General features: G+C 34.0%; 8 protein-coding genes across 10 annotated transcripts; 6 read left to right on the top strand and 2 right to left on the bottom strand.

The window, feature by feature from the left end:
• Nucleotides 1-2455: 2455 nt before the first annotated feature.
• LOC135136393 (brahma-associated protein of 60 kDa) lies at nucleotides 2456-9673 on the bottom strand. The gene is made up of 5 exons (XM_064065642.1): nucleotides 9415-9673; nucleotides 9197-9363; nucleotides 3219-3863; nucleotides 2747-3161; nucleotides 2456-2699 (listed from the first exon to the last, which is right to left on the bottom strand). Exons 1-5 carry the CDS (start codon nucleotides 9529-9531, stop codon nucleotides 2544-2546), a joined length of 1500 nt encoding a protein of 499 aa, XP_063921712.1. The 5' UTR covers nucleotides 9532-9673; the 3' UTR covers nucleotides 2456-2543.
• Nucleotides 9674-9825: 152 nt separating this feature from the next.
• Nucleotides 9826-48451, bottom strand: LOC135136701 (kinesin heavy chain). The gene is made up of 11 exons (XM_064066112.1): nucleotides 48147-48451; nucleotides 24263-24578; nucleotides 24065-24208; nucleotides 23634-24012; nucleotides 22483-23581; nucleotides 13565-13722; nucleotides 13413-13514; nucleotides 11738-11855; nucleotides 11426-11685; nucleotides 11124-11344; nucleotides 9826-11073 (listed from the first exon to the last, which is right to left on the bottom strand). Coding segments are annotated over exons 1-11 (2946 nt in total). The 5' UTR covers nucleotides 48294-48451; the 3' UTR covers nucleotides 9826-11071.
• A 5233-nt stretch (nucleotides 48452-53684) lies between these two features.
• Nucleotides 53685-65487, top strand: LOC135136167 (sorting nexin-29-like). 2 transcript variants are annotated; one of them, XM_064065326.1, is made up of 7 exons: nucleotides 53685-54146; nucleotides 54218-54518; nucleotides 54567-54702; nucleotides 63594-63823; nucleotides 63877-64740; nucleotides 64802-65102; nucleotides 65149-65487. In XM_064065326.1, the coding sequence occupies exons 2-7, from the start codon at nucleotides 54230-54232 to the stop codon at nucleotides 65237-65239; spliced, it is 1911 nt and encodes a 636-aa protein (XP_063921396.1). In that variant the 5' UTR covers nucleotides 53685-54146; nucleotides 54218-54229; the 3' UTR covers nucleotides 65240-65487. The 2 variants fall into 2 exon arrangements, with proteins under 2 accessions (XP_063921396.1, XP_063921395.1); XM_064065325.1 differs by having other exon boundaries at nucleotides 53689-54168.
• A 3304-nt stretch (nucleotides 65488-68791) lies between these two features.
• Nucleotides 68792-70853, top strand: LOC135136168 (sorting nexin-29-like). The gene is made up of 4 exons (XM_064065327.1): nucleotides 68792-69192; nucleotides 69246-70109; nucleotides 70171-70471; nucleotides 70518-70853. Exons 1-4 carry the CDS (start codon nucleotides 69051-69053, stop codon nucleotides 70606-70608), a joined length of 1398 nt encoding a protein of 465 aa, XP_063921397.1. The 5' UTR covers nucleotides 68792-69050; the 3' UTR covers nucleotides 70609-70853.
• Nucleotides 70749-73897, top strand: LOC135136057 (sorting nexin-29-like). The gene is made up of 4 exons (XM_064065183.1): nucleotides 70749-70780; nucleotides 73020-73150; nucleotides 73212-73512; nucleotides 73559-73897. The coding sequence occupies exons 1-4, from the start codon at nucleotides 70749-70751 to the stop codon at nucleotides 73647-73649; spliced, it is 555 nt and encodes a 184-aa protein (XP_063921253.1). The 3' UTR covers nucleotides 73650-73897.
• Nucleotides 73898-77193: 3296 nt separating this feature from the next.
• On the top strand, nucleotides 77194-79256 carry LOC135136535 (sorting nexin-29-like). Its single transcript, XM_064065874.1, has 4 exons — nucleotides 77194-77595; nucleotides 77649-78512; nucleotides 78574-78874; nucleotides 78921-79256. Exons 1-4 carry the CDS (start codon nucleotides 77454-77456, stop codon nucleotides 79009-79011), a joined length of 1398 nt encoding a protein of 465 aa, XP_063921944.1. The 5' UTR covers nucleotides 77194-77453; the 3' UTR covers nucleotides 79012-79256.
• On the top strand, nucleotides 79152-82300 carry LOC135136056 (sorting nexin-29-like). Its single transcript, XM_064065182.1, has 4 exons — nucleotides 79152-79183; nucleotides 81423-81553; nucleotides 81615-81915; nucleotides 81962-82300. The coding sequence occupies exons 1-4, from the start codon at nucleotides 79152-79154 to the stop codon at nucleotides 82050-82052; spliced, it is 555 nt and encodes a 184-aa protein (XP_063921252.1). The 3' UTR covers nucleotides 82053-82300.
• Nucleotides 82301-101650: 19350 nt separating this feature from the next.
• On the top strand, nucleotides 101651-105058 carry LOC135136415 (S1 RNA-binding domain-containing protein 1). Of its 2 annotated transcripts, none has more exons than XM_064065670.1 (9): nucleotides 101651-101663; nucleotides 101821-102198; nucleotides 102254-102739; nucleotides 102797-103180; nucleotides 103231-103411; nucleotides 103466-103757; nucleotides 103819-104018; nucleotides 104074-104263; nucleotides 104313-105058. In XM_064065670.1, the coding sequence occupies exons 2-9, from the start codon at nucleotides 102172-102174 to the stop codon at nucleotides 105004-105006; spliced, it is 2454 nt and encodes an 817-aa protein (XP_063921740.1). In that variant the 5' UTR covers nucleotides 101651-101663; nucleotides 101821-102171; the 3' UTR covers nucleotides 105007-105058. The 2 variants fall into 2 exon arrangements, with proteins under 2 accessions (XP_063921740.1, XP_063921739.1); XM_064065669.1 differs by lacking the exon at nucleotides 101651-101663 and having other exon boundaries at nucleotides 101672-101920; nucleotides 101992-102198.
• The last annotated feature ends 5624 nt before the right edge of the window (nucleotides 105059-110682 follow it).

Here is a 110682-nt window from a genome sequence, read left to right as displayed (position 1 = left end):
CAATTTTTGGCGTTCTTAAACTTTCGATCTCTTGATCCATCGATTTTTTGAATTTTTGACCTTTCGATTTGTCAGTTTTTTTAATTTCCCATTTCACAATTTGTTTCTCGACTTCTCGTTTTCCCGATTTTCGAATTTTTCAGGTTTTCAGTTCAGTTCTCAGTTTTTCAAATTTTTGATTTCTCGATTTTTTAATTTTTCATGATTTTTCGGTTTCCCGATTCTTAGATTTTTCGATTTTTCAAATTTTTGAATTTATCGTTCAACGATTTCTCGAATTTTCGATTTTTGATTTTTTCAATTCTTCAATTTCTCGATTTTTTAAATTTTCGGTTTTCAAACTTGTAAGATTTTTCGACTTTTTGATTTTTCACTTTTTAGATTTCTCAATTTTTGAAATTTTCAATATGTATATATACGTATTTATATATACATATTTATACTTCAATTTTTTTTGATTTATCGATTTTTCAATTTTTTGATGTTTCGATTTCTAGATTTTTCAATTCTTTTATTCTTTAGGTCTTCTAGTTTTCGACTTTTCTATTTTTCGATTTCTCAACTTTTTACATTTTCGATTCTTCACTTTTTCGATATTTTAATATTTCCATTTCATAAATTTTAGATTTTTCAATTTCTTTTGATGGTTTGATTTCTCGATTTTTCGTCTTCCCGATTTTCTGATTTTTCAGGTTTTCAGTTTAGTTTTTCAAATTTTTGATTTTTCAATTTTTTGAATTTATCGTTTCACGATTTCCCGAATTTTCGACTTTCGTTTTTCAATTCTTCAATTTTTTTATTTTTCAGGTCTATTTTCTCAATTTTTAGATTTTTCCACTTTTAGGTTTTTCGACTTTTCGATGTTTTAGGTTTCAGATTTTGCAATTTTTCGATATTTCAGTTTTGGAATTTTTCAATATTTGGATTTTTAAATTTTTCGATTTTTCGACTTATCGATTTCTGGAGTTTTTACTTTTTCAATTTTTTTGTGTTTCGATTTACCGGATTTTTCAATTTTTCGATATTCTAATATGTATTTCGATTTCTTAAATTTTTTGATCCTTTGATTTCTTGATTTTCGACTTTTTCGATTTTAGTTATTCCGTTTTATATTTTTCGATTTCTCGATTCCCGGTTTTTCTGTTTTTCATTTTTTCAATTTTTTGATTAGATTATTCACTTTTTCTATGTTCATTTTTCAGTTTCTATTTTTTAGAATTTCCAATTTTTCATTTTTTAAATTTTTCAATTCTTCGCGATTTATCGACTTTAGACTATTTCGATTTCTCTATTTTTCAATTTCTCTCAATCTTTTCATGTTTCCATTTGTTGATGTTTCAATTTTTCAGTTTTCCGATTTTTCGTTCTTTAAGTTTTCAATTCTTAAATTTTTCGGTTTTGGCCTTCCTAAATTTTTGATTTTTCATTTTCACAATTTTTCAGTTTTTTTAATTTGTCATTACACGATTTCTCAATTGTTCATTTTTTCAATTTTTCAAGTTTTTATTTTCTTAGTTTTTCGATTTCTCAATTTTTCGATGTTTGAGTTTCGGGATTTTTCAATTTTTGGATTTTTTGATTTACTAACTTATCCATTTTTCGATATTTCAGTTTTGGAATTTTTCAATATTTAGATTTTTCAATGTTTCGTTTTTCAACTTTTCCATTTCTCGAATTTTTTTAATTTTAGATTTTTCGATTGTTTATTTTTCAGTTTTTTTGTGCTTCGATTTTTCAATTATTCGTTTCATCAGTTCTTCTATTTTTCAAATTCTCGATTTTTATTTTTTCGATTCTTCAATTTCTCGATCTTTTCTTATTTCCATTTCTCGATGTTTCAAATTTTTGTGGTTTTCATTTTTCGAGATCTCGATTTCTCGGTTTTTGATGTTTCGGTTATTCACTTTTTCCCATTTTTTTGACATTTCTCTTTTTTCTTGATTTTTCAGTATTTCGATTTTTCAATTTTTTGGTTTTTTAAATTTTATATTTTTCGATTTTTGACGTTTTTAGAATTCTCTGTTGATTATTAAATCTTTTTTCTTCGCAAATGAAGCCATTTCTCAGTTTTTTGAAGAGATATCGCTAAAAGGATTTTACGGTTCAAAAAAAATTTTGGAAAATTCTCACCAGCATAATTCTCCATAAATTATCCATTTTTCTGTTTGAAAAGATCTATTTTAATGTTCAAAAAATTTTTGAAAAGGTTTTTCTTGCATTATTTGCTTAGTTTAAGACATTCCTCAAGAGTTTTTAATTTTTTGGATTTTTTTTCTCAGCATTATTGGCTTAAATATTTAAACTATCTATTCAAACGAAAAAAACCTAGTTTATAAAATTAAATTATTTCTCATTTTAGATGTTTTGGTTTACAAATATTAAAAACGAGAATACTGTTTCTCACGCAGATGCTGGTAATTCTTCGGAATTGTTAATATTTAATAAAACCAATCACTGCGTATACAAATGCCTTTATTAAAATCCTTACAGATCACTCCATTACAAAACGAAAATTGAAAACCTACTTTTCCTCCCCAAACTCCTCAATTATTCCTAATCCCAAGCGCTTGTTCCAACTCGGCCCTCTTCTGCTGCACCTTAGTATAAAAATACCTACACACAGCCTCCTGCGCCCACGGCTGATAAAAGAAATCAGAACGCCGTTCCTCCTCAGGATTACCAACCACATCAGTCATACACTGCAACCAAACATCAATAAAATCCCCCATCTACCACACCTTCTTACCTTCAAATCTCTAGTCTGCGACACAATCCACTTATAAATAAACTGCTGCGGATCCTTCGCAAAACTCAAAAAGAACTCTCTATTAGTCTTAAGTTGATTGATAGTGTCCACAGTTTCATGAATCTTAGCATCAAGACCTTGAATCTCCTGCTGACTGGCAGTACTCAGCAAAAAGTTATTCATTTGCGTTTTAAGAGTGTCGTCCACCTCGACGTCGATATCATAGCACGCTGTCTGCTTGCTCTCGGCGCCCCCTTCCACCGAAATCACGTGATTGATGACAATGGGGTCTGGAGGGTGCAAGAGCGGGTTGAGTCGCTGCGGAATTTCGGCGAACTTCATTCTAGGACAGCCGAAGATTTGTTCTAGGTACTTGTCGCAGACGATGTACTCGCGTTCGTGGGCGTCCTGTAACCTAAAAACGAAAACAAAAAAAAACACCATGACTATCAAGCGTGTTATAAAAAAATACCTGTGTGTCTTAATATACTGCCACAAGGCTGAAATAATCACAGGTCTTGTCTGTGTGTGGACCCCCAACAGTCTAGCCAACCGAGGATCCAACTTAAATTGCAGGGGTTGGTAGTCCAGAAGTAGCAAAATCGTGCAGCGGACGTTTTTATCCCCGGGTCTCTTCACCTGGAAGCCGTCGGTTTCCTGGGTGGTGAGGGTGCGGTGCCACTCCACTAGGTGGTTATCGGGACCATACAACTCCTTATCCAGTTCAATCACCAACGACTTGAAAAAGGAGGAGAATTTTCTCTTGACTTTGTTGGGGTCGCTCTTGGAGTCGTCCAGAAGACGCCCTTCGACTCGTAACTCCCACGACGCCACCGAGCCCTCCTGTCCAGGACCGTCAGGTCCATCTGCGCATGCCTCCTTCGCCGGATAAAACGTATTCGAGATGAAAATTCGCAGTTTCCGCTTTTGTTTCATAGGTCGTTTTAGCGCTTCTTGGATGTCCAGGCGCTTGCGCATGATCGTGGAATCTAGTTTTCTTTCGAAAGCCAGCAAGTCCATGTAGGCTTGGCTTTCCGGGACTAAATCGCGCACTTTCTGGGGGAGGATTTTGTCGCTGAGTTTCTTCTTTTTTTTACTGGTGCCGTGGGGGTAATCGCTTTAATTTAAATAAATTCGTTATACCGCGTGTCTGGAAAATGGCGGCTTAACTCTTCGGTACATGTGTGTTTCGGGAGTCCCAAAAAATAATAAAAAAATTCTTGCACTAAACAGAAATAAAATATCTTAATAAATAATTGAGTAAACGGGGGCAGAATATTTAAAATTTGTGGTCAAACAAACTTTAGCCATTTTTCTCACTCAAATCTATACCACATCCTTTTTATTAAAGATTAAAAGATTTTATTTGTTTACGACACATTTACACGTAGCCAATAAGATATTTTGAAATCTCCCACCAAAGCAAATTTTTGTTTAAAAGTTGTTGCAGTTGGTATCGAACTTTTATTTGTAGCTAAAGTGGAATGAAATTAAGCGCAAAAATCGGCTTTTCAATTTTTGGTAATATAAGACAATTTAAGACAAAACGCCATGCCTTAGCTGACTCCGCCCACCCACCTTTTATTTTCTTAGAGAGATCTCATTTGCCAAAATCAGTTTTTCTTAGCAGGTACTAGCCCCGCCCACCCACCCTCTCTTTTTTAAGAAAATATGTCATTGTCAAAATCAGTTTTATATTAGCAAGTACTAATGACTAACTTTTACAAAAAAATAATCAAAATTTAGGAACAAATTCCTCTCTTGTGCATATTGATTTTTCATTTTTTTGAATTTTTAATTTTTCGATTTTTCGACTTTTCTTTAGTTGACTTCGATTTGTCGATTTTTCGACTTTTCGGTTTATCGATTTTTCGATGTTGCAGTTTTTCAATTTCTCCAATTTTCAGATTTTTTGTTTCAATTGTTTAATTTTTCGAGTTTTCTATTTTTGACTTTTCGATTTTTCAGCTTTTCGGTTTCTCAATTTTTCGACTTTTAAATTTTTTGATTTCTCAATTTTTTAATTTTTCCATTTTTTATTTTAGCTTTTTCGATGTTTCACTCTTTGAATATTTCTGTTTTTCAGTTTTTCCAATTTTTAAGTTTTCGATTTCCGGTTTCTCGATTTTTCAGGTTTTTAACTTTTCGACCTTTCGATTTTACATTTTTCAGTTATTCAGATTTTTGATTTTTCAACTTTTCGATTTCTCGATTTTTCCATTTTTTTTTTATTTAATTGTCCGATTTTTCCATTTTTGAGTATTTTGAATTTTTTAATTTCAGATTTTTCAAGTTTTTGATGCATCGATTTCTCGATGTTTCGACTTATCAATTTCTTTATATTTGACATTTTTCAATTTTTAATTTTTCGTTTGGGCCATTTCGATTTCTCGTGTTCTCAATCTTTGATTTTTCGATTTCTCGACGTTTCAATGTTACATTTTTCAATTACATATTCAAATTTTTAATTTTTCAATTTTAGGCTTCTAAATTCTCAATTTTTCGAGTTTTCTGTTATTGACATTTCGATTTCTTGATTTTTTTAACTTTTCTATTTTTCGATTTTGCGATTTTTCCATCTTTTTTTATAAATGGATGATTTTTAAATTTTTTGTTTTTTGAATTTTTTAATTATAGATTTTTCAACTTTTTGATGTTTCGATTTCTCGATATTTCGATTTTTGAATTTTCGACTTCTCGGTTTTAGATTTTTCAGTTTTTCAATTTTTTGATGTTTCAATTTCTCGATTTTTTCTTTTTTCTATTTTTCAATTGTCCGATTTATCAATTTCTCGTGTTCGCAATCTTTTCATATCTCGGTTTTTCGATTATTCGGCTTTCCGATTTTTAGATTTTTCAATTTTCCCATTGTTGGAAGTTTAGATTTTTCAATTTTTCGACATTTCAGTTTTGGGATTTTTCAGTTCTTAGATTTTTCTATTTTTAAATTTTTTAACATGTACATACTTCAGTTTCGCGACTCTTCAGTTTCAAACTTTTGGGTTGAAATTTTTTTCAATTTCTCCATTTCAGCTTTTCGATTTCTTAAATTTTACATTTTTCGATTTTACGATTTTTTGATGTTTCATTTTCCCGATCTTTCGATTTTTGAATTTTCGACTTTCCGGTTTTAGATATTTCAGTTTTTCATTTTTTTTATTTCTCGATTTTTTGATGTTTCGATTTTTCGATTGTTTAATTTTCCCAATTTTTTGATTTATCGATTTCTTTATGTTTGACCATTTTTCAATTTTTAATTTTTCATTTGAGCAAATTCGAATTCTCGTGTTCTCAATCTTTTCATTTCTCAATCTTTTCATTTCTCGGTTTTTCGATTATTCGGATTTTCGGCTTTAGATTTTTCAATTTTCCAATTTTTCGATGTTTCGTTTTTTCAATTATCATTCGACCCACCCTTTATTTTCTTAGAGAGATCTCATTTGCCAAAATCAGTCTTTCTTAGCAGGTACTAGCCCCGCCCACCCACCCTCTCTTTTTTTAGAAAGTCTGTCATTGTCAAAATCAGTTTTATATTAGCAAGTACTAATGACTAACTTTTACAAAAAATAATCAAAATTTAGGAACAAATTCCTCTTGTGCATATAAGTAACCTCGTAATGTTTCCAAATTTTTATCATTTTCTGTAAAAGTTAGTAATCAGTGCTTGGTAAGATAAAACTGATTTTGGCAAATGACATACCCTGTAAGAAAAGAGAGGGTGGGTGGGCGGGGTTAGTAGCTGTCAAGGTAAGACTGATTTTGGCAAATGACATACCCTGTAAGAAAAGAGAGGGTGGGTGGGCGGGGTTAGTAGCTGTCAAGATAAGACTGATTTTGGCAAATGAGATACCCTCTAAAAGAGGAGAGGGCGGGTGGGTGGGGCTACTACTTGCTAAGATAAGACTGATTTTAGCAATGACTTATCCTCCAAGAAATTTAATTAAATTATTATAATAAAAGACACTAGAACCCCCAAAGCACTTTGAAATTCTTTCCAAATAGCTAGAACCTCAAAATTGTTTTAAATTTTTCAAAAAGAAATTGGCGTTCCAAAATTAGCTCAAAAATGTCAGGTCAGAATTTTTCAAAAATTGAACACAACATTTTTTATAAAAGTTAGTCATCAGTACTTGCTAAGGCATACCCTCTAAGAAAAGAGAGGGTGTGTGGGTGGGGCTAGTAATTGTCAAAATAAGACTGATTTTGGCAAATAAGATACCCTCTAAGAGAAGAGAGGGTGGGTGGGCGGGGCTAGTGGCTGTCAAAATAAAACTGATTTTGGCAGATGTGATACCCTCTAAGAAAAGAGAGGGTGGGTGGGTGGGCCTAGTGCTTGCAAAGATAAGACTGATATTGGCAAATGACCTACCCTCTAAGAAAATGAAGAGTAGAGGGTATCATTTGCCAAAATCAGTCTTATCATGGCAAGTATTGGCCCCGCCCACCCACCCGTTATTTTCTCCTTGGGTATGCCATTTGCCAAAATCAGTCTTATTTTGGCAAGTACTAGCCCCACCCACCCACCCATTATATTCTTAGAGGGTTGGTTTTTTGGCAATATCAGCCTTATCTTGGCAAGCACTAGCCTCGCCCACCTGCCCTTTATTTTCTTAGAATGCTAGTACCTGCTAAGATAAGACTGATTTTGGCAAATGACATATCCTCTAAGAAAAGAGAGGGTGGGTGGGCGGGGCTAGTATCTGCTAAAATAAGAGCGATTTTGGCAAATAACATACTCAAGAAGAAACTAACGGGTGGGTGGGCGGGGCCAGTACTTGCCATGATAAGACTGATTTTGGCAAATGATACACCCTCTACTCTTCATTTTCTTAGAGGGTAGGTCATTTGCCAATATCAGTCTATCTTAGTAGGTGCTAGCCCCACCCACCCACCCTGTCTTATATATGGCACTTAACATATCCTCAGAGGATATGTTAAGTGCCAAAATCAGTTTTATCGTGGCAATTACAAGGCCCGCCCACCCACCCTCTCTTTTCTTAGAGGGTATGTCATTGCCAAAATCAGTTTTATCTTAGCAAGTACTGATGCCTAACTTTTATAAAAAAATGATAAGAAATATCGACTTTAAATGTTTTTTCCTGGTTCCGTTTCGGACTTGGTTAAATATCTATTGATCCAGGAATATTTTTTAGATCGAGATACCCAGAAGAATTTAATGTTTTACGAAAACGCGAGACGAAGTCGAGAGTTGCTGTTCAAAGCAGAAGCAAATGTTGTAAAAATATTGATACTAACTGTAAATATAATTATTTAATAAGCCGTAAAAACTTCGGGGGATCGAAATTAACAAAAGAATTTCCTTTGTTAAATTTTGGAAGTATGTGCTCGAACAAATAATGTATTAAAAATGGAGATCTTCCCAAAGTTACTTAAAACTTTTCGAAAAATTCTATAAGGTAGATTTCGACAAGTTTAATCCAAAAAGTTGAGATATTGATGGCTCCGGTTACAAGATTGATGGCCCAGCATCCAAAATCCGGGAGCAACCGTGCCATTTTTTTTAAGGATTTAGCATATCTTATAAGAAATTTAATTAAATTACTACCTGAAAAGACACTAGAGGCTCCAAAGCACTTTTAAATTCTTTCCAAGCAGGAATACCTAGACCCTCAAGATTGTTTTAAATTTTCCAAAAAAAAAGTGCCAAAATTAACTCAAAAACAGTTCAGGTCAGAATTTTCCAAAAATGGAACACCAAAGTCCCCTAAAATTGTTTTAAATAGTTTACAAAAAAAATCTCCATGGGCTCCCAAAATAATCCACCATGGGTACCCAAGAGTCTTCTGACTTAAAAAAACAAAATTTCAGTTTCATCTTAGCAAGTACTGATGACTAAATTTTACAAAAAATACACACAAGGCAGGAATTTTGAACATGTTCTCTAGTGTTTAGTTAAAATTACCTGCGGACGCGAATCTTTTAACCTATAGATTTGAGTGACCCAGAAAAGTGGCTAAAGTTTGTTTGACCACAAAGTTTAAATATTTTGCACTCAATTTTTATTAAGATATTTTATTTCTGTACAGCGCAATGGATTTTTTAATACAATTTCTATTAATGTACCTTTTTGAAAATTTAAAATTGAGCCACAAATAGCGAAAACCAGATAATCTAATACTCATCACAATTTTAAAGCGGTGTAGTTTTTTTTTTGACAACAAAATTTAAAAAACGGAAAAGCAGTCTGGAAAGGGTTTTTTACGCTCATTTCAACAGTGTGAGGTTTATTACAATCGGACGTATACTTTTGGAAAAAACTTTGGCAGAAGTTTATAAGTATGTATTTCCCTATGCTGGAATATGCTTTTTGCAATTTTAAAATCATTATTACTCTACCAAAAGGTGAGGATTTGTTAACAACGTAGCGGAGAGTTAATCCGGCGATTTTCCAGACACCCAGTATACAGATAAATCTAATACAATCGTTACCTTTTTTGCTGCATTACGGTCCTGGTGTCCACCGGTCGCTTAACTCCCGGCTGGGGCTGCATCGGCCCTCCGCGCATAGGCGAATAAGGGGCTTGCGGCGGCCGCGCTATCATTGCGCCCCCACTAGCCCCCATGTTCGGGGGCGGCGTGTTGTAACCAGTACGTTGCTGCAGTCACAGCATAAATACTCGCACACAATATACAGGGGGCTAACTCACCGGAAAACTCTGACTCGCGTACTGACGCATCCCCGGGTTCTGAGGCGGAGGATAGCGCTGCTGAGGGGGGCCCCCGGGGCCCTGAGTGGGCACCGGGACCGGAAAACGTTGAGCCATTATTCACTTTGACTAAATATCAGCTAAAACATGAACTAATACAGAGGTTAAGAGTAATTCTCTTGGAATCAAGTAAACTGTTAAAATGTCAACACTGAAACGTCAAACGTACGATTATGGAGTTCTAGCTAGGGTGTTTGGATTTATGTGTTGGTAGCGAGTGTTACGTCACTTCTTCACTAGTCAATATTTTCAGGCGCGAAATTTAAAAATGTGTCTCTTGTGATGGGTTTCTACTTAAAAGGACTGTTTCAATTTAATCGTATGTTAGTCCAACGTAATTAAAAAGCACGATAAATTTGTATTAGTTTATTAGAATATAATTTCCATCATTTAAATAAATAAATTGCATTATTGACTCAAGCATCCACTATGAAATATGTCGTTACACAACTACTACAAATTGCTGTACCAAAAAATGTTGAATTGTCGAGCGTTTCACTAAACAATTGTCTACAGTCAACAAAAACAGTCACAAAAATAAATAGGACAGTGACAAAAAATACAAATAAATGCAACAAACATGTTTTAATTACAAATTGTGCACTAAAAATTCAGTATAGAAAGCAAAGGCGTCTGAAATGAAAATCACAATATATAATCAGTACTATGAAGGAAGAATAAAAACTTGCTACTAAAGTATCACAAAAAATGAATTAGACTCCTCCCGCTTTCGGGAAGATTATTATTATTACGACAGAGTGACTACTTAAACTTGCACCCGTCAAGTTAGCCCTCCGTGTTGCACCATCATAAATAACACAGAAATAAAATTGCTTTAAAAAAATATATAATAGGGTTAACCATTCACTACATCAAGCAATAGTCGTAAACAATTTTATACAAAAAAAAAATTATACAGATTCACATAAAGAATAATTTAATATGATTAATACATCAGGCTATACAGTTATTCCTCTGTTAAAAAATCCTGGTGTAAATAAAATTTCACTATTTTTTTTATTCACTAACTAAAATGTGCTACTTAACTCTAAAGTGCCGTCTTTAACGTCAACAATGAGAAATTTATTAGAACCGTCTTACTGCGGGAAAAAAACCGTGATCAGAAATGCTGCTCTACAAAAATAGAAATAATGCCACCTCTATATTACAAGACACATTGTTTAAACGACCAGATTAAGCCATAGCCTGAAAGTACAAATTACTGAATCATAACATCCACCTGATTATTATAATGCAGCGACATAGCTCGAAACTGTGATAATTTAGACGAACAAATTATTTCTTAGCATTGCACTATCAACAAAATTACTCCAAAACCGGCCTAAGAAATAATTTGCCAATTACACTTTACTTATATAGTTTATTATCTTAAAACTTTTTAAGTGCACCTTATTCTATAATAACTAAGCAAGTAAGCACATAAATGTAAGTGTTGCTACACATCGTCGCTGCACCGGCAGCCCTCTATGTACCAAACTTACACGGGTAGTTGATATTAAGTTGTGTCAGCAATATTTTTGGTATCCTTTCTCTCTTTAACTTGTCTAAAGCACCTTTTAGCCCGACAGTTAAGTTTTTCTGAAAATAAAAAAATTACGATTATATTTACGAAATGGTAATTAACTTACATGCGTCTTTCTCGTTTATAATTAGTGATTCGCGTTTTCGTGCAATCTCCACAGTTTTCGGTGTACCCATATTAGGTCCAGTACGGATAGCACCACCACCACCAACGACAACATGATGTTGACCAGACCGTATTGGTTTCGCAATGGTAGCAGCTGGCCCGCGCCTGGCGAGATTCTTTTGTCTAACTGCCTCCTTAATTCGATCAACTTCGTATTGGTATCTAAAAAAAAAACACTTTCACGTAGGCAGCCCAAAGCCGGCATCATCGGTCCAACGAAATTTCGTTTTCCACCATACCAACCTTTTGCGATCGCGCATAGCGCCCTCTTTTGCTTCCTTAAGTGCGGTTTCGAGCGCTTTGACGCGCTCCATCGTCGCGCGCAGGCGCTTCTCCAACTTGGGCAGTTCGCAGCGCAGGTCGGCGTTATCCCGAACTAGCTGCTTGTGGACTTTGGTCAGCTGGTCGAGGTTATTTTCCAGGAACGAGATCTTCTGCTTCTGGGCGAGCGAGCCGCCGTCCTCCTCGTTGTCCTCAGCGGAGAGGTTCTTCTTCATGCGGGCCTGCACACCAAAACCGTGAGCCGCAAACCCGGATAATCACAACGATTTTTACCTGGAGGTCCTGGACGAAGAGTTTGCGGAGATTGTGCAAAGTCTGCAGCTCCTTGGCCACCGTGTCTTCGAGCCCGCGCAGGTCTTTCCGGGCTTGTTCTCGTCGCTCGTTGGTGGTGCTGCAGAATACATCCAGCGTCAGCATCAAGCCACACCACGCTCACGGAATGTTTGGTCAGGTTTCGTTTTATTTTTCACGGCAACCAAAAATATTACTAACGGCTACCAACATCGAGTTATTGCATAGCTTACTCGCAACAGAAACACACATCTGTTAAAAATAGTCAACAAGTTTTCATTGCTTGTAAGGGAGCTGGGGTCAAATTATCGACTATCACTCAATTTAAAAATAATTGCGTTTAAAATATGCAACATCTTTTATACAGGTTTCTTACACATCGTATTTACATTTTTACATGTTCGACGAGAAATCAAAGACCACTTAGTCAAAAGTTTGAGCTCGAACAACGCCATTTCAAAAAACTGTGATTTAAGATCGCGAAATCGTGACCACGAGCGGCTACTTTGTCGACAAAGTTGCACCTCGTCATGCACCATTTACGTTCATACATCAAACTAAATACGACTTTCTTCGCTCGAAACGAATTAAAATAGCATGCTCCAACAATTTCACATCTACACTTGTTTTTACGAGGTTTTTTTCATTTTTAATTTCAACCAACATCTACGGATCTAGTTAACTACACGTAATATATTTATCTTTGTTCCTATTAACGACGACAAAATATTTTTCACTTTGTTGTACTACAAATGTGTCAAAATGTTAAAATAAAAATAACTACCATAACTTTTCAGTTTGTGTTGTGCCATCTTTCCACACATTTTTTGTTTTTTTTTTATTTCATAATTTTTTCTTCATAGTATATATTTTTGTACAACATTAATATCGCGTACACGACAAAATAATAAGCAAGAATAAAGATATTGTCCTGTGTTTTAGTCGGGTTTGGATTTTGATCTAAATCACAGCCCTTGGTAACAAAAACCTTTTAGTAAATGGCCTTGTAAAACAAAAAATATAGGGAGTTAATACTGTGCTCGTTTTAAGTATACACTGGCCACTGGCTGGCAGTGCTCGAGTTAGTTGTTACACGTGAATTTGTAAAATAAAACTCAACCAAACAGTGGCGTGATGTGACAATGCCAAAAAAAATTAAAGCTAAGTAAGTATTCATAAAAAAAATCACAGGAAAGATAACTCTTACTATAAGGAAAGGACTGAACCGTTAAATGCACCAAATTCAACTCTATATATCACAAAAGAAATCACCTGAGTCGAGACTAGAATCTAAAAAACGAAAAATAAAACGCGTAACGCTTATACGACGACTAGATACTGAGGACACCTGTGAGTGACCAATAACAACGTCAACGATATGAATAAATGCAAGTGGAATGTATGTATATGAAAAATCGACATTGAACACTGACCGTTTTTTGATAATTTCGTTAAATTATTAATAGCGTCTTTAGCAAATTTCGGATTGCTTTTAGGCACTGAACTGTTTATTTCGTTTTTGTAAGGCATGAAATCCTCCCAAGCCGGCGGCGACTTGGGCTGTTTGAGATGGGAAGGACTGGGCTGTAGGTTGATTTTGGATCTGTTATTATCGGAACATGGGAATGAGCGTTTATAATTTAAATTGTCTACTGACATGAGCTCCTGAAGCTTCTGTGACTTTTCGGATTCTTCCGTTTTAACCTTCTCGTATTCGGACTGTAGTTGTTGTTGGGCAAGTGACAATTTCTGATTTGAACTGGAAAAAAACAACGTCCATAAAAATTAACAATGAACATCGTCACGTACTCTTTAATATCGTTTATCAGTTGTTGCTTTTCGGCTATTTCGTCTCGTAGAGCGGCGACCTGTTTCTGGTGAGCAACTCGCAATTGGTCCATTTGTTGTTCTAGGGCAAGTCTCAGCTCGTTGGCTTCCTTCTTTTCGCTCTCGCTGGCGCTAGACACCTGCGAATACCACATATCGCGTTAATACTGCTTTTTAATTATTCCGACATCATTATCCATTCACGATCTTTATATAGTAGTAGTAATAAACTGATTTGATCATATATACTATTTGCCATTTCTATTGAAACACCACCTGTTGATTTTGCCTAAAATTTAGCAATTGCTAACAGTTTTCGGTTGATTGACAACGGCTTTTAGTTAGAAAATTGTCCAAATATGAACGTTGCCAAATTTACGATCAACAAGTGGTGTTACAATAGAAATGAGACTATAGTTTTTTGTCTGTCAGTAGTCTGATTGACATTTGCTTTGAGCTGGATTGCCACTTTTCTACATCATTTATTAGATGAGAATTATTAGACGCAATTTTTTAATCAAGCAAACAAATGTTTTAATTTTGTCGACATTTACATTGCTGTTACAACGTACACTTTGTAGTGCGAAAAAATTAAAATAGAGGTATCTACAACGAACCTTTCTTAACAGATTGCATCAATACGTTTCTTAATAAGTGTTATACAATTCATATACAGCGTCAGTTAAGTAAACGCTGCAGATGAAGAAATTGCTTCAAGTTTTCAGATTATGCAGGGTAAAATACCGACCCTGACAAAAGAGACTTCAAATTTTACTCGTTTTGTATAACTCTCCAAATTTCGATTCTTTCGTCATTTTGTCAAAATAGAAATTATTGATGGAATTAAAAAAAATCAGCATAACACATTCAAAATTATTCGAAAGCTATCGGTGTTTTATTTTTGATCCTCAATATAAATTGTTGAATTATAAAAATTGGTCTAAAGTTATTTAGACAGCACTTTCCTCGCTCTTGAAGTCCGGTTTAAGATATTCAGTTTTGTCAGATAATTGTAAGATTCGATTTAGAGATTTTTTGCTCATAACGCAGCGTATGCAGAAATCCATTTTATAACACAATTTTTGGTTTCTTTATTTCCTTTATTTTTTTGTTGTTTCTTTCGATTTACAATTCTTTATTTATTCAATTTTTCAAATTTTCAGGCGGTCATTTTTCAATTTCATGATTTTCAACGTTCAAAATTTTTCAATTTGCAGTTTTTGGATTTCCAGTCTTCCGATTCTCCAATTTCTTTAATTTAAAATATTTCTATTTAATAATACATTTTTTTTGATTTTTCACTTTTTCAATTCTTAAGATTTTTCAGGTTTTCATTTTGTAATTTTTCGTTTTTTATTTTTGATTTTTCAATTTTATAATTTCTCTACTTCCAAAATTTGGCAATTTTTCAATATTACAGATTTTCAGTTTCTCAATTTTTCGTTTTTCCCTTTTCCAATGTTTTGTTTCCGATTTTTATTTTTCATTTTCCCGATTTTTTAATTTTCACTTTTTCGATTTTACAATTTTTTCCTTTATTAAATTTTTCAAATTTTCACGTTTTTAGCAATTTTTCTTCAAATTTTCAAGTTTGATTTTAACTTTGTACTTTGTTATATTATACACTTTTCCGTTTTTTTATTTTTGATTTTTCAATTTTTCAATATTACAATTTCTCATTTTTCCATTTTCCACATTCTCGATTTTTAATTGTGCCCTTTTTCAATTTTCCGTCCCCTCAATTTTTCAACTCCCCGATTTTTATTTTGCATTTTCCTGATTTTTTATTTTTCATTTTCTCGATTCTATATCACATTTTTTTCTTTTTTCATTTCCTTAATTTTTGTTTATTTTGTTGTTTCTTTCGATTTTTCAATTTTTCGTGTATTCAATTTTTCAAATTTTCAGGCCAATCGATTAGAATTCGTCGATTTTCCAATTTCAAATTTTTTCAGTTTGCAGTTTTTGGGTTTCCACCCCTTTTCCACTTTTTGGATTTTCAATTTTTCGTTAAACTTTAGATTTCTCAAATTTTCGATGTTCTAATTTTTCTTTTTTAAAATTTTTCAGATATTTGGATGTTTTGATTGCTCAATTTCTCAATTTTTTTCTATTTCTCGATGTTTCGATTTTTCAGTTTTTCGATTTTGAGTTTTAGATTTTCGAATTTTTCTTTTTTGATTCTTTGATGTTTGGATTTCTCCATTTTTCAATTTTGCGATATTTCAATTGTTCAATGTTTTAAATTTTAGATTTTTCGATTTATGGATTTTTATATTTCCCAGTTCTTCAGTATTTCTATTTTACAATCTTTCAAATTTTGACGTTGCTAAATTTTCAGTTTTCCGATTTTTCGATTAATATATACATATTTTTTATTTTACCGTTTCTCGAATTCGCAGTTTCGACTTTTCAGTTCTTCAGTTTTTCGTTTTTTAAACTTTAGATTTTTCAATTTTCGACTGTTTTATATATATGTACTTCGAATTGTGAATTTTTAGAGTTTTCAATTTTTTGAGAACTCGATTTATCGAGATTCGGATGATTCGATGTTTTGATTGTCCCAGTTTTTGAATTTTTCGATGTTTCGATTTTTCATTTTTTTACTTTTCGGTTTCCGATTTTTCAATTTTCCAATTTTTTAAATTTTCAAGTTTTGACGTTTCTAAATTTTCAGTTTTACGATTTCTCAATGAATCTATTTTTTGGTTTTCCTATTTTCGACTTGCGAAGGTTTCGATTTTTCAGTTTTTCAGTTCCTCAATTTTTCGATTCTTTAGGTTTGCAATTTTTCGATTTCCCAATTTTGTGAGTTTTCTCAGTTTTTCGATTCTTCATTTTTTCACGTTCTAGATTTTTCGATTTCTCGATTTTTTACTTTTTGGATTTTCAATTTTTCGTTCCTTCAATTTTTCAGTTTGCATCAGTTTTTCAATTTGGCAATTTTTCAATATTACAGATTTTCAGTTTTCGATTTTTCAGTTTCTCAATTTTTCGTTTTTCTCTTTTCCAATTTTTTGTTTCCGGTTTTTATTTTCATTTTCCCGATTTTTTAATTTTCACTTTTTCGATTTTATATTACAATTTTCCTTTTTTTTGATTTCCTTTATTTTTTGTTGTTTCTTTCGATTTTACAATTTTTCCTTTATCAAATTTTCCAATTTTTCAATATTACAATTTCTCATTTTTCCATTTTCTACATTCTCGATTTTTAGTTGTGCCCTTTTTCAATTTTCCGTCCCCTCAATTTTTCAACTCCCCGATTTTTATTTTGCAATTTCCTGATTTTTTATTTTTCATTTTCTCGATTCTATATCACATTTTTTTCTTTTTTCATTTCCTTAATTTTTGTTGTTTATTTCGATTTTCCAATTTTTCGTTTATTTTCAAATTTTCAGGCCAATCGATTCCAATTCGTCGATTTTCCAATTTTTAAATTTTTCAGTTTGCAGTTTTTGGGTTCCACCCCTTTTTACTTTTTGGATTTTCAATTTTTCGTTAAACCTTAGATTTCTCAAATTTTCGACAGTTTTATACTTCCATTTCTTAATTTTTTTTCAACTTTTCGATGTTTCAAATTTTCTTTTTTAAAATTTTTCATTTTTTTTTATTTCTCGATTTATCGAATTCAGATGTTTGGATGTTTTGATTGCTCAATTTTTCAATTTATCAATTTCTCATTTTTTTTCTATTTCTCGATGTTTCGATTTTTCAGTTATCCGATTTTTTAATTTTTTTATATTCTGGAGTTTCGATTTGTCGATTTTTCAGTTTTTCGATTTTGAGTTTTAGATTTTCGAATTTTTCTTTTTTGATTCTTTGATGTTTGGATTTCTCCATTTTTCAATTTTGCGATATTTCAATTGTTCAATGTTTTAAATTTTAGATTTTTCGATTTCTGGATTTTTATATTTCCCAGTTCTTCAGTATTTCTATTTTACAATCTTTCAAATTTTGACGTTGCTAAATTTTCAGTTTTCCGATTTTTCGATTAATATATACACATTTTTTATTTTACCGTTTCTCGAATTCGCAGTTTCGACTTTTCAGTTCTTCAATTTTTCGTTTTTTAAACTTTAGATTTTTCAATTTTCAACTGTTTTATATATATGTACTTCGATTTGTGAATTTTTAGAGTTTTCAATTTTTTGAGAACTCGATTTATCGAGATTCGGATGTTTCGATGTTTTGATTGTCTCAGTTTTTGAATTTTTCGATGTTTCGATTTTTCGTTTTTTTACTTTTCGGTTTCCGATTTTTCAATTTTCCAATTTTTTAAATTTTCAAGTTTTGACGTTTCTAAATTTTCAGTTTTACGATTTCTCAATGAATCTATTTTTTGGTTTTCCTATTTTCGACTTGCGAAGGTTTCGATTTTTCAGTTTTTCAGTTCCTCAATTTTTCGATTCTTTAGGTTTGCAATTTTTCGATTTCCCAATTTTGTGAGTTTTCTCAGTTTTTCGATTCTTCATTTTTTCACGTTCTAGATTTTTCGATTTCTCGATTTTTTACTTTTTGGATTTTCAATTTTTCGTTCCTTCAATTTTTCAGTTTGCATCAGTTTTTCAATTTGGCAATTTTTCAATATTACAGATTTTCAGTTTTCGATTTTTCAGTTTCTCAATTTTTCGTTTTTCTCTTTTCCAATTTTTTGTTTCCGATTTTCATTTTTCATTTTCCCGATTTTTTAATTTCCACTTTTTCGATTTTATATCACAATTTTCCGTTTTTTGATTTCCTTAATTTTTTGTTGTTTCTTTCGATTTTCCAATTTTTCCTTTATCAAATTTTCCAATTTTTCAATATTACAATTTCTCATTTTTCCATTTTTTACATTCTTGATTTTTAATTGTGCCCTTTTTCAATTTTCCGTCCCCTCAATTTTTCAACTCCCCGATTTTTATTTTGCAATTTCCTGATTTTTTATTTTTCATTTTCTCGATTCTATATCACATTTTTTTCTTTTTTCATTTCCTTAATTTTTGTTGTTTATTTCGATTTTCCAATTTTTCGTTTATTTTCAAATTTTCAGGCCAATCGATTCCAATTCGTCGATTTTCCAATTTTTAAATTTTTCAGTTTGCAGTTTTTGGGTTCCACCCCTTTTTACTTTTTGGATTTTCAATTTTTCGTTAAACCTTAGATTTCTCAAATTTTCGACAGTTTTATACTTCCATTTCTTAATTTTTTTTCAACTTTTCGATGTTTCAAATTTTCTTTTTTAAAATTTTTCATTTTTTTTTATTTCTCGATTTATCGAATTCAGATGTTTGGATGTTTTGATTGCTCAATTTCTCAATTTATCAATTTCTCATTTTTTTTCTATTTCTCGATGTTTCGATTTTTCAGTTATCCGATTTTTCAATTTTTTTAAATTCTGGAGTTTCGATTTGTCGATTTTTCAGTTTTTCGATTTTAAATTTTAGATTTTCGAATTTTTCTTTTTTGATTCTTTGATGTTTGGATTTCTCCATTTTTCAATTTTGCGATAGTTCAATTGTTCAATGTTTTAAATTTTAGATTTTTCGATTTCTGGATTTTTATATTTCCCAGTTCTTCAGTATTTCTATTTTACAATTTTTCAAATTTTGACGTTGCTAAATTTTCAGTTTTCCGATTTTTCGATTAATATATACATATTTTTTATTTTACCGTTTCTCGAATTCGCAGTTCCGACTTTTCAGTTCTTCAGTTTTTCGTTTTTTAAACTTTAGATTTTTCAATTTTCGGCTGTTTTATATATATGTATGTATTTCGATTTGTGAATTTTTCGAGTTTTCAAACTCGGATGTTTCGACGTTTTGATTGTCTCAGTTTTTGAATTTTTCGATTTATCGGTTTTTTTTTTTTACTTTTCGGTTTTCGATTTTTGAATATTCCGATTTTTCAATTTTTTTTATTTCTCGATTTATCGAATTCAGATGTTTGGATGTTTTGATTGCTCAATTTCTCAATTTCTCAATTTTTTTCTATTTCTCGATGTTTCGATTTTTCAGTTATCCGATTTTTCAATTTTTTTAAATTCTGGAGTTTCGATTTGTCGATTTTTCGGTTTTTCAATTTTAAGTTTTAGATTTTCGAATTTTTCTTTTTTGATTCTTTGATGTTTGGATTTCTCCATTTTTCAATTTTGCGATATTTCAATTGTTCAATGTTTTAAATTTTAGATTTTTCGATTTCTGGATTTTTATATTTCCCAGTTCTTCAGTATTTCTATTTTACAATTTTTCAAATTTTGACGTTGCTAAATTTTCAGTTTTCCGATTTTTCGATTAATATAAGTATACATACTTTTTATTTTACCGTTTCTCGAATTCGCAGTTTCGACTTTTCAGTTCTTCAGTTTTTCGTTTTTGAAACTTTAGATTTTTCAATTTTCGACTGTTTTATATATATGTACTTCGATTTGTGAATTTTTACAGTTTTCAATTTTTTGAGAACTCGATTTATCGAGATTCGGATGATTCGATGTTTTGATTGTCTCAGTTTTTGAATTTTTCGATGCTCCGATTTTTCGTTTTTTTACTTTTCGGTTTCCGATTTTTCAATTTTCCAATTTTTTAAATTTTCAAGTTTTGACGTTTCTGAATTTTCAGTTTTACGATTTCTCAATTAATCTATTTTTTGGTTTTCCCATTTTCGACTTGCGAAGGTTTCGATTTTTCAGTTTTTCAGTTCCTCAATTTTTCGATTCTTTAGGTTTGCAATTTTTCGATTTCCCAATTTTGTGAGTTTTCTCAGTTTTTCGATTCTTCAATTTTTCACGTTCTAGATTTTTCGATTTCTCGACTTTTTACTTTTTGGATTTTCAATTTTTCGTTCCTTCAATTTTTCAGTGTGCATCAGTTTTTCAATTTGGCAATTTTTCAATATTACAGATTTTCAGTTTTCGATTTTTCAGTTTCTCAATTTTTCGTTTTTCTCTTTTCCAATTTTTTGTTTTCGATTTTTATTTTCATGTTCCCGATTTTTTAATTTTCACTTTTTCGATTTTATATTACAATTTTCCTTTTTTTTGATTTCCTTTATTTTTTGTTGTTTCTTTCGATTTTACAATTTTTCCTTTATCAAATTTTCCAATTTTTCAATATTACAATTTCTCATTTTTCCAATTTTTACATTCTCGATTTTTAATTGTGCCCTTTTTCAATTTTCCGTCCCCTCAATTTTTCAACTCCCCGATTTTTATTTTGCAATTTCCTGATTTTTTATTTATCATTTTCTCGATTCTATATCACATTTTTTTCTTTTTTCATTTCCTTAATTTTTGTTGTTTATTTCGATTTTCCAATTTTTCGTTTATTCAATTTTTTAAATTTTCAGGCCAATCGATTCCAATTCGTCGATTTTCCGATTTTTAAATTTTTCAGTTTGCAGTTTTTGGGTTTCCACCCCTTTTTACTTTTTGGATTTTCTATTTTTCGTTAAACTTTAGATTTCTCAAATTTTCGACAGTTTTATACTTCGATTTCTTAATTTTTTTTCAACTTTTCGATGTTTTAAATTTTCTTTTTTTAAATTTTTCATTTTTTTTTACTTCTCGATTTATCGAATTCAGATGATTGGATGTTTTGATTGCTCAATTTCTCAATTTATCAATTTCTCAATTTTTTTCTATTTCTCGATGTTTCGATTTGTCGATTTTTCAGTTTTTCGATTTTAAGTTTTAGATTTTCGAAATTTTCTTTTTTGATTCTTTGATGTTTGGATTTCTCCATTTTTCAATTTTGCGATATTTCAACTGTTCAATGTTTTAAATTTTAGATTTTTCGATTTCTGGATTTTTATATTTCCCAGTTCTTCAGTATTTCTATTTTACAATTTTTCAAATTTTGACGTTGCTAAATTTTCAGTTTTCCGATTTTTCGATTAATATATACATATTTTTTATTTTACCGTTTCTCGAATTCGCAGTTTCGACTTTTCAGTTCTTCAGTTTTTCGTTTTTTAAACTTTAGATTTTTCAATTTTCGACTGTTTTATACATATGTATTTCGATTTGTGAATTTTTCGAGTTTTCAAACTCGGATGTTTCGACGTTTTGATTGTCTCAGTTTTTGAATTTTTCGATTTATCGGTTTTTCGTTTTTTTACTTTTCGGTTTTCGATTTTTCAATTTTCCAATTTTTTAAATTTTCAAGTTTTGACGTTTCTGAATTTTCAGTTTTACGATTTCTCAATTAATCTATTTTTTGGTTTTCCCATTTTCGACTTGTGAAGGTTTCGATTTTTCAATTTTTCAGTTCCTCAATTTTTCGATTTTTCAGGCTCCAGATTTTTCAATTTTTCGATTCTTTAGGTTTGCAATTTTTCGATTTCCCAATTTTGTGAGTTTTCTCAGTTTTTCGATTCTTCAATTTTTCACGTTCTGGATTTTTCGATTTCTCGACTTTTTACTTTTTGGATTTTCAATTTTTCGTTTTTTGAACTTTCGGTTTTCACAATCTTTCAACTTTTCGATATTTTAAGTTTTCGATTTTTAAAATTTTAAGTTTTTCGATTTCTCGAGTTTTCAGTTCTTATATATTTGAATTTTTCTATTTTCGAAATTTAAAGTTAATTATAAGTTACTTTTTTAAAAAACACACTAGAAGAACATGAACAAAAACAGAGTAAGATACGGTGCTAATAAAAATACAGGGTGTGAGTGAACCCTACTATATAAAGATAGTGAACGGATAATATGTGACCTGTATTTAAATTTTTATATATGTTTTTTAAAATGCTAGAGTAGAAATACTGTGAGAAGAAAATGCTCAGTAGCACAAATCAATCAATAGTGGACGACGCGATTCAAAAACAAATTCACGATTGGCCAGTTATAGATTTCCGTTCGTTGTAAATAATTTGGGGTGGATTTCAATTTACATACAGGTCATTTCAAACTCTACAACTCTTACCTGTTCAGCCGCCTTGAGCTTAGCGCACTCCTCCCTCAGCGCATCCACGCTCTCCTCCAGCATCCGCTTCTTGTTCTCGGCCTCCCTCATCGACTCCTGGAGACTCTTCATCCGCGCCTCGTGCTGCGAAATCAGCAGCCTGCACTCTCCCAACTCCTTTTCGTACTCCGTGACCTTCCTATTACTATCCTGCTCCTTGTTCTCGATTTCGTGCAGCCGCTGCGTCAAGTTCGTCACTTCGCTCTTCATCCTCGAAATGTACAACCGCGCCACCGTGAACTCCTCCTCCAGCTTAGCCGCGTCGTTCGAAATTTTAATCTCCGACCCGTCGCTGCCTAGCGTCGACCCGATCTCCCCCAGCTCCTTGAGGAGGTTGCTCAGCATCTCCGCGATCCGCTTCTTCTGGTGACTGTTCATGTCGCGGAGTTGTTGCAACTCCGTCGTCGTGCTATTCAAACTCGCTTGCTTCTGCATGAGTTCCTCCGACAACGACTCCATTTCTTTGTTCTTCGCGTCGACTTCTTGAGACTTCTGGTCGTAGTTAACCGCGAGCTCTTCGAGTGCTTGGAGCACTTCTTTGACTTCTTCTTTCGCGCTTTCGTTCTCTTGTTGGATGCGGTTCATCTCGGATTGGAGCGATTCGTAGTCGCGCCGAGTGCTGGCGATGAGTTCGTCTTGCTCCAGCATCTGCTCTTTGAGCTTCTCCACGTACTGGCTCGTCTCGTTGATTTCTTCGTCTTTTTCGTCGAGCTGCTGGTATAATCGTTCTCGTTCGAGCTCGAGCTTCCGCCGCTCCTCCATGTCGAGGGTGGACCCGATCATGAGGGCCGGCGTCGCCGGCACAGGACCCTGCGGTTTTTCCACGGTGCTCTCCTCCATGGCCGAGACGGGAGTGACGGCTTCGGCGATCTCGTTGAGGTTGACTTGCTCTTCGGCTTTGACGGTTTCGCCGGCCCGCCAACGCTGCAGCTCGCTCTCCAACTTTTCCACTTTGCCCTTGAGTCGGGCCACTTTTTCCTTCTCTTTTTCGTAGCGTCGCTTCCATTCTTCGGCGGTGAGTTCTTCGTTGACGCAGACGACGTTCTTGACAGTCTTGGCTCTGTAAACACAAGCTTTCATGATGTTGTTTTTGTTTGGGTTAGATGGGTTACCTTTTTCCGAAGTCAAGGGTGGATTTGGTCTCGGACTCGTTGAAGCTGGCCGGCGAACAACAAATGACGATCGTCGTTCGGGCGTTACCACCTAACGATTCCTGGAGGATGCGGGTTAGTTTGGAGTCGCGGTAAGGTATGTGGGTTTTGTTGCCGTCAGCTAGGGCGCTGATCACGTTGCCGAGGGCTGACAGAGATTTGTTGATGTTTTTAGCTTCGTCGAGCACGGTGCCTTCGGCGCCGGTTTTTGAAACTTTTTCCGAACCGGCTAAATCTACTAAATACAATTTCCCGGATAATTTCTTTTGATTTTCTAAATTCTCCTGCTTGACGTTGATAAGGAATACTGAATGTGACCTAGACGAATGTTCGTTCATATCTACAACAAAAATTAATTAAGTGTTAGTTGCAGTAATGACCCGACTACGTACTCGTTACTGCAATATGTCTATTAGATTTGCCTTCTTCGATCGATTCGAAAACTTCTTCCGGACTCGAAACGAATCTCTCTGTGGCACCCTTCACGTAAGGAACTCGGTTTTTATCTTCGTGGACGCTCAAATTTACTTTAGATACTAGAAAACAACAAGGGTTAGAATTTTCACGACCCAACTAAACCGACGTCTCACCATCGAGTAAATCTCTAATTTTGTCCATGTAGATTTCGAAATACGACACTTTTATGTGAAACTCCAGGTTTTCTTCCATTGCGTATATGTGGTTGAAGATATCGTTGACTATGCGGGGGATGATACCCTGTTTTTGGGGGTCGCCTATGACACCTTCCATGGTATGTGTTTTACCGGAAGACGTCTGACCATAGGCGAAAATTGTGCCGTTGTAGCCGGCCAAGACGTCAGAAACGATGCTTTTAGCGGCCTCATTGTAAACTTTTTCTTGGGTTGCGTTCGGTTTGAAGACTTTGTCGAATAAATAGACTTTACCCTAAACAAACAAGATAAGTGAACAAAGCAAACGCCGCTTTAGATGCACGATGCAGATGGAATATTGTTTATCGCGACTTAGTCGTGTCATAATTTGATCCCAAATAAATGGACTATAGAAAATATCTAGAAAGTTTTTCGAATTTGTTGCAAGCTGTTACGAAATTGCATCTTCAATTTTCGTCTGGCCAGGATGCAAATTAAGTCCAATTTAGAAAGCAGTAAAGCACCTTTTTCATCTGACACTATCTCTGTTGCAATATTTACTAAAATAATAATGAGTCATACATGATTCAGAGTTATTAAATTAACTTTATCACCTTCAGTAGACAAAAGGGTTTCAACCTCAATTGCAACACGGCTACTGACATTTTCGTTTACGCTTTGTCGATGAATATTTATGGATCGGGAATCAGAGCATATGTATTATAATCGAGTTATCTGTTATCTGTCAAGTTCAACAGATTTTTTATCAGCACTCCTTCGCATTTATACTTAACTACAGTTTAAAGCTTTCATAAAAAAAAGACTAAACTCAACAGAGATAAATAACGGTAAATACACTTCGGTTATATTAAACAATGATATGCAAAGTGCTTTTCTGGCGCAATCAAACCATTTTTGCTTCCATTGTAACCTTGAACTTTTTTGTGATTGCACCTTTATTAAAGTACTAAAAACCAACACGTCCACACTGCATGACAAATTGCTAACGGTTGCTTGAGTTTGCTTGACATTCTTGAATTTTCTTCCATAGAAACTGCTGAAACTTTATCTGTGTGCAGTGCTCCCAGTAGTATTATAACTACAAGGGCTTACATTTTGCCCTTTTTTTCTTAATATAAGTAGTCTTCTTTTCACAACAAAACTGGTAAAACTTGTTTAAAATGGTAAATTTTTGCAGGAAAGTATCGATTTTGCAATTAGGCTCCTCCCCTAGGTCTGACAACGAATGAAAAATTCATCACAATTGAGCTTGGAATGGATATGGGTGGGGCTTATTTTTGGTTTGTTTTTTCCTCAATAAACATAGTATTCTTTGAAAACACGATACTCAAAAACATGTTTTTTATTTCTTGTAGAGAAATAAGGATTTTCCAATTAACCCCCTTGGCTCACGACGCATAAAATAATCATCAGAATTGAGACAGGGCGGGTGGGCGGGGCTTATATTTTGTGTTTTTTTTATATACATAGCCATTTTTTCACAACAAGAACTTGAAACGTGGTTAAAATGGTACATTTTTCCAAGGAAATATGGATTTAGCAATTATGGGACACACCCTAATTGCAAAATCGATATTTCCTTATACAAATTTTCCATTTTCAACGTGTTTCAAGTTTCATATTCTGAAAAGAAGTCCACACATATTAAAACAAAAAAGGAAATGTCAGCCCGCCCACCCGCCCTGTCTCAATTGTGATGATTTTTTTCATTCGCCGTGAACCAAGAGGGCGGAGCTTAACTGCAAAATACTTATTTCTTTCCAAGAAAGTAAAAACATGTTTTTGAGTATAGTGTTGTTCAAAGAATACTATGTATATTTAGACAAAAAGGCAAAACATAAAGAGCGCCCACCCACTCCCTCTAAATTGTGATGATTTTTTTATTCTTAGAAACTTAAAACACTTTTAAAATGGTTAATTTTTGTTAAGAAAATATGGATTTTACAATTAGACTCCGCCTCTAGGGTCTGCCAACGAATGAAAACTTCATTGCTATTTAGACTATTTGAATAACACGATACTCAAAAACACGACTTACGTGGTTATTTTTTTCTAGAGAAATCATAATGATTTTGCAATTAAATTCAGCTCATTTGGCTCGCGACGATTAAAAAAAATCATCACAATCGAGATCGGGCGGGTGGGCGGGGCTTATATTTTGGCCTTTTTCTTAATAATCGTCTTTTCAGAACAAGAAAATTAAAACATGCTTAAAATGGTAAATTCTTGATGACAAATATGGATCTTGCCATTAAGCCCCACCCTTCGACCTGACAGCGAATGAAAAGTTCGTCACAATTGAGATTTGAGATCGGGGCGCGTTTGCGTGGGGCCTAATCTTTGGCTTAATATACATACATATTTTCCGTTGAACAACACGATAGTCAAAAATATGTTTTTAATTTCTCGCAGAGAAACAAGAACTTTGCAGTTAAGCTCCGCCTTCTTGGCTCACGACGAATAAAAAAAATCATCCGAATTGAAATAGGGTGGGTGGGCGGGGCTTATATTGTGACGATTTTTTTATTCACCGTGAAGCGATGGGGCGGAGCTTAACTGCAAAATACTTATTTCTTATTCATTCTTATTAGCTATGATGAAGTAAAGTTGAATTTTATATTAAACTAGCTGACCCCGTGAACTTCGTTTCACCTACAACTTAATTTTGAATCTGCAAACCGAATGCTTTGAAATCTGGCAGATGTTTTAAACATCTGATAAGCATAATACATTTTTATTCAAAATAATACTTACTTCTTCCAAAAAATTGATGACGTCTGCCCAAAATTTTGCCAAATGAATCCTTTTTAAAATATCCAAAATAGGATGAGACTATACTTGTGATTTATCATTCCATTCATATTTTTTAGTTTTGCTTATAGGGGGTGTCTCAAAAAAAAATTAATCACTGAGTCAGTTTATTTTATTGATTGAATCAAGAATTGCAAAACTAAATTTTTAGATTTATTGCAGACGTTTTGAAGTTACTGTTTGACAGGGTACGTTTTTAATTAAAATATATCTGTTTATCAAGCCCAAAAACTTGATGACGTCATCTCAAGATTTTGCTGAATAAATCCTATCTAAAATGTGCAAAATATCATCAGTATATTTTCGTAAATTTATCATTGCATTCATATTTTTTAGATTTGCTTTTACAGTGACAAAAAAATGTATGGATCAGTCAATTTATTTTAGAAAATAATTCAAGAGTTGCAGAAATGACATAATTAATATAATTCATAATGTTTAAATATGATAACTATTAATATGTGATAATTAAACCGAAAACCATTTGCCTAAGAACACGAGGTCCGCAAAAACAAATTAGTTTGTTTAAACATTGTTAAATTAACCCCGAACATGTACAATTTCTGAGCGAAAATATGAAAAATAATTTTTACAATCTCATCGTGACGTACGATGACGCCACTGTCACGTGAGCCACCTGATAAAAGGTCACATTTTTCGGTCCTCTGCGTTTAGTTTTGATTTCGGTTTGGTGGCAACAACATCAGAGTCCGTTTTGGCTTAAAAGTAGGGCTGTTTTCACGAATTTCTAATTTATATATTTAAATATTAGTGAAAATGTGTTGTATTAGTACTGTGAACACGAACGAAAAAGGATATTTTTCCGAAAAAGACGGAAAACAGGGTAAGTACGACTTCAGTTTTAATTTATCGGATTCCGTGATTCGTTCACTCGACTTTGTTTAAATTTTGGGAACATTTTCGAAACGATTGAAATCGGTTGATCAAAGCTATACATTTTCACGATATAAATAAATAAATTTTAAACATAATTAATATCACTTATAATGTTTAAATATGATAAGCATCAATATACGATAATTAAACCGAAACTCGTTTTCCTACAAACCCGAAATTATTAAAAACAAATCAATTTGTTTAAACAATGTTAAATTATCCCCGAAAATGTGCATTTTCCCGGCCAAAATATGAAAAATAAATTTTGCAATCTCATCGTGACGTACGATGACGTCAATGTCACCTGAGCTACTTGTATAAAGGTCACGTGTTTCGGTCCTTTGTGTTCAGTTTTAATTTCTGTTTGATGGCGGCAAGATCGTCGCTTCATTTTGGCGTAAAAGTGGAACGTTTTAGTGAATTTCTAGTTTATTATTAATACATATTAAGGAAAATATGTTGTGTTAGTGCTGTGAACAAGAACGAAAATGGATATTTTTCCGAAAAAGACGGAAAACAGGGTAAGTACGACTTCAGTTTTAATTTATCGGATTCCGTGATTCGTTCACTCGACTTTGTTTAAATTTTGGGAACATTTTCGAAACGATTGAAATCGGTTGATCAAAGCTATACATTTTCACGATATAAATAAATAAATTTTAAACATAATTAATATCATTTATAATGTTTAAATATGATAAGCATCAATATACGATAATTAAACCGAAACTCGTTTTCCTACAAACCCGAAATTATTAAAAACAAATCAATTTGTTTAAACAATGTTAAATTATCCCCGAAAATGTGCATTTTCCCGACCAAAATATGAAAAATAATTTTTGCAGTCTCATGGTGACGTACGATGACGTCAATGTCACGTGAGCTACCTGTATAAAGGTCACGTTTTACGGTCCTTTGTGTTCAGTATTTATTTCTGTTTGATGGCGGCAAGATCGTCGCGTCATTTTGGCGTAAAAGTGGAGCGTTTTAGCGAATTTCTATTTTATTATTAATACATATTAAGGAAAATTTGTTGTGTTAGTGCTGTGAACACGGACGAAAATGAATATTTTTCCGAAAAAGACCGAAAACAGCGTAAGTACGACTTCAGTTTTAATTTATCGGATTCCGTGATTCGTTTGGTCGACAATGTTTACATTTTGGATAAATTTTCGAAACGATTGAAGTTGGTGGGTCAAAGCTATACATTTTCGCGATATAATTAAATAAAATTTAAACATAATTAATAGAATTCATAATGTTCAAATATGATAACTATCAATATATGATAATTAAACCGAAATCCATCTTCCTATGAACACGAGGTTAGCAAAAACAAATTAGTTTGTTTAAACATTGTTAAATTAACCCCGAAAATGTACAATTTCTGATCTAAAATATGAAAAATAATTTTTGCAATCTCATCGTGACGTACGATGACGTCACTGTCACGTGAGCTACCTGATAAAAAGTCAATTTTTCCATCCTCTGTGTTTAGTTTTGATTCCGGTCCGGTAGCAGTAACAATGGAGATCCGTTTTGGCTTAAAAGTAGCACGTGTTCGCGAATTTCTAATTTATTGTTAATAAATATTAGCGAAAATGTTTTATGTTACGTGCTGTGAACACGAAGGAAAGTGGATATTTTTCCAAAAATGCCCGATTTTTTTTGAAATATGTTGTTAATAACATGCATTCAGGACTGATAAAGTACGGCTTTGGAATATACAAAGTGCAGCGTTCATAATTCACAAAATACCGTATTCATCATTTTTAAAGTACGGCATCCAAATTTACAAAATACGGTGTCCTTCACCCATGCTATCAAACCTTAGTCCTCTCTTTTAATGGCAAGACGCACTCCAGACCTCCTCGTATTGTTTGGTTCTTGCTGGGCAACAGCAACGAGCGAGCACAGTCATCGCTCTTTGGCGGCAAACGTGGAGAAATTTGTATATTGTAACTTTTGTAATTGAAGGATTTTCTACTGTAAATTGTATGTGTTACTAACTTAACTTGGGTCTTGCCAATTTAGCTCCAGTTGTGCAAATGCTTTGTTTTCACGGTGCATTTGCTTGGGTTTTAATTTTGCAACAGTGCATTCTTTGGTTCCGAGACTGAATTCTCCATGTCGTCAGACGCTCTGGCCTGGGGGGGTTCTGCTGGCCCTTAGACGCTGGGTCATCATCCTAAACGGATGAGGTTCATCATCCTAAACGGATGAGGTCAGTCGGCCCTGTATCTATGCGGCGGCGTTCTCCCTTGGGCGTGTGAGCGCTGCGACCTATAGATTTCGTTTCGAGTTCCATCGGTGTGCTTGCTTGGGTATTAATTTTGCAACAGTGCATTCTTTGGTTCCGGGTTTGAATTCTCCATGTCGTCAGACGCTTTGGCCTGGGGGGGTTCTGTTGGCCCTTAGACGCTGGGTCGCATCATCCGATAAGGATGAGGTCAGTCGGCCTTGGATTTATGCGGCTGCTTTCTCCCTTGGGCGTGTGAGCGCTGCGACCAATAGATTTCGTCCCGAGTTCCATCGGTGTGCTTGCTTGGGTTTTCATTTTGCAACATTCTCAATTTTTGGTGCAATTTCTTCCAGTGGTGTATTGGGTACTAACTTTGCATTTGTATTGTATCTGAATTGTATCTGTATCTGTAATGTATTCTGTATTGTAGCTAGATTGTAGGTACCTGTATTGTATTTCCGTTGTATTGTACTGTATAACGTTCTATCCCTCATTAACAATTCCTAGCCCTCTCCTTTCCTAGCGAGATCTGCTCCAGACCTTCCCGTGGTTCTTGCTGAGCATCAACTATCGAGGACAGAAAATTCAAATTCAAAACCAGCAAAGTTTCACAAAAATCATGAAAATCGCTTGTTGGTGGCCAACGTGGAGCAAAAGAGACTTTTGTAACTCAACTAACTTTGTTAACTCTATATTCTTAAGGAAAAAAAAAATTACATTTAATTTATTATTTATAAGAACAAATAGTCATTTGCCACGCCGATGCTAATTTTTAGATTAAATTCTCACAAAACGCGTAAATGTTCAATTTGTGTCCGGGGAGATACAATGTTTGCAAGTAGATACACAGTACATCGGGTAGATGCTCAGGTATATAAGATTATTACTCTTTCTAGGTACTTCGTACTTCGAATATGAGTATCTACTCACTTTTATTCATACCACCCAATGTCTCGCTTCAATGTTTGATGATGTTGATTATGAGCACAACGCTGATCAACTTCCGTATCCGAATTACCCATGAAATAAATCATTGCGATTTGCACCTGAGGTAGTTCGTCGCACATTTGATTGACTTCGTGGACCTATGTCAGCTTGTCGTCTTCTCGGCATTGTAATGAACTTCATAAAACGACACAGAATTATTTTCACAGTCAATCAAATCTGTAAATTTTGTCTTGAGAATTTTAAAATACTGAAAACTTCGAATTAAATCTTCGAATAACAGTAAAGTTTGAGGTTTTGTCGAAACCAACAAAGTGAATATCGGTAAATAGAATGGCAGATCAAAATTAATAAGAAACTTTCGCAATGCGTAACTAAATTCACTTTAACGAACACTTTTCTTAAAATAAACGACGTTTTTTGTTACGAAAAAACAAACAACGACTTGAAATGCAATAACACTTTTCACAATCGCACGGAAGAAATAGTTTTGTATGACACGTCAGTTAGGCGACAGGTCCGTCAGGAACGCCAACTATTCAAATTCATTCGAAGTGGCGATTCCCATGCAAAATTTTAATTTTTTTTTTATCTTTTAGCCGTCTTATTTTTTATAAATTTTCTTACATATAAACCTTGTCCTGACAATGAGGTACACGTAAAAAAAAAGAATCGTCCAATTTGGTGCCGTCGTTCTGAAGTTATGGGCGTACATACATTTCGGCGATTCATTTTTATTAATATAGATAGGAGAATCTCCGTTTACATTTTTTTTAATACATTTTTTTTCTAAAATGTTTCAATTTTTAGATTTTGCAATTTTTCGATCAGCAGTTTCAAGAGTTTTCAATTTTTAGTTTTTGAATTTTTCTATCTGCAATTTTTGTTTTTTATTTTCTTTATTTATTCAATTTGACATTTTTTTGTTTCAACAGTTCATAGATTTGGCAATTTTTCGGTTTAAAATTTCTCGAGTTTTCAATGTTTAATTTTTCACCTTTTCAATTTTACAATTTCTCATTTTTTGTTAGTACCTGCTAAGATAAGTTCGATTTTGGCAAATGACATACTCTCTAAGAAAAAGAGGGCGGGTGGGCGGGGCTAGTATTTGCCAATATAAGACTGAACAATATTAAGAATAGTCACCGGAATGAAGAGAAGTTAAGTTGGATTTTATATTGATAAATAGTAGAATCTAGAACTACATTTTTTTTAATACAACTTTTTTTCTAAAATGTTTTAATTGGCAATTATGGGGCAAATTCGATATTTCCTTATACAAATTTTCCATTTTAAACATGTTTTAAGTTTCATGTTATCAAAAGAAGTCTGTACATATTAAAACACACAGACAAAATGTAAGCCCCGCCCACCCGCCCTGTCTCAATTGTGGCGATTTTTTTATTCACCGTAAAGCGAGGGGGCGGAGCTTAACTACAAAATACTTATTTCTTATCAATTCTTACTGGCTATGATGAAGAGAAGTTGAATTTTATATTGATAAATAGTAGAATCTAGGATTACATTTTTTTAATACCTTCTTTTTTTCTAAAATGTTCCAATTTTTAAATTTTGCAATTTTTCGATCAGCAGTTTCAAGAGTTTTCCAATTTTTAGTTTTTAAATTTTACTATTTGCAATTTTTGTTTATTTTCTTTATTTATTCAACTTTACATTTTTTTGTTTCATCAGTTCATAGATTTGGCAATTTTTCGATTTAATATTTCTCAAGTTTTCAATTTTTAATTTTTCACTTCTTCAATTTTACAATTTCTCATTTTTTGTTAGTACCTGCTAAGATAAGTTTGATTTTGGCAAATAACATACTTTCTAAGAAAAGAGAGGGCGGGTGGGCGGGGCTAGTATTTGTCAATATTAAACTGAACAATATTAAGAGTAGTCACCGAAATGAAGAGAAGTTAAGTTGAATTTTATATTGATAAATAGAATCTAGGATTACATTTTTTTAAATACAATTTTTTTTTCTAAAATGTTACAATTTTTAGATTTTTCAATTTTTCGTACAGCAGTTTCAAAAGTTTTCAATTTTTTATTTTATAAGTTTTTATTTCTTCCATTTTTCATTTTTTTGTCAGGACTTGCTAAGACAACACTGATTTTAGCGAATGACCAACTTTCCAAGGAATACTACGTATCTTAAGAAAAAAGAACAATATAAGCCCCGCCCACCCACCCCCATCTCAATTGTGATGTTTTTTTTTATTCTTAGAACTTTAAACACGTTTAAAATGATACATTTTTGTAACAAAGTATGGATTTGGCAATTAAGCTCCGCCTCTAGATCTGTTAACGAATGAAAACTTCATTACTATTTAGATCAGGGTAGGTATAATCTTTGGCTTTCATTTTTTGTTAATACGCATAGTACTCTTTGAATAATACGATACTCAAAAACATGTTTTTAATTTTTCGTAGAGAAATAAGGATTTTGCAGTTAAGCTCCGCCCACCTGGCCAACGACGAATACAAAAATCATCAGAATTGAGATAGGGCGGGTGGGCGGGGCTTATATTTAGCCTTTGTTTTTCTTAATATACATAGCCATCTTTTCGCAACAAGAAACTTAAAACATGATTAAAATGTTATATTTTTGCGAGGAAATATGGATTTTCCAATTATGGGGCGAATTCGATATTTCTTTTACAAATTTTCCATTTTAAACATGTTTTAAGTTTCATGTTGTCAAAAGAAGTCTACACATATTAAAACACACAGGCAAAATGTAAGCCCCGCCCACCCGCCCTGTCTCAATTGTGACGATTTTTTTATTCATCGTGAAGCGAGGAGGCGGAGCTTAACTGCAAAACACTTATTTCTTATTCATTCTTATTGGCTATGATGAAGAGACGTTGAATTTTATATTGATAAATAGTAGAATCTACGATTATATTTTTTAAATACATTTTTTTTTTCTAAAACGTTTCAATTTTTAAATTTTGCAATTTTTCGATTAGCAGTTTCAAAAGTTTTCAATTTTTAGTTTTTGAATTTTTCTATTTGCAATTTCTGTTTTTTACTTTCTTTATTTATTCAATTTGAAAATTTTCTTGTTTCATCAGTTCCTAGATTTGGCAATTTTTCGATTTAAAATTTTTAATTTTTAATTTTTCACCTTTTCAATTTTACATTTTCTCATTTTTTGTTAGTACCTGCTAAGATAAGTTTGATTTTGGCAAATGACATACTCTGTAAGAAAATAGAGGGCGGGTGGGCGGGGCTAGTATTTGCCAATAGAAGACTGAACAATATTAAGAGTAGTCACCGAAATGAACAGGGGAGAAGACAAGTTAACTTGAATTTTATATTGATAAATAATATATCCAGGATTACATTTTTTTTAATACAATTTTTTTTTTTCTAAAATGTTTTAATTGGCAATTATGGGGCAAATTCGATATTTCCTTATACAAATTTTCCATTTTAAACATGTTTTAAGTTTCATGTTATCAAAAGAAGTTTACACATATTAAAACAAACAAGCAAAATATAAGCCCCGCCCACCCGCCCTGTCTCAATTGTGACGATCTTTTTGTTCACCGTGAAGCGAGAGGACGGAGCTTAACTGCAAAATACTTATTTCTTATGCATTCTTATTGGCCAAGATGAAGAGAAGTTGAATTTTATATTGATAAATAGTAGAATCTAGGATTAAATTTTTTTAATACAGTTTTTTCTAAAATGTTTCAATTTTTAGATTTTGCAATTTTTCGATCAGCAGTTTCAAGAGTTTTCAATTTTTACTTTTGAATTTTTCTATCTGCAATTTTTGTTTTTTATTTTCTTAATTTATTCAATTTGACATTTTTTTGTTTCAACAGTTCATAGATTTGGCAATTTTTCGATTTAAAATTTCTCGAGTTTTCAATGTTTAATTTTTCACCTTTTCAATTTTACAATTTCTCATTTTTTGTTAGTACCTGCTAAGATAAGTTCGATTTTGGCAAATGACATACTCTCTAAGAAAAAGAGGGCGGGTGGGCGGGGCTAGTATTTGCCAATATAAGACTGAACAATATTAAGAATAGTCACCGGAATGAAGAGAAGTTAAGTTGAATTTTATATCAATAAATAGTAGAATCTAGGATTACATTTTTTTTAATACAATTTTTTTTTCTAAAATGTTTTAATTGGCAATTATGGGGCAAATTCGATATTTCCTTATACAAATTTTCCATTTTAAACATGTTTTAAGTTTCATGTTATCAAAAGAAGTTTACACATATTAAAACAAACAGGCAAAATGTAAGCCCCGCCCACCCGCCCTGTCTCAATTGTGACGATTTTTTTATTCACCGTAAAGCAAGGGGGCGGAGCTTAACTACAAAATACTTATTTCTTATCAATTCTTACTGGCTATGATGAAGAGAAGTTGAATTTTATATTGATAAATAGTAGAATCTAGGATTACATTTTTTTAATACTTTCTTTTTTTCTAAAATGTTCCAATTTTTAAATTTTGCAATTTTTCGATCAACAGTTTCAAGAGTTTTCCAATTTTTAGTTTTTAAATTTTACTATTTGCAATTTTTGTTTATTTTCTTTATTTATTCAATTTTACATCTTTTTTGTTTCAACAGTTCATAGATTTGGCAATTTTTCGATTTAAAATTTCTCGAGTTTTCAATGTTTAATTTTTCACCAAATCAATTTTACAATTTCTTATTTTTTCTTAGTATCTGCTACAATAAGTTTGATTTTGGCAAATGACATATTCTCTAAGAAAAAGAGGGCGGGTGGGCGGAGTTAGTATGTGCCAATATAAGACTGAACAATATTAATTAGAGTAGTTACCGGAATGAAGAGAGGTTAAGTTGAATTTTATATCAATAAATAGTAGAATCTAGGATTACATTTTTTTAAATACAATTTTCTTGTTCTAAAATGTTTTAATTGGCAATTATAGGGCAAATTCGATATTTCCTTATACAAATTTTCCATTTTAAACATGTTTTAAGTTTCATGTTGGGGAAAAAAGTCTACATATATTAAAACACACAGACAAAATATAAGCCCCACCCACCCGCCCTGTCTCAATTGTGACGATTTTTTTATTCACCGTGTAGCGAGAGGGCGGAGCTTAACTGCAAAATACTTATTTCTTATTCATTCTTATTGGCTATGATGAAGAGAAGTTGAATTTTATATTAAGTACATAGTTGAATCTAGGGTTACATTTTTTTAGTACCTTTTTTTTCTAAAATGTTTCAATTTTTAGATTTTGCAATTTTTCGATCAGCACTTTCAAGAGTTTTCAATTTTTAGTTTTTGAATTTATCTAATTGCAATTTTTGTTTTTTATTTTCTTTATTTATTCAATTTTACATTTTTTGTTTCATCAGTTCATAGATTTGGAAATTTCTCGATTTAATATTTCTCAAGTTTTCAATTTTTAATTTTTCACTTCTTCAATTTTACAATTTCTTATTTTTTGTTAGTACCTGCTAAGATAAGTTTGATTTTGGCAAATGACATGCTTTCTAAGAAAAGAGAGGGCGGGTGGGCGGGGCTAGTATTTGTCAATATAAGACTGAACAATATTAAGAGTAGTTACCGGAATGAAGAAAAGTTAAGTTGAATTTTATATTGATAAATAGAATCTAGGATTACATTTTTTTAAATACAATTTTTAGATTTTTGAAGTTTTCGTACAGCAGTTTCAAGAGTTTTCAATTTTTTTTTGATAAGTTTTTATTTCTTCCATTTTTCATTTTTTTGTCAGGACTTGCCAAGACAAGACTGATTTTAGCGAATGACCAACTTTCCAATGAATAGTACGTATCTTAAGAAAAAAAGCACAATATAAGCCCCGCCCACCCACCCCACCTCAATTGTGATGTTTTTTTTTATTCTTAGAAACTTAAAACACGTTTAAAATGATACATTTTTGTAAGTAAATATGGATTTGGCAATTAAGCTCCGCCTCTTAGATCTGTTAACGAATGAAAACTTCATTACTTATTTAGATCAGGGTAGGTATTATCTTCGGCTTTCATTTTACACATTTTAATACACATAGTACTCTTTGAATAATACAATACTCAAAAACATGTTTTTAATTTTTCCCAGAGAAATAAGAATTTTGCAGTTAAGCGCGGCCCACCTGGCCAACGACGAATAAAAAAAATCATCAGAATTGAGATAGGGCGGGTGGGCGGGGCTTATATTTTGCCTTTGTTTTTCTTAATATACATAGCCATCTTTTCACAACAAGAAACTTAAAACCTGATTAAAATGGTAAATTTTTGCGAGGAAATATGGATTTTCCAATTATGGGCCAAATTCGATATTTCCTTATACAAATTTTCCATTTTAAACATATTTTAAGTTTCAAGTTGTCAGAAGAAGTCTACACATATTAAAACAAAAAGGCAAAATGTAAGCCCCGCCCACCCGCCCTGTCTCAATTGTGACGATTTTTTTATTCACTGTGAAGCGAGGGGGCGAAGCTTAACTGCAAAATACTTATTTCTTATTCATTCTTATTGGCAATGATGAAGAGAAGTTGAATTTTATAAGAAAAATTGTAGAATCTAGGATTACATTTTTTTAATACAATTTTTTTTCTAAAATGTTTCGATTTCTAGATTTTGCAATTTTTCGATCAGCAGTTTCAAGAGTTTTCAATTTTTAGTTTTTGAATTCTTCTACTTGCAATTTTTGTTTTTTATTTTCTTTATTTATTCAATTTGACATTTTTTTGTTTCATCAGTTCATAGATTTGGCAATTTCTCGAAAAAAAATTTCTAATTTTTTGTTAGTACCTGCTAAGATAAGTTTGATTTTAGCAAATGAGATACTTTTTAAGAAAATAGAGGGCGGGTGGGTGGTGCTAGTATTTGCCAATAGTATAAGACTGAACAATATTAGGTAGTCACCGGAAGAAGAGAAGTTAAGTTGAATTTTATATTAATAAATAGTAGAATCTAAAATTACATTTTTTTAATACAATTTTTTTTCTAAAATGTTTTAATTTTTAGATTTTTCAATTTTTCGAACAGCAGTTTCAAGAGTTTTCAATTTTTAATTTTATAAGTTTTATCCCCCGCCCACCCACCCCATCCCAATTGTGATGATTTCTTTATTAAAACCTTAAAACACGTTCTACTATTTATCGATATAAAATTCAACTTCTCTTCATCATAACAAATAAGAATGAATAAGGAAATAAGAATTTTGCAGTTAAGCTCCGCCCTCTTGACTCACGACGAATAAAAAAAATCATCACAATCGAGACAGGGTGGGTGGGCGGGGCTCCATTTTCCTTTTATTTTCTAAACATGTGTAGACTTATTTCGACAACAAGAAACTTAAAACTTATCTAAAATGGTAATTTGTTGTAGTAACCAACTTAAATCCACGTTTATAAATCCCACTTAACTCGCTTACTCGTCCATGCCTTATCTAATTTAGATGAAGTAGTTCGACAAAATTAATTATTTTGTAACTTTTTGTGTCTCCTATGAGTCATGCAACCAGGCGACAGATCTCTCTATTTTATGACTCGATGCACTATGTCCTAAATTTGAACCACAACATAAACAAAAATAAACATAAAAGTCCGCAAAAACGAAAGTTATTTCCTGACCGCAAGGAATCCGTGGTCACGTTAGTTTCGAAGTTATTTAAAGACAAAAAACATTTATCGTTTTGTATGAATTAAGTACGACCATACAAAGGGGCTTAAAACGCATTTTTATGACTCTGGGTTTCGCAGAAAGCCAGATTTAAGTGTCATGAAAATATGTACCTTGCACGAAAGATGACTATCTTTGTAGTACCGCCGCAACTACATCACGTTTATTTTGGTTTTAGTTCTTGGTGACCTTTAAGATATAGCGCTTTTTCTTGAAGCGGCGACATGACCCGATAAGGAGTGAGGATGCTACTGGTTTGAAAGCAATTAACACACGCTATTTTCTATCACCACGGGAATATATATAACTAGGTGTCAAGGTTCAGCAGTTGCCACACGTGTGATTCTGAGTCCTCTTATTGCGGAATGGAGGACCAAAATACACGCTCGGTCAAGGGCGCGGCATGATATTGATTGCAGGGATACGGAACTTTTCCCTGAAAAAATGTAAACAAAGAGGCGAATTAAGGCCGGAGAAAAATGTCAACGAAAATCATGCATTAATGGACGCCCGATATCGATTTATAGCCGACAGTCAAAGCTCAATGTGTCTTTCATTCGGCTATTTTCACCATCACAATATGAAAAATTGTAAAGCTCAAGCTCGCTGCTTGGTCTGAATTTTGTGGTGTAATCCCAAGTGTCCTAGTTCAACCACAACGCCTGAAACTAGGACGACAGCACTACAAGGAGTGAGATTTTCAGCTCTTTCTCTTTCCAAGAATCGATGAGCGCTTTGTTTTACTGTAAACTTCCACTTAATTAACGCAAAGCTGAAGGAACCCCAAAAGTATATTCAACGAGTTGTCAGCTGTGGTCGGTGCCACTTCAACCGACAAACCTCATCATCGTGAATAATTGCACGCAATGTCCTAGTATTAAATTTTATACGACTTAACAAGCGCTTTAGTACAAAATAAACATTACGCATCTGAGATCAGTCCAGAATACACGCATTATTAAAACGATGACCTCACTTAAAGGAAGTAAAAATCACTATATAAACATGTGTTGTTTTAATTCTGTTCAAAATTTCAACGCGTGATTTATAATAATTATAACACAACTTTAGTATTTTTACATGAGAGAAATAGTTTATTGATTTCTTGTGCAAAGTTTCCGCTGAATGTATGTTTTATTCATCTAGTAATCCGACATTAATTCAAAATAGGACCACTGTATGCGTGACTGAAGAATTTTACTCGCGCGTTTGTAAAAATGTGTCAGATTTGCTGAATCAACTCTCCAGGTTACAAAAAAATTATTTTTTTGTTACTAGACAAGGATTAAGAGAGCTTTAAGTCCCTAATCCCACAATCCTCCGTATTAATCCCCCTCCCGCAACGTCAAAATGTTCATATTCGGCGCAGTTCATCGCACTCGCGCTGTTTTGTTGCTATTGATTATTTAATTTTCTCCAACGAATAGGTGAAAAATAGACTGATCAACCTACTGAAGTTGAGTCATGCACGTCAAGAATTCGCTTACATTGAGTTCTACATCTGTTGGCAATTTCCTCATTTCTTGTCGTGATTGCCACATCACGTTTATTTAATTTTTCTTACATCTGATGGAAAGTTTAACAATGCAACTGTGAAATTAATCATTTCGACGAATTTGCGCTTTCTTCATCCGCCGTAACTGCTTGCAGCTTTCCCAAACGTATTAACTCAATTAAAACGTAAACGTAAAAAATTATTTTACTGCCACGTTTTAAACAAGTGAATCGTTATGTAAAGGATGATTAAAAAGTCATAAGAAAGTTCCACGGTGATCTTTAACCTTCGTATAGGCGTTCACAGAATTCTAAACGAATATGATTAATCTAACACAAACGATCGAGTTAACAAACACAAACTGTTTTGTATTTCGACACACATTAACCATCAGTGCGACTACACATGGCTTTTGATGTTTTCCTTTTAGCAAAAACTAGAATAATTTAAGTAATAATCTTAATATTTTACAGCTGGGATCAGCACGCGATGTATTTATTTACATGAAAAAAAAGCCAGACAACCTGGTGTAATCTCGCCAAGCTAAGACACAGTAATTACCATCCAGACGTGTAATTTACGCTGCCTTGCCTAGTTTTCGAAAAACGTCACCGTTTCTACGAAAGCGATTACTGAGATCATTGTCTAAAAACACATACTTGTGGTTGAATGCGACGTCATAGTTTTGTTCTAAATCCAGTTGGCGAGTGTCAAGATCAGCGCGCGTCTAACCTAAATTTGGCGGACGGACGTTCGTTCACGATGCTAACCCGATTACAATTATCTTACTCATCGATAGTAATTCAATAACAAGATTAAAATTCTCGCTTTATAGTCAAAGTACAATAAATCATAAAATGTGGCGATATACGTATTATACGACAATAAATCGATAATTGTTTGTGTGCGGGGTGCGTGTCCCAACAGTCCGATTGCGGAAAGGCAATTGTTTGTTTTATTTATCAGTTCAAAGTTACATTTTATTGAGATTATTTTGCTAATCGACATTTTTATTGTAGAATAATAATAATAACAATAATAGTGTCGCTAGATCTTATCACTGCTGTAAGTTCTTGCTGTCGTATTTTATGTTCAACGCGTAAGCCAAGGAAGTAAAATTTCCATGACCCTAGAGTTTGAAAAAATAGGTGTCTCGGTTCCGTCTCGGTGTCGATGTATTTCCTCCTGTACTTGGGGTTTATGAATCCGTCTTGAGGTTTCTGGTAACTGATTTTTTTTAGAAAATGACACACCAAGGGACTTAAAATTAACTGCGAACATTTTAAACGTAGGGTTTTGGAAACTTTGACTATTTTTGACATGACTGATTTTGGCAAATGAGATCTCTCTAAGAAAATAAAGGGTGGGTCGAATCATAATTGAAAAAACGAAACATCGAAAAATTGGAAAATTGAAAAATATAAAACCGAAAATCCGAATAATCGAAAAACCGAGAAATGAAAATATTGAGAATACGAGAATTCGAATTTGCCCAAATGAAAAATCGGGAAAATTAAACAATCGAAAAATCGAAACATCAAAAAATCGAGAAATAAAAATATTGAAAAACTGAAATATCTAAAACCGGAAAGTCGAAAATTCAAAAATCGAAAGATCGGGAAAATGAAACATCAAAAAATCGTAAAATCGAAAAATGTAAAATTTAAGAAATCGAAAAATTGGAAAATCGAAAAGCTGAAATGGAGAAATTGAAAAAAATTTCAATCCAAAAGTTTGAAACTGAAGAGTCGCGAAACTGAAGTATGTACATGTTAAAAAATTTAAAAATAGAAAAATCTAAGAACTGAAAAATCCCAAAACTGAAATGTCGAAAAATTGAAAAATCTAAACTTCCAAAAATGGGAAAATTGAAAAATCTAAAAATCGGAAAGCCGAATAATCGAAAAACCGAGACATGAAAAGATTGCGTACACGAGAAATTGATAAATCGGACAATTGAAAAATAGAAAAAATCAAAAATCGAGAAATTGAAACATCAAAAAATTGAAAAACTGAAAAATCTAAAACCGAGAAGTCGAGAATTCAAAAATCGAAAGATCGAGAAATCGAAACATTAAAAAATTGAAAAATCTAATTAAAAAATTCAAAAAACAAAAAATGGAAAAATCGAAAAATTAAAATATGCAAAAATGAAAGAACTGAAAAAATTGAAAAATCATCCATTTATAAAAAAAGATGGAAAAATCGCGAAATCGAAAAATAGAAAAGTTAAAAAAATCAAGAAATCGAAATGTCAATAACAGAAAACTCGAAAAATTGAGAATTTAAAAGCCTAAAATTGAAAAATTAAAAATTTGAATATGTAATTGAAAAATGTAACATTGAAATGTCGAGAATTCGAAAAATCAAAGATTGAGAACACGAGAAATCGAAATGGCCCAAACGAAAAATTAAAAATTGAAAAATGTCAAATATAAAGAAATTGATAAGTCGAAACATCGAGGAATCGAAGCATCAAAAAATTGAAAAATCTAAAATTAAAAAATTCAAAATACTAAAAAATGGAAAAATCGAGAATTCAACAAATCTGAAATTAAAAATATCAAAAAATGGAAAAATCGGGCAATTAAATAAAAAAAAAGGAAAGATCGAGAAATCGAAAAGTTGAAAAATCAAAAAATCGGAAAGTCAATAACAAAAACTCGAAAAACAAAGAATTTAAAAAGCAAAAACTGAAAAATCAAAAATCTGAATGACTGAATAATGTAAAATCGAAAGATCGAAAAATCGATTAATGGAGAATTCGAAAAACCGACGAATCGAAAAGTTAAAAACCTGAAAAAATGAGAAATCGGAAATCGAAAACTTAAAAATTGGAAAAACTGAAAAACAGAAATATTCAAAGAGTGAAACATCGAAAAATCGAAAAAGCTAAAATTAAAAAATAGAAAAATTAAAAAACTGAGAAATCAAAAAATTTAAAAGTCGAAAAATTGCGAAACCGAAAAGCTGAATAATCGAAAAGTCAAAAATAGAAAACTCGAAAAATTAAACAATTGAAAAAAAAACTGAAAATTGGAGAAATTGAAAAACTGTAACATCGAAAAGTCGATAAACCGAAAAGTCGAAGAATCGACAAATCGAAGTCAACTAAAGAAAAGTCGAAAAATCGAAAAATTCAAAATTCAAAAAAAATTAAAAATCAATATGCACAAGAGAGGAATTTGTTCCTAAATTTTGATTATTTTTTTGTAAAAGTTAGTTATTAGTACTTGCTAATATAAAACTGATTTTGACAATGACATATTTTCTAAAAAAAGAGAGGGTGGGTGGGCGGGGCTAGTACCTGCTAAGAAAGACTGATTTTGGCAAATGAGATCTCTCTAAGAAAATAAAGGGTGGGTGGGCGGAGTCATCACACATCCGCGCCAACACCCTAGATGGCATTGTTGTGGGGCAACATGTTACATATATTACCAAGAAATAAGGCTGTAAAAAAAGCGCGAATCGTAACTTTTTTATTGTATTATTTGTTATCACATTTATATTTTATTTCAGAAAAAAAAAATTACACAGCAGCATGTACAACTTTGTCTCTTTGTTATCATGTTCCTTAGTGATAACATTTTTTAAGTAAGCAACACTCAATTTACCAATTCAATTTTTTCCTACAGTCTTTTATAAGCAAGCAATAGCCCCGCCCACCCTCCCCCATTTTATTCCAGTTACTACCATTAATATTGTTCAGTCTTATCATCGCAAGTGTTAGGCCCGCCCACCCACCCTTTGTTTTCTTAGAGAGTATATTACTGCCAAAATCAGTCTTATCTTATCAAGTACTAACCCCGCCCACCCTCCCTTTTTTCATCTAGCGACTAATTTTATTTCTGCATAAGATCCTCTTTTCGTTCAGAGCAGATCAAATAAATCACCGAAATGGAGGCGGGTGGGTGGGCGGGGTTATTTATATGTTCTTCTGTAGAGTAGGAGTGGTAAGGAACTGATAGAAACTACGCTCTAAAAAAGCGCTAATCATAACTATTTGTTATAAGATTTATTTCTTATCTCAGAAGAAAAAAAAATACACAACAGTATGTTCTTCGTTTCTTTGTTAAAATGTTCCTTGGTGACACCATTTTTAAGTAAGCAACATTCAATTTACCAATTTATCTTTTTTCTAGTCTTTTTTAAGCAAGCAATAGCCCCGCCCACCCTCCCCCATTTTATTCCAGTTACTACTCTTAACATTGTTCAGTCTTATCATTGCAAGTACTAGCCCCGCCCACCCGCCCTCTATTTTCTCAGAGAGTATATTACTGCCAAAATCAGTCTTATCTTATCAAGTACTAGCCCCACCCACCCTCCCTTTTATCATCTAGCGACTAATTTTATTTCTGCATAAGATCCTCTTTTCGTTCAGAGCAGATAAAATAAATCATCGAAATGGAAGCGGGTGGGTGGGCGGGGTTAGTTATGTTCTTCTGTAGAGTAGGAGTGGTAAGCAACTGATAGAAACTACGCTGTAAAAAAGCGCTAATCATAACTATTTGCTATAAGATTTATTTCTTATCTCAGAAAAAAAAAATACACAACAGTATGTATAACTTTGTTTCTTTGTTAAAATGTTCCTTGGTGACACCATTTTTAAGTAAGCAACATTAAATTTACCAATTTATCTTTTTCCTAGTCTTTTATAAGCAAGCAATAGCCCCGCCCACCCTCCCCCATTTCATTCCAATTACTACTATTAATATTGTTCAGTCTTATCTTAACAAGTACTGGCCCCGCCCACCCTCCCTTTTCTCATCTAGCGACTAATTTTATTTCTGCATAAGACACTCCTTTCATTCAAAGCAGATAAATAAATCACCGAAATGGAGGCGGGTGGGTGGGCGGGGATAGTTATGTTCTTTTGTAGAATAGAAGTGGTCAGCAACTGATAGAAACTACGCTCTAAAAAAGCGCTAATCATAACTATTTGTTATAAGATTTATTTCTTATCTCCAAAGAAAAAAAAAACAACAGTATGTATAACTTTGTTTCTTTGTTAAAATGTTCCTTGGTGACACTATTTTTAAGTAAGCAACATTCAATTTACTAATTTATCTTTTTCCTAGTGTTTTATAAGCAAGCATTAGCCCCCCCACCCTCCCCCGTTTCATTCCAGTTACTACTATTAACATTGTTCAGTTTTATCTTAACAAGTACTAGCCCCGCCCACCCTCCCTCTTCTCATCTAGCGACTAATTTTATTTCTGCATAAAATCCTCCTTTCATTCAAACCAGATACATAAATCACCGAAATCGAGGCGGGTGGGTGGGCGGGGTTAGTTATGTTCTTTTGTAGAGTAGGAGTGGTAAGCAAATGATAGAAACTACGCTGTAAAAAAGCGCTAATTACAACTATTTGTTATAAGATTTATTTCTTATTTCAGAAGAAAAAAAATTGAGAGAAAGGGTGGGTGGGCGGGGTTAAGTTTAGTTTTTCCCAGAAAATTTTATAGGCAAGCAATCTCGTTTTTTTTAGTTTTCAAATTTAGAATTAAAAGTCTCAATGTAGCAAGAAATATTAGAAGTTAGTACGAATTTTAATTACATTTTCAGCTTTTAATAACGCGTTATATTTTACTGAGTTATTTTAATTTTCATATACGCTACTAAATAGTGTCCCCAAGTTTACTCGAATACATTTCTTTTCTTTTTTTTGATGACCCCTATAACTTAAATAAATCTAGGCGGATTCATAAACCACAAGTTCAGGATTGTAATTTTTTTAAATTTGAATAGTACATATTTACAAAATGTTGGTAGGGGTAATCAGACAAATTCTGCTAATCGTTTCACAATCTACACAAAATTCCTAAAATACAAATAAAACTTGATAAAAATCAGTACAATAGTTTCGGAGATTATCTTTCTAACGAAATCGACATACACGAGAAACTATAAACAAATGGACGGAAACGGGAAAATTACCGTTTTATTTACTTGGAAGCATTTATTCTAGTCAATGTTCAATTTATTTCGAATTAAACTTCATTTAAAAAGGCCTTAACATGTGTTATATTTTACATACATTTCTACATCAGTGTCTTTTTTTACTTCCCCATACTTTCGTGCCTTCTTGATGACGTTTCGTGATGCCTAAAGCAGAAAAAGTAGATCCTCCGTTTCCGTCTGTAGTCAGTGTCAATTTTTATTAGGCAGATAATTTCAAATCTGTCTCTTTGGTACTTATTTTGCATTTAATTTTGAAAAAAAAAAAAAAAAATCTTGCAGATGTTTTCGACCAATTGTTTTCCTATTGTAGGAGCTGTCAACAAAAACCAAAAATCCCCAAAACCAGATTTTATTATTTACTCAAAAAACTGAACTTGTTTTATTCAGGAAGTTCAAAACTCATTTTCAAACGATTACTACGGACTTAATACCCCAGACCTCATTTTTTTCGCATAGTTCCACAGCCGGTCCAAGATTATTGGCGCATTGCAGTACACCGTTATTTCTTAACAGGCATTTTAACCAAACAATGCTTCAAACGGAACGCAAAATCGCCTTACCTTCCATAAAAACTAAGTAGAAATCACACTTTTGAAGCATCTTCGCGAATAACTAATTTTTTGCATTTAACCTCATCTGAACGCCGCCACCGCTAATCCAAAGCGTGCCCAGAATTCAAACGCGTTTTCAATTCGTTTTAAAGAACGTCGATATTTTAAGAGTTTGCTAAAAAATAAAGTTATTTTTAATTTCGCACGGACGCCGTGCGATGACGCCATCAACTTTTAAGTGGGGGTAAATATATTAATTTTATAATTCTGTTAGCATTACGTGTTCTTGGAAATGCAGGACAAACAAATAAACCATTTTAATTAATTTGGTTAATAATTGATTACTTTTCGGGGTACTTGTATAAGCACCGTTTAATGATTAATTTGAAATGACGTCACTAAGTTTTTGTACGGGATCAATAAATAAAGTCGATGATCACTTCATTTTTCAATTTGAGTTGACAGTTTAATATATATGACAACAACATAGTTTGTTTACTACGTGGTGGTCGGTTGAAATGAAACAGCCTGTACATGGATGAGTCGTCGGTATAATCTAGAAGTGCACTTAAAATCCGATATGACTTTTTTTTTTAATTCAAGGTGAAAAACACGGTGAGATGCTTTTTAATTACTGTATTTATAGTTTAATGGCTATCTGTTCCCGAATTAACTGTACATTCTACATCAGTGATCATTAAAGTCATCTCTACGTGTGCACGGCTTGTAAACCATTAAAAATTAACGTTAGTCCGGAATCCGTAACAATTAACTTCTTTCGAAAAAAAAATAAATAAATAAAAGTATGCACAATGCAAGGCACTGCGGATTATACAAGCTTTAGCACTTATCGAACAGCGATCTAGAAACGAAGTAAAAATCGATTAACCGTGACAGAACAAAAACACGACCAATCAATCGGTATCTCATTCCGTTCGCCAAAAATCCCCCAAACGTCAAATTTTTCGACATTTTCAAATTTCTAAGAAGCTCGAGTCGACTCATTGATTGAGTCGCCGTCCTAAAATCCTTGTTTTCCGAAACACCAAACACACAATCTCTAAAAATAGCCTTCCGCCGAGCCCGTCAAAGCCGAAAAGCGAAATTCGCGAGAACGGGATGGACTTTTTGCACGTCCTTGCAGGTGGAAACAGGGTCTAATTAGCGTAGAATCGGTGGAGCGCGACCGTAACTCTAATAAACGAAATGACGTAAGTCGACGATAAAACAAATCCGATCTGCATTTCTGGCGAAAGCCTCGTTATTTGCGGCATCTCGGACTTACCGCTATCGATATACAATTGTCTTCTCCTCCCGAAGGGAATTTCACGATAAATTTCGACCCAGCCTTCTCCTCTGAATCATTGAGGGGTCGAAACCTACACACGACTTTAATACTGTCTTCTGCTGGTATTTCGCGTTCGCCGGACATTTTAAAGCACTTAAATCACTCACAGCACGGTAATAAATAAATAACAAAACTAATTAAAACTATAAATGATACATTTGTATAAAAAAGTTGCGGTTTCTTTCCGACACTGACGACTCCTACATCGAACCGACAGCCATCTTGGCAATGAATAAAAGAAATCAAAGAAATCAAAGACTGCATTGGACGGACGGTGCTGCCATCGGGCGGACGGCGCAAGCGGGGTAAGGCGGAGTCTACACGAGTGAGAGACGCAAACGTAGACGTGACATTGTACACTTTGTGTTAAAAACTAATTAAATTTGACAAGTTTCTTTGACATTGCGTTGTAGTAACACATATCTACGTGTTGCTAACAATCAAAAATCGGAATGATAAGGTAAAAGACAAAGACGGATTCATAACACAGGTATGAACTATGTTATTTCATAACATTTATTACATTTTAAAAAATTTTGACTACTTGTCGACTCTGAGTCTGATTTTTCAGTTCTTCAGTTCTTCAATTTTTCGATTTTTCAGGTTTTTGATTTTTCAATTTTTGGATTTTTTAAGTTTGCGATCTTTCGACTTTGCTTTTTTGACTTTTCGATTTCTCAATTTTTCAATTTTTTGATTTCCCAATTTTTGCATATTTCGTTCAATTTTGTGATTTTTCAGTCTTCCGATTGTTCAATTTTTCTTCTACAGTAGCGGTCATTTCTACGGAACCACTCGATAAAAAGTCAAGTTGGTAGCCCTGTCATCTAGTACTTTACGCCGAACGCGGTTGGTAGCGGTAGTTGATATGGCAATCGAAATTAGCACAACACGAATGTTTCGGTTGCCCTCAGCTATGCCGCACTGTATCCCGTACAGACTGTATGTTCTGTTCATCTATTTATTAAAATAAAATATCTACATTGACAATGGGGCCATCTAACCTGTCAAATTTTTGACACATATGTTTCCCCCAGAAACCCGTCAAGGTCACTTACACCAAACAAATTTTGAAAATTTACACTAGGGAGTGGTTCTATAGAAAAGATCGCGACTTTATTTTCCAATTTTTGGGATTTTTTAGTATTTCGGCTTTTCGATTTTTTAAGTTCTGGATTTTTGGATTTCTGAACTTATTACTTTTTGGATTTTCAATTTTTCGTTTATTAAACTTTCAGTTTTTAGACTGTTTTATACTTCGATTTCTCAATTTTTCAACTTTTCGATATTTTAATTTTTCAGTGTTTTAAATTTTAGATTTTTCGATTTTTCGATTTTTCAGTTCTTTAATATTTTTTAATTTTTCAAATTTGGCGTTTCTGAATTTTCACTTTTCCGATTTCTCAATTAATCAATTTTTTTGATTTTTAATTTTTCTATTTTTTAATTTTACGATTTTTTGACTTTTCAATTCCTCAATTTTTCAATTTATTAATTTTCCAATTTTTGGATATTTTGTTCAATTTTGCGGTTTTTCAGTCTTTCGATTCTTCAATTTTTCTTCCATTTCGCAATTTTTCGGTATTTCAGTTTTGGTATCTTTTAGTATGTATTTCGACTTTCCGATTTTTTGAGTTCTGGATTTTTGTATTTCTGGACTTTTTACTTTTGGATTTTCAATTTCTCGTTTTTTAAACTTTCAATTGTTCGACTGTTTTGTATTTCGATTTCTCAATTTTTCAACTTTTCGATATTTTAATTTTTCGATATTTTAAATTTCAGATTTTTAGATTTTTCAATTTTTCAGTTCTTCAATATTTTTTATACTTTCAAATTTTGGCGTTTTTTAATTTTCATTTTTTCGATTTCTCAATGAATCTATTTTTTGATTTATTTTTCTATTTTTTAATTTTGCGATTTTTTGACTTTTCAATTTCTCAATTTTTCATTTTTTTAATTTTCCAATTTTTGGATCCTTTGTTCAATTTTGTGATTTTTCAGTCTTTCGATTCTTCAATTTTTTTCTATTTTCCAATTTTTCGGTATTTCAGTTTTGTAATTTTTTAGTATTTCGACTTTTCGATTTTTTGAGTTCTGGATTTTTGGATTTCTGGACTTTTACTTTTTGGATTTTCAATTTTTCGTTTTTTAAACTTTTAATTTTTGACTGTTTTATGCTTCGTTTTCTCAACTTTTCAACATTTCGATATTTTAATTTTTCATGTTTAAAATTTTAGATTTTTAAATTTTTTAGATTTTCAATATTTTTTAATTTTCCAAAATTTGGCGTTTCTGAATTTCCACTTTTCCGATTTCTCAATTAATCAATTTTTTTGATTTTCCCGTTTCTTAACTTCCCAAATTTCGATTTTTCAGTTCTTCAGTTCTCAGTTTTTCGATTTTTCAGATTTTTGATTTTTCGATTTTTTAATTTTGCAATCTTTGAATTTGCTTTTTTGACTTTCCGATTACTCAATTTTTCAATTTTTTGATTTCTTAATTTTGCGATTTTGACTTTGCTTTTTGAGTTTTTCAGTTTTGCCATTCTTCAATTTTTCTTCTATTTTCCAAATTTTCGGTACCTATTTCAGTTCTGGGATTTTTTAGTATTTCGACTTTTCGATTTTTTGACTTTTTGATTTATGGATTTCTCTACATTCTACTTTTTGGATTTTCAATTTTCGTTTTTCAAACTTTCAATTTTTCGACTGCTTTATACTTCGATTTCTCAATTTTTCAACTTTTCGATATTTTAATTTTTTCAATGTTTTAAATTTTAGATTTTTAGATTTTTCGTTTTTTCAGTTCTTCTGAATTTTCACTTTTCCGATTTCTCAATTAATCTATTTTTTGATTTTCCGATTTCTCGACTTCCCAAATTTCGATTTTTCAGTTCTGCGGTTTTTCAATTTTTCGATTTTTCAGGTTTTTGATTTTTCAATTTTTTGATTTTTCGACTTTGCTTTTTGACTTTCTGATTCTTCAATTTTTCTATTTTCCAATTTTTGGATATTTCAGTTTTGGGATTTTTTAGTATTTCGACTTTTAACTTTTTTGATTTTTAAACTTTCAATTTTTGACTGTTTTATACTTCGATTTCTCAACTTTTCAACTTTTCGATATTTTAATTTTTCAATGTTTTAAATTTTAGATTTTTAGATTTTTTAGTTTTTCAATATCTTTTAATTTTCCAAAATTTGGCGTTTCCGAATTTCCACTTTTCCGATTTCTCAATTAATCAATTTTTTGAATTTCCCGTTTCTCGACTTCCCAAATTTCGATTTTTCAGTTCTTCAGTTCTCAGTTTTTCGATTTTTCAGATTTTTGATTTTTCAGTTTTTCGAATTTTTAATTTTGCGATTTTTTACGTTGCTTTTTTGACTTTTCGATTTCTCAATTTTTCAGCTTCACGACATTTTAAGTTTTCAATATTTTAAATTTTAGATTTTTAGATTTTTTAGTTATTCAATATTTTTTAATTTTCCAAAATTTGGCGTTTCTGAATTTCCACTTTTCCGAATTCTCAATTAATCTATTTTTTTGATTTTCCCAATTCTCGACTTCCTAAATTTCGATTTTTCAGTTCTTCAGTTCTCAGTTTTTCGATTTTTCAGGTTTTTGATTTTTCAGTTTTTCGAATTTTTAATTTTGCGATTTTTGACGTTGCTTTTTTGACTTTTCGATTTCTCAATTTTTCAATTTTTTAATTTCCCAATTTTTGGATATTTCGTTCAATTTTGTGATTTTTCAGTTTTTCGATTCTTCAATTTTTCTTCTATTTTCCAAATTTTCGATATTTCTTTTCGATTTTCAATGTTTCGTTTTTAAACTTTCAATATTTTGATTGTTTTATACTTCGATTTCTCAATTTTTAAACTTCTCGATATTTTAAGTTTTCAATATTTTAAATTTTAGATTTTTAGTTTTCAATATTTTTTAATTTTCCAAAATTTGGCGTTTCTGAATTTCCACTTTCCCGAATTCTCAATTAATCTATTTTTTTTTATTTTCCCCTTTCTCGACTTTCCAAATTTCGATTTTTCAGTTCTTCAGTTCTCAGTTTTTCGACTTTTCAAATTTTTGATTTTTCAATGTTTCGAATTTTTAATTTTGCGATTTTTGACTTTGTTTTTTTGACTTTTCGTTTTCTCAATTTTTCAATTTTTGATTTCCCAATTTTTGGATATTTTGTTCAATTTTGTGATTTTTCAGTTTTTCGATTCTTGAATTTTTCTTCGATTTTCCAATTTTTCGATATTTATTATGAATTTTCAATTTTTCGTTTTTTAAACTTTCAATTTTTGACTGCTTTATATTCCATTTCTCAATTTTTCAACTTTTCGATATTTTAAATTTTAGATTTTTAGATTTTTTAGTTATTCAATATTTTTTAATTTTCCAAAATTTGGCGTTTCTGAATTTCCACTTTTCCGATTGCTCAATTAATCTATTTTTTTGATTTTCCCCTTTCTCGCCTTTCTAAATTTCCATTTTTCAGTTCTTCAGTTCTCAGTTTTTCGATGTTTCAGATTTTTGATTTTTCGAGGATTCGATTATTTAATTTTGCGATTTTTTACTTTGTTTTTTTGGTTTTTCGATTTCTGAATTTTTCAATTTTTTGATTTCCCAATTTTTGGATATTCCGTTCAATTATGTGATTTTTCAGTTTTTCCATTCTTCAATTCTTCTTCTATTTTCCAAATTTTCGGTATTTCAGTTCTGGGATTTTTTAGTATTTCGACTTTTCGATCTTTGACTTCCTGATTTTTGGATTTCTGTGCATTCTACTTTTTGGATTTTCAATTTTTCGTTTTTCATACTTTCAATTTTTCCATTGCTTTATACTTCGATTTCTCAATTTTTCAACTTTTCGATATTTTAATTTTCAATGTTTTAAATTTTAGATTTTTTTATTTTTCAATTTTTCAATTCTTCAGTATTTTTTAATTTTTCAAAATCTGGCGTTTCTGAATTTTGACTTTTTCGATTTCTCAATTAAGCTATTTTTTGATTTTCCCATTTCCCAAAGTTTTTATAAATTTTATGTTTTTCGATTTCTTAAGTTTTCGGTTTTTCTATATTTCAGTTTTTCAATTTTTGGAATTTTTAAATTTCTTCTTTCCAATTTAATTTTTAATTTTTCGATTTTCCAATTTTTTGATATTCCGAAATAGTTATAAATAGGGTAAAATCGAAAAATCGAAAAGTTAAAAATGGAAAAATTAAAACATCGAAAAGTTGAAAAATTGAAAACTCGAAGTAATAAGAAAAATCAAAGAATTAAGGTTTAACGAAAAATTGAAAAGCCAAAAAGTAAAAAATCTAGAAATCAAAAAATCCAGGGGTCCAAAAATTGGACTATGCTACTTTTTAACATTTAATTAACATTTATTCGACGAAATTGTAAGAAGACATCATCAATTCCTGAGGGGCATGAACAGTCCTTCTGGACTTTCAGTGACTCTTTTGTATCCACAAATTAACTGACATACGTCATCTTGTCAAATTTCGTCTCTAACGTAAACGTCAATGTAACGTAACGCAGCCGTAACAAGCGCGTACGTTGCGCACCGGCTCCTGTAAACGCCTCCATCGACTCATTTTTTGCTGTCATTCTTCATTGTTACAAATCATAAACCGCCATCCTTTCACAGATTTTGCAACAATAATTAAAAATTTCACGCTTCGTTTAACCCATTTCAGCTTTTTTCCCGTTTGACGTGGCTGTCAGTAGCCAACTGTCAAACCTGTGTGTCAAACTTCGAATTGACATTTAGCAGCTGATAACTAGGGCCCCGTTATCGTTTGTTTTGGAATGGAAGCCCCCGGATCAAGTATCCCCCGATAACACGCCACGCAATTGCTTTTATCGCCACTCGTCCCATAATGATAGTCGCCATTCATTTCAATTCGTGCCTAACATGATCACCAATCAAGGTTATTTGATTTGCAAATTATGGTGAGTTCGAGCGAATAATTCCACTAAATTACCTCACTCGAAATTTCAGTCCCTAAGGCTCATGTCCGCAGTAATATCGACGTCACTGCCCTCCCAAACGAAGCCCGAAAGCGCTGAGAAACTACTGAAACAACTCCTAGAATGTGTGCAGGAATGCCAGCGACGATACGGAGGGAAAACCGAGCTGGCAACGGAATTTGATAGTTGCGTTGTGGCGTTGTGTTTGACGCTAGAAGCGGTGTTGTTGAACGGGCTTCGAGCCAAGGCGCAAGAGAGCCCCCAGACGTCGACGCTCAAACAAGTGTCGGATATTGTGGCTAATAGTCTCCACATCGGGAACGAGAGCCCCTGTAAGTGACGCTTTGGCGTTAATTAGTGTGCTAATGTTAAGTTTTAAGCGTTTTGGCCGTTCATAAAAAAGCACCTAACGAGGCATGAGCAGGAGCGCTACGTGGTGTTGAAACATATCTGGACGGACACTGGGAGAGGGCGGGCCTGGATTCGGGCGTCTTTGAACGAGAGGTCGCTAGAACGGTAGGTCCACGGAAATGGGGGTTTTACCTGGATTTTGATAAGAATGGTTTGTGTGAAACTGATAACAAAACCACATACCACAATATTGTTGGGAATTTTTGTAATTTTGGGTATCTAGTGGTTGTGGGGATAGCGCGGGATTTTGCTTTTTTGAAAATGCTTGATGCTGTGCTGTTTTTATCATCCTGACTTAATAATAATAATAATTTATTTTCGTATTTTTGCACTTAAATTGCTTATGAAAATTGTATTATGTTTACATTTTAATGAAAATAATTTATTATTATTAAGTGAGGATGATAAAAACACAGCACAGCAACAAGCATTTTATAGACACTGTTGCCAATTCATTAAACGACCCCCGAATTCCCTACTCCCCTGTATATACACATAAGAACAAAATCCCGCGCTAACCCCACAAGCACTACATAAATCTTTACTCAAAATTAAAAAAATTCTCAACCAAATTGTGGTATGTGGTTGTGTTATCAGTTTCACAGTTAGTAAGAAATCGAATAAACTGACGAATATCAACAATTCGAAAATAAAACAAGACGAAATCTAGGAATGAAATATATAAAAATCATCACTTACATTTTTCGATTTTTCGACTTTTCGTGTTTTTGATTTTTCACTTATTCTATTTTTCAGTTTTTTTATTTTTCGAATTTTTAAATTTTAGGAGTTTTCACTTTTTTGTTGTTTCGATTTCTGTCTTTCGATTCTTCTTATTTTTAGATTTTTCGAATTTTCTATTTTTTGGAATTAATTTTTTAGAATTGATTTTTCAGTTTCGACGTTTCGATATTTCATTTTTTGGTTTATGGGTTTTTCTATTTTTAAATTTTTGCAATTTTGAATTTTCACATTTTTTGATTTTTAGCCACTTCAATTTCTCAATTTTTCGACTTCCCGACTTCTCGATCTTTTGATGTTTCGATTTTCCAATTTTTTACCGTTTCAGTTTTGGAATTATGTATTTAAAATTTAAATGTTTGGATTTTTGAATTTTTCAATTTTTGGCGTTTCTAAATTTTTGGATATTCAGATTTGTCAAATTTTGGAATTTTTTACTTATTCGATTTGTCAAAATATTGATTTTTCTATTCGTTGATGTTTTGATTGCTCGATTTTTTTGTTTTCAATTTTTCGAATTTTTAAATTTTATCTTTTTCACTTTTTGTTGTTTCGATTTCTCAATCTTCCGATTTTTTGCCTTCTCGTTTTTAGATTTTTCGACTTTTCAATTTTTCGGAATTAATATTTCAGTTTTTCGACGTTTTGTTTTCACTGTTTGGTTTATCGGTTTTTTATGTTAAAATTTTTCAATTTCGAATTTTCCCATTTTTCGATTTTTAGCCACTTCAGTTTCTCAATTTTTCAATTTTTGGTGTTTCTAAATTTTTCGATTTTCCGATTTCCCGATTTCCCGATTTCTCAATTTTTCGATTTTCAGATTTTCATTGTTTAAGTTTTAGGATTTTGCATATGTATTTCGATTTTTGAATTTTCAATTTTTCGATTTTCTGTTTTTTGATTTTTTACTTATTCGTTTTTTCAAAATTTTGCTAGTTTTTAAATCCTACATTTTTCGATTTTTCGATTCGTTGATTTTTGATTTCTCAATTTTGTAAGTTTTCAATTTTTCGAATTTTTAAATTTTAGATTTTTCACTTTTTTGTTATTTCGATTTGTCAAAATTTCGGATTTAATTCTGCAGTTTTTCGATATTTCGCATTTTCAATTTTTCGATTTATCGGTTTTTTGACTTTTAAGTTTTTCAATTTCGAATTTTTCCATCTTTTGATTTTTAGCCACTTCAGTTTCTCAATTTTTCGATTTTTCAATTTTTGGTGTTTCTAAATTTTTCGATTTTCCGATTTCTCGATTTCTCAGTTTTTCGATTTTCAGATTTTCAATGTTTAAGTTTTGGGATTTTTCATATGTATTTCGATTTTTAAATTTTCAATTTTTGGATTTTATGTTTTTTTATTTTTTACTTATTCGATTTTTCAAAATTTTGCCATTTTTTAAATCCTACCTTTTTTGATTTTTAAATTTTTTGATTTTTCAGTTCGTTGATTTTTGATTTCTCAATTTTGTCAGTTTTCGATTTTTCGAATTTTTAAATTTTAGATTTTTCATTTTTTTGTTATTTCGATTTGTCAAATTTTCGGATTTAATTCTACAGTTTTTCGATATTTCGCTTTTTCAATTTTTCGATTTATTGGATTTTTTAAGTTTAAATTTTTCAATTTTGAAGTTTCCCATTTTTCGATCTTTAGCTATTTTGATATCTCAATTTTTCGATTTCTCAGGTTTTCGATTATTCAACTTTCCAATTTTTCGACGTTTCAGTTTTGGGATCCATGTATTTAAATTTTTCGATTTTTCAATTTTTTTATTTTCGCCGTTTCTAAATTTTTCGATTTTTCGTTTTCTTAATTTCTCGGTTATATGATTTTTTAATTTTCCGATTTTTCGATTTCTCTGTTGTAAGTTTTGAGATTTTTCAATTTTGGGATTTTTCAAGATTTCGATTTTTAAAAATTTTAGATTTTTCGACTTTCTGTTTGTTGCTTTTTTACTTTTTCGATTTTTCAAAAAAATTCGACTTTTTTTCGAATTTTTAAATTTTAGATTTGTCACTTTTTGTTTCGATTCAATTTTTCGGTTTTTCGATATTTTCGATTTTTCAATTTTTCGATTTATCGGGTTTTTTTAAGTTTAAATTTTTCAATTTGGAATTTTCCCATTTTTCCATCTCTAGCTATTTCGATGTCTCAATTTTTCGATTTTTCGACTTCTCATTTTTTTTATTTTCCATTTCGCAATTTTTCGATTTCGTTTTCTCGATTTTTCAGTTTTTCGATAATTCATCTTTTCGATTTTTCGATTTTCCAATTTTTTAACGTTTCAGTTTTGCGATTTATGTATTTAAATTTTTCGATTCTTCAATTTTTGGCGTTTCTAAATTTTAGGATTTTCCGATTTCTCAATTTTTCAATGTTTAAGTTTTGGAAATTTTCAATTTTGGGATTTTTCAAAATGTATTTCGATTTTCAAATTTTTCGATGTTTCGATTTTCTGTTTTTTTTTATTCTTTACTTATTTGATTTTTCAAAATTTTGCCATTTTTTAAATCCTACATTTTTCGATTTTTCAATTTTTTGATTTTTCGATTCGTTGATTTTTGATTTCTCAATTTTGTAAGTTTTCAGTTTCTCGAATTTTTAAATTTTAGATTTTTCACCTTTTTGTTATTTCGATTTGTCAAAATTTCGGATTTAATTCTTCAGATTTTCGATTATTTGCGTTTTTAATTTTTCGAAGTTTCGGTTTAGGGATTTATGTATTTAAATTTTTCGATTTTTCAATTTTTCATTTTCGGCGTTTCTAAATTTTTCGATTTTTCGTTTTCTCAATTTCTCGATTAATTGATTTTTTAATTTTCCGATTTTTAGATTTCTCGGTTTAAGTTTTGAGATTTTTCAATTTTGGGATTTTTCGACTTTCTGTTTGTTGCTTTTTTTACTTTTTCAATTTTTTCGAATTTTTAAATTTTAAATTTTTCACTTGTTTCGATTTTTCAGTTTTTCGGAATTAATTTTTCGGGTTTGGAATTCTCCCATTTTTCCGTCTCTAGCTATTTCGATATCTCAATTTTTCGAGTTCGATTTCTCGATTTCTCAGTTTGTCGAAAATTCATGTTTTCGATTTTTCGATTTTCCAATTTTTTAACGTTCCAATTTTGGGATTCATGTATTTAAATTTTTCGATTTTTCAATTTTTTAATTTTTGGCGTTTCTAAATTTTTGGATTTCTCGATTAATGGATTTTTTAATTTTTCGACTTTTCGGTTTTTCGTCTTTCGGATTCCTCGATTTCTCAATTTTTCGATTCTTTGCCTTTTCGTGTTTAGATTTTTTTATTTTTCAGTTTTTCGGAATTATATTTTCATTTTTTCGAGATTTCGATTTTTCAATTGTCGATTTAACGGTTTTCTTTCGATTTTTCGCTTTCTCATTTTTAGATTTGCCGTTTTTCAATTTTTCGGAATTAATTTTTCAGTTTCGATTTTTGACTTTTTGGTTTATCGGTTTTTTTAATGTTCAAATTTTTCTATTTTGAATTTTCCCTTTTTTCGAATTTTATCCACTCCCACTTTTCAATTTTTCGATTTCGATTTGTCAGTTTTTCGATAATTCATCTTTTCCATTTTTTTCAACGTTTCGTTTCAGTTTTTGCATTTATGTATTTAAATTTTTCGATTTTTCAGTTCCTCGATTAATGGATTTTTTAATTTTTCAACTTTTCGATTTTTCGTCTACGATTTCTCGATTTTTCATGGTTTGTATTTTCGAATTTTCAATGTTGAAGTTTTGGGATTTTTTTTAGATTTTTCGACTTTTTGTTTTTTTTACTTATTCGAATTTCCAAAATATTGCAATTGAATGTACATTGTTCAATTTTCAATTTTTTGATTTTTCGATTTGTTGATTTGATTGCTCAATTTTTTAAGTTTTCAATTTTTGGAATTTTTAAATTTTAGGTTTTTCATTTTTTTGTTTATGCGCTTTCTCAGTCTTTCGATATTTTGCGTTCTCGTTTTTAGATTTTCCGGTTTTTCAGTTTTTCGGATTTAATTTTCAGTTTTTTGACGTTTCGATTTTTCACTTTTTGGTTTATCGGTTTTTTCATGTTAAAATTTTCTCGATTTTGAATTTCCCCATTTTTCGATTTTTAGCCAATTCCATTTTTCAGTTTTTTAATTTTTTCGACTTGTCGACTTTCGATTTTAAATATTTCGATTTCGCGATTTTTCGATCTCGATTTCTCAGTTTTTCCATAATTCACCTTTTCGACTTTCCAATTTTTCAACGTTTCAGTTTTGGGATTTATGTATTTAAATTTTTTGATTTTTTTATTTTTCAATTTTTGGCGTTTCTAAATTAAAAAAAATTTTTTTTTATTTTTCGATTGTTCAATGTATTCGAATCTTTAAATTTTAGATTTTTCATTTTTTTGTGATTTCTCAGTCTTTCGATTTGTTGGCTTCTTGTTTTTAGATTTTTAGATTTTCCGATTTTTCGGAATTAATTTTTCAGTTTCTCGATATTTCGATTTAACGGTTTTCTTTCGATTTTTCGCCTTCTCGTTTTTAGATTTCCCGGTTAAATTTTTCGGAATTAATTTTTCAGTTTTTCAATGTTTCGATTTTTCACTTTTCGGTTTATCGATTTTGCGATTTTTCAATTTTTCGATTTCGACTTCTCGATTTCTCAGTTTTTCGATAATTAATCTTTTCGGTTTTTCGATTTTCCAATTTTTCAACGTTTCAGTTTTGGGATTTATGTATTTAAATTTTTCGGTTTTTCAATTTTTGGCGTTTCTAAATTTTGGATTTTCTGTTTTCTCAATTTCTCGATTAATGAATTTTTTTATTTTGCGACTTTTCGATTTTTTATCTTTCCGATTTCTCGATTTCTCAATGTTTCTATTTTCAAATTTTCTGTGTTTAAGTTTTGGGATTTGTCAAAATACAGATTTTTAAATTTTTAGATTCTTCGACTTTCTGTTTTACTTATTCGGTTTTTCAAAATTTTGCGATTTTATTAAATCTTACATTTTTCGATTTTTTGATGTTTTAATTTCTCGATTTTGTAAATTTTCAATTTTTCTAATTTTTGAGTTTTAGATTTTTCACCTTTTTGTTGTTTCAATTTCTCAATCTTCTGATTTTTTGTCTTCTCATTTTTCGATTTTTCAATTTTTCGATTGATAGGGTTCTTTGAGGTTAAATTTTTCAATTTTGAATTTTCTTATTTTTCGATGTTTAGCTATTTCGATCTCAATTTTTTGATGTTTCGATTTCGCGTTGTTTGAATTTTTCGATTTCGATTTCTCGATTTCTCAGTTTTTCCAAAATTCATGTTTTCGATTTTTCGATTTTCCAATTTTTTAACGTTCCAATTTTGGGATTCATGTATTTAAATTTTTCGATTTTTCAATTTTTTAATTTTTGGCGTTTCTAAATTTTTGGATTTCTCGATTAATGGATTTTTTAATTTTTCGACTTTTCGGTTTTTCGTCTTTCGGATTCCTCGATTTCTCAATTTTTCGATTCTTTGCCTTTTCGTGTTTAGATTTTTTTATTTTTCAGTTTTTCGGAATTATATTTTCATTTTTTCGAGATTTCGATTTTTCAATTGTCGATTTAACGGTTTTCTTTCGATTTTTCGCTTTCTCATTTTTAGATTTGCCGTTTTTCAATTTTTCGGAATTAATTTTTCAGTTTCGATTTTTGACTTTTTGGTTTATCGGTTTTTTTAATGTTCAAATTTTTCTATTTTGAATTTTCCCTTTTTTCGAATTTTATCCACTCCCACTTTTCAATTTTTCGATTTCGATTTGTCAGTTTTTCGATAATTCATCTTTTCCATTTTTTTCAACGTTTCGTTTCAGTTTTTGCATTTATGTATTTAAATTTTTCGATTTTTCAGTTCCTCGATTAATGGATTTTTTAATTTTTCAACTTTTCGATTTTTCGTCTACGATTTCTCGATTTTTCATGGTTTGTATTTTCGAATTTTCAATGTTGAAGTTTTGGGATTTTTTTTAGATTTTTCGACTTTTTGTTTTTTTTACTTATTCGAATTTCCAAAATATTGCAATTGAATGTACATTGTTCAATTTTCAATTTTTTGATTTTTCGTTTTAAGTTTTCAATTTTTGGAATTTTTAAATTTTAGATTTTTCATTTTTTTGTTTATGCGCTTTCTCAGTCTTTCGATATTTTGCGTTCTCGTTTTTAGATTTTTCGGATTTAATTTTCAGTTTTTTGACGTTTCGATTTTTCCCTTTTTGGTTTATCGGTTTTTTCATGTTAAAATTTTCTCGATTTTGAATTTCCCCATTTTTCGATTTTTAGCCAATTCCATTTTTCAGTTTTTTAATTTTTTCGACTTGTCGACTTTCGATTTTAAATATTTCGATTTCGCGATTTTTCGATCTCGATTTCTCAGTTTTTCCATAATTCACCTTTTCGACTTTCCAATTTTTCAACGTTTCAGTTTTGGGATTTATGTATTTAAATTTTTTGATTTTTTTATTTTTCAATTTTTGGCGTTTCTAAATTAAATTTATTTTTCGATTGTTCAATTTATTCGAATCTTTAAATTTTAGATTTTTCATTTTTTTGTGATTTCTCAGTCTTTCGATTTTTTGGCTTCTTGTTTTTAGATTTTTAGATTTTCCGATTTTTCGGAATTAATTTTTCAGTTTTTCGATATTTCGATTTAACGGTTTTCTTTCGATTTTTCGCCTTCTCGTTTTTAGATTTCCCGGTTAAATTTTTCGGAATTAATTTTTCAGTTTTTCAATGTTTCGATTTTTCACTTTTCGGTATATCGATTTTTCCATTTTTTTATTTTTAGCCACTTCTATTTCTCAATTTTTCGATTCTTCGACTTCTCAATCTTTTGATGTTTTGATTTTGCAATTTTTCAATTTTTCGATTTCGACTTCTCGATTTCTCAGTTTTTCGATAATTCATCTTTTCGGTTTTTCGATTTTCCAATTTTTCAACGTTTCAGTTTTGGGATTTATGTATTTAAATTTTTCGATTTTTCAATTTTTGGCGTTTCTAAATTTTTGGATTTTCTGTTTTCTCAGTTTCTCGATTAATGATTTTTTTAATTTTGCGACTTTTCGATTTTTGTCTTTCCGATTTCTCGATTTCTCAATTTTTAGATTTTCAAATTTTCTGTGTTTAAGTTTTGGGATTTGTCAATATGTATTTCGATTTTTAAATTTTTAGATTTTTCGACTTTCTGTTTTCCTGATTTTTTACTTATTTGGTTTTTCAAAATTTTGGGACTTTTGAAATCTTACATTTTTCGATTTTTTTCATTGATGTTTTAATTTCTCGATTTTTAAATTTTAGATTTTTCACCTTTTTGTTGTTTCAATTTCTCAGTCTTCTGATTTTTTGCCTTCTGATTTTTCGATTTATTAATTTTTCAGTTTTTCGATATTTGGATTTTTCAATTTTTCGATTTATAGGGTTGTTTGAGGTTAAATTTTTCAATTTTGAATTTTCTTATTTTTCGATCTTTAGCAATTTCGATTTCAATTTTTCGATGTTTCGATGTCTCGACTTGTCGATTTTTTTATGTTTCGATTTCGCGTTTTTTGAATTTTTCGATTTCGATTTCGCGATTTCTCAGTTTTTTTGATTAATCCATTTTTTTAATTTTTTCGATTTCTCTGTTTGTCTTGGGATTTTCCAACTTTATGTTTTTTGATTTTTTGCTTCTCGATTTTTCAAAATTTTACGAGTTTTTAAATCTTACATTTTCATCTATTCGATATTTTAATTTTTGGATTTTTGAGTTTTTTAGATTTTTAAAATTCTTGGTTTTTCAATTTTTCTTGACTTCTCATTCAAAAACGAAATATCACATATTAAAAAAAAAACTCTAGGAGCCCCTACGGATCATCGAGATTTTTTAAAAGTATTTTAAAAACAAAACACGAGAGGTCTGCAAGACTTTCTCTTTTAAACGGAAAAAATGGGTCTAAAGTTAATTAGTGAGATCTTCCCTCGTCTCTGAAGTAAAAATATATTTACTTGCTTAACTTCAATTGTTTGGGTTTATACTTCGAAAGAATGCGACAATTAAGCACGCAACAGAGTGGCTCCTCAATACAGAGGAAGCGATTAAAACTATTAATAAGTTACAATGCAGCATAACAAAAAAAAAGGATGTTTTAAGAATATTAAAAAAATCCCTAACAAAAACTGTAACAATGTTGCCAATAATTTCACACTGTCTTTTCTATTATTTCAGTATTTAATAAGCATACACTCATAATTTAACAATTTTTAGATATTTCCACACTTTATTGAGTAACCCTGAGATATTAAAAACCTACTATGAAGACAATGCAATATTACGTGATCAAGAAAAAAGTAGCATGTTACCTAACATGGCTGCAGGTGTAGGCTCAATTTTATTCGCCATAAACATCGATAAACCTGAGCTAAACAGCGGCATCCAACCTAGGATAGAAAATTTCAAATCTAAAGCAGAGCCCGTAATAGAAGCCCCCATAGTAGGTAATACACCCCCCCTCAACCACCATCCCCATACTAACTTTCACCCCAAACAGAAAACAAAGAGCGCCCCAAAAACAAAAAAAAGAAAAAAGTCGCCAGACAATTCATTTCCTTTGATGAGGACGACACCAGCGTGCTCTCCACCAGTGTCCCCTCAACCTCAAGCAGTATTTCTTCCGACAGTAATTCAAACGACAATCAGTCTTCCAAAACCACAAACAAACAACTAAAAGATATCGTCGAAGAAAACAAACCACACAAACCAGAAATGTCAAACGAAAACGAAAAATCAACAATAAAGCGAAAATTGTCGATCGAAACCAGCGGCTCCCGCGAAAAATTCACCGGCGACGTCCCCGAAACGTTAACGCCGGTAACGCACGCCGAAATCGGGGAGCTGACGCCCGTATCGGTCGAAATCAACAAAAATTTTGAATCTCCGGACGTGTCCGACGATATCCTCGAAATCCCCACTGACATCAGCGAAGTTCTGACAGCGGTGGAAGCGCAAAACAAAGAAGAATTAAAAAAGAAGCAGGATAAAATCGACGCGCTTTCGAAAGAAAACGAGATCTTGAAGGAGCAAATTAAGAAATATGTGGGGGCGATTCAGATGTTGCAAGACAACGATGTCGACGATTTGCAGAAAACGTTGGAGGATTTGGAAATCAGTGAGCAGCCGGATTATAAAGGCGAGGCGAAGTTGTTTGAACGAAAACTCGTCCAGGTTGCTGAAATGCACGCCGAACTGATGGACTTCAACGTGGCCCTTCAGCAGTCTTTGTGCCAAAAAGATCTACTGTTAGAGCGGCTTAAGTCCGAACTCGAGGAGCTGCGCGGTCCGATGCCTACAGACGAAATCGTGACTGAAACCAGAGGGAACGTGAATATTTGGATTCCGAGCGCGTTTCTGACAGGTTGTGGACTACCGTGAAGATTTTTTTGACCACTTTGTGTGTTTGTCTGTTTGTGTTATAGGGAGCGGTTCCAACGCCCACCACGTGTACCAGATTTTCCTGCGGGCGGGGAACGACGAGTGGAATATATACAGAAGATATGCTCAATTCTATGCCTTGCATTCTGATTTAAAAAAACTTGATCCTACAGTTACCACTTTCGACTTTCCGCCGAAGAAGAGTATAGGGAAGAAGGATTCGGCGCTGGTTGAAGATAGAAGGAAGCGATTGCAGATTTATTTGAGAAGGGTTTTGGCTCACTGGCCCGAGTTGGCGCATTGCAATAGTAGATTTTTGTTAGAACAGCATCTGGCATTCTTCAAGTAAGGTTTGAGTGGTGGGTGAAAGTGTTACTAGGTTTGGTTGCAGGGACCAGAAGGATGTCGATCCGAAGAATAAAAGTATATTTTCTCCGAGGAGGAATAGAACTAGCAACGATAACCATTACGCAGGGCTTTAAATAGTTTCATTTAGTTAATTATTATTTTGATGAAATGATTCGAATCATTTTAATAGTTGCGTATTTATTTAATCACTTAGACTTAGTGAGATATGTTGATATTTTGCGTTGTACTCGTCTTTTTTGAAAGTTTATTCAAGGATGATGTTGGAGCTAACGTTTTATTGTAATGCGTAAGTACAAAGTTTGTATTTGAGATGTTTTATATTTTCCAAGTGATGAAATTAATAAAATTCATTATAGAAAGAGCTGATTTTTTTAATTGAAAACCGGCTACCTTATGCCAATTAAGACACTTTGGGCCTCGATTTTTCGATCACTCCAACCGTTTTTCCAGAATCGCCCGTTGAAATGTCGAAATTTTTAAAAATTTCAAAAATTTCGCATTTTGCGACGAATATTTCAAAAATGTTGCTCTTTTACCATAAACACACTATATTTTTGGAATCAGCACGTCGAGATCTACATCATGACATCCATATCACTGCCATTTTGGACAATTTTTACACAACTTTCTTAGAAATGAGATTTTCACCTAATGCCAATTTCGACCAATTTTCGACCATTTTCGAAATTCAACTAAATACATTTTCTCGTAGATTTCGAGCCGCAGAAGACACTTTGGGCCTCGATTCTTCGATCACTTCAACCGTTTTTCCAGATTCGCCCGCTGAAATGTCGAAATTTTTAAAAATTTCAAAAATTTCGCATTTCGCGACGAATATTTCCAAAATGTTGCCCTTTTACCATAAACACGCTATATTTTTGGAATCAGTACGTCGAGATCTACATCATGACATCCATATCACTGCATTTTTCGACAATTCTTACACAACTTTCTTAGAAATGAGATTTTCACCTAATGCCAATTTCGACCAATTTTCGACCATTTTCGAAATTCAACTAAATACATTTTCTCGTAGATTTCGAGCCGTAGAAGACACTTTGGGCCTCGATTCTTCGATTACTCCAATCGTTTTTCCAGAATCGCCAGTTGAAATGTCGAAATTTTGAAATATTTCAAAAATTTCGCATTTCGCGACGAATATTTCAAAAATGTTGCTCTTTTACCATAAACACGCTATATTTTTGGAATCAGCACGTCGAGATCTACATCATGACATCCATATCACTGCATTGTTTGACAATTTTTACACAACTTTCTAAGAAATGACGATTTTCCCCCAAAATTCTTTTAAATAATTTACAAAAAAATTTGCCAAAATCAGTCTTATCTTAGCAGGTACTAGCCGCGCCCACCCACCCCCTCTTTTCTTAGAAGATATGTCATCAGTACTCGCTCAGATAAAACTGATTTTAGCAAATGACATACCCTTTAAGAAAAGAAGGGTGGGTGGGTGGGGCCAGTAATTTCTAAGATAAAAGGGATTTTGGCAGATGACATACCCTTGAAGAAAAGATATGGTGGGTGGGCGAGGTTAGTACCTGCTAAGATAAGACTGATGTTGGCAAATGACATAGCCCCAAAATACATTTAAAGAAGGTACAAAAAAATGCTAAAATCAGTCTTACATTAGCAGGTACTAGCCCCGCCCACCCACCCACTCTTTTTTTAGAAGGTATATGATTTGCCAAAATCATTTTTATCTTAGCAGGTTCTAGCCCCGCCCACCCACCCTCTCTTTTTTTAGAAGCTACGTGATTTGCCAGAATCACTTGTATCTTAGCAGGTACTAGCCCCGCCCACCCACCCCCTCTTTTCTTAGAAGATATGTCATCAGTACTCGCTCAGATAAAACTGATTTTAGCAAATGACATACCCTTTAAGAAAAGAAGGGTGGGTGGGTGGGGCCAGTAATTGCTAAGATAAAAGGGATTTTGGCAGATGATATACCCTTGAAGAAAAGATAGGGTGGGTGGGCGGGGTTAGTACCTGCTAAGGTAAGACTGATATTGGCAAATGACATAGCCCCAAAATACTTTTAAAAAATGTACAAAAAAAATCCAAAATCAGTCTTACCTTAGCAGGTACTAGCCCCGCCCACCCACCCTCACTTTTTTTAGAAGGTATGTGATTTGCCAAAATTGCTTTTAGCTTAGCAGATACCAGCCCCGCCCACCCACCCCCTCTTTTCTTAGAAGATATGTCATCAGTACTTGCTCAGATAAAACTGATTTTAGCAAATGACATACACTCTAAGAAAAGAGAGGGTGGGTGGGTGGGGCCAGTAATTGTTAAAATAAAAGGGATTTTGGCAAATGACATACCCTTGAGGAAGAGAGAGGGTGGGTGGGCGGGGCTAGTACCTGCTAAGATAAAACTGATTTGGGAAATGACATAGCCCCAAAATACTTTTACAAAATATACAAAAAAATGCCAAAATCAGTCTTACCTTAGCAGGTACTAGCCCCGCCCACCCACCCTCTCTTTTTTTAGAAGGTATGTGATTTGCCAAAATCGCTTTTATATTAGCAGGTATCAGCCCCGCCCACCCACCCCCTCTTTTCTTAGAAGATATGTCATCAGTACTTGCTGAGATTTCTCTAAGAAACTAGAGGGTGGGTGCGGGGGGGGTTAATACTTGCTAATCTAACATTGATTTTGGCAGATGACATACCCTCTAAGAAAATAATGGACGGGTCGGGCTAATACCTGCTAAAATCAGTTTTATCCTAGCAGCTATTAGTCCCACCCACTCGAATCTTTAAATTTTAGATTTTTCATTTTTTTGTGATTTGTCAGTCTTTCGATTTTTTGGCTTCTTGTTTTTAGATTTTTAGATTTTCCGATTTTTCGGAATTAATTTTTCAGTTTTTCGATATTTCGATTTAACGGTTTTCTTTCGATGTTTCGCCGTCTCGTTTTTAGATTTCCCGTTTAAATTTTTCGGAATTAATTTTTTAGTTTTTCAATGTTTCGATTTTTCACTTTTCGGTTTATCGATTTTCCCATTTTTTTATTTTTAGCCACTTCCATTTCTCAGTTTTTCGATTCTTCGACTTCTCAATCTTTTGATGTTTCTAAATTTTGGATTTTCTGTTTTCCCAATTTATCGATTAATGATTTTTTTATTTTGCGACTTTTCGATTTTTTATCCTTCCGATTTCTCGATTTCTCAATTTTTCGATTGATAGGGTTGTTTGAGGTTAAATTTTTCAATTTTGAATTTTCTTATTTTTCGATGTTTAGCTATTTCGATCTCAATTTTTTGATGTTTCGATTTCGCGTTTTTTGAATTTTTCGATTTCGATTTCTCGATTTCTCAGTTTTTCGATTAATCCATTTTTTAATTTCCCGATTTTTCGATTTCTCTGTTTAAGTCTTGGGATTTTTCAAGATTTCGATGTTTAAATTTTTAGATTTCCAACTTTCTGTTTTTTGATTTTTTACTTCTCGATTTTTCAAAATCTTCCCGCGCCTCTGAAGTGAAAATATATTTACAGTACTTGCTTAACTTCAGTTGTTTAGGTTTATACATCGAAAGAGTGCGACAATTAAGCACGCAACAAATTCTCAAAACAGAGGAAGCGATTAAAATCATTAATTAAGCTACAATGACAATTTTTATTTTATCATTATTAAATATAGGGCAAAAAATCAAAAGATTGAGAAATCGAAACAGCAAAAAAGAAAGAATTTCGAATATGCTAAGGAAAAATGAAAATCTGACAAAAACTGTAACAATAATTTCACACCGCCTTTTCTATTATTTCAGTATTTAATAAGCATGGTCAATATATTCATAATTCAACAATTTTTAGATATTTCCACACTTTATTGAGTAACCCTGAGATATTAAAAACCTACTATGAAGACAATGCAATATTACGTGATCAAGAAAAAAGTAGCATGTTACCTAACATGGCTGCAGGTGTAGGCTCAATTTTATTCGCCATAAACATCGATAAACCTGAGCTAAACAGCGGCATCCAACCTAGGATAGAAAATTTCAAATCTAAAGCAGAGCCCGTAATAGAAGCCCCCATAGTAGGTAATACACCCCCTTTCAACCACCATCCCCATACTAACTTTCACTCCAAACAGAAAACAAAGAGCGCCCCAAAAACAAAAAAAAGAAAAAAGTCGCCAGACAATTCATTTCCTTTGATGAGGACGACACCAGCGTGCTTTCCACCAGTGTCCCCTCAACCTCAAACAGTATTTCTTCCGACAGTAATTCAAACGACAATCAGTCTTCCAAAACCACAAACAAACAACTAAAAGATATCGTCGAAGAAAACAAACCACACAAACCAGAAATGTCAAACGAAAACGAAAAATCAACAATAAAGCGAAAATTGTCGATCGAAACCAGCGGCTCCCGCGAAAAATTCACCGGCGACGTGCCCGAAACGTTAACGCCGGTAATCCACGCCGAAATCGGGGAGCTGACACCCGTATCGGTCGAAATCAACAAAAATTTTGAATCTCCGGACGTGTCCGACGATATCCTCGAAATCCCCACTGATATCAGCGAAGTTCTGACAGCGGTGGAAGCTCAAAACAAAGAAGAATTAAAAAAGAAGCAGGATAAAATCGACGCGCTTTCGAAAGAAAACGAGATCTTGAAGGAGCAAATCAAGAAATATGTGGGGGCGATTCAGATGTTGCAAGACAACGATGTCGACGATTTGCAGAAAACGTTGGAGGATTTGGAAATCAGTGAGCAGCCGGATTATAAAGGAGAGGCGAAATTGTTTGAACGAAAACTCGTCCAGGTTGCTGAAATGCACGCCGAACTGATGGACTTCAACGTGGCCCTTCAGCAGTCTTTGTGCCAAAAAGATCTACTGTTAGAGCGGCTTAAGTCCGAACTCGAGGAGCTGCGCGGTCCGATGCCTACAGACGAAATCGTGACTGAAACCAGAGGGAACGTGAATATTTGGATTCCGAGCGCGTTTCTGACAGGTTGTGGACTACCGTGAAGATTTTTTTGACCACTTTGTGTGTTTGTCTGTTTGTGTTATAGGGAGCGGTTCCAATGCCCACCACGTGTACCAGATTTTCCTGCGGGCGGGGAACGACGAGTGGAATATATACAGAAGATATGCTCAATTCTATGCCTTGCATTCTGATTTAAAAAAACTTGATCCTACAGTTACCACTTTCGACTTTCCGCCGAAGAAGAGTATAGGGAAGAAGGATTCGGCGCTGGTTGAAGATAGAAGGAAGCGATTGCAGATTTATTTGAGAAGGGTTTTGGCTCACTGGCCCGAGTTGGCGCATTGCAATAGTAGATTTTTGTTAGAACAGCATCTGGCATTCTTCAAGTAAGGTTTGAGTGGTGGGTGAAAGTGTTACTAGGTTTGGTTGCAGGGACCAGAAGGATGTCGATCCGAAGAATAAAAGTATATTTTCTCCAAGGAGGAATAGAACTAGCAACGATAACCATTACGCAGGGCTTTAAATAGTTTCATTTTGTTAATTATATTTTGATGAAATGATTCGAATCATTTTAATAGTTGCGTATTTATTTAATCACTTAGACTTAGTGAGATATGTTGATATTTTGCGTTGTACTCGTCTTTTTTGAAAGTTTATTCAAGGATGATGTTGGAGCTAACGTTTTATTGTAATGCGTAAGTACAAAGTTTGTATTTGAGATGTTTTATATTTTCCAAGTGATGAAATTAATAAAATTCATTATAGAAAGAGCTGATTTTTTTAATTTAAAACCGGCTACCTTATGCCAATTAAGACACTTTGGGCCTCGATTCTTCGATCACTCCAACCGTTTTTTCAGAATCGATCGTTGAAATGTCGAAATTTTGAAAAATTTCAAAAATTTCGCATTTCGCGACGAATATTTCCAAAATGTTGCTCTTTTACCATAAACCCGCTATATTTTTGGAATCAGTACGTCGAGATCTACATCATGACATCCATATCACTGCATTTTTCGACAATTCTTACACAACTTTCTTAGAAATGAGATTTTCACCTTATGCCAATTTCGACCAATTTTCGACCATTTTCGAAATTCAACTAAATACATTTTCTCGTAGATTTCGAGCCGCAGAGGACACTTTGGGCCTCGATTCTTCGATTACTCCAATCGTTTTTCCAGAATCGCCAGTTGAAATGTCGAAATTTTGAAATATTTCAAAAATTTCGCATTTCGCGACGAATATTTCAAAAATGTTGCTCTTTTACCATAAACACGCTATATTTTTGGAATCAGCACGTCGAGATCTACATCATGACATCCATATCACTGCATTGTTTGACAATTTTTACACAACTTTCTAAGAAATGACGATTTTCCCCCAAAATTCTTTTAAATAATTTACAAAAAAATTTGCCAAAATCAGTCTTATCTTAGCAGGTACTAGCCGCGCCCACCCACGCCCTCTTTTCTTAGAAGATATGTCATCAGTACTCGCTCAGATAAAACTGATTTTAGCAAATGACATACCCTTTAAGAAAAGAAGGGTGGGTGGGTGGGGCCAGTAATTTCTAAGATAAAAGGGATTTTGGCAGATGACATACCCTTGAAGAAAAGATATGGTGGGTGGGTGAGGTTAGTACCTGCTAAGATAAGACTGATGTTGGCAAATGACATAGCCCCAAAATACATTTAAAGAAGGTACAAAAAAATGCTAAAATCAGTCTTACATTAGCAGGTACTAGCCCCGCCCACCCACCCACTCTTTTTTTAGAAGGTATATGATTTGCCAAAATCACTTTTATCTTAGCAGGTTCTAGCCCCGCCCACCCACCCTCTCTTTTTTTAGAAGCTACGTGATTTGCCAAAATCATTTGTATCTTAGCAGGTACTAGCCCCGCCCACCCACTCCCTCTTTTCTTAGAAGATATGTCATCAGTACTTGCTCAGATAAAACTGATTTTAGCAAATGACATACCCTTTAAGAAAAGAAGGGTGGGTGGGTGGGGCCAGTAATTGCTAAGATAAAAGGGATTTTGGCAGATGATATACCCTTGAAGAAAAGATAGGGTGGGTGGGCGGGGTTAGTACCTGCTAAGATAAGACTGATATTGGCAAATGACATAGCCCCAAAATACATTTAAAGAAGGTACAAAAAAAATCCAAAATCAGTCTTACCTTAGCAGGTACTTGCCCCGCCCACCCACCCTCACTTTTTTTAGAAGGTATGTGATTTGCCAAAATTGCTTTTAGCTTAGCAGATACCAGCCCCGCCCACCCACCCCCTCTTTTCTTAGAAGATATGTCATCAGTACTTGCTCAGATAAAACTGATTTTAGCAAATGACATACACTCTAAGAAAAGAGAGGGTGGGTGGGTGGGGCCAGTAATTGTTAAAATAAAAGGGATTTTGGCAAATGACATACCCTTGAGGAAGAGAGAGGGTGGGTGGGCGGGGCTAGTACCTGCTAAGATAAAACTGATTTGGGAAATGACATAGCCCCAAAATACTTTTAAAAAATATACAAAAAAATGCCAAAATCAGTCTTACCTTAGCAGGTACTAGACCCGCCCACCCACCCTCTCTTTTTTTAGAAGGTATGTGAGTTGCCAAAATCGCTTTTATATAACCAGGTATCAGCCCCGCCCACCCACCCCCTCTTTTCTTAGAAGATATGTCATCAGTACTTGCTGAGATTTCTCTAAGAAACTAGAGGGTGGGTGCGGGGGGGGGGTTAATACTTGCTAATCTAACATTGATTTTGGCAGATGACATACCCTCTAAGAAAATAATGGACGGGTCGGGCTAATACCTGCTAAAATCAGTTTTATCCTAGCAGCTATTAGTCCCACCCACTCGAATCTTTAAATTTTAGATTTTTCATTTTTTTGTGATTTGTCAGTCTTTCGATTTTTTGGCTTCTTGTTTTTAGATTTTTAGATTTACTGCTAGAGCGGCTTAAGTCCGAACTGGAGGAGCTGCGCGGTCCGATGCCTACAGACGAAATCGTGACTGAAACCAGAGGGAACGTGAATATTTGGATTCCGAGCGCGTTTCTGACAGGTTGGGGACTTACGTGAAGATTTTTTTGACCACTTTGTGTGTTTGTCTGTTTGTGTTATAGGGAGCGGTTCCAACGCCCACCACGTGTACCAGATTTTCCTGCGGGCGGGGAACGACGAGTGGAATATATACAGAAGATATGCTCAATTCTATGCCTTGCATTCTGATTTAAAAAAACTTGATCCTACAGTTACCACTTTCGACTTTCCGCCGAAGAAGAGTATAGGGAAGAAGGATTCGGCGCTGGTTGAAGATAGAAGGAAGCGATTGCAGATTTATTTGAGAAGGGTTTTGGCTCACTGGCCCGAGTTGGCGCATTGCAATAGTAGATTTTTGTTAGAACAGCATCTGGCATTCTTCAAGTAAGGTTTGAGTGGTGGGTGAAAGTGTTACTAGGTTTGGTTGCAGGGACCAGAAGGATGTCGATCCGAAGAATAAAAGTATATTTTCTCCGAGGAGGAATAGAACTAGCAACGATAACCATTACGCAGGGCTTTAAATAGTTTCATTTAGTTAATTATTATTTTGATGAAATGATTCGAATCATTTTAATAGTTGCGTATTTATTTAATCACTTAGACTTAGTGAGATATGTTGATATTTTGCGTTGTACTCGTCTTTTTTGAAAGTTTATTCAAGGATGATGTTGGAGCTAACGTTTTATTGTAATGCGTAAGTACAAAGTTTGTATTTGAGATGTTTTATATTTTCCAAGTGATGAAATTAATAAAATTCATTATAGAAAGAGCTGATTTTTTTAATTTAAAACCGGCTACCTTATGCCAATTAAGACACTTTGGGCCTCGATTCTTCGATCACTCCAACCGTTTTTTCAGAATCGATCGTTGAAATGTCGAAAGTTTGAAAAATTTCAAAAATTTCGCTTTTCGCGACGAATATTTCCAAAATGTTGCTCTTTTACCATAAACCCGCTATATTTTTGGAATCAGTACGTCGAGATCTACATCATGACATCCATATCACTGCATTTTTCGACAATTCTTACACAACTTTCTTAGAAATGAGATTTTCACCTTATGCCAATTTCGACCAATTTTCGACCATTTTCGAAATTCAACTAAATACATTTTCTCGTAGATTTCGAGCCGCAGAAGACACTTGGGCCTCGATTCTTCGATCACTTCAACCGTTTTTCCAGATTCGCCCGCTGAAATGTCGAAATTTTTAAAAATTTCAAAAATTTCGCATTTCGCGACGAATATTTCCAAAATGTTGCCCTTTTACCATAAACACGCTATATTTTTGGAATCAGTACGTCGAGATCTACATCATGACATCCATATCACTGCATTTTTAGACAATTCTTACACAACTTTCTTAGAAATGAGATTTTCACCTTATGCCAATTTCGACCAATTTTCGACCATTTTCGAAATTCAACTAAATACATTTTCTCGTAGATTTCGGGCCGCAGAGGACACTTTGGGCCTCGATTCTTCGATTACTCCAATCGTTTTTCCAGAATCGCCAGTTGAAATGTCGAAATTTTGAAATATTTCAAAAATTTCGCATTTCGCGACGAATATTTCAAAAATGTTGCTCTTTTACCATAAACACGCTATATTTTTGGAATCAGCACGTCGAGATCTATATCATGACATCGATATCATTGCATTGTTTGACAATTTTTACACAACTTTCTAAGAAATGACGATTTTCCCCCAAAATTCTTTTTTTTTTTACAAAAAAATTTGCCAAAATCAGTCTTACCTTAGCAGGTACTAGCCGCGCCCACCCACCCCCTCTTTTCTTAGAAGATATGTCGTCAGTACTCGCTCAGATAAAACTGATTTTAGCAAATGACATACCCTTTAAGAAAAGAAGGGTGGGTGGGTGGGGCCAGTAATTTCTAAGATAAAAGGGATTTTGGCAGATGACATACCCTTGAAGAAAATATATGGTGGGTGGGCGAGGTTAGTACCTGCTAAGATAAGACTGATATTGGCAAATGACATAGCCCCAAAATACATTTAAAGAAGGTACAAAAAAATGCTAAAATCAGTCTTACATTAGCAGGTACTAGCCCCACCCACCCACTCTTTTTTTAGAAGGTATATGATTTGCCAAAATCACTTTTATCTTAGCAGGTTCTAGCCCCGCCCACCCACCCTCTCTTTTTTTAGAAGCTACGTGATTTGCCAAAATCACTTGTATCTTAGCAGGTACTAGCCCCGCCCACCCACCCCCTCTTTTCTTAGAAGATATGTCATCAGTACTTGCTCAGATAAAACTGATTTTAGCAAATGACATACCCTTTAAGAAAAGAAGGGTGGGTGGGTGGGGCCAGTAATTGCTAAGATAAAAGGGATTTTGGCAGATGATATACCCTTGAAGAAAAGATAGGGTGGGTGGGCGGGGTTAGTACCTGCTAAGATAAGACTGATATTGGCAAATGACATAGCCCCAAAATACTTTTAAAAAATGTACAAAAAAAATCCAAAATCAGTCTTACCTTAGCAGGTACTAGCCCCGCCCACCCACCCTCACTTTTTTTAGAAGGTATGTGATTTGCCAAAATTGCTTTTAGCTTAGCAGATACCAGCCCCGCCCACCCACCCCCTCTTTTCTTAGAAGATATGTCATCAGTACTTGCTCAGATAAAACTGATTTTAGCAAATGACATACACTCTAAGAAAAGAGAGGGTGGGTGGGTGGGGCCAGTAATTGTTAAAATAAAAGGGATTTTGGCAAATGACATACCCTTGAGGAAGAGAGAGGGTGGGTGGGCGGGGCTAGTACCTGCTAAGATAAAACTGATTTGGGAAATGACATAGCCCCAAAATACTTTTACAAAATATACAAAAAAATGCCAAAATCAGTCTTACCTTAGCAGGTACTAGCCCCGCCCACCCACCCTCTCTTTTTTTAGAAGGTATGTGATTTGCCAAAATCGCTTTTATATTAGCAGGTATCAGCCCCGCCCACCCACCCCCTCTTTTCTTAGAAGATATGTCATCAGTACTTGCTGAGATTTCTCTAAGAAACTAGAGGGTGGGTGCGGGGGGGGTTAATACTTGCTAATCTAACATTGATTTTGGCAGATGACATACCCTCTAAGAAAATAATGGACGGGTCGGGCTAATACCTGCTAAAATCAGTTTTATCCTAGCAGCTATTAGTCCCACCCACTCGAATCTTTAAATTTTAGATTTTTCATTTTTTTGTGATTTGTCAGTCTTTCGATTTTTTGGCTTCTTGTTTTTAGATTTTTAGATTTTCCGATTTTTCGGAATTAATTTTTCAGTTTTTCGATATTTCGATTTAACGGTTTTCTTTCGATGTTTCGCCGTCTCGTTTTTAGATTTCCCGTTTAAATTTTTCGGAATTAATTTTTTAGTTTTTCAATGTTTCGATTTTTCACTTTTCGGTTTATCGATTTTCCCATTTTTTTATTTTTAGCCACTTCCATTTCTCAGTTTTTCGATTCTTCGACTTCTCAATCTTTTGATGTTTCTAAATTTTGGATTTTCTGTTTTCCCAATTTATCGATTAATGATTTTTTTATTTTGCGACTTTTCGATTTTTTATCCTTCCGATTTCTCGATTTCTCAATTTTTCGATTGATAGGGTTGTTTGAGGTTAAATTTTTCAATTTTGAATTTTCTTATTTTTCGATGTTTAGCTATTTCGATCTCAATTTTTTGATGTTTCGATTTCGCGTTTTTTGAATTTTTCGATTTCGATTTCTCGATTTCTCAGTTTTTCGATTAATCCATTTTTTAATTTCCCGATTTTTCGATTTCTCTGTTTAAGTCTTGGGATTTTTCAAGATTTCGATGTTTAAATTTTTAGATTTCCAACTTTCTGTTTTTTGATTTTTTACTTCTCGATTTTTCAAAATCTTCCCGCGCCTCTGAAGTGAAAATATATTTACAGTACTTGCTTAACTTCAGTTGTTTAGGTTTATACATCGAAAGAGTGCGACAATTAAGCACGCAACAAATTCTCAAAACAGAGGAAGCGATTAAAATCATTAATTAAGCTACAATGACAATTTTTATTTTATCATTATTAAATATAGGGCAAAAAATCAAAAGATTGAGAAATCGAAACAGCAAAAAAGAAAGAATTTCGAATATGCTAAGGAAAAATGAAAATCTGACAAAAACTGTAACAATAATTTCACACCGCCTTTTCTATTATTTCAGTATTTAATAAGCATGGTCAATATATTCATAATTCAACAATTTTTAGATATTTCCACACTTTATTGAGTAACCCTGAGATATTAAAAACCTACTATGAAGACAATGCAATATTACGTGATCAAGAAAAAAGTAGCATGTTACCTAACATGGCTGCAGGTGTAGGCTCAATTTTATTCGCCATAAACATCGATAAACCTGAGCTAAACAGCGGCATCCAACCTAGGATAGAAAATTTCAAATCTAAAGCAGAGCCCGTAATAGAAGCCCCCATAGTAGGTAATACACCCCCTTTCAACCACCATCCCCATACTAACTTTCACTCCAAACAGAAAACAAAGAGCGCCCCAAAAACAAAAAAAAGAAAAAAGTCGCCAGACAATTCATTTCCTTTGATGAGGACGACACCAGCGTGCTTTCCACCAGTGTCCCCTCAACCTCAAACAGTATTTCTTCCGACAGTAATTCAAACGACAATCAGTCTTCCAAAACCACAAACAAACAACTAAAAGATATCGTCGAAGAAAACAAACCACACAAACCAGAAATGTCAAACGAAAACGAAAAATCAACAATAAAGCGAAAATTGTCGATCGAAACCAGCGGCTCCCGCGAAAAATTCACCGGCGACGTGCCCGAAACGTTAACGCCGGTAATCCACGCCGAAATCGGGGAGCTGACACCCGTATCGGTCGAAATCAACAAAAATTTTGAATCTCCGGACGTGTCCGACGATATCCTCGAAATCCCCACTGATATCAGCGAAGTTCTGACAGCGGTGGAAGCTCAAAACAAAGAAGAATTAAAAAAGAAGCAGGATAAAATCGACGCGCTTTCGAAAGAAAACGAGATCTTGAAGGAGCAAATCAAGAAATATGTGGGGGCGATTCAGATGTTGCAAGACAACGATGTCGACGATTTGCAGAAAACGTTGGAGGATTTGGAAATCAGTGAGCAGCCGGATTATAAAGGAGAGGCGAAATTGTTTGAACGAAAACTCGTCCAGGTTGCTGAAATGCACGCCGAACTGATGGACTTCAACGTGGCCCTTCAGCAGTCTTTGTGCCAAAAAGATCTACTGTTAGAGCGGCTTAAGTCCGAACTCGAGGAGCTGCGCGGTCCGATGCCTACAGACGAAATCGTGACTGAAACCAGAGGGAACGTGAATATTTGGATTCCGAGCGCGTTTCTGACAGGTTGTGGACTACCGTGAAGATTTTTTTGACCACTTTGTGTGTTTGTCTGTTTGTGTTATAGGGAGCGGTTCCAATGCCCACCACGTGTACCAGATTTTCCTGCGGGCGGGGAACGACGAGTGGAATATATACAGAAGATATGCTCAATTCTATGCCTTGCATTCTGATTTAAAAAAACTTGATCCTACAGTTACCACTTTCGACTTTCCGCCGAAGAAGAGTATAGGGAAGAAGGATTCGGCGCTGGTTGAAGATAGAAGGAAGCGATTGCAGATTTATTTGAGAAGGGTTTTGGCTCACTGGCCCGAGTTGGCGCATTGCAATAGTAGATTTTTGTTAGAACAGCATCTGGCATTCTTCAAGTAAGGTTTGAGTGGTGGGTGAAAGTGTTACTAGGTTTGGTTGCAGGGACCAGAAGGATGTCGATCCGAAGAATAAAAGTATATTTTCTCCAAGGAGGAATAGAACTAGCAACGATAACCATTACGCAGGGCTTTAAATAGTTTCATTTTGTTAATTATATTTTGATGAAATGATTCGAATCATTTTAATAGTTGCGTATTTATTTAATCACTTAGACTTAGTGAGATATGTTGATATTTTGCGTTGTACTCGTCTTTTTTGAAAGTTTATTCAAGGATGATGTTGGAGCTAACGTTTTATTGTAATGCGTAAGTACAAAGTTTGTATTTGAGATGTTTTATATTTTCCAAGTGATGAAATTAATAAAATTCATTATAGAAAGAGCTGATTTTTTTAATTTAAAACCGGCTACCTTATGCCAATTAAGACACTTTGGGCCTCGATTCTTCGATCACTCCAACCGTTTTTTCAGAATCGATCGTTGAAATGTCGAAATTTTGAAAAATTTCAAAAATTTCGCATTTCGCGACGAATATTTCCAAAATGTTGCTCTTTTACCATAAACCCGCTATATTTTTGGAATCAGTACGTCGAGATCTACATCATGACATCCATATCACTGCATTTTTCGACAATTCTTACACAACTTTCTTAGAAATGAGATTTTCACCTTATGCCAATTTCGACCAATTTTCGACCATTTTCGAAATTCAACTAAATACATTTTCTCGTAGATTTCGAGCCGCAGAGGACACTTTGGGCCTCGATTCTTCGATTACTCCAATCGTTTTTCCAGAATCGCCAGTTGAAATGTCGAAATTTTGAAATATTTCAAAAATTTCGCATTTCGCGACGAATATTTCAAAAATGTTGCTCTTTTACCATAAACACGCTATATTTTTGGAATCAGCACGTCGAGATCTACATCATGACATCCATATCACTGCATTGTTTGACAATTTTTACACAACTTTCTAAGAAATGACGATTTTCCCCCAAAATTCTTTTAAATAATTTACAAAAAAATTTGCCAAAATCAGTCTTATCTTAGCAGGTACTAGCCGCGCCCACCCACGCCCTCTTTTCTTAGAAGATATGTCATCAGTACTCGCTCAGATAAAACTGATTTTAGCAAATGACATACCCTTTAAGAAAAGAAGGGTGGGTGGGTGGGGCCAGTAATTTCTAAGATAAAAGGGATTTTGGCAGATGACATACCCTTGAAGAAAAGATATGGTGGGTGGGTGAGGTTAGTACCTGCTAAGATAAGACTGATGTTGGCAAATGACATAGCCCCAAAATACATTTAAAGAAGGTACAAAAAAATGCTAAAATCAGTCTTACATTAGCAGGTACTAGCCCCGCCCACCCACCCACTCTTTTTTTAGAAGGTATATGATTTGCCAAAATCACTTTTATCTTAGCAGGTTCTAGCCCCGCCCACCCACCCTCTCTTTTTTTAGAAGCTACGTGATTTGCCAAAATCATTTGTATCTTAGCAGGTACTAGCCCCGCCCACCCACTCCCTCTTTTCTTAGAAGATATGTCATCAGTACTTGCTCAGATAAAACTGATTTTAGCAAATGACATACCCTTTAAGAAAAGAAGGGTGGGTGGGTGGGGCCAGTAATTGCTAAGATAAAAGGGATTTTGGCAGATGATATACCCTTGAAGAAAAGATAGGGTGGGTGGGCGGGGTTAGTACCTGCTAAGATAAGACTGATATTGGCAAATGACATAGCCCCAAAATACATTTAAAGAAGGTACAAAAAAAATCCAAAATCAGTCTTACCTTAGCAGGTACTTGCCCCGCCCACCCACCCTCACTTTTTTTAGAAGGTATGTGATTTGCCAAAATTGCTTTTAGCTTAGCAGATACCAGCCCCGCCCACCCACCCCCTCTTTTCTTAGAAGATATGTCATCAGTACTTGCTCAGATAAAACTGATTTTAGCAAATGACATACACTCTAAGAAAAGAGAGGGTGGGTGGGTGGGGCCAGTAATTGTTAAAATAAAAGGGATTTTGGCAAATGACATACCCTTGAGGAAGAGAGAGGGTGGGTGGGCGGGGCTAGTACCTGCTAAGATAAAACTGATTTGGGAAATGACATAGCCCCAAAATACTTTTAAAAAATATACAAAAAAATGCCAAAATCAGTCTTACCTTAGCAGGTACTAGACCCGCCCACCCACCCTCTCTTTTTTTAGAAGGTATGTGAGTTGCCAAAATCGCTTTTATATAACCAGGTATCAGCCCCGCCCACCCACCCCCTCTTTTCTTAGAAGATATGTCATCAGTACTTGCTGAGATTTCTCTAAGAAACTAGAGGGTGGGTGCGGGGGGGGGGTTAATACTTGCTAATCTAACATTGATTTTGGCAGATGACATACCCTCTAAGAAAATAATGGACGGGTCGGGCTAATACCTGCTAAAATCAGTTTTATCCTAGCAGCTATTAGTCCCACCCACTCGAATCTTTAAATTTTAGATTTTTCATTTTTTTGTGATTTGTCAGTCTTTCGATTTTTTGGCTTCTTGTTTTTAGATTTTTAGATTTACTGCTAGAGCGGCTTAAGTCCGAACTGGAGGAGCTGCGCGGTCCGATGCCTACAGACGAAATCGTGACTGAAACCAGAGGGAACGTGAATATTTGGATTCCGAGCGCGTTTCTGACAGGTTGGGGACTTACGTGAAGATTTTTTTGACCACTTTGTGTGTTTGTCTGTTTGTGTTATAGGGAGCGGTTCCAACGCCCACCACGTGTACCAGATTTTCCTGCGGGCGGGGAACGACGAGTGGAATATATACAGAAGATATGCTCAATTCTATGCCTTGCATTCTGATTTAAAAAAACTTGATCCTACAGTTACCACTTTCGACTTTCCGCCGAAGAAGAGTATAGGGAAGAAGGATTCGGCGCTGGTTGAAGATAGAAGGAAGCGATTGCAGATTTATTTGAGAAGGGTTTTGGCTCACTGGCCCGAGTTGGCGCATTGCAATAGTAGATTTTTGTTAGAACAGCATCTGGCATTCTTCAAGTAAGGTTTGAGTGGTGGGTGAAAGTGTTACTAGGTTTGGTTGCAGGGACCAGAAGGATGTCGATCCGAAGAATAAAAGTATATTTTCTCCGAGGAGGAATAGAACTAGCAACGATAACCATTACGCAGGGCTTTAAATAGTTTCATTTAGTTAATTATTATTTTGATGAAATGATTCGAATCATTTTAATAGTTGCGTATTTATTTAATCACTTAGACTTAGTGAGATATGTTGATATTTTGCGTTGTACTCGTCTTTTTTGAAAGTTTATTCAAGGATGATGTTGGAGCTAACGTTTTATTGTAATGCGTAAGTACAAAGTTTGTATTTGAGATGTTTTATATTTTCCAAGTGATGAAATTAATAAAATTCATTATAGAAAGAGCTGATTTTTTTAATTTAAAACCGGCTACCTTATGCCAATTAAGACACTTTGGGCCTCGATTCTTCGATCACTCCAACCGTTTTTTCAGAATCGATCGTTGAAATGTCGAAAGTTTGAAAAATTTCAAAAATTTCGCTTTTCGCGACGAATATTTCCAAAATGTTGCTCTTTTACCATAAACCCGCTATATTTTTGGAATCAGTACGTCGAGATCTACATCATGACATCCATATCACTGCATTTTTCGACAATTCTTACACAACTTTCTTAGAAATGAGATTTTCACCTTATGCCAATTTCGACCAATTTTCGACCATTTTCGAAATTCAACTAAATACATTTTCTCGTAGATTTCGAGCCGCAGAAGACACTTGGGCCTCGATTCTTCGATCACTTCAACCGTTTTTCCAGATTCGCCCGCTGAAATGTCGAAATTTTTAAAAATTTCAAAAATTTCGCATTTCGCGACGAATATTTCCAAAATGTTGCCCTTTTACCATAAACACGCTATATTTTTGGAATCAGTACGTCGAGATCTACATCATGACATCCATATCACTGCATTTTTAGACAATTCTTACACAACTTTCTTAGAAATGAGATTTTCACCTTATGCCAATTTCGACCAATTTTCGACCATTTTCGAAATTCAACTAAATACATTTTCTCGTAGATTTCGGGCCGCAGAGGACACTTTGGGCCTCGATTCTTCGATTACTCCAATCGTTTTTCCAGAATCGCCAGTTGAAATGTCGAAATTTTGAAATATTTCAAAAATTTCGCATTTCGCGACGAATATTTCAAAAATGTTGCTCTTTTACCATAAACACGCTATATTTTTGGAATCAGCACGTCGAGATCTATATCATGACATCGATATCATTGCATTGTTTGACAATTTTTACACAACTTTCTAAGAAATGACGATTTTCCCCCAAAATTCTTTTTTTTTTTACAAAAAAATTTGCCAAAATCAGTCTTACCTTAGCAGGTACTAGCCGCGCCCACCCACCCCCTCTTTTCTTAGAAGATATGTCGTCAGTACTCGCTCAGATAAAACTGATTTTAGCAAATGACATACCCTTTAAGAAAAGAAGGGTGGGTGGGTGGGGCCAGTAATTTCTAAGATAAAAGGGATTTTGGCAGATGACATACCCTTGAAGAAAATATATGGTGGGTGGGCGAGGTTAGTACCTGCTAAGATAAGACTGATATTGGCAAATGACATAGCCCCAAAATACATTTAAAGAAGGTACAAAAAAATGCTAAAATCAGTCTTACATTAGCAGGTACTAGCCCCACCCACCCACTCTTTTTTTAGAAGGTATATGATTTGCCAAAATCACTTTTATCTTAGCAGGTTCTAGCCCCGCCCACCCACCCTCTCTTTTTTTAGAAGCTACGTGATTTGCCAAAATCACTTGTATCTTAGCAGGTACTAGCCCCGCCCACCCACCCCCTCTTTTCTTAGAAGATATGTCATCAGTACTTGCTCAGATAAAACTGATTTTAGCAAATGACATACCCTTTAAGAAAAGAAGGGTGGGTGGGTGGGGCCAGTAATTGCTAAGATAAAAGGGATTTTGGCAGATGATATACCCTTGAAGAAAAGATAGGGTGGGTGGGCGGGGTTAGTACCTGCTAAGATAAGACTGATATTGGCAAATGACATAGCCCCAAAATACTTTTAAAAAATGTACAAAAAAAATCCAAAATCAGTCTTACCTTAGCAGGTACTAGCCCCGCCCACCCACCCTCACTTTTTTTAGAAGGTATGTGATTTGCCAAAATTGCTTTTAGCTTAGCAGATACCAGCCCCGCCCACCCACCCCCTCTTTTCTTAGAAGATATGTCATCAGTACTTGCTCAGATAAAACTGATTTTAGCAAATGACATACACTCTAAGAAAAGAGAGGGTGGGTGGGTGGGGCCAGTAATTGTTAAAATAAAAGGGATTTTGGCAAATGACATACCCTTGAGGAAGGGAGAGGGTGGGTGGGTGGGGCCAGTAATTGTTAAAATAAAAGGGATTTTGGCAAATGACATACCCTTGAGGAAGAGAGAGGGTGGGTGGGCGGGGCTAGTACCTGCTAAGATAAAACTGATTTGGGAAATGACATAGCCCCAAAATACTTTTAAAAAATATACAAAAAAATGCCAAAATCAGTCTTACCTTAGCAGGTACTAGCCCCGCCCACCCACCCTCTCTTTTTTTAGAAGGTATGTGATTTGCCAAAATCGCTTTTATATTAGCAGGTATCAGCCCCGCCCACCCACCCCCTCTTTTCTTAGAAGATATGTCATCAGTACTTGCTGAGATTTCTCTAAGAAACTAGAGGGTGGGTGCGGGGGGGGGGGGGTTAATACTTGCTAATCTAACATTGATTTTGGCAGATGACATACCCTCTAAGAAAATAATAGACGGGTCGGGCTAATACCTGCTAAAATCAGTTTTATCCTAGCAGCTATTAGTCCCACCCACCCACCCTCTCTTTTCTTAGAGGGTATGTGATTTGGCCAAAATCGACTTATTTTAGCAGATGTTAACCCCGCCCACCCGCCCTCGAATCTTTAAATTTTAGATTTTTCATTTTTCATTATAGAAAGAGCTGAATTTTTTAATTTAAAACCGGTTTTTTGTGAAGATAGAAATCTATATCATGACATCCATATCACTGCATTTTTCGACAATTTTTACACGTCGTGCTCCGAGTTTCCGAGTGTTTTTCGAAGTTTATCTTGAATTTACACTTAACAAAAGTGCATATTCAGGGAGAGTTATCACTTTGCCTGGATTATAATATTCGGTGATCCACACCTCATCCCAATCTGGTGAGATCTTTCCATTTAATTACAAACTTATCGTGTATCTCCTTTCGGTGTTGTCGTTATCAACCAAGCCGCAGTTGTTTTTTGGTGTTCGTTCGGCCAGCGGTCGGCCTTCGTTTTTGTAGGCGGCCCGCTGACCCTCAATCGTTTGCTAAAAAAAATATATATATACTTTTTCTTAATTTCCGACATTTCGACAATTCTTTCAAATCGACCATGTTACCTATTTGCGGTAAATGTCATAGCGCTATCAAAACCCGTCCATCTTCAGGCTATTTATCCTGCTCAGGAACATGTGAAAAGCGTTTTCACTTTAAATGTGTAGATGTACCGGAAAGCCTTCAAGAGCAGCTGGAATCTGTTCCAGGTCTCAACTGGAAATGTTCGGATTGTTTAAAAAAATGTGTTAGTTTTGATTCGGATTCTCTGAATGTTTTTCTCGGGAAAAAATTCGAGGAAATGGTTAGCAATCTGAAAGAAGTTTTCTCCGACTTAAAGACTGATCTGATTAAGAACGCCGAACGTCAGATAAAAGACACATTCATGGAGCCGGAACCCGTAACTTCATTCTCCTCGATATTAAAAAACAAAACGAAACCAGCAGTCATAATTGAACCTAAAGCCAGCCACACACACAGAGGGAAGAGTCAAGACTTGAATGTACGTGCCACGGGGCACAGTTAAAACTCCTAGTGTGTGGGGAAGAATCTGGCATGTGCATTCAAGTCTGTTGCTAGCGTGCACAGTTATAACTGCGCGGGGAAAACGCACTGTGTGTGGAGACAAGTCGCTGCACGCTTGTGTTTTAATTCATTAGCGTCGTATTTTTAAATGACGTCTGACTTATTTTACAATTGTTTTTTTTTATATAATACAAATGCACGCCACTGTAATAACTTACGACAAGCGTGCACACTTTTGGTTGCGCAGTCTTCCCTCTCTCTGTGTGTGCAATTAGAGAGTACGGGTTTAACTTACGACAAGCGTGCACACTTTTAACTGCACAGTCTTCCCTCTGTGTGTGTGGCCGGCTTAAGAATCCCGAACAAAACTTCGCCCAAACGAAAACCGACATTGCTTCTTCCATCGATCCTGCTAATGAAAAAATCCAGATTGCAAAAGTGAAAAGTACAAAAAACGGCGGTATGTTGGTCGGTTGTCTATCTTCGGATCAAAACTTGAGATTCAAACAGTTGGCTCAAGAAAAACTAGCTAATAGTTACGTAATACGTGAATTAAACGGTATATCTCCTCGTGTCAGGATTGTCGGATTCTCTCAAAAATATGAAGAAGATGAATGGGTCGAACTTGCCGATTATATGAAGTCAGTTAATAATTCCATTTTCAACGTTTCGTCCTCTTGCAAAATTTTAAAATTCTGGGCAACGAAGAAAAAACGGTCTACGTACCAGGCTCTACTGCAAGTAGATAAAAAATCTTACGACAGATTAAAATGGCAGCTGGCGGACTCTTTATCGGGTACAATTACTGTATAGTTTTTGACGGACTAGATGCTAACCGCTGTTTCAATTGCAACAATTTCGGCCATTCGTCCCGCGTGTGCAAGGAGAAACTTTCCTGTCCAAAATGCAGTTCTGAGCATGAATTAAGTGCCTACGTAGCCGAAAACCTGAAATGTATAAACTGCATTCGAATGTCTATCAAAGAAGGCAAACAATTTGACACAAATCACGCGGTCTGGGATAATTCCTGTCCCGTTTACAAATCAGCTCTTGAGAAACTTAAAGCTGATATTTTTTCAACATAGCAACCAGTACGCAGGTCTTCTGGCCATGTCGAAACATCGTATCACGATCGAAACAAAATCGCGCAATATTCGGTGATGTACACAAACATTGCATCTTTATTAGCCAAACTTGACCCTCTTACTCTATATATACAAGAAAAAAATCCTGCCTGTATTCTGCTAACTGAAACATGGCTGTCTCCCGTTGTCCCAGACTCTTTGATTGGTTTAAACGACTACATCTTCTATCGTACGGATCGTTCCTCACGTGGAAAAGGAGTCTATATCTTGTTAAATAGAACACTTTTCAAACAGTTTTCAGTTACGAGCTGCAGTAAAAACTACGGCAATATAGAACTGATACGCGTCACCTGTGTATCCAGCTGCCAAAGCTTTTCATTGGTATGTATCTACCGACCACCTGGATCCTCTGTAGTCGAAGATGAACTCCTCTTCGAGGACATTAAATTGTTTTGCAGCCATTACTCTAACCTGTTAATATTCGGTGATTTTAATTTTCCCAAGATCTCCTGGCCGCACCTACAGCTGCTCGACAACGATAATTCCGCCATCTTATTTGCTGACCTTCTTTTGGAAACTAACCTAATGCAACTGGTATCATTCCCTACTCGCTTCCGTTTTGGCCAAACTCCTTCCTTAATAGACTTAATTCTTACGAACGATCCCAATCTTTTATGCGAAATCAGTCAACAGCCTCCAATTGGTATTTCTGACCACTGCGTCATTGGAACTTTCTTACAGTATCACATTCCACCAACAGAAAGACACGAACGACGTGAATACACCAGGATCGACTTTGACGGTCTAAATTCTGACCTGGCCAAAATAAACTGGGATTCTCTTTACCACACTGCCAACTCCATCGAAGCCTGGAATATTTTTACTAATATCTTATCTGATCTCACCTCTCAAAACACTACTACCTTCCATATTAAGTATATTCGTACCAAACCCTGGATCTCTTCTCATTTTCTAAAACAAGCTAAAATAAAAAAAATGTTGTGGAACAAATTTAAGGTTTCTGGCTCTCAATATGACTACGATCAACATCGAGTTTTTTCTAATAAGTTAAAAAGTGATATACGGTCTGCAAAATATAGGTATGAACTAAACGTTACAAAAAGAGGTCCTAAAGCGGTATACAAATTTGTTCGTGGAAAGATGTTATCCAAAGTCTCAGTTCCAATTATGTGCAAAAACGACAACACACTTGCGGCTAATGAACATCAATCGGCCAATCTCTTGGCTGACTTCTTCCAAAGTGTGTTCACCTCCGAACCTCATACCAATCTACCTCCTTGTTTATCACCCCATAAAGAACTGTTTCTTTCTAATATTGATTTTACTGAAGAACTGGTTCTTGCAGAGTTAATCAAAATTTCTGAAAAAAGTTCGCCAGGACCTGATGGTTTATCTCCTCTTATACTCAAAAAATGTGCTAGTTGGATTGCTGGTCCTTTATCCCACATTATGACTCTTTCGTTTCAAAACTCAGTTCTTCCCCCTATATGGCTCCAAGCACTAATCACGCCCATATATAAGAAAGGCGATAAAACGAAAGCTGAAAATTATAGACCTATCAGCCTTACTTCCATATGCAGCAAAGTTATGGAGAGAATCATATGGAATCAAATGTTTCGATTTTTAAACGATCAAAGCATACTTTCTGCTAACCAACATGGGTTCCTACCTGGAAGATCTACCGTTACTTGCTTGCTTCAGTGCCTTAACACGTGGACGATATCTTTGGATCAAAATAAACCGGTCGATATTATTTACTTAGATTTTGAAAAGGCTTTTGATCGCGTTCCTCATCGTCTGCTGTTACGAAAGTTAGATAATGTCGGAATCAGAGGTCTCTTACTCCAGTGGATTCAAGCTTTTCTGAGAGGACGTAGCTTTAGAGTAAGAGTGGGTTCTTGTTATTCATCCAACCGGGAAGTGCTTTCAAGTGTCCCTCAAGGATCGGTGTTGGGCCCGATACTGTTTCTTGTGTACATATCCGACCTTCTGTCTTTGTTAAAATCACCTCATGCTTTTTATGCCGATGACGGCAGACTGTTTAACAACCCATTAACATCCTCCCAAATAATTCAAAGCGATTTGCTTACAGCTCAGAACTGGACGTCCACTTGGTTAATGCCCTTGAACAACAAAAAATGTGTCGTTTTCCGTCTGGGCAAAGATAACCCAAACATACCGTACACTCTTGATAACCATGTCTTACAACCCGTTAATCAGATCAAGGACCTAGGCGTACTATTAGACAACAATTTATCCTTCTCCGAACATGTCAACCTTGTAGTTAAAAAAGTCAATACAGTCAAGTATCTAATACAAAAAGCATTTGTAAGTCCAACGGAAGAATTATCCAAAACTTTACTTGTCTCCTACATACGTCCCATTTTAGAGTATGCAAGTGTAGTCTGGTCACCGAGCTTAATTGGAAACAAAGAATTACTGGAAAAAGTGCAACGTCGTTATTTAAAAACTGTGCAAACTTTAAAGGATAAACCTTACGATGTTAGACTTTCTTTACTTAAACTTCCTTCTTTGGAAAAGCGTCGTATCATTAACGATCTTGTGTGCACCTACAACATTCTTACGCACCAATTTGGTATTGATCTTTCAAATATTTTCGAATTATCTGCTGCCTCTCATCTTCGCGGCCACTCAATGAAGTTGCATCACCAAAAATACAAGACCAGGTGGCGTCAAAATTTCTTATCGAACAGAGTTTTCAACTTATGGAACAGTTTGGATTCAGATCTCATCGAGTCAAGTAGCACTGCCTCCTTTAAAAATAAACTTTATAACCACCTGACTGATCTTTAAAAAAAAAAAAGTATATATAAATATATTGATGTTCCAGCCGTCGTTCGAGCACCCCCTTAATAGAGATGGTAGTGAATTTCAGCTCCCAGTACAGGGTTCCTCGAGTCGAGCATAATAGGCTCTTGCCTCTGCTCTATGACATCAATAATAATAATATTAATAATAATAATAATAATAAAGTTTCTTAGAAACGAGATTTTCACCCATGTATTTTCACCTTACGCCAATTTCGACCAATTTTCGACCATTTTCAAAATTCAACTAAATACATTTTCTTGTAGATTTCGAGCTATATTTTTGGAATCAGCACGTCGAGATCTACATCATGACATCCATATCACTGCATTTTTCGACAATTTTCACACAACTTTCTTAGAAATGAGATTTTCAACTTATGCCAATTTCGACCAATTTTCGACCATTTTCGAAATTCAACTAAATACATTTTCTTGTAGATTTCCAGCCGCAGAAGACACTTTGGGCCTCGATTCTTCGATAACTCCAACCGTTTTTCCAGAATCGCTCGTTGAAATGTCGAAATTTAAAAAAAAATCAAAAATTTCGCATTTCGCGACGAATATTTCAAAAATATTGCTCTTTTACCATAAACACGCTACATTTTTGGAATTAGCACGTCGAGATCTACATCATGACATCCATATCACTGCATTTTTCGACAATTTTCACACAACTTTCTTAGAAATGAGATTTTCATCCATGTATTTTCACCTTACGCCAATTTCGACCAATTTTCGACCATTTTCGAAATTCAACTAAATACATTTTCTTGTAGATTTCGAGCCCCAAAAGACAATTTGGGCCCCGATTCTTCGATAACTCCAACCGTTTTTCCAGAATCGCCCGTTGAAATGTCGAAATTTTTGAAAATTTCAAAAAATTCGCATTTAGCGACGAATATTTCAAAAATGTTGCTATTTCACCATAAACACGCTATATTTTTGGAATCAGCACGTCGAGATCTACATCATGACATCCATATCACTGCATTTTCGACGGTTTTCACACAATTTTCTTAGAAATGAGATTTTCATCCATGTATTTTCACCTTACGCCAATTTCGACCAATTTTCGACCATTTTCGAAATTCAACTAAATACATTTTCTCGTAGATTTCGAGCCGCAGAAGACACACTGGGCCTCGATTCTTCAGAATCGCCAGTTGAAATGTCGAAATTTTTAAAAAATTCAAAAATTTCACATTTCGCGACGAACATTTCCAAAATGTTACTATTTTACCATAAACACGCTATATTTTTGGAATCAGCACGTCGAGATCTACATCATGACATCCATATCACTGCATTTTCGACGGTTTTCACACAATTTTCTTAGAAATGAGATTTTCATCCATGTATGCCAATTATGCCAATTTCGACCAATTTTCGACCATTTTCGAAATTCAACTAAATACATTTTCTCGTAGATTTCGAGCCGCAGAAGACACATTGGGCCTCGATTCTTCAGAATCGCCAGTTGAAATGTCGAAATTTTTAAAAAATTCAAAAATTTCACATTTCGCGACGAACATTTCCAAAATGTTACTATTTTACCATAAACACGCTATATTTTTGGAATCAGCACGTCGAGATCTACATCATGACATCTATATCACTGCATTTTTCGACAATTTTCACACAACTTTCTTAGAAATGAGATTTTCATCCATGTATACCTACTTTATGCCAATTTCGACCAATTTTCGACCATTTTCGAAATTCAACTAAATACATTTTCTTGTAGATTTCGAGCCACAGAAGACACTTTGGGCCTCGATTCTTCGACAACTCCAACCGTTTTTCCAGAATCGCTCGTTGAAATGTCGAAATTTAAAAAAAATTCAAAAATTTCGCATTTCACGACGAATATTTCAAAAATGTTGCTCTTTTACCATAAACACGCTACATTTTTGGAATTAGCACGTCGAGATCTACATCATGACATCCATATCACTGCATTTTTCGACAATTTTCACACAACTTTCACTACTAACAACCCTCAGAACACAATACATTTTTAATGCTTATAGCCTGGATTTCAAAGAAACTATTGAAAAGTTAAAATTTTTAAAGAATTTGCCCGGTTTTTCAAACTCACCCTTTTTTAAAAAAGTCAAAATTTAAAGAAATATATCCTGTTTTATCAAACGTGAATACGGTTTTGTACAAACAAATTTCCTTTTTAAAAACACTTTAAATTAAGAATTTTGCCCTGTTTTTAATGTATATTTTAAAATTAACATTTTTCAAAGATTTTACCCTGTTTTGAATTTTGTACTAGTAGGCCCCCTCAGAACACAATACATTTTTAATGCTTTTAGCCTGGTTTTCAAAGTAACTTGTGAAAAGATAAAATTTTTAAAGAGTTTCCCCAGTTTTTCGAACTCACCCTTTTTTAAAAAAGTCAAAATTTTAAGAAATATATCCTGTTTTATCAAACGTGAATACGGTTTCGTACAAACAAATTCCCTTTTTAAAAACACTTAAAATTAAAAATTTTACCTTGTTTTGAATTTTGTACTAGTAGGCCCCCTCAGAACAGTTTGTGTTTTTTAGTCATTTTGTCCTAATTTTAATGGTATATTTAAAAAGCAGATATTCTCATCTCAAACTCATCTAGATAACCATTTTAAACGAAAATTGATAGATTTTTCCGACGGGTAAAACACCCGGGTAAAAACTATATTTGTTAATGAATTAGGATTATATGCGATTTTTCCTGCTGTGAAGTTTGTACTATATGGGCTTGTTCAGAACACAATACATTTTTAATGCTTTTAGCCTGGTTTTCAAAGGTATGTTTAAAAAAGAAAATATTTCAAACCATTTTATTTATTTATACAAATAATGTACTTAATACTTATAATTAAACAAACAAAAAAAAATTAAATAATAAAAATAACATAATGAAATAATCTATTATTCTATTATACTCTTGCTTATCATTGATTAACTTCGGGGTGCTTCGGGGTTACTGCAAAAAAAAATGTTGATGAGGTACATACAAAAAAAAATGACAGGATTCAAGCATAGCAACATAGTTATTCATGAAAAATCAACCTTAGCAACAACGCATGACGACAAATGTTGTGTGTGGTTGTGTTGCTAATGAGTAAAATAGAACATTAACTTTGTGAATTCTACCTAATCAAATGGCTGTTGTTTTCCATTAAGGATACAAAAAAGATTTTTTTTACCTGTATTCTATAAAATGACGGAATGCATTTTCGAAGGCAATTCTTTGTATGTTGTCTTCAAAAATTATTAGTACGTCTGGCTTTTGGGCTTCCGGGTGTACACGTTAATTTCCAGTTGATCATGGTCACTGTGGTAAGTTGCAACTTCGTCTTGGAAAATCACCGACCGGCGGAATGGCAATCCATTAGTTTTAGTGGTTTCGTGAATTATAATAGCCCGTGCTTGAGTAAATGTTATTTCAGCCCAAAAAGAGGGCATTCCTTCTTCCAATTTAACCCGAGCTACGTGCGACATTTTTATAGTTTTAGTTTGGTGTTTGATCCGTTTGCGGTACACTTGTAACTCACGAAAATCGTTAATCATCTGTTTTAAATCCATATTGTTTTTCATCATTTTTATCAAGACTGCAAAAACACAAAAGTCACAAAACAGCGAACAGCCACAGCTGGTCAGTCGCAAACACAAGCGTCTAGGTACAGAAATACTGAAGCAAGCAACGGATGCGCAATGCGGCAAACAAAGTGTTTGAAATTTCTGACAGGTTGTGGACTACGGTGAAGATTTTTTTGATCACTGTTTGTCTGTTTGTGTTGTAGGGAGCGGTTCCAACGCCCACCACGTGTACCAGATTTTCCTGCGGGCGGGGAACGACGAGTGGAATATATACAGAAGATATGCTCAATTCTATGCCTTGCATTCTGATTTAAAAAAACTTGATCCTACAGTTACCACTTTCGACTTTCCGCCGAAGAAGAGTATAGGGAAGAAGGATTCGGCGCTGGTTGAAGATAGAAGGAAGCGACTGCAGATTTATTTGAGACGGGTTTTGGCTCACTGGCCCGAGTTGGCGCATTGCAATAGTAGATTTTTGTTAGAACAGCATCTGGCATTCTTCAAGTAAGGTCTGAGTGGTGGGTGAAAGTGTTACTAGGTTTGGTTGCAGGGACCAGAAGGATGTCGATCCGAAGAATAAAAGTATATTTTCTCCGAGGAGGAATAGAACTAGCAACGATAACCATTACGCAGGGCTTTAAATAGTTTCATTTAGTTAATTATTATTTTTATGAAATGATTCGAATCATTTTAATAGTTGCGTATTTATTTAATCACTTAGACTTAGTGAGATATGTTGATATTTTGCGTTGTACTCGTCTTTTTTGAAAGTTTATTCAAGGATGATGTTGGAGCTAACGTTTTATTGTAATGCGTAAGTACAAAGTTTGTATTTGAGATGTTTTATATTTTGCAAGTGATGAAATTAATAAAATTCATTATAGAAAGAGCTGAATTTTTTAATTTAAAACCGATCTTATGCCAATTTCGACAAATTTTCGACTATTTTCTCGTAGATTTCGAGCCGCAGAAGACACTTTGGGCCTCAATTCTTCGATCACTCCAGCCGTTTTTCCAAAATCGCCCGTTGAAATGTCGAAATTTTGAAAAATTTCAACAATTTCGCATTTGGCGACGAATATTTCCAAAATGTTGCTCTTTTACCATAAACACGCTATATTTTTGGAATCAGCACGTCGAGATCTACATCATAACATCCATATCACTGCATTTTTCGACGATTTTTACACAACTTTCTTAGAAATGAGATTTTCACCCATGTATGCCAATTTCGACCAATTTTTGACCATTTTCGAAATTCAACTAAATACATTTTCTCGTAGATTTCGAGCCGCAGAAGACACTTTGGGCCTCGATTCTTCGATCACTCCAACCGTTTTTCCAGAATCGCCTGTTGAAATGTCGAAATTTTTAAAAATTTCAAAAATTTCGCATTTCGCGACGAATATTTCAAAATGTTGCTCTTTTACCATAAACACGCCATATTTTTGGAATCAGCACGTCGAGATCTACATCATGACATCCATATCACTGCATTTTTCGACAATTTTTACACAACTTTCTTAGAAATGAAATTTTTACCCATGTATCTTATGCCAATTTCGACCAATTTTCGACCATTTTCGAAATTCAACTAAATACATTTTTTCGTAGATTTCGAGCCGCAGAAGACACTTTGGGCCTCGATTCTTCGATCACTCCAACCGTTTTTCCAGAATCGTCCGTTGAAATGTCGAAATTTTGAAATATTTCAAAAATTTCGCATTTCGCGACGAATATTTCAAAAATATTGCTCTTTTACCATAAACACGCTATATTTTTGGAATCAGCACGTCGAGATCTACATCATGACATCCATATCACTGCATTGTTTGACAATTTTTACACAACTTTCTTAGAAATGACGATTTTCCCCCAAAATTCTTTTAAATAATAATTTACAAAAAAATTTGCCAAAATCAGTCTTACCTTAACAGGTACTAGCCTCGCCCACCCACCCCCTCTTTTCTTAGAAGATATGTCATCAGTACTTGCTCAGATAAAACTGATTTTAGCAAATGACATACCCTTTAAGAAAAGAAGGGTGGGTGGGTGGGGCCAATAATTTCTAAGATAAAAGGGATTTTGGCAGATGACATATCCTTGAAGAAAAGATAGGGTGGGTGGGCGGGGTTAGTACCTGCTAAGATAAGACTGATATTGGCAAATGACATAGCCCCAAAATACATTTAAAGAAGGTACAAAAAAATGCTAAAATCAGTCTTACATTAGCAGGTACTAGCCCCGCCCACCCACCCTCTCTTTTTTTAGAAGCTACGTGATTTGCCAAAATCACTTGTATCTTAGCAGGTACTAGCCCCGCCCACCCACCCCCTCTTTTCCTAGAAGATATGTCATCAGTACTTGCTCAGATAAAACTGATTTTAGCAAATGACATACCCTTTAAGAAAAGAAGGGTGGGTGGGTGGGGCCAGTAATTGCTAAGATAAAAGGGATTTTGGCAGATGACATACCCTTGAAGAAAAGATAGGGTGGGTGGGCGGGATTAGTACCTGCTAAGATAAGACTGATATTGGCAAATGACATAGCCCCAAAATACATTTAAAGAAGGTACAAAAAAATGCTAAAATCAGTCTTACATTAGCAGGTACTAGCCCCGCCCACCCACCCTCTCTTTTTTTAGAAGGTATGTGATTTGCCAAAATTGCTTTTAGCTTAGCAGATACCAGCCCCGCCCACCCACCCCCTCTTTTCTTAGAAGATATGTCATCAGCACTTGCTCAGATAAAACTGATTTTAGCAAATGACATACACTCTAAGAAAAGAGAGGGTGGGTGGGTGGGGCCAGTAATTGTTAAGATAAAAGGGATTTTGGCAAATGACATACCCTTGAGGAAGAGAGAGGGTGGGTGGGCGGGGCTAGTACCTGCTAAGATAAAACTGATTTGGCAAATGACATAGCCCCAAAATACTTTTAAAAAATATACAAAAAATACCAAAATCAGTCTTACCTTAGCAGGTACTAGCCCCGCCCACCCACCCTCTCTTTTTTTAGAAGGTATGTGATTTGCCAAAATCGCTTTTATATTAGCAGGTATCAGCCCCGCCCACCCACCCCCTCTTTTCTTAGAAGATATGTCATCAGTACTTGCTCAGATAAAACTGATTTTAGCAAATGACATACCCTTTAAGAAAAGAAGGGTGGGTGGGTGGGGCCAGTAATTTCTAAGATAAAAGGGATTTTGGCAGATGACATACCCTTGAAGAAAAGATAGGGTGGGTGGGCGGGGTTAGTACCTGCTAAGTTAAGACTGATATTGGCAAATGACAATTTTGACCAATTTTCAACCATTTTCGAAATTCAACTAAATACATTTTCTCGTAGATTTCGAGCCGCAGAAGACACTTTGGGCCTCGATTCTTCGATCACTCCAACCGTTTTTCCAGAATCGATCGTTGAAATGTCGAAATTTTTAAAAATTTCAAAAATTTCGCATTTCGCGACGAATTTTTCAAAAATGTTGCTCTTTTACCATAAACACGCTATATTTCTGGAATCAGCACGTCGAGATCTACATCATGATGTCCATATCACTGCATTTTTCGACAATTTTTACACAACTTTCTTAGAAATGACGATTTTCCCACATGTATTTTGCAATTGTAGAGCGGTGCCTAGTTGCAATATTGATATTTCCTTATACAAGTTTTCCATTTTAAACATGTAAGTTTCATGTTGTAAAAAGAAGTCTACACATTTAAAAACAAAAAGGCAAAATGGCAGCCCGCCCACCCACCCTGTCTCAATTGTGATGATTTTTTTTATTCGCCGTGAACCAAGGGGGCGGAGCTTAACTGCAAAATACTTATTTCTTTACAAGAAATTAAAAACATGTTTTTGTGTATCGTGTTCAAAGAATGCTATGTATATTAAGAAGAAAAGCCAAAATATAAATCCCGCCCACCCACCCTGTCTCAAGTGTGATGATTTTTTTTTATACTTAGAAACTTAAAACACGTTCAAAATTGTAAATTTTCGTAAGGAAATATGGATTTTGCAATTAGGCTCCGCTCCTAGGTTTACCGACGAATGAAAATTTTATTACTATTTAAATCAGGGCAGGTATGGGTGGGACTTAATCTTTGGCTTTAATTTATTCCTAATATACATATGTTTTCTTTGGATAATACTGTACTCAAAAACATGTTTTTAATTTTTCATAGAGAAATAAGGATTTTGCAGTTAAGCTCCACCTCTTGGCTTAAGATGAATAAAAAATCATCAGAATTGAGATAGGGTGGGTATTTTGCCTTTTTTTCTTAATATACATGGCCATCTTTTCACAACAATTTTCTATCTATTTTATGACAATATTTATAAAAGTATTGATAAGTTTGTACCAAAAGTAAAATGTTACACTTCCAAATATCCCATTTGGTATACTCCTGACATAAAAGCAAACATCAAAATAAAGGAAAGACACAGAAATAAATGGAAGCGCACCAAAAATGAAAGCTATTTATTAGAATTCAATAGACTGCGAGGACTAATCAAAACGCAGATTGCACAAGCATATCAAGCCTTCACGTTACGATCTGAGAACTCATTACTAAGTCAACCAAAGGACTTTTGGCGGTTTATTCGTCTTAAAAATAAGGACACTAGAATTCCTGGAGTTATGAAATATAATAATGATTCATATGATGATCCTCAACAAATTGTAAATTTATTCGCTTCGGAATTCTCAAAAATCTTTGCAAGCTCGTCTTCCTATAAACCAGTAGATGTTCACTCGTATTTACCTCCGGTTATATTGAGTCGTGTTTCTGAAGAAGATGTTTTCAACTTTTTACGTAGACTCGCAAATAAGGAAACCTGTGGTGATGATATGTTGCCATCTTTTCTTATAAAAGACTGTAGATATGTATTTGCGCGTCCGTTGTCAAAAATTATTAATCTATCTCTACAAACGTCAACATTTCCTGAAATATGGAAGAGAGCTCGTATCGTACCAGTTTTAAAAAGCGGCAATAGGTCGGATGTAAAGAACTACAGGCCAATTGCGATATTATCCATCTTTAGTAAAGTTTATGAACAAATTCTATATGAAGTTATTTATAACAAAATTAGATCTTACATCTCTCCTTTTCAACATGGGTTTATGTCTTCTAGATCTACAGTCACCAATTTGTCATGTATAACTCAAGACATCTGTAAATCTATTGATAGAAATACTCAGATAGACGTCATCTATGTGGACTTCTCAAAAGCGTTCGACAAAATCGATCATGATATACTTCTATCAAAACTAAGTGCATTTGGACTATGCCCGCAGCTTTTAAGATTAATGACATCCTATCTCTCAAACCGTTTAAATTATGTTCACTTTAATGGCTTCACATCTTACGAATATGTATCAAAATCTGGAGTCCCTCAAGGATCAAACCTAGGGCCCCTTCTTTTCAACATATTTATTAATGACTTGGTTATTTCATTTACGTGTAAGACTTTAGCATATGCAGATGATCTTAAGCTCTTTCATTCAATTGTCCATGATGAAGACATGTTATTGCTACAGGAGAACGTTAACATACTGTTTAACTGGTGTATCCAGAACAAACTTCCTCTTAATTATGACAAATGCTGCTTTGTGTCATACACAAGAAAAATCCACCTAATTAACACACATTATGTACTTAAACACTATCAGTTAGAACGTAAAGAGACGATAAAAGACCTTGGTGTAATTTTTGACAAAAAGCTTACATTTACCAGTCACATTGATATGATTTGCAGATCAGCCAACAAATTACTTGGTTTTATTATGAGAACCTCTAAAACATTTCATGACAGTAACGTGATAAAAAGTTTGTATTTTGCATTGGTTCTAAGCAAAATAGAGTATGCTTGTGTAGTCTGGTCTCCACTATATCACTGTTACGAACTTCAGTTGGAAAGGATTCAGAAAACTCTTCTTAAATACATATCATTTAAGGCTAATGGAGTTTATCCTGGAAGAGGCACGGATTACACACTTTTGTTAGAAAAACATTCCTTTACATCATTGACAAAAAGACGTAATCAACAAGCAGTGAAATTTTTTTTCAAACTTCTTTCCAATTCTATTGATTGTCAAGACCTGTTAGGCGAAGTCTTCTTTTTAGTGCCAAGAATGGGTTCCCGTTTTTCCGTAAGCTTTTTTGTACCTAGGCCAAGGACCAACGTTCTCAGGAACTCCCCTGTTAGCAGAATGTCGCACCTTGCTAATTGTATTTAACTAGAGCATTTCACTACTGTTTTTCATTTTTCATTTTGTATGTAATACTATGTATTATAATATATTATATATTTTTAGTTTTAGTTTTAGTTTAATAGCTTTAATTACGCTATTGTTTATTCCTAGTAATTTATGTTGTCCTGTAATTGGAGTACCTCTGTTGGGCAATAAAGTTTATTATTATTATTATTATTATTATTATTAACAAGAAACTTAAAACATGTTTAAAATGGTCATTTCTCGTAGAAAAATAAGGATTTTACAATTAAGCCCCGCCCTTAGGTCTGCCAACGAATGAAAATTTTGTTACTATTTAGATCAGGACAGGTATGGGTGGGGCTTAATCTTTGATTAATTTTTTTCTTAATTTACGTAGTATTCTTTTGAATAACAGAAAAAAATGAGAAATTTAAAATAAAAAATTGATAAATTGAGAAATTGAACAATTGAAAAATCGAAATAACCGAAATCTCGATAAATAAAGAATTTGAAAAATCCAAAATTCTGAAATATCAAAAAATTGATAAAAAATCACTGTTTCGATTTCCCAATTTTTCATTTCTGTTTTGAAATTTTTAAATTTTTTGATTTAGTTTTTCGATTCTTCAATTTTCCGTTGGTTTAAATTTTAGAGATTGGATTTTTCAATTTTTTTATCCTTCGAATTTTAAGCTCCCCGATATTTCCGTTTTTTTCAAATATTTGAAATAAAAAATTTTTTATTTTTCAGTTTTTCAATTTTTAGAATTCTCAGTTTTTCGAGTTTTCGATTTCTCAGTTTTGGGATTTTTCAGTTTATGAATTCTTCAATTGAAAAACTGAAACATCGAGAAATCGAAACCTGGAGAAGTTGAAAAATCGAAAATTGAGAAATCGAAACACGAAATAACACGATACTCAAAAACGTGTTTTTAATTTCTCGTGACACAAGAATTTTGCAGTTAAGCTCCGCCCTCCTGGCTCACGACGAATAAAAAAATCATCACAAACGCGATAGGGTGGGTGGGCGGGGCTTATATTTTGCCTCGTTTTCTTAAAATGTATAGTCATCTTTTCACAACAAAAAGCTTAAAACATGGTTAAAATGGTACATTTTTGCAAGGAAACATGGATTTTGCAATTATGGGGCGGTGCCTAGTTGCAATATTGCTATTTCCTTATACAAATTTTCCATTTTAAACATGTATTAAGTTTTATGTTGTAAAAAGAAGTCTACACATTTAAAAACAAAAAGGCAAAATGGCAGACCGCCCACCCACCCTATCTCAATTGTGATGACTTTTTTAATTCGCCGTGAACCAAGGGGGCGGAGCTTAACTGCAAAATACTTATTTCTCTACAAGAAATTAAAAACATGTTTTTGCGTATCGTGTTCAAAGAATACTATGTATATTAAGAAGAAAAGGCAAAATATAAACCCCGCCCACCCACCCCATCTCAATTGTGACGATTTTTTATACTTGGAAATTTAAAACACGTTCAAAATGTCAAATTTTTGTAACGAAATCTGGATTTTGCAATTAAGCTCCACCCCTAGGTCTGCCAAAGAATGAAAATTTCATTACTATTTAGATCAGGGCAGGTATGGGTGGGGCTTAATTTTTGGCTTTAATTTATTCCTAATATACATATGTTTTCTTTGGATAACACGATACTCAAAAACATGTTTTTAATTTCTCATAGAAAAATAAGGATTTTTTTTTTGCCAATTTCAACCAATTTTCGACCATTTTCGAAATTCAACTAAATACATTTTCTCGTAGATTTCAAGACGCAGAAGACACTTTGGGCCTCGATTCTTCGATTACTCCAACCGTTTTTCCAGAATCGCCCGTTGAAACGTCCACATTTTTAAAAATTAAAAAAATTTCGCATTTCGCGACGAATATTTCAAAAATGTTGCTCTTTTGCCATAAACACGCTATATTTTTGGAATCAGCACGTCGAGATCTACAACATGACATCCATATCAGTGCATTTTTCGACAATTTTTACACAACTTTCTTAGAAATGAGATTTTCATTTACTAAATGAAAAATGAAATTAGTGGCCTCCACATCTAGGGACTTTGTGAGTTACGTTGGTATGACATCTTTTTTGACACTTTCTTTGACACTCATCATTATTTTAAAAATAAATTTTATGGCTTATTGGAGAACTTTTTTCCTTAACAAACAATTTTTTTACAATGCATTTTTTAATTGACCAATATATCTCACGTGTGGTTGTCTACTTTCCAGAAACTTTGAGACCACAAAGCAGGTTATGTTTGTGATTTTATAACCAACGATATTCAGTGCAAGAGTGATGTGGGTCGGATTTAAACGGTTTTAATTTGGTGTGAGAAAAAGCAGTCATTTTTATTATTAAAATAAAATAACGACTAATCAATTTATTTGTATAATTTTCAGTTCTACAAACTGATTCAAATTTCAAATAAATCTCAAATTTAAATTCGTTAAAGTACCTTGTTTAGAGACGGTTTTTTGAATTTAAACAGTCAAACGTGATTTTATCTGAAAATTCATATTTGAATAAGAGTTGCCACTTCAAACTACACAGCAGCAGCAAACAGAAGAAATTATTACAACATGAGTAGCTTAAAATCACCTAACTTGGTAAGTTTCGCTATCCACCTTCTTTTCCAAAAATCTCACCACTGTTATATAATAGAAAAGAAAAAAAACTCAACCTTTGAAAGCACGAACAAAGCGTGCGAAACTCGAAATCAAAGACGAAGTCCCTTCATGTAGCACCGCCAGCGCAACTACCAAGAAAGTAAAAGTTAAAAATGAAGAAGATACAAAAATAAAAAAAGCTAAAACGAAAGAATCCGTCAAAACTGTTTGCGATCCTCAGTGGACTGAATATGAACTACTGGCTGAACAATACAGCCTCCAGTTAAACGTTGCCAAAAACGTTATCGAATTATTTGAAGAAGGAAACACGATTCCGTTTATTGCTAGATACAGGCGAAACGCCACTAACAACATGACAGCAGAGGAATTACGCGCAACCAAAGAAACTTACGAGGAGATCCTCACCCTGAAAAACAAAATGACAACTGTTATCAAAAATCTAGAAAAGTCTGCAGCACTAACAGAACAGCTGAAACGAGCCGTCACTTGTTCACGAACCATAGAAGAACTAGAATACGTCGTAAGTATTTTTGTAATTACAACAACTGCAATTGTAAATTTTGTAACAAACTTTTAGTACGCGCCTTATAAAACAGGAGGTAAACGTACGTTAGCCGAAAGAGCCAAAGAATTAGGGTTAGAAGAGCCAGCTTTAACCATTTTAAATAACACAGGCAAAGTTAATTTATATGACTTCATTTTGGAAAATAAAGATGAACTGAAAGACGTGTCCGCGGTGGAAAAAGGAATTGTTCATATAATCGCGTCAGTGATGGCTACAGACACAGAAATATTGTCTGCACTGAGAGAACTGCGCAAGAACACGAATTTTGCTATTAAAACCAAAAAAGCTGTCACAAAGAGCACTAAAAACGCGGCCGAAAATAAAGAAAGCAATGAATTTAAGTTTGAAAATTACTTGGATTTTGAAATTTCTGTAAAATATATTAAACCTCATCAGGTTGTTATTTATATAAAAATCAATTTTAAAAAAATTACGTAATTTCGTAGGTACTCGCAATTAATCGAGGCGAGAATTTGAAAGTATTGTCGGTCAAAGTGGTAGTTCCAGAGTCGCTAAGTCACAAATTTCGCACTTTGTGCTTTAATAAATGGGTGAATAAAGGTGAAAAGTCGCCACAAAGAGAAAACATTATGAAACAAGCCATTGAAGATGCCTACAGTCGTTTAGGTATGGCCAGTTTTTAAAATTTAGCACATACTACAATCAAGTTTTTTTTTATAGTTGAACCACTCGTCAAACGCGAGGTTAGATCTGAGTTAAAACAAAAGGCTGAGAGAGCTTCCTGTGATGTTTTTAGCACAAATCTGAAACATCTCTTGTTAGCGACCCCTTTAAAGGGAAAAGCTATTTTAGGAATTGACCCTGGGTATTCCAATGGTTGTAAATTGGCACTTATTTCACACGTGGGAACTTTGGTCACTAGTGGGGTCATATATCCCCACAAACACAGAAGTAACAACCAAAATAGTGAAAAAGACATTACAATGCTAAAAAATATGTTACTGAAGTACAAGTAGGTATATAATTAAGTGTCCCCTCCAAAAAACTGATGACGTCACGTTTTTATTTGACAGCTGCGAATTAATAGCGCTTGGTAATGGTACCGCGTGTCGTCAGACTGAAGAATGGTTAACCAATTTAATAGAATCAAGAGTATTTTCCCCACTTGATATTAAGTATACCGTTGTACGTGAAGAAGGAGCGTCAATTTATTCTTGTAGCCCTGAAGCTAAAAAAGAGTTCCCTACTTTGGACCCCAATATAATTAGCGCTGGTTAAAACTCCCATTTTGTCTTTGTCTCTCAACACACTACTTTTTTTTTCTGTAGTATCATTAGCCAGACGTGTCCAGGAACCCCTATCCGAATTAATCAAAATCGAGCCTAAGCATCTCGGCATCGGCATGTACCAGCACGACGTCAAAAAGAAACAACTGGACGAAGCCTTAGATGACGTAGTGTCAGAGTGCGTCAGTTTCGTGGGTGTGGATTTAAACACGGCTTCACAGTGCCTTCTCAGGTATTAAAAAACCAAAACGCGTAGAACTCTCACTTATCAAGATTTTTAGACACGTAGCTGGATTATCAGAGAAAAAAGCCCAACAAATTATCGACCACCGAAGCAAAAACGGCCCTTTCACCTCCCGAAAACAACTCCTAGACGTGTTCGGGATCGGCGAAAAGGTGTTTCTTCAGTGCGCCGGTTTTCTGCGAGTGGGACCTCTCACGACTGAAGACGCAACTACTTTTTACAAAAACCCCAAATCCACGAAACTGGATTGTACAAACGTGCATCCAGAGTCATATGACACTGCTATTAACATAATTAAAAAAGTGGGTCTTAAGTTGGGTGACGTAGGCGAAACGAATTTCATTTCAGTTATTAAAGACAAACTATTAAAAGTGTCGGAGTTAAGCGCCGAGTTTAGTTCTAATGATGACACGGTGCAGTTAATTTTGGATGCGCTGTCTAAACCACTGAATTACGATTTCAGAAATGACTGTCCAAAGGAGCCCGTTTTTAAGAAGGGGTTGACTAGTATCGGTGATTTGGCGAGTGGGAGCGTGTTGACAGGGGTGGTGAACAATGTTACGCATTTCGGGTGCTTCGTTGATATAGGGGTGGGCACTAATGGGTTGATTCATGTGAGTAAGTGTAACGGGTTGAATTTGCAAATAGGGCACAAAGTGGAAGTTAAAGTTATTAATGTGGATATTGGGAAAAAGCGCATCGGATTACAAGCATTGAAATTGTTAATGTGAAATTGTTACAATTTTCAACTTATTAATAAATTTCGAGGACTTTTTGTTTTTTTTTACGGCTTTGTATTTTACGTATTTGTCACCCTATTGTAAGTTGACATAAGTCTACACATACTAAGAAAAAAAGGCAAAATGGAGCCCCGCCCACCCACCCTATCTCAATTGTGACGATTTTTTTATTCGTCGTGAGCCAAACGGGCGGAGCTTAACTGCAAAATTCTTATTTCTCTTATTAAATTAAAATGAAAATTGGTCGCAAATTTGTCGTATTTTGCATAGATTTGTACTGTTCAAAGGACGATTCAGGAAAAACCATTGGAGTTATCGAAGTAATGAAAGCGGGAGTGACTTCTACGGCCCGAAATCTACTAGAAAATGTATTAAGTGAAATTTCGAAAATTTTGTTGAAAATTGGTCGCAAATTGGTCGTAATTTGCATAGATTTGTACTGTTCAAAGGACGATTCTGGAAAAACCATTGGAGTTGTGGAAAAAATGAAAGCGGGAGTGACTTCTACGGCCCGAAATCTACAAAAAAATGTATTAAGTGAAATTTCGAAAATTTCATTGAAAATTGGTCGCAAATTTGTCGTATTTTGCATAGATTTGTACTGTTCAAAGGACGAGTCTGGAAAAACCATTGGAGTAATCGAAGAAATGAAAGCGGGAGTGACTTCTACGGCCCGAAATCTACAAGAAAATGTATTAAGTGAAATTTCGAAAATTTCGGTGAAAATTGGTCGAAAATAGGTCGTATTTTGCATAAAATTGTACTGTTCAAAGGACGATTCTGGAAAAACCGTTGGAGTTATCGAAGTAAAGAAAGCAGGAGTGATTTCAACGGCCCGAAATCTACAAGAAAATGTATTAAATGAAATTTCGAAAATTTTGTTGGAAACTGGTCCCAAATTGGTCGTATTTTGCATAGATTTGTACTGTTCAAAGGACGATTTTGGAAAAACCATTGGAGTTATCGAAGTAATGAAAGCGGGAGTGACTTCTACGGCCCGAAATGTACAAGAAAATGTATTAAGTGAAATTTCGAAAATTTTGTTGAAAATTGGTCGCAAATTGGTCGTATTTTGCATAGATTTGTACTCTTCAAAGGACAATTCTGGAAAAACCATTGGAGTTATCGAAGAAACGAAAGCGGGACTGACTTCTACGGCCTGAAATCTACAAGAAAATGTATGAACTGAAATTTCGAAAATTTTGTTGAAAATTGGTCGCAAATTTGTATAGATTTGTACTGTTCAAAGGACGATTCTGGAAAAACCATTGGATTTATCGAAGAAATGAAGTCGGGAGTGACTTCTGCGGCCCGAAATCTACAAGAAAATGTATGAACTGAAATTTCGAAAATTTTGTTGAAAATTGGTCCCAAATTGGTCGAATTTTGCATTGATTTGTACGGTTCAAAGGACTATTCTGGAAAAACCATTGGAGTTATCGAAGAAATGAAAGCGGGAGTGATTTCTACGGCCCGAAATCTACAAGAAAATGTATTAAGTGAAATTTCGAAAATTTTGTTGAAAATTGGTCGCAAATTGGTCGTATTTTGCATAGATTTGTACTCTTCAAAGGGCAATTCTGGAAAAACCATTGGAGTTATCGAAGAAACGAAAGCGGGAGTGACTTCTACGGCCTGAAATCTACAAGAAAATGTATGAACTGAAATTTCCAAAATTTTGTTGAAAATTGGTCGCAAATTTGTATAGATTTGTACTGTTCAAAGGACGATTCTGGAAAAACCATTGGATTTATCGAAGAAATGAAGGTGGGAGTGACTTCTACGGCCCTAAATCTACAAGAAAATGTATGAACTGAAATTTCGAAAATTTTGTTGAAAATTGGTCCCAAATTGGTCGAATTTTGCATTGATTTGTACGGTTCAAAGGACTATTCTGGAAAAACCATTGGAGTTATCGAAGATATAAAAGCGAGAGTGACTTCTACGGCCCGAAATCTACAAGAAAATGTATTAAGTGAAATTTCGAAAATTTTGTTGAAAATTGGTCCCAAATTGGTCGTATTTTGCATAGATTTGTACTGTTCGAAGGACGATTCTGGAAAAACCATTGTAGTTATCGAAGAAATGAAAGTGGGAGTGACTTCTACGGCCCGAAATCTACAAGAAAATGTATGAACTGAATTTTCGAAAATTTTGTTGAAAATTGGTCCCAAGTTGGTCGTATTTTGAATAGATTTGTACTGTTCAAAGGTCGATTCTGGAAAAACCATTGTAGTTATCGAAGTAATGAAAGCGGGAGTGACTTCTACGGCCCGAAATCTACAAGAAAATGTATTAAGTGAAATTTCGAAAATTTTGTTGAAAATTGGTCGCAAATTTGTATAGATTTGTACTGTTCAAAGGACGATTCTGGAAAAACCATTGGAGTTATCGAAGAAATAAAAGCGGGAGTGACTTCTACGGCCCGAAATCTACAAGAAAATGTATTAATTGAAATTTCGAAAATTTCGTTGAAAATTGGTCGTACTTTGTATAGATTTGTACTTTTCAAAGCTCGATTCTGGGAAAACCATTGGAGTTATCGAAGAAACGAAAGCGGAAGTGACTTCTACGGCCCGAAATCTACAAGAAAATGTATGAACTGAATTTTCGAAAATTTTGCGGAAAATTGGTCCCAAATTGGTCGTATTTTGCATAGATTTGTACTGTTCAAAGTACGATTCTGGAAAAACCATTGGAGTTATGGAAGAAATAAAGCGGGAGTGACTTCTACGGCCTGAAATCTACAAAAAAATGTATTAAGTGAAATTTCGAAAATTTTGTTGAAAATTGGTCGCAAATTTGTCGTATTTTGCATAGATTTGTACTGTTCGAAGGACGATTCTGGAAAAACCATTGGAGTTATCGAAGAAATGAAAGCGGGAGTGACTTCTACGGCCCGAAATCTACAAGAAAATGTATGAACTGAATTTTCGAAAATTTTGTTGAAAATTGATCCCAAATTGGTCGTATTTTGCATAGATTTGTACTGTTCAAAGTACGATTCTGGAAAAACCATTGGAGTTATCGAAGAAATGAAAGCGGGAGTGACTTCTACGGCCTGAAATCTACAAAAAAATGTATTAAGTGAAATTTCGAAAATTTTGTTGAAAATTGGTCGCAAATTTGTCGTATTTTGCATAGATTTGTACTGTTCGAAGGACGATTCTGGAAAAACCATTGGAGTTATCGAAGAAATGAAAGCGGGAGTGACTTCTACGGCCCGAAATCTACAAGAAAATGTATGAACTGAATTTTCGAAAATTTTGTGAAAATTGGTCCCAAATTGGTCGTATTTTGCATAGATTTGTACTGTTCAAAGGACGATTCTGGAAAAACCATTGGAGTTATCGAAGAAATAAAAGCGGGAGTGACTTCTACGGCCTGAAATCTACAAAAAAATGCATTAAGTGAAATTTCGAAAATTTTGTTGAAAATTGGTCGCAAATTTGTCGTATTTTGCATAGATTTGTACTGTTCGAAGGACGATTCTGGAAAAACCATTGGAGTTATCGAAGAACTGAAAGCGGGAGTGACTTTTACGGTCCGAAAACTACAAGAAAATGTATAAAGTGAAATTTCGAAAATTTTATTGAAAATTGGTCACAAATTTGTCGTATTTTGCATAGATTTGTACTGTTCAAAGGACGATTCTGGAAAAACCATTAGAGTTATCGAAGAAATGAAAGCGGGAGTGACTTCTACGGCCCGAAATCTACAAGAAAATGTATTAAGTGAAATTACGAAAATTTCGTTGAAAATTGGTCGCAAATTTGTTGTATTTTGCATAGATTTGTACTGTTCAAAGGACGATTCTGGAAAAACCATTGGAATTATCGAAGAAACGAAAGCGGGAGTGACTTCTACGGCCCGAAATCTACAAGAAAATGTACTAAGTGAAATTTCGAAAATTTCGTTGAAAATTGGTCGCAAATTGGTGGTATTTTGCATAGATTTGTATTGTTCAAAGGACGATTCTGGAAAAACCATTGGAGTTATCGAAGAAACGAAAGCGGGAGTAATTTCTACGGTCCGAAATCTACAAGAAAATGTATTAAGTGAAATTTCGAAAATTTTGTTGAAAATTGTTCGCAAATTAGTCGAATTTTGCATAGATTTTTACTGTTCAAAGGACGATTCTGGAAAAACTATTGGAGTAATCAAAGAAACGAAAGCGAGAGTGACTTCTACGGCCCGAAATCTAGAAGAAAATGTATTAAGTGAAATTTCGAAAATTTCGTTGAAAATTGGTCGAAAATAGGTCCTATTTTGCATAAAATTGTACTGTTCAAAGGACGATTCTGGAAAAACCATTGGAGTTATCGAAGTAATGAAAGCGGGAGTGACTTCTACGGCCCGAAATCTACAAGAAAATGTATTAAGTGAAATTTCGAAAATTTTGTTGAAAATTGGTCGCAAATTGGTCGTACAGTATAACCTCTATAATCCGAACCCACGATTATCCGAACATCCAGTAATCCGAAAAGAGGCTAGTTGAAGTCGATATCTCTTTAATCCGAACAAAAACTCTGCAATCCGGACTGAACTCGAAAACATTAATTTTGGAAAATTCTGATTTTGGCAGATGACATATCTTCTAAAAAAATACGGGTGGGTGGGCGGGGCTAGTACTTGTTAAAATAAGACTAATTTTGGCAGATGACCCACTCTGATAGAAAAATAGGTCATTGGTCAAAGTGAGTCTCATCTTGGCAAATACTAGCCCCCCGCCCACCCTCCCTTATTTTCTTAGAGGAAAAAATTGTAAAGTTAAAACTTGAAAAATCAAGAGATTGGAATTAAAAACTGCAAAATTGTCAAACAAATTATCAAATGAAATATTTAAAAGTTGAAAAATCTAAAAACTAAAAAACAATGAAAACTGGAATTTCGATTTCAATTTTATAAGATTTGTTTTTTTTTCTATTTTTCGATATTTCTGTTAAACTTGATTTTCCAATTATACAGTTGTACTCTGCCAAAATCAGTCTTAGCTTGGCAAGTATTAGCCCCCGCCCACCCTCCCTTATTTTCTTAGAGGATATGTCATTTGCCAAAATCAGTTTCATCTTGACAAGTACTAGCCCTGCCCACCCACCCTTTATTTTCTTAGAAGAGTGGGTCATCTGCCCAAAATCAGTCTCATGTTGACAAGTACTAGCCCCGCCCACCCACCTTATTTTCTTAGAGGATCTGCCATTTGCAAAAATCAGTCTCATACTTGCCAAGATAAGAGTGATTTTGGCAGAGGACCCACTTTTCTAAGAAAATAAGGGTGGGTGGGCGGGGCTAGTACTTGTCAAGATAAGACTGATTTTGGCAGATGACCCACTCTTCTAAGAAAATAAGGGTGGGTGGGCGGGGCTAGTACTTGTCAAGATAAGACTGATTTTGGCAGATGACCTACTCTTTTAAGAAAATAAAGGTTGGGTGGGCGGGACTACTACCTTTTCTTAGAAGAGTAGGTCATTTGTCATAATGAGTCTTATTTTGACAAATATTAGACGAGCCCACTCGCCTTTTATTTTCTTTGAGGGTAGGTTATTCGACAAGTACTACCATTGTGTAAAATTTCATTTTTGAAAAAGTTGTCCAAAAATTATGAAAAAATTCAGATATATATATACATCCCGACGTGCTGATTCCAAAAATATAGCATGTTTATGG

This window comes from Zophobas morio, unplaced genomic scaffold (genome assembly GCF_036711695.1).
Source record: "Zophobas morio isolate AGI-343-1 ecotype UQ-CSIRO unplaced genomic scaffold, CSIRO_AGI_Zmor_V1 ptg000026l, whole genome shotgun sequence".
Classification (NCBI taxonomy): Eukaryota; Metazoa; Arthropoda; class Insecta; order Coleoptera; family Tenebrionidae; genus Zophobas; species Zophobas morio.
The sequence above is the reverse complement of the archived record's forward strand: the minus strand, read 5'-3'. Positions and strand labels throughout refer to the sequence as shown.

What these genes read in the sequence shown, in the direction of transcription:
- LOC135136415 (XM_064065670.1), top strand. Translation starts at nt 102,172, where the DNA reads ATGAGTAGCTTAAAATCACCTAACTTG. An exon ending in AATATGTTACTGAAGTACAA is followed by an intron (nt 103,758 to 103,818) that starts GTAGGTATATAA and finishes TTTATTTGACAG; the next exon opens with CTGCGAATTAATAGCGCTTG. An exon ending in CCCCAATATAATTAGCGCTG is followed by an intron (nt 104,019 to 104,073) that starts GTTAAAACTCCC and finishes TTTTTTCTGTAG; the next exon opens with TATCATTAGCCAGACGTGTC.
- LOC135136057 (XM_064065183.1), top strand. Translation starts at nt 70,749, where the DNA reads ATGATGTTGGAGCTAACGTTTTATTGTAATGC. An exon ending in TCCGAGCGCGTTTCTGACAG is followed by an intron (nt 73,151 to 73,211) that starts GTTGGGGACTTA and finishes TTTGTGTTATAG; the next exon opens with GGAGCGGTTCCAACGCCCAC. An exon ending in CAGCATCTGGCATTCTTCAA is followed by an intron (nt 73,513 to 73,558) that starts GTAAGGTTTGAG and finishes GTTTGGTTGCAG; the next exon opens with GGACCAGAAGGATGTCGATC.
- LOC135136056 (XM_064065182.1), top strand. Translation starts at nt 79,152, where the DNA reads ATGATGTTGGAGCTAACGTTTTATTGTAATGC. An exon ending in CTAACGTTTTATTGTAATGC is followed by an intron (nt 79,184 to 81,422) that starts GTAAGTACAAAG and finishes TCTTGTTTTTAG; the next exon opens with ATTTTTAGATTTACTGCTAG. An exon ending in CAGCATCTGGCATTCTTCAA is followed by an intron (nt 81,916 to 81,961) that starts GTAAGGTTTGAG and finishes GTTTGGTTGCAG; the next exon opens with GGACCAGAAGGATGTCGATC.
- LOC135136393 (XM_064065642.1), bottom strand. Translation starts at nt 9,531, where the DNA reads ATGGCTCAACGTTTTCCGGTCCCGGTGCCCACTCAGGGCCCCGGGGGC. An exon ending in ACGCGAGTCAGAGTTTTCCG is followed by an intron (nt 9,364 to 9,414) that starts GTGAGTTAGCCC and finishes CTGTGACTGCAG; the next exon opens with CAACGTACTGGTTACAACAC. An exon ending in CAGTATATTAAGACACACAG is followed by an intron (nt 3,162 to 3,218) that starts GTATTTTTTTAT and finishes TTTCGTTTTTAG; the next exon opens with GTTACAGGACGCCCACGAAC.
- LOC135136535 (XM_064065874.1), top strand. Translation starts at nt 77,454, where the DNA reads ATGTTACCTAACATGGCTGCAGGTGTAGGCTCAATTTTATTCGCCATA. An exon ending in AATAGAAGCCCCCATAGTAG is followed by an intron (nt 77,596 to 77,648) that starts GTAATACACCCC and finishes CACTCCAAACAG; the next exon opens with AAAACAAAGAGCGCCCCAAA. An exon ending in CAGCATCTGGCATTCTTCAA is followed by an intron (nt 78,875 to 78,920) that starts GTAAGGTTTGAG and finishes GTTTGGTTGCAG; the next exon opens with GGACCAGAAGGATGTCGATC.
- LOC135136701 (XM_064066112.1), bottom strand. Translation starts at nt 48,293, where the DNA reads ATGTCCGGCGAACGCGAAATACCAGCAGAAGACAGTATTAAAGTCGTG. An exon ending in AATTAGAGATTTACTCGATG is followed by an intron (nt 24,209 to 24,262) that starts GTGAGACGTCGG and finishes GTTGTTTTCTAG; the next exon opens with TATCTAAAGTAAATTTGAGC. An exon ending in TAGACATATTGCAGTAACGA is followed by an intron (nt 24,013 to 24,064) that starts GTACGTAGTCGG and finishes TTTTTGTTGTAG; the next exon opens with ATATGAACGAACATTCGTCT.
- LOC135136168 (XM_064065327.1), top strand. Translation starts at nt 69,051, where the DNA reads ATGTTACCTAACATGGCTGCAGGTGTAGGCTCAATTTTATTCGCCATA. An exon ending in TCCGAGCGCGTTTCTGACAG is followed by an intron (nt 70,110 to 70,170) that starts GTTGTGGACTAC and finishes TTTGTGTTATAG; the next exon opens with GGAGCGGTTCCAATGCCCAC. An exon ending in CAGCATCTGGCATTCTTCAA is followed by an intron (nt 70,472 to 70,517) that starts GTAAGGTTTGAG and finishes GTTTGGTTGCAG; the next exon opens with GGACCAGAAGGATGTCGATC.
- LOC135136167 (XM_064065325.1), top strand. An exon ending in TCCGAGCGCGTTTCTGACAG is followed by an intron (nt 64,741 to 64,801) that starts GTTGTGGACTAC and finishes TTTGTGTTATAG; the next exon opens with GGAGCGGTTCCAACGCCCAC. An exon ending in CAGCATCTGGCATTCTTCAA is followed by an intron (nt 65,103 to 65,148) that starts GTAAGGTTTGAG and finishes GTTTGGTTGCAG; the next exon opens with GGACCAGAAGGATGTCGATC.